The sequence below is a fragment of the Phyllopteryx taeniolatus genome, chromosome 16, assembly GCF_024500385.1.
Source record: "Phyllopteryx taeniolatus isolate TA_2022b chromosome 16, UOR_Ptae_1.2, whole genome shotgun sequence".
In the NCBI taxonomy this organism is placed as follows: Eukaryota; Metazoa; Chordata; class Actinopteri; order Syngnathiformes; family Syngnathidae; genus Phyllopteryx; species Phyllopteryx taeniolatus.
Window position 1 is genome coordinate 18,920,382 of NC_084517.1, and position 103,261 is coordinate 19,023,642.

At 42.8% G+C, this 103,261-nt stretch overlaps 9 protein-coding genes across 18 annotated transcripts in view; 6 read left to right on the plus strand and 3 right to left on the minus strand.

Annotated features, from left to right (window-relative positions):
• The first annotated feature begins 9,938 nt into the window (after positions 1-9,938).
• LOC133465684 (uncharacterized) lies at positions 9,939-12,824 on the plus strand. The gene is made up of 3 exons (XM_061748717.1): positions 9,939-10,097; positions 10,240-10,345; positions 11,956-12,824. The coding sequence occupies exons 2-3, from the start codon at positions 10,245-10,247 to the stop codon at positions 12,383-12,385; spliced, it is 531 nt and encodes a 176-aa protein (XP_061604701.1). The 5' UTR covers positions 9,939-10,097; positions 10,240-10,244; the 3' UTR covers positions 12,386-12,824.
• A 1,068-nt stretch (positions 12,825-13,892) lies between these two features.
• apnl (actinoporin-like protein) lies at positions 13,893-15,618 on the plus strand. Of its 2 annotated transcripts, XM_061748371.1 has the most exons (4): positions 13,893-14,194; positions 14,362-14,525; positions 14,655-14,763; positions 15,069-15,618. In XM_061748371.1, the coding sequence occupies exons 2-4, from the start codon at positions 14,495-14,497 to the stop codon at positions 15,511-15,513; spliced, it is 585 nt and encodes a 194-aa protein (XP_061604355.1). In that variant the 5' UTR covers positions 13,893-14,194; positions 14,362-14,494; the 3' UTR covers positions 15,514-15,618. The 2 variants fall into 2 exon arrangements, with proteins under 2 accessions (XP_061604355.1, XP_061604356.1); XM_061748372.1 differs by lacking the exon at positions 14,362-14,525 and having other exon boundaries at positions 13,894-14,194.
• A 4,981-nt stretch (positions 15,619-20,599) lies between these two features.
• ramp2 (receptor (G protein-coupled) activity modifying protein 2) lies at positions 20,600-26,605 on the minus strand. 5 transcript variants are annotated; one of them, XM_061748368.1, is made up of 6 exons: positions 26,074-26,605; positions 25,600-25,647; positions 25,289-25,318; positions 23,097-23,129; positions 22,258-22,435; positions 20,600-22,181 (listed from the first exon to the last, which is right to left on the minus strand). In XM_061748368.1, exons 1-6 carry the CDS (start codon positions 26,126-26,128, stop codon positions 21,932-21,934), a joined length of 594 nt encoding a protein of 197 aa, XP_061604352.1. In that variant the 5' UTR covers positions 26,129-26,605; the 3' UTR covers positions 20,600-21,931. The 5 variants fall into 5 exon arrangements, with proteins under 5 accessions (XP_061604352.1, XP_061604351.1, XP_061604350.1 ...); XM_061748367.1 differs by having other exon boundaries at positions 25,600-25,650; XM_061748366.1 differs by having other exon boundaries at positions 25,600-25,665; positions 26,074-26,604.
• Positions 24,891-43,256, plus strand: ezh1 (enhancer of zeste 1 polycomb repressive complex 2 subunit). The gene is given in 22 exon segments (XM_061748364.1): positions 24,891-25,020; positions 26,219-26,302; positions 28,751-29,432; positions 30,308-30,503; positions 30,602-30,727; positions 30,820-30,942; positions 31,241-31,399; positions 31,401-31,647; positions 32,539-32,641; positions 32,881-33,044; positions 33,853-33,944; positions 34,028-34,199; positions 35,778-35,962; positions 37,032-37,123; positions 37,575-37,603; positions 37,718-37,843; positions 38,961-39,139; positions 40,152-40,247; positions 40,761-40,842; positions 40,917-40,997; positions 41,220-41,304; positions 41,682-43,256. Coding segments are annotated over 19 exon segments (2,394 nt in total). The 5' UTR covers positions 24,891-25,020; positions 26,219-26,302; positions 28,751-29,432; positions 30,308-30,311; the 3' UTR covers positions 41,743-43,256.
• Positions 43,257-46,419: 3,163 nt separating this feature from the next.
• Positions 46,420-50,939, plus strand: soul5 (heme-binding protein soul5). Its single transcript, XM_061748365.1, has 7 exons — positions 46,420-46,553; positions 46,705-46,764; positions 47,941-48,022; positions 48,108-48,228; positions 48,743-48,882; positions 49,353-49,516; positions 50,743-50,939. Exons 1-7 carry the CDS (start codon positions 46,435-46,437, stop codon positions 50,828-50,830), a joined length of 774 nt encoding a protein of 257 aa, XP_061604349.1. The 5' UTR covers positions 46,420-46,434; the 3' UTR covers positions 50,831-50,939.
• Positions 50,940-52,537: 1,598 nt separating this feature from the next.
• On the plus strand, positions 52,538-57,909 carry nr5a5 (nuclear receptor subfamily 5, group A, member 5). Of its 3 annotated transcripts, none has more exons than XM_061748762.1 (7): positions 52,538-52,773; positions 54,386-54,501; positions 54,570-54,711; positions 55,313-56,007; positions 56,563-56,682; positions 56,769-56,872; positions 57,610-57,909. In XM_061748762.1, exons 1-7 carry the CDS (start codon positions 52,695-52,697, stop codon positions 57,803-57,805), a joined length of 1,452 nt encoding a protein of 483 aa, XP_061604746.1. In that variant the 5' UTR covers positions 52,538-52,694; the 3' UTR covers positions 57,806-57,909. The 3 variants fall into 3 exon arrangements, with proteins under 3 accessions (XP_061604746.1, XP_061604744.1, XP_061604745.1); XM_061748760.1 differs by having other exon boundaries at positions 52,539-52,773; positions 56,769-56,916; XM_061748761.1 differs by having other exon boundaries at positions 52,539-52,773; positions 55,316-56,007; positions 56,769-56,916.
• Positions 57,910-58,017: 108 nt separating this feature from the next.
• On the minus strand, positions 58,018-84,788 carry camsap3 (calmodulin regulated spectrin-associated protein family, member 3). 3 transcript variants are annotated; one of them, XM_061748757.1, is made up of 17 exons: positions 84,281-84,788; positions 76,459-76,724; positions 68,124-68,264; positions 67,820-67,915; positions 65,397-65,535; positions 65,187-65,326; positions 65,013-65,097; positions 64,587-64,629; positions 64,438-64,493; positions 63,765-63,831; positions 61,663-63,691; positions 61,472-61,590; positions 61,008-61,300; positions 60,840-60,933; positions 60,643-60,761; positions 59,984-60,102; positions 58,018-59,867 (listed from the first exon to the last, which is right to left on the minus strand). In XM_061748757.1, the coding sequence occupies exons 1-17, from the start codon at positions 84,405-84,407 to the stop codon at positions 59,568-59,570; spliced, it is 4,233 nt and encodes a 1,410-aa protein (XP_061604741.1). In that variant the 5' UTR covers positions 84,408-84,788; the 3' UTR covers positions 58,018-59,567. The 3 variants fall into 3 exon arrangements, with proteins under 3 accessions (XP_061604741.1, XP_061604743.1, XP_061604742.1); XM_061748759.1 differs by lacking the exons at positions 67,820-67,915; positions 68,124-68,264; positions 76,459-76,724; positions 84,281-84,788 and adding an exon at positions 67,355-67,787; XM_061748758.1 differs by lacking the exons at positions 67,820-67,915; positions 68,124-68,264; positions 76,459-76,724; positions 84,281-84,788 and adding an exon at positions 67,202-67,787.
• Positions 84,789-85,678: 890 nt separating this feature from the next.
• xab2 (XPA binding protein 2) lies at positions 85,679-93,031 on the minus strand. Its single transcript, XM_061750004.1, has 19 exons — positions 92,851-93,031; positions 92,357-92,505; positions 92,115-92,238; positions 91,808-92,005; positions 91,586-91,720; positions 91,315-91,479; positions 90,867-91,011; positions 90,636-90,787; positions 89,493-89,612; positions 89,268-89,399; positions 88,817-88,948; positions 88,600-88,713; positions 88,355-88,517; positions 88,084-88,274; positions 86,920-87,042; positions 86,661-86,832; positions 86,432-86,558; positions 86,229-86,332; positions 85,679-86,133 (listed from the first exon to the last, which is right to left on the minus strand). The coding sequence occupies exons 1-19, from the start codon at positions 92,893-92,895 to the stop codon at positions 86,072-86,074; spliced, it is 2,553 nt and encodes an 850-aa protein (XP_061605988.1). The 5' UTR covers positions 92,896-93,031; the 3' UTR covers positions 85,679-86,071.
• Positions 93,032-97,558: 4,527 nt separating this feature from the next.
• Positions 97,559-103,261, plus strand: part of LOC133465435 (myosin heavy chain, fast skeletal muscle-like) — a 10,600-nt gene continuing 4,897 nt past the window's right edge. The window contains exons 1-23 of the mRNA XM_061748254.1: positions 97,559-97,583; positions 97,930-97,967; positions 98,072-98,297; positions 98,430-98,573; positions 98,680-98,836; positions 98,926-98,953; positions 99,025-99,136; positions 99,396-99,488; positions 99,581-99,644; positions 99,724-99,822; positions 99,895-99,998; positions 100,098-100,236; positions 100,328-100,446; positions 100,556-100,705; positions 100,827-100,997; positions 101,098-101,404; positions 101,555-101,622; positions 101,706-101,793; positions 101,877-101,994; positions 102,083-102,206; positions 102,280-102,416; positions 102,543-102,798; positions 102,927-103,169. Coding sequence (XP_061604238.1) covers positions 98,091-98,297; positions 98,430-98,573; positions 98,680-98,836; positions 98,926-98,953; positions 99,025-99,136; positions 99,396-99,488; positions 99,581-99,644; positions 99,724-99,822; positions 99,895-99,998; positions 100,098-100,236; positions 100,328-100,446; positions 100,556-100,705; positions 100,827-100,997; positions 101,098-101,404; positions 101,555-101,622; positions 101,706-101,793; positions 101,877-101,994; positions 102,083-102,206; positions 102,280-102,416; positions 102,543-102,798; positions 102,927-103,169 — 2,928 coding nt within the window. The 5' untranslated portion in view covers positions 97,559-97,583; positions 97,930-97,967; positions 98,072-98,090. The remainder of the gene's footprint in view (positions 97,584-97,929; positions 97,968-98,071; positions 98,298-98,429; positions 98,574-98,679; positions 98,837-98,925; positions 98,954-99,024; positions 99,137-99,395; positions 99,489-99,580; positions 99,645-99,723; positions 99,823-99,894; positions 99,999-100,097; positions 100,237-100,327; positions 100,447-100,555; positions 100,706-100,826; positions 100,998-101,097; positions 101,405-101,554; positions 101,623-101,705; positions 101,794-101,876; positions 101,995-102,082; positions 102,207-102,279; positions 102,417-102,542; positions 102,799-102,926; positions 103,170-103,261) is intronic.

A 103,261-nucleotide genomic window follows, 5' to 3' on the forward strand; every position in this document is an offset into this window, starting at 1 on the left:
TGACAGTCAGGAATTCCTTGAAGAAGTACTTTTCAAATGAAACTTTCCATTGGAACAAGCTAAAGGCCTTTCCGTCGTTGAATCCGCGCAGTAAGCACATATACTGCGCCCTGACATATTGCAGCGGTAATCACAATGTGTCACCAAGATGTATTATTAGCATCATTGGCCCTAAACTCGCATTATGACGTGTCAGGGACATCGGGCCAACGCGCCGGTCGACCTCGCGACCATCAATCTTCGCCGGCCGCCTGCCGCTTTTTAAATATGTGCATTATATAGCCACTTTTTAAGGGGGTAAAAGTGGAATTAATTAGCGGGTGTTTCTTTTTTTTTTTTGAAATGCCTCAGTGAGTGATAACCTTTCAGAGGGTATCAATTCAAATGTGCCATCTGGAGTTCTTAAATAGTGGCGCTGAGCCCTGCGGACGATTTGAGAACACGTTGCTTTTCCCTGCAGCTCCTTGCTCGTCTATCGATATTCAAAATATTAGGGATGGGTCACTCTCACTATAATGCGAGTGCCCGTGGTGTCCTCATCAGAATCGTTCAGTCGTCATGAAAATTCAGCTGAACAATGAAAAGCTGAGCTCTTATTGTAAGCGGCCAAACATTTGCACACATACAAGTACAATGATAAGTCTCTTAAAATGTTTTTCCTTCATTTTATACAATTTTTGCCCCATTGGATGTATGTGATGTCAGCATGTCGCACACACTGCTCTGCAAGCAACACTGCGTGTACTAAGTGCTTATATGATACTAGATCCAAATAGTTTGACATGGTTTTACGGCCCAAAACCATTCTCTGTGATCATGTATGAAATCGCTGTCCACCCTGTCGTTATGGGGTTACTTCCGCTTTAAGAAAGCCTCTGATATTTTCTGTGATGTTATGACCAGCATTTGGTCTTTCTTCAATGGAGGTTGAAAACAGTGGATAGACGCAACATAAGTATTAATACTTGTGTGTTCTCATTTTCATATTATGTGTATAGTTGAATGTTGTCAAGCTTAACATGTGTCCACTCTGTCATAGTGAAATATCAATTGATGTCAAACCCTTTGAGAACCCTTTTTGTTAAACGGTACCCAGTCAGCTTGCTCACTGAATCATGTTGAGTGAAGGTCCGCCGTGGACTCATTAAATGCTAACATTAGCCAAAAACGTCCACCCTGTCAGCAAGCTCACGTATTTTGCTGTTTGCGTGTGCAGGTAATTTATATGTATATGGGGAAAACAATTGTGGGAAGTCGACCATTATTGATTTCTAACAGCATAACATCTACTTACCAATGAATATGAAGTTCAATGGAAAATCTATTTTGGGGGGAGAAATGCAGATGTCTTGAAGGCACGTTATGGTGATATTGACTCGGATATAATCTAGTCGCAGAATTCTTGGTAAAGTTATAGCGCTTCAATAGTATCAAAACTAGGCATTATGATCTTTGTAAATCTAATTTGACGTGCAGGTGTACTGAATGTTGTCTATTAGGGTCAGCTGATTTCAGGGCGTCACAATTGACCTCCCCGCAGCGCAGTTTGTTTTGCAGGTCAGTCGCAAGAATGCGTCTTTAACCTTCAGGTCTGCGTTGCTCGTGATGCAACGCTGATCGATACGGCGCGCGAGTGTCCCTGATTGTGCGCTTGTTGGCGTTTGGATCAATGTTGCCAGCCAGCACTTTCGCTGTCCAATTAATCAAAATCACGCTTGAAGATTGTTGATTTATCATTGGGCAAAACCAAGGCCTTGCTTGGAAAGGCATCGATTTTGGATTGAGATCAATTTTCGTGCTTTCTTTTAATGCAGTCAACCATGAATGTGTTGAGTTTCAGTTTACTACATTTTATTTTATTATTTGTTATTTTATTGTATTTATTTTTAGGACTTTTATTTGGGGGGGGGGAGGGGTTTCCATTAAATTGTAGTTATGTGTAGCATTTTTATTTCCATTTTTAATCTAGTTATTTGTATGATTTAATTTTTAATATTTATTAATTACCATTATGTTAATTAGCATGTTTTGCATGATTTGTTATTTATAGTTTGTCATTTGCAGTAAGCAACAGACTGACACAAAAGTTTAAAAGGAAAAGTAGAGGGGAAAAAAAAGCACTATATGACTCAGTCCGTTTCATCACCATGGCGATCAGGTGTGGCGCGAGGGAGTTGCGACAAGGCGAACAGCAACAGTTAGTTGCCCTAAGTGTTAGGGAAAACCCCTACCCCATAGACAGACAGTAAAAACATTCACTCGCGGGGGCAGCACTTCGTCACCAAGCCGCCAAATCACACTTTGTCAAGCCGGACATTTGAATGTGTGCCGCTTATCAGGAGGTCATGCCGATAACACTGCAGCTCTGCTTATCTTTTAGCTTCTATGCGGTATAGCGCTTTCATGTACTTTGGCGGTCGCTTGAAAATGGCCGATGTTCACCCAGCCGACCTGCCCAAAACTTGGCGTCACAATCTGTCAAACTTCGTAACGGCTCGCTAACAGACGTATTTTTAGAAAGAGGCAGCCCGCAAAAGATTTTCATGGTTGTGTACTTACTATTGTGGGCCGGCCCACCCGAGATGCAACTATGTGTATACAACTTATTAAAAAAAAGTCCATTTGTCAAACCAAGTGAAGCTTTTTTCAAATGTCACTGACGTTTGTCTTGAGAATAAGGCCCAGCTGAGTTCGTCAAATGCTGATTGAATGGAGATTGGGTGGTGGGGAGGTGGGGAATAAAAACTCTACTGGTAATAAAAACAGCCGTATAAAGACAAAAAGCGCTTTGAGTCTATCTAACGTCAGGCAGCAAAAACCAAAAAAACAACAAGAAAACGTGATAGGATAGCGAGATGTTATTCTCTGGGTGACAAATGAGTTTGACAGCAAGGAAGCGAGCAAACAGATTGACTTTATCAAAGGTGAAGAAGAGGAAGAAAATAACCATGGAAACACTTAAGCGAAACCATCCATTGCATCGGGCCCTGTTAAACTGTCAAGTGGTGATAAAAGAAGCGATTGGGGGCGGCGGAGGGGCCGAGGCGTACGCGCACACGGCCTCACTTCCGGACGAGGGAAAGCAAGACGCACAGGACGGAACATTAGGGACAGATAAATCCATCCGTCCGTCCGGCCCGTCGCTCCGGATTCATCATCGGTCAACGGCAAAATGTCACACCTTTCATCGCCTGGCCCCGGGCGGCGCTCTTTTAATTGCGCGGGCTCGCCTAACTGACTTTGATGGGCCCAGCTTGAAGTGGAGCGCGTTGGGGGGGGGGCGGGGTGTCGGGTGAAAGCGGCGAGCAACAAGACAAGAAAGCAATAAAACTGATAGATGGCGGCAAGACACACAGATAAGATGACCCCCACCTCCCGCCCGTCTCCTCCTAGCATCCCTCCGTCCGCTCTCCAGACGAGCCTCTTATTGAGCATTCGTCTGTTTACAGACCAGCGGTCCCCATCGGCTTTGCGATCAATGAGATTATGTTTCTTATAAAACAGGATGGAGCTGGGCTCACTGGGTGACATTTGTATTATTTAATTTTATGAGCTTCTTTTATTTATTGGTTCATTCTCATTTTCAAACTGATGGAGAAAAACTGCACAAGTCACGCGATAAACACCAACGTTTAGGGTTGGTTTAGGGATGCACCGATGCCACCGATTTGAGACCAAGTACTTAGATTTGAGTACTGGCCAATACCCAATCCCGATACTTAAATGCAATTACGTCTTGCGTTTGTAATGAAAATGTGTTTTATTTTAACTCAATGTTGTTCAAAAATACAAACTTTTCACTCGAATATAATACCTTTTAGAGCAAAAGCCGACATTTTAACAGTTTTGCCAGACATTTCACTTAAAAGTCGCCCGGAACACAAGGTAGTTCAGTTATGCAGTGTCTCAGTCTGAACACAAGGGGGCGCACATGCAGTAGATAAGAGATGAAAACTAAATGAAACAAGTTTAATTTCTTGTTGTTCAGAATTTCAACTCATTCATTCATTCATCTTCCGTTCCGCTTATCCTCACCTCTTATTCAACTCCTTAAACCCATTCCACTCTTGTCTGTATTATACATAGCATAATAACAGTAAAGATTGTTTCATAAAATCATACATATCTCAGAAACCACACCATTTATTTTGCTGTCTGCGATTTTGGGAATGCAAAAGTGGCTTCCGCATCCGAGCACTTCAGAGCACAGCTCCCTCTTGTATTAGTTTTTATAGAAAATGGCATAGGAGAAAAATTCTATGTACCCAAAAATGGAGTGAGCATTTTCAGAAATAATGTTGCATATCATTACATTTCATTTGGGACACATAAGGGCAAAGACATTTTGCCATTGAAAGCGTGAACAGTGTCACTGTAGAATTTCCTTAGAAACCATTTTTACCTTTTGAATGATAACAACTGCCAATAATTCAAATACTCATTGCAGTAGAATTCGTTGATTTTCAAAATGAAATTCTGTGGGGTCTGTCTTTACCGTTATTGATCACATTATATAAAAATTATCCATAATCTTCTTTAGGGTTAGGACTTAAAGGGGGGGGGGAGACGTTTATTCTAGTAACCCACCCGCTGAAAATATATATACGATATATGTGGTGCATACATTTGCATAACTGAGCCATCAAATAGTTTGGCTTCAAAAAAGTTAGCCCAAGTGCCCATTTTAGATGCCCGTAATTCCCACAGATGGAGAAAACGGCAGAGAAGGAGAAGCTCGCTAATTGCAAGCAGCTCCGCAGTTTGGCTTGTTTTGATCCGGCATTGTCTCTGTCTCCAGCCCGTTTTCTCCTTTGTTGTGTTTTGTCACCCAAATGTATTCCTGCGTTGCACAATATTGATTCAGCTCAGGCAGAGGATGGCGGCGGCTATTAATCCGCACAAATCATCTCCCAGGTGTGCGTTTTTTTTTTGTTTTTTTTTTATTCCCGCTCTCACCTCTGGCGCGTCGCCCCGCGTGAGTTTTATCTGCTGCTAATTTGAGCGGGCGGATGCACTGGCATGCTCTTGTCAACTTAAAGCACCAACCCGCAACCCCCCTCGCCTTCTTCAGTCCATGCCCTCTTCAAAACACACACACTCACACGCACACACACGCACAGGCCGATTAATGTCAAGGACTTTGACTAAACATTGCCCATGCAGATTAAAGCCATGTGTCTGGATGCACTTTCATGGGATATTTCTACAGGTTTTGTCCTCTTCACCCCCACCCCCCTCCTTCAATGTAATCCGCCTACCCCCCCCCCCCCCCCCCCCCCCCCTTGTCGTACTTCCCTAATGGGTGTAATATTTACACTTATACCATCATCGCTTCAACATTCATTTACAAGGCCGTATTTGGCACTCGGTGGCCCTGACAGCCTATTCATCAGCAAGTAAATGTGCAGAACCTCGCGACCCCCTGCAGCAATCAATCAATACGCTCGTCTCCAAGCGAAACATCATCCTACATACCCAAATTAATCACTGTGAAGTTTGCATAATGCCCCCCCACCCCCCCTTACACCCCTGCCTCCCTCCTTCGGATGGGCCGTGCCCTTTATGTTGCGTTTTAGAGCGTTTACCTTCAAATCAGGCCTCCCACGCGCTCATGTGTGATGAATGCAGACGATAGCGCAGGATTGCCTAATTGGATCGTTGGATTGTTTGGCAGGAATGTCCCAAGTTTAAAAAAAGGGCTTGTATGTTGTTCACGTATAAAATGACCGACCATGTAAGTACAGTGTGCTGAGTGGTTAGCGCATCTTCCTCGCAGTCCTGAGGTACGAGGACTTGGCTCTGAGAAGGCCAAGCATGCGACCGGACAACCTGCAGGTTCCTCCGGTGAAGTTAAACACACGTAAGCCGGCGCCCTTCCTGTCCCGGCCGCTTAATAAGCCGCCAGAGAAGAGGATTTTAATCCAAAGCAAAAAGCGCTGTGACATAAAACGCCACAGCCCGCGGCCGTGATGTCCCCCCCCCCCCCCCCCCCCCTCGCTCGCGAAGCGACGTGTTACTGTGGTGGTGAAGCAGAGGAGGAGGAGGAAGGGGGAGTGATGATGCCACAGCGTGCCAGGCTGGGTCAGCGAGGGGAGTGTGTTTTTGCACGGCTTGCTGTCAACTTAAGTTCTTTAAAAATGGCCCAAACGGCTTCAATTAAAAGCGGTGACTGATCCCGCTGCAGGTGAGGAGATGCTGTGCAAAGAAGAGCGTCGCTTTAAGCAGGAAAAATGCAATTGCATGATTCATTCATCGATTCGGATGTTATTAATCACATGAGGAAAATGTAAATGTCCAACTTGGTGGGATGGTGTAATGAATTTTAAAAATATATAGAATATAAATATATATAATAACAAATATTTGTATGTATTTCAAATTACAAATATTATTCAGTCAAGAATAGTACTTACAATAAATATCCAAATGGTCAATTAAAATCAAGTTTATATTATTCTCATAATAGTGACTATTATTAAAAATACTATAAAATGAATTAAACAAATCAAATCAAAAGTCTTGAGAAAATAATAAATGTTATAACTTGAAATCAATTGCATCATCATTATTAAAATGTCAAAAATGATTATATAAAATACTAAATATATAATATTAAAATTGATAAGATGCAGTTTTGCATTTTATACTAAAAATAATATTGAAAAATATAAATGGTAAGTGGAAGGTGATACCCTTGAGAAATTAACAGATTTGAACACAGCACAGTATGGAAAAACATCAATTTACAAAGGCATTTGAAAAATACAATAAAAAGTTTTGCAGGGTCATTTTTGGTTCAATTTTGCCTTTTGTGAGCAGGAAGAAATAAAAAGGCACCTGGGATTTAGCGCCTATGCCACACCTGTCCACTAGGTGTCACCAGACTCTTCCGCTCAAATCAACCAGACAGCTTTCTTATCACCTTTTGTTGTTGTTGTTGTTAAATTCAAATATTTGGTCTTGCTTGTTATATTTAAGGCTTTAATTCACTTTTTTACTATTTTAGGATGCTAACATCTCCACATAAAACCTCCAAAAACAAAGATTGAAGCACACAATGAAGGATTTACATGATCTTTTTTTATGCTTTACATGAGTATTTAATTACTTGTCTTATAAGGAGGCGAGAAGGTTAAAGACTAAAACCTGAGTGACACTGATACCGCAGTCGCTGTAATTAATTACGATTTTATCTCCGGCTAAATTTTGTCTCTTTGAATGAATCCGTGAAGTTATTTTTGTCACCAAGATAACGACATGGGTAAGTATCGCGAGAGCGGAAAATTGGTAATTTTGTGTTTTTAAAGGCCAGGACCGACGCACTTCAAATTCCATCAGTTATATATACAAGACTTTGAAAAAGGCATCTTTTTACCGTTGATTGTGCCTCATGAATTCCGCCTAGCAACAATGAGACGTAACCAGAAAAGAAAATCCCAACAATCGTCGTCATGAAGCGATTTTTCCCCAATAAATTCAGACTTTTTCACTCGTAATATACTGATTTCACTCATAAAATCAAGTCTGTTACCCACGTAAGATTAAGACTTTGCCATTCAGAATATTACAAATGTAGTTTATCAACTTTTTTTTAATTGTAATATTTTAACTCTATTCTTGCGACTCTTTTCACGTGAAATCATGTCTTTCTCTTTCTAATTTACAACTTAATCCGTGTCCGCCGAATGCAAGAAACCACACACCGCTGAAAAATGAATGCTACATCGTCTAGAAAGGTTCTTATTATTACATGTTGGAGCCGCGAAAATATATCCGCGTAAAGCCTCCGGTGGCTGGAATATATCCCACCGGGTCGTCGTGGAGCTTTTCCACGCTGCAACAACGAGGCGCTCTAAAGCCATGTCAAACTGGTCCATGTCAAAACTTTTTTTTCCCTCCTCACATTTCTCTTTGTAACGTGCATGCACCCACGGCTGACAACGAGGCGCTCTAAAGCATCCACACCGACGGACTATCTGAAGGGAAGATGCATTTTGAGGCTTTGGTGTTAGCTAGCTAGCTAACGGCATGTTGCAGTTGCACCAGATAACCCCTGATGTCACGAAGCCGCTTAAATTTAGCGGGGGTGGGGGGACTCATGCCGGACCACAATTCACTACTACCTAGTTCTCGCTCTCAGATGTTTTCGGCAAGTTTTTTCAAACATGTATAATGTATTTAGAAACAAATCGATGAATTTACTTTATAGGGTCTTTAGTTTATTGTTCCTCCAAATATTCCAACGTTATTATGTCTTTATTGTCGTATTTTTACAACTTTATTCAAGTAAAATTCAACTTTTTAGGGTAAAAGTCGTTCTCATGAAATTACATTTTTTTTCACTCTGAATATTCAAAGTTTATAATCAACGTAACATTTTTATTTTTGACTTTTGTTGTAGTAAAATTTGCAGGTTTTTTATGTTGTTGTTCTTTTCAATGTTGGCTTAGTAGCCATTTGTAGGAACAAGTTGACATGAACTTTAGAAGAAATTCTTTTGTAGTTTAAATAAAAAAGAAAGGCAACATAAAGTGCTCATTAGTATTCGTTTGCTTTTGTTTTCTGGATGAATGTAACCTCACCCCTGCTAGCATTTTATTCCACATCATGATTAATGTTGTTGCAGAATATAATGAAGGCTGTGCTCAGCGCCTCATGTTTAATGCAGTTTTCTGCCAAGGTAACTGGCTTAGCATCACATGGAATGCTTTACCATACAAAGTCTGTCTAATGCAAATGTATTTTGTTAATATTCTCTTCTTTTTTGCAGTCGTTTGTGACCATCTGCTGACTTGAAGCGCTGGAGATGAAGGTTCCCCAACAGCTGGCGCCACGTCACATGTACAAGTTAAGCACATCTCAAAGCGTGTGAAAGCAAAATGGGAAACATACTTAATTGGGAAATGGCTATAATTGTATTTTCAAGTACACACTGGAGCGCCTCTGTGTGTGTGTGTGTGTTTGTTTGCGGGTCCCTCCAGGGGAAGCATGCAGCGAGCCAGGAATATTCTACATGAGTCGCACGATGTGATGAGACGTGGGATCGGCATTCCCGCCGGAATCCCAAGCGAGTCCTCACCTGCAGCCACACGCGTGCCGCTGTGCAATAACGGGGGGAATGCGTACGCTGCCGACTGCAAGTCACAACCCGGAATGTCCCATAGAGACGTCTGCGACTTGTCTCGTGTGAATGAGGAGTTTGGCTATCATATTAAAATAGTCAAATATTTGCTTCAAAAGAAAAAATTAAATAAATACCCTGAGGCAATGCATGGAAAGAATTGTTTCTAGTCACACTCCCATGTGACTTCATTAGGTATAATCTAATGCAAAATACAAAGACTTGCATGAAAAAATCATAATAATATGCCGTATAATGCTTAGTTATTATTGACAGTGTCACATCAGGATTCATTTTAGTTTTTGGTGATGATTATGCCAGTAGTTTATATTGTGTTGGTGCAAAACAAATGATCCCAATAGTAGATTTTGTAACTTCCCCCCCCCTTCATTTTTTCCCCCCGTCGTCATTATTATGTTTTCATAATAGGACCATTTTGTGCAAAATCATTTACCCCCCAGTTGGGTTTTTGTGTCCCCACAAATTCTGCCTAGCAACAAGTGGCCGAGCAAATGGCTGATCAGGAAAAAAAAAATCAAAGTTCAATATCGACTAAATGGACTAAAAGACACATAAATTGATCCAAAATATATCTATGTACGTATAAATGTATGCATTTTAAAGATTCCCTAAGAAGGAAAATTGTTTTTTATTTAGTTGTACATTTTGTTGATACATGTATTGTTCAACGAGTAGCAAAGCTGCTTTCTGATGCTGATTTTTGATACGGGAATCATTGAGATTTGAGATGACTGAGAAGTCCAAGTCTTGTCTCTGCTGTACGGGCGTAGCTCAAATGGACATTTTGTTATTTGTTGCAGTTGCCACAGTGAACACGCCTGCACTTGTGTCAAAAAGTCAACGAGGAGCTTGTTCTCCTCCTCCTCCTCCTCCTCCTCCTCGTCCTTCTTGCTCAGGTCGGGAGAGAAAACAGACGCCGTTGCCTCGCACAAGCCGGCAGATTCACTCCAAAAAGGTAACGACTCGACTCTTAAACGGCACATGACTAAAAGATAATCATGCTGGCTTTGTTGTAGTTTGCACTTCTTCCGAATATTTGGGTCATTCCGTGACCCCGGGAGGGTGTGAAACTCTGACATGTCTCGTGGTTGTTGCAGCCACCATGCAGACGGCGGAGGCCCTGTCGGCCACCCTCACCACCAACAGGAACTGCGCCTTCGAAATCACCAACGTGAGCTCCGTCTACTGCCTCATTAACCCCAAGTGAGTTTCAGGGAACGAGCTCATCCGTTTCACTCTGCCTGCTTTCTGCTTTGAAGACATCCTCGATATGGCCAAAAAGTATCGGGACACATCTTTGTCAACGAATCGATCAATAAAGGGTCAGTTTTGTGGGAACAGTTTCATGCAAGGTCCATAAAAGGCCCGCCTGGCTGAGTTTGCTGCAGAACAAACACATTTGGGATGAACTCGGCGGGATGGCTGCGTCTCCCAATACGTTTGTCCATATCATAATGATAATGATACCTAGCATATACTGTACATGTAAACATTATTTTGACCAGGCAGACCTTATAAGATAAATGATTGCTTTCAAAGGTGTTGATCAGTGAACAATACATGTATTTGATAAACATTATTTAATTATTATATTTATTTATTGTTTTAAGTATTTTTACTTATGTATTTAACATTAATATATATATTACTAACTATATATTATTATTCTTATTTATTTATTTATGTCCTAAATGCCTCCAGATTCACAAACAGAGCATCCACTTGGAATTATTATATCTTTAGAAATATATTATTAGTGTTATTTTATTTTATTTTATTTTTTTATTGTTCAAGAAATATCTCAAACAGTGCATCGCTCGGAATGTGAGCCACGCTTCCACTGGCATCCATCAAGCTCCTCCGCTGTCTCGGATGGATTTTTTAAATATATATATATATATATTTTTATAAATGTGTGACATCGCTCTGCTGAGCAACACGCACCTATCCATCACGCGGCGACACACACACACACACACACTGCCTCATTGCACGCCGCAGGCAGGTACGCTCGGCGTTGCTTTCAAGTGTGCGGCAGCACACTTCATCGATCAGCATCAGGCGTCACGCGCGCACACACACGCTCACACACCAAACTTTCCTGCCAAACTTGTAGAGAGTGTGTTACACTGTGTCGTGCCATTCGTGTTACTGTCAGCCCTCCCTGTCCGTTATCTGCTGTGTGAGGCAGCAAAGCCCGCTAGCCAGGAAAGGCTCAAACATTTTGTAACCGAACCCTCTAGCGCTCCCTGGGTCCACCACCAATCTCAAGTATTGAGGCATTGCGACCCTTTTAGACCACTGTAGTTGTGGTCAGTTGGGGATATAAGCCAAATGGACGCCTGTACAGCACATAAATCATTCAAAAACAGACTCATAATTGATTGAAAAGTGTTAAAGGCCTCCCTGTCCTTCATCTGCTGTGTGATGCAGCGGAGGCGTCAAGAGTGGAAAATGCCTGTGACGGTCAAATACAAACTTCCAGAGTTATGTTATGTTGTGATTGTATGATACATTTTTATTGGGGTTCAGGGCACAAGCAAGTGTGCCCCAAGAATTCTTCCGAGCAACGAGAGAACATGAAAAACAATCCATGCAATTCTTCTTATGTCAGTTTTGTAATCAATCCTTGACGTGATGTGTTGCCAATGTGATTTAGTGACAAATGACGCTGGCTATGTTCGTGTCAGCTGTCCCTGTCCTTTATCGGCGGTGTGAGGCAGCAGAGCAGTTGGAACGTATGGGGATTGTCAAATCCAAACTTGTCGAGCGTGCACGGTGTCAAATTGCGTCATGTCCTTTGTGCCTCCCAGGGTGTACATGTCGAGCGGCTTCTGCCACCACCCGCCGCAGCCCACCATCCGCACCATGCACACCGAGCTGTGCTCCTTCATCAAGGACGACCACACGGCCACCGGCGCCGTGGGCCTGCTGACCTACGACCTCTTCCACATGCAGAACCGCGCGTGCTCGCAGCGCATGGCCGTCATGTTTTCGGTGCCCTACGACCACAACCTGTACAAGAACCGGCTGGCGGTGGGCGTGATCGAGGCGTCGCGCCCCTGCGACAAGAAGCTCTACGAGCAAATGTACGACGGCAAGGATACGAGCAACTTCAGCCGGGCGGACGCCAACGGCTCCGGGCTGGTGTACGGCACCAACGAGGTGGACGTCAGGGCCACCATGTCCACAGTGGGCAAAGCCATTGTTAAATTGGAGTTTTATGACCAGTTGAGTCGCTAGTGGTCCACTCCGCTTTTGGCTTGGGCGCTCTTTGGCCCTCGGAAGTCAAAATGCGTTTGGCCTTCAATTTGTTGTGATTTTAAATTCATTTTACACAGAAGAAATAATATCCACCAATTCATTTTCTATCGGGCGTGTCCTCCGGGGTACAATCTTGTTTTTTTTACCATTTTCTTTGTAACTTTTCTATGGTTATACATGCATTAAAAAGAAAAGGCCAGAGAATAAGCAAAATAACACTTAAAAATAAAAACTGCCATTTTAGATCGAATACTTGAGTTGCTCGACCCGCAAATCATTCGACTTCCGAGGCTCTGACGTACCCACAAAAATGACAAAATAATAATAAAAGAGTGCATTTAAACTGTGCCATCTAAAAGCGTGTTTGTATTGTGGCTTCAATGTTTTTTGATTGATATAATAAAGCACTCACATGAAATCGTTTGTTTGTTGATTGGTTTATTGTGACTCATTGTTCGGCTCCGGTGAGTAGCAACGAAGGGCATATCTGCGTGGATGTTTTGCATTTTCAATAATAAGCATGTTCAGCGCAGAGTTGTGCGTTTAAGGGCGAGTCGGGGTGTGCCCCATTCGTCCAGAAGATCCGACTTTTTCCTTCCGCCTTTTCTTTGCTGTGTTGGAAACTATTGTGACATTTTGACCCTTTTGGGCCACTGTACTGTCTGAAAGCAAGTCCAAAACATTTGTTTGTAGCGTCAATTCTTCATCACGCATGATGTAAATGTCAGTCTAAATAGGACTGAGCCTTTGGAGAAATCATAGTTAGTTGACTTCGACCATAACTAATAGGGACTCTTAAATGTTTATAAAATGACCTCTTTTTTAATTGTGACCATTACTACTATATATTTTTTTTTTCAACATTAGCATTGGGTTTGAGGGCGCAAACAAGTGTGCCCCATGATTTCTGCATTTTTAAATAGGACTGTTGATTTTGTCACTTGAATGCAGCTTTTTTGTTTTTCCCTGGAAGTTTGACTTCTTCTTCTTCTTCTTCTTCTGTAGCACCTTTTGGCCTTTTCCACTGTTTTCCCCTCGTTTACTCGGGCGTGGCACCTGATTAGCTAAATAAAACTTCTTTCAGACTCTGATGTTGGGGAAGGGAGCATAAGCAAGTCTGAGGGTCTCTTGGGAAAGTCCAATTTCAGGCTCGGGGGCACAGAGAAGTGTGCCCCCATAAATTTTGCTTCGCAGTAAAAGACTGTGAAGAAATAAGCGGCAAATTCTATGTTTCTGTGCCAGCCAGTTGGCTAAAAAGCGAGGTGAAATTGGACTTCTGTCCCAAAGTTTTTTAAAGAATCATGTATATTTTGGCTTTGTTTCTGTCATTTAGCTCCAAGCCATCAGAAGAGACAGACTGGAGTACACTAATGTCCCTCTTTCGTAGCCCTGCAATTCCAGAGCATGAACAAATGTGTCCCGACTCGCCTCTGGTCGCTTCTGTTGCACAACGACGACGCGAGTGTGGCAATCCCGAGCGCTTGAGTCAGTCCGGGACACAATAAGCCTCCATGATGGAAAACAGGATGGATTTCATCTTTATTTGCTTCCAGTAAAATACACAACGCAGACTCGGGTGTGCCTCCTGTGCACACATTTTTGCTGCCATTATATTGTTGAGGAGGTTCCAGATGACTGACTGACTGACTGATCGACTTTTTCCCTCAAGGGTGTTGTCAAGGGTGTTGTCCTAGCATTAAAAAAAAAGAGGGAAAAAAACTCCTCCTCCGCGTTTCCTCCTTTTTCCCCACTTTGGAACTCGAGAGCACCTACAGGTCGTCTCAGCAGGTAAGAGCTTCGGAATTTTATACATTTCACTGTCGCTTCATGCATCTTAAGCGGAAAGGCCGATGAGGCGTTTGTGTAATTTGTATAGCCGACTTTTTGTCTTTTTTTTTTTTCGTCGACGGACTTCATTGGAGAGCCATAATTGAAAATGTACACTCCCTAATTAGGCCGTTGACAGTCAGAGCGAAGCGCTTCTCCGCTGCCGGCCCGCGTCGCTGCTTTTCACACATCTCATTATCCGGCCCAAATCCATCATTTATAAGCGCAGCAGCTCTACCTGTGCTTCGGAAGGTCAGCGGAATGCCAGCAGAGCAATGTCAGCAGAGTATAGGTCAGGAAGATGTTTTAGATGGAATAATTCGGATGATTGGGGTGAAGGAGAGAGGGTACTGCTAAGTCCTCCATCTCCACCTCCATTTTCGTTTCTTTTGGGTTTTTTTTTTTCCACTTTATGTGACAGCCAGCATGACGGAATCCGCCGAAGCCGTGGCCGCCGACGTGACGAGCAGGAGGAGCGTGACCATCGAGATCACAAATCTGACCAACAACTACTGCCTCATTAACCCCAAGTAAGCACCGGACATGTTATGAGGCACGCCCACACACAAGAACACCAAAAAAAAAAATATTATTTCTAACTTTGAAGAGATAATAAATTATCATCATTATTGATTATTAGTATTATTACATTATTGTTATTGTTGCCCTTTGGAGAGCAAAGTAGTTGAGTGAAGCAATAGCGCCTCTGCTGGTTGTAGCCAAGCAGTGCACTCAATTTTGAAAAAACACACAACCCAGTGAATTCTTAATGATCAATGAAGCGATTAACGCTTAGTCCTCAAGAAAGTTTTGATTAACGGCCGGACCGCAACAGGGTGTACCTGGAGAGCGGGGAGGTGTACAACCCGCCTCAGCCCACGGTGCGCCCCCTGAAGACCGAGGTGTGCACCTTCACCAAGTCCAGCAGCTCGGCGACGGGCAGCGTGGGCGTCCTCACCTACGACCTCTTCGAGAGGTCTCAGAAGGACTTCATCGAGACGGTGGCCATCATGTTCTCCGTCCCGTGGGACTACAACCTGTACAAGAACTGGTACGCCGTGGGCATCTACAAGAAGGGCCTCAAGTGCGACAAGGACCTGTTCAAGCAGATGTACAACGAGAGGAAGCAGCTCGAGCACGGCTTCGTGCGCGACGAGTCCACGGGCACGGGAATCAACTACGTGGGCACCTACCTGGATCTCAAGGCCACCATGGGCCCCCTGGGCAAAGCCATCATGAAGGTGGAATTGTGGGATAAGATGTTCACACAGATGGGCTAGCGGGCAATCTAGACAGCCGGCATCCTCACGCTCTCTTTCTGGAAACATGCGTGCTTTTAACAGATAACTCTTAACCCTTTATTGCTCAGTGACTGTTTTTTGTCAATGTCTTCATGTCTCGAAAGTGTTCTCTGTCAATTGACTGTCTGTTGTCGTACTAGAGCGGCTCCAACTACCGGAGACAAATTCCTTGTGTGTTTTTTTTACATACTTACATACAAATAAAGATGATTCTGATTCTGATTCTGATTCTGATGTATTGCGTCTGACGTGTGCCTTTAAAGCGGGCTCTTCCCCTTCAATAAATCTGCTTAAGATCAGAGTTTAGTGTGTTTATACATCCAGGCGGCAAGCCTGCCTTCTTTAAAGAGCTGAAGCCTTGTTCAATAGCGCTCTGCTCAAGAATGGCATCTTTAGAAATGGGAATGAAAGAAGGACTTTCCAGCAAGACGAGGGCAGATTGCTTAATAAAAGCGTGTGTGTGTATTTACCTTGACACTGTAACCATGTGAGCAAAATCGACTATTTTTGTTGTTGTTGTTGTTGTCGAAGCAGTTTGTCTGTTGATTGACTCGATGCGGAAAAAAATGCCTGAAAATCTGATTAAAATTCATGAATGCAAAACGGCCTTTTTGATGGCGGAAAACACGTGTGTTTTGCGGCATATACAACAAGAAGACTTTGAAGTGAGCTGGGTTTTCCAACACCTACGCACGCACACACGTGCAATTTAACAAGAGCCAACATATCCCCACAGTTGCACAACACACGCAAACCAGGATCTTCTCATATTTTCACAGACATTGCACGGTAAGTTAAGCGCGACTGTACGTTCATAAATGGGTCCTGCTGCAGCACACTCCACAAACGCGGCGGACAGGCCCTGACCCTAACCCTAATACGAACCCTAACCTAAAATAATCCCTAACACGAAACCAAATCCTAACTCTAACCTTAACCCAAACCCTGAGCTAAAATAACCCCTAACGCAGTCATAATTATAATGCGTTTAGAAACAAATCTCTGAATTGACTTGACAGCTATCTAACTAACCTAACCTAATATAAGCCCTAAGAACCATAACCATAATCCTAACCCTAACATTAAATAACCACTAAACCTTATTTTTTAAATTTGGTCCACTTCAGCTGTAAAAATCCAGTTCCTGCAAACTTGTTAAGGAAGCGTTGTGTACTTGCAGCCGCTAAACTCCCACAAACGTGATGTATGATCTTGTCATTTACGTGACAGGCACAGTTATGTTTTTATTGATTATCTCTTCTCGTTTGGAGCATCGTGTCGCCGGAGGGGCCCGAGCCCTTTTTGCACAAAACGCGATTCCAAAATTGTCGCCAACACAATAAAAGAAGCTACATAAGCGATTTCATAATATTTGTAAACAAAAGACACGAGATACCGCCGGGTGCCAGAAAAGTGAGTGACAAATGCTTACCTGAACTGAAAAGAAAAGACAAAAACCTGTTTGGTGTTGCACCACCAGATATTGCCCAATCCTTTTTTTTTTTTTTAAATCTTCCAAAAAATAATCATAATAATAAAATAATTAATCCAGGGTGAAGAGAATAAATTGAGTGGATGTCGTAATGAGTTGTACAGAGAAGATCGCAAGACTGCATGTATAAAAATTTTGTTAAAAAATGTTTGGTTGCGTTGTGTTTGCGTAGTTTAGCACACAAAAAAAAAACAACAACAACAACGGCTGGCACGCTAGCTAACTTCAGCTCTGTAGCGCAATATCGATTTCATCGTCAAAAGAACACATCTGTGGCATTTATCCGAGCAACAGAAAAAGTGAGCTTGAAAAGTTGGATTTGTCATTGCACCACTGTAATTTTCAAGGTAAGTTTGCTAACATTGGTTGCTGGGCTGACTTTCTGTGGTTTGATAATTAGTCACGTATGTCTTAATGTAGTTCCTACGCCAAGTGCCACCTCAAAAAACACTTAGCTCTCCAAGTACCACCATCATGGCGGACATTAAAATACAGTAATAGAGTAGGCCTAAGTGTTCATTAAAAAAACAACACACCGTTTTATTCGTTTAACGTATATCCGTCAATGCACGTTTATGTTTGAACATTAGCGCTGAGGTTAAATATAAGGAAAAGGGAGCCACTTAAATAATGATACAATTAAAAATGTATTGCACATCACAGTTAAAGCTGAAAAATTGTAGTTATTTAAAAAAATATATATATTTTTTTTTTTGAAAGAGCTTGAACAGGCTGTTTGCATAGCTACGTCATTCTCAAGTTACTGTATCTTGTGTTTTAAATGTACATTTTATTTGTATTTCATTCAGTAATTCTGTTGTGCATCACTAGAGGGAGCTCACGTACCACTCGCGGTACTCATACCACACTTTGGGGATCGCTGGCATCGTATGGTGTAGTGTTGAGGTGTAGTTTGATGTCGCCGTGCTCCAAAACTCAGAAAAGGTCCGTAGGCCTCAGCCCAGTCGGCTTTGGGCGCCGCCCCTGCAGCGTTCGTGTACAGTACGGGGGAATATTTGCTGTAATACACAATATCACAAATATTTCCCTTCCTTATCACCACAAGGAACACTTCATATACACTTGAACGTGTGTGAAAGTGTGTCCGATGAGCATCTGAGTGTGGGCAGCTGACACATGCACTTGCACTCACACAGATGGGAAGTTATATCAAATGGACGATATTATGTGCAAACTGTGTTTATATTTATCGCCTACGTACTGTGGAAGAAAACAGTATGGCATTTATTTGCCTATTATTTAAGAAGCTCAGCATTGGTGATATTTAAACCGCAGTGTATACTGTAGCTGTTTTTTAAGCCAGACATCACATGTGTGTGAAAATCCCCCCTATATGTGTTATATTAGAAGTGGATGGATGCAGGATTTTAACACGCTGGCACGTCCTTTTATGACATAATCGTCAGCTGAGCCGAGCAAATAAGCGCCTAAGCTTATTGCCTCCAGTGGAACCTGCCGGCAGGCAAATGATAGAAAATCATTGTTAGGAAGCTGCCACTTGCAGCAGTGTTGCTGTTTGCTGCTTGCTTTTCAGACTTGAGAATGGAAAAGTGTGACCAAAGTGAATTGGGATTGTTGCACTCAAATGAAATTGAGAAAAAAAAATACACATTTGATATAACAATTGCGTGAAATATTGCACTCAAACATTTCACTGGAGCAGTGTATACACTTGCGAATGAAAAGTGCGTGTGCAGCTAATTGGATGCTCACAGCGCCTAAACGCTCTCAGACTGCCATCTAGAGGCCGTAGCGAGTAGTTAGTAGATTAGCCAACGTGTGCAGCTATTGAAGCAAAACTGCCCCAAAATGGGTATTCAGAAACATTGGATGTACATTTAGATTGTATTGCATTGTTTTTAAAGAAGAAACGTGTTATTCAACGAGGTGCACCTATAGGCAAAACCTGTTATTTCTTTTGTAAATATATTTTAAAAATATATTTTCACTCATACCATTATTTTTATTTGTAACTTTTGTTTCAAACAGTATTATTATTCACCATTGAATTTAGTAGAGACAATTGCACAGCACACCTTTGATGAACGTTCCAGTGACACCGAGGGCAAACCCCACCCGCCCCCATTTCTACGGCCAAGGTGTGCACACATGCCGGCCAGAACACCAGCAGACGGTGACACGGTTGCCCTTTGTTGCTTTGCTCTTGGCCTCCCACTGTGAGAGCACACAGCGACCCCCCCAGAGAGACTCCTGCAGCCAAGACCCCGCCGCCCCACACAAGTGGAGTTGCAGCTGTGCTCTTGCAATGTTGTGCAAAACCTAATAATCACCTTAAGTTCATCCAAAATACACTGGAGGGACACAAGTATTGGGACGCAAGGACACCGACAACGACCAATGAAAAAGAGAATTGTCTTTTTCTTTCTTTTTTTTTTTTTTACATGAACGCTGCAAAGTGTGAGATATATTTTCAACTCGTATTGCGACGTAGCATACATACAGCAATGTAAAAAAAAAAAAAAAAAAAGAATAAAAAAAAAAATCCCCTTTTCTACCACTAGAGGTCGATGTCTGCTCGCTTTACTCCAAGCAAAGCGACCGCATTGACATTATTATACTAAATGTATATTACTGAGTGAGACGAAGTCATTGTAATGTGAATCAGCCAATGATGGGTGCTATATTCACACTTGCGCCGCTGTGACGTCAGAGGGCAGTGACACACATGAGTGGGATCATCAACACACGTGTGTGGCTTTCTTTTGGAAGGGGTGGAGATGAGGACGACCCCACACATCCAGAGAGGAAGGGGGAGGTCTTACACACGTACACGCACACACAGGGCCCTCCCCCCAGTGTTGCGCCACAGGCGGGTGTGACAGTAGTGTCAGCGGTGTTTTTATACAATAAGCCGCATATAAGTATTTTCTCTGATATGCATTTTGCCACTCTGATGGGCAATTATATAAATCACACGACTGCACAACAACAACTTCAAAACTTGAATTTATTAGCTTAGTAGCAGACTAAATCAAGACGTTTGTCAAGATTTTTCCTGGTCGCAATTGCCCAGCCACTTGCTGCTTGGCAGGGATCAAAGAGTCTATCAAAGCAAAATATGATCACAGTCATTTTTTTCCTATTACCATTATTATCATAACATTATTTCTATTTTTATTTCTATTTCTATTTTTATTTCTAATTCAATTTTTTGCACATTTTTTTATTTATAACTTTAGTAGTGTATAGTATGGTAACTATTCACTAATTTGGCATGTCTTGCTTCTTTTTAATTAATCTAAAAAAAATGTTATCTATACATTATTTTACTGCAAAATGGTTTCTTTCTAAGCAGTATTTTTGCATTATTTCTATTTTCTACCATTGGTAGAGTTTGTCGGGCTCAATCATTTTTTTTTCTTAAATCTAAATCAATATATTATTATTTTCTTAAATCTAAATCAATATATATATTATAATATATATATTGGAAGAAAAGAAGAGAAGCCAAAGCATTATCTGATGATGATGTTGTTAGACTTACATGACAGGCCAGATGGGTCAATATCACGTGAGAAGCAAACTTAAATCTCAATGTTTGAATTTTTTTATTATTATAATACAGTACATAGTATTGTTTCCTCTCAGACACTATAGGAAGTTCAGAAAATACACAGAAATATCATATAAATAGGAACTAAATCCGAAATAGCAAAGAGCTTTTTCTCGTCACTCAGACAAGGCGAAACATTATTTAAATCTTTTGCTTCCTGTCACTGAAATTACGTTAAATATTAATCAGCTCTCCATAAGAGGATGAGGATGGCGGAGGAAGGCTTGTCTTTTAAAAGGAGACAATAGCAGGAAAGACGGCTCCGTCTCCTGATAACTGTGTTCCATCACCTCTGGCATCCCATCCTGCCCGACCCGAGCAGATTGCCGGGGTGACTCAATATAATGAATAGCTAGCTACCTGTGCCACCCAACACTTAGTGGTGGGGGGGGGGAGACAAACACTCCCAATGTAATCAAAATATGTCTTACTAGCAAGCTCTTGCGCTTTTGTCATAATTACACAATGTGCTAAAGGTGCTTGTCGTCATTTGCTTCATATTAAGTGCGACCAATCCACGAAGGTCTTGTCATTAAAAAGATGACGGGGCTGTCTCCACCAAGTAGCACAGGTCTGTGCACTTTGGCACGATTTGTTTGTCAAACGCACCGTTGTCTATCACTTTTGGCATCCTTGCTGTGGGGACACCAAAAAGAGTGGGAGGGTGTCAAAAGGGGCACAGCTGGACAAAGAAAAGTCTCTCCTTGCACAACACCAAACTGCTTTTTGTCATAAAAAGCTTCATGTCGAGAAGAAACTGTCATCTTGTTTTTTTTAATTTAGTTACTGTAATAACTGCGTCCCTAAACCCCAAAACAGAAGCCGCATCAGGATTTACGTGACCAAACTAGACTCGACCGATTGGCAGAAATGTGGATTATTGCGATAAAGCAAGGACTTGATGGTCCATGTGAACTTTCCCCTGGAACCAGGAACCTTCAGACAATCATGGTCTAAAATCTAGTGCCAGGGCAAATCTAGCAACCCCTAACCCTCTAGGGTAGATACACGAAAATGCCAAGATATTCGCAAGGTTGATAACTGATGAGCCAAACGAGTCTGGGAAACTAAAAAAGGGTAGAGAATATAACAACAAAGGCAGAACTGGCAAATGGTTCAACCGGATCCTTCCTGCGTCATTTGCCTGATTTGCGTAATTCCCAGAACATAGATTAAAATAGATCATAGGAAACGTTTTGGTCTTTGAATAACACGACCAGGAACAAAATGTTCCTGGATGTGTTTGGTTGAAAAGCACCTATGGTATTCTAAATTCCCAGTGATGATCGTTGGCCCTCCCCCAAATTGGATCAGGAGCTCCCATCTCCATTCTTGGTCTTGAGGACCACCAGACTGACCATGATGGGGATCAGGAGGATGGGCGTGATGACCAGGGCGAAGACGATGGGCGGCGCCGGGTCGCTGAGCTCCTCCATGGGACAGTCCCTGAAGAACTTGTGGTGGATGTCGACAAACGTCTGCTCCACCAGAGGGTTGGGCCACGGGATGCTCAGGCAGTCAGAGATGTTCTCGGTGCACAGGCTCAAGTTGCTGTACAACCTGTTGAGAGCCGGCGCCTCACCGTCACGCACGCGTGACACCATTTGAAAACACTTCAGCCGTGACGACCGCTTACCCGCTCACGTTGCCCCAAGCGCACCAGTCGGTGGTGTTCAACGCCGCCATGGCCATGTCGAAGTTGCACAGGCACATGTGCTCCAGGAGCTCATAAAGGCAGTCCATGGTGGCTCCCCCGTAAAGAGTGTTGCAGAACATGTGTAAGTTCATACAGCTGACAATGCTTTTTCCGCAAGCTGGAAGATAGAGATTTGGGGGGGGGGGGGGGGGGGGGGGGGGAAATCAACTTAAAAATAACATTCAAATCATACATACACTGGACACTACATTAGGTACACCTAATGTATTCATATGTCTTTGTATTCTTTCTATAATGCTCTAAGACGCCACAAGATGGCGCCAAATCCCTGGCTAAAAGCAAAGTAGTACTTGGTGTCAAGGAAGAATGTTGAAGTGACACGTCTCGACTGAGAGACTTGGATCTTTGTATGTCGGGTTGTTGCAGAGGTTTCGGAGAGCTTTCGCTGCACGTGTGTGTTTTTGCTCTGTGTAGGGGCCGCCGGCCCCCCACTCTCCCCACACTACCCCCATGAGCAGCAGAGTTCGTCATCCATTTCGCAGCGTATAATTTGCAGCGGCTTAAGTGTTGTCATCGGTGTTTGCGCTAATCTAGTTAACACGGCTGCTACTCCAACTGGCTGGAAGATATATACCAGGCTGCTAAAGTGGTATTGGTGTCATAGTATCGGAGCATGTTTACGAGTTTGAGTATCAATGGCAATACTGTACACATCTGTACTCGTACTTGGTCCCCATCCCTTCCTGAATTTCAAATTGGTTCTCATTAGATTGTGCAGGTGTACCTAATGAAATAGTGTATACGATTCGTCCACATACCCCTTGGTGAGGTAATGTCTCCAATGGTGGCATCTGGAGGGGAAACAGTTAAGATTAGAAGCACGGATGGAATGTGTGCAATACAAAATACAATTGAAAAAAAAAGGGAAATGTGTCCATTAATTCAGCTTCATGTGTTCTACAGGAAGACATCTGCAGCTGGAAAAAGACTCACGCACTCACGCACACACACACACACTCACCATAAAGAAAGTAGAGGAACACCCCAATCAAACCGAGCGCTCCCTTCATGTCAGAATAAATGAATCAGGGTGTCTCCTCCCGCACGGATGACCCTGTACGAAGACGCCGAGGTACAGCGAGGCATAACAGGAAGCGGCGGCAGGATGAGAACGACGCGGCGTGAAACCCTCGCCACCAGATGTCCGACGGAGAGCTACCCTGCCCGCCTCACCAGATGTTCCCCTCAGATCCGCCCGACGGCCCCCGCGCCTCGGCAGCAGCTCTTCCCGTTCCCGACTCGCGCTTCCCTGGGATGGTCCTTCCTTCTCGAGGGGGTGGAGGCAACAGAGATTGTCCTCTCCATTCTCCCCCAAATGAAAAAAGAAGGGAGCACACCCAAAGCGAGCTGGGCTGGACTCACATCTGAAAACCCTTTAGTCCTCGACTCTTGTTCTGCTTTTTCGTCTCAGTTTCTCACAGTGGAAGGCCTGGCCAGCCTCACAGCATGTGATTTATTTGCCTTTTTCTTTTTTTTTTGGGGCCGCCTCTGCCAAATAGGAAACATCCGCAAAAATTTAGAGCTTCTCGGGGGCTGGATGGGAATCACGGCCTTGCAAGATCTGCGCGATCGATATTTGGCTTCATTTGAACCAAATAAAAAACAAACTTAACGTGCGAATCAAGCAAACAAGTGTAATCTGCTCCCAGACCTTCGCTTGGGTATGCTGACCGGCTAATGGCTGTTCTTCCTCCAACCCAGCACTCCCAAAAGCACAGAGATTGCAATGTTACAGTCAAATAACGACTAATAATGTCTAATGAGTACACCGACACCCAGTTGAGTGCAGTCCTCCCGGAAAAAAAAAGTGTTTATGATTGTCTGGTTTTTTTCGTTAGCTTCCTTCTGGTTTGTGGAGGACTTCAAAGTAACTTGGCCCAAAAAGTATTGGCTTCTTCCTTGACCGACGCACCACATTTATCCTGATCCTTTTTTGAAAAATACAAGATTTCTTAATAGACCCATGTGGCAACGCTCGATACAAAGTAAATTCTTTATCTGCACCTTTATCCAGGTCTTCAGCAAAAAGCATCTTCCTTGACCCGCGCACCATGCCTCCACGCAGTGAATTCATGTATCTCATGTTGCAGATTCTTGCTTGACCCCTGCACAACCTTGCTCACGGTCCTGACCAAGATGCAATAGCTTCTCCATTCCTTGTGTCCAAAGTAAACTCCATTATTTACACCATCATTCATATCCTCCTTGACCTGCGCATCACCTGTCTATACAAAATCAATTTCTATATCTGCACCTTTATCTGGATCCTCTCCAAAAAATGTCACAGCTTCTTCCTTGACCCGTGCACCACACCACAGCAAAGCTCCATTGAAATTGGTGTGGTACAATATTTTCCGGGTGCGCTTAACTGTTTGTCAAAAACAATTGCTGTGATTGATCGCAAAGCGGCCAAAATCACGGTACTTTACATGTCACAGAATCAGCTCACGGGGGCCTCTCTTTGACATCTGCTAGCCGGGCTTTTTGATTTAGTCATGACATCAGGAAGTGTGTCTTTTCTGCAGAGGAGGCGCTACGACTTGGGGGAGTTGGCAAGCGAGAGGAGGAGAGGGGGCATACGACGAGGAACAGCAAAGGGGCGCTCGCGCCGGTTTCACAACGCCACGTCAGTCGCAGCGCAGCGGGGGGGCAATGACGAACAAACTCAGGAAGTTGCGCCAGGTGGGGCACGGTTTCGGTTAACCTTTCAACGAGGCTTCGGCTGATGAGACCTCACCGGGAGTTTGTGTTGGATTGGAGCAGAGGGAACATACACACACGCACACAGATCTTGGCTGAGGTCGTCATCTCCCACAACTCGCAGCTCTTTATGATGCCAAATATTCCCCACAGGAGAGGACACACACAGTCAATCAAAACATCTAACATGTTATGATGTGATACAGGGTGTGGGTGTTATTATGCATTTATGACTTAAACAGGCACTTACTGGCAATATCGATCTCTGTGGATTGATTCACTGTAAAGAAAATATATCAGTAACGTAGAAAATACAGCTTGAGTACTACAGTATGTGTGCTAGGTCACTTTTCCTCCGCCAAGACTGATTGATTGGTGCACAGGATTACACACACACACACACACAAATATGTTCCAAAATACTACCAAAATGTTAAGAAAATACCGTGCAGTTGCTTAGAGAGCAACGATGCACGGAAAGTTGGATATGGATGCAAATGAGGATTGTTCAGCCTTGAGGGAGGATCTTATTGTATTTATTTACAATAACAATATTCTTACCTACTGTGGTGGCTGACTGCATTGATAACGTTTCATCCACCAGACAACCTACTGGGGTACACAAGGCTGTATGAGGGAGAGAAATAAACATCCCTATCAGGAAGTAAATTGAATTTCATCTGCTGTACTTTGGTTCCAAAAGGTGGAACAAATAAACATCAGTGACGAGGCCAAATTGTTATTTTAAACATCTGCATCAGCGCAGGATTTCACAACCAAAGCAGCACTGGCCTCATATAACACGAACGGAAAAATGAAATATGTGCGAGCATGTTCAATTAAAGGCCATTTAAAGGCAGCTAAAATCAAATTATAGGAAATAAATTGGTAGTACGGCTCTATGACCTACTCTTACACCAGTCTTTCTCTGAGCACAGACTTAATCACAGGACCACGCTTGGGAATTCCTACTCTGAGATGAGGCCCGAAGTACTCACTGTATACAAAGCAAGGCATGTAAAAAGCTTCACTTACCACACATAAGAAGAAAAGAGACAGCAAAAACGAGGGGAAATCTGTTGGCTGTCATGTTGCCCAACAATGCTCTGTGTCCTTCTCGCACTTGGAGGCTAGCCTGTGCTTACATATCCTAACTTTTTTTTCGTTCTTTCCTTTACAGGAAGGCTCCATAAAACAACAGGAAGCCCACATTTCCTAGGATGGGCGTTTTTCCTGCCAAAGAGGACAGAGAGGGTGTGATAAGGTACGCTGCTACCGATGCAGCGACATCCCTGGCTCTCATCCAGCCCCCTCTGCTTCCACGAGCTGGGAGAGAGAGGCGCTCCATCACTTGTTCGGACTATGTCATAACAACTGCCGTGACCGTGTCATCGTTTGCAGTAGAGCGGAAACTCAAAAATGTAACGCAAATCGTGTATTTACCATCATTAATACAAATACAGAGGAACCTAGATTAAGTGTTGAATTAGTTCCGTGACCAAGCTGAAAACTCAAATCAATATTCCCCACTGAGATGCCATTAATCCGTTCCACCCGCCCAAATATTAAAAAAAAAAAAAAAAAAAAAGGGATTTGATCTAAAAAGACAATAAAACTTCACAACACGAATGAATGAAAAGGAAACTGGTTTTATGAAGTGTAATTACTGTACGTTTGGGACAAGCCGAAAGTCATAACAACGGCTGGAGCGTTGAATGTGTGGCTTTAAGGGGCATGGTCTTGTGAGTCCCTATCAGTCCCTATCCTCAGCCAATGGCGGTGATTCACTGTACCACTGGTTAGGGGCTACCGTCCGACTGTATACATACTTAGTGCTAGCTTGTGTATTCTAATGATTGACAATTTAGAGATCAAATATATATATGCTATATATGGTATGATGTGTTCACATTATGCATTCTGCACCGCTGATTTAGGTCCCCAAATGAAGTCTTAAACTTGATTTAAAGTCCCTGCCTATTGCTCCAGCGTCTAATAGACACATAACATACATCGTACTGCATTACAGCCGACAGATTTCCCCTCAAGAAGTGAAAGATCATGGCTAATATGCTCTACTTGCATCACTTCAGCCTGTCATCATTCTAATGCACTTATTCTCCACACGCTCGCCATCTCTCATGGGCGTTGCATAAACATGTTACAGATTTCCCAACAGCAGGTGCCAAAAGCAACACGCCCGGTTGACATTAAGCGCAAGCAAAACTTCCAGCTGATAACACCTCAATGCTTGACAGCTTTTCTTCCTGTGGGTGTTTGCTTTTGTTTGACAGTTCACTATCAACACACTGTACACACAGACTTCAATTTCCCATTGTGTAATTAGTTAACAGGAATGCATGAATGTCCACAATACAACAGACCAGTGTTATGTTAGCTTAGCATGATAGCTGTCCAACCCATGCCAGTCTGTTGGACCCAGTGTAGAACCCGAGTGCATTGGTTTGGCACATTGGAGCATTAAATGAGGCTCAACGGCGCCCTCTTGTGTGACATCCAAGGCGACAACTTGACATTTGAGCTGTCATGCAAGGTGCCTTGAAACATGCAACTTTTATTAAGGCCTAAATTTAGAATAAAAAGTCAAAAATGTATTACTAATATAATTTAAAATTATTGAATAATTACTGAGAATTTACTTTACGCACGAATACTAATATTACATTTGGAGGCACAAAAGGTTTCACAAGCAAACTATTGCATCATGGAGCTCCCCCCAAAAATATATAAATAGTGGAAAAGGAAATTGGAAAATATTGGATATATATATATATATCCAATATTTTCCCATATTTTCCTCACACACACACATTTTTTACAGGTAAAATTTGGTATTTGAGGTCAAATGTGGCGTTTTCGTGTTAAAGGGTTTTTTTGGAAACTACATAAACCATATTTGGGTAGGAATGTAATTTTTCTGAATGATATTTTAGTAATTAGAGGCAATATATAGTGCTTTGGAGGCAATACAACGTCTATGGGAGGTTAAACATTTTGGAGGGAAAATGTTTCCGTAGCTAGAAAATACAGTAGAACGCTTTGATGACCCCGCCCCCCCCAAAAAAATTTTTTTATTACATGCAATATTTTGCATTTTGTAGTTGAAATGTAAAGTCAACTGTCAATTCAAGTTTATTTGTAGTCTCAAAGGGTTTCACAGGCCCACAGTTGACAAATAGCCCCTAATTTAAACCCCTTCCCTTTAAATAATAGTCCCTCTCTTCATGTGTTTCGGGCAAAAAATTCCCCAAACACTACGGATACATTTTATTGCTTCCGGGGGGCGACGGCATGTGGGTGTTAGTTTTAGGGGTGTTTAGTGTCAGCGTTTCTGTAGATATTTGTCAGTTTTTGGTTTTGTTATTACCCTTGTTTTTGGTGTATGGAAATATATCAATTGAAGACAGATGTTAACATTTTGTGGGTAATTGCTATTCAGTGAACTGTGGACAAAGGGGTTTCATGATTATCTGCGACAATGGTACATTCCACGAGCCAATAGCCATCACCTGGATGTACGTAGACGTCTATGGATGTGGACAATTTTGTCGGTTCTTTGTTCTGGAAAGTACTATACACATCCTAAATTCCCTCGATAATGTGTAGATGTTTTGCATTGCATGTTATTCGCCACGTTGGTATTGTTCAGACAGAATATCACATTCGAATGGGTCACTTTTTCACCTTTCAGACATAGATGGCGATCCTACGTGATGTTCGTGAAGGCACCATTGGCCTAAAAGAATCTTCTTCATCGAGCACAGAGGGGGAATGGCCTCGCTCGCCCCCTACAGGATCATCGGAGAACGACAAATGGGGAGAGTTTTGACGACTGGAAGCAGCAGCTGCTGGGTCGCTTCCAACCTTTCTGATCGATTGCCAATGATCAGCCAGAAAGTTAACCGCTTCCAAACAAGAAAGTGGCGTTTGTGACTTTGAAGTGTCGTTATATATTTTCCGACGATCTGCGACTCTACGTTACATTAATCGGTGGCGTTGGGACGAGGAGGAGGCTGGCTGCCCCACGCGCGACATTTCCTCCATTCGCCAGACGGCGCACAACAATTTAGCCATAAATCCTCCTCCCCTGACCCACGGATACGTCACCGTGCTGCTGCTGCGGCTGCTACTGACGCCGCTGCCAAGTGCGCAGCTCCGTGGACGCCCCCACCCCACTCCCTCTCCACGCCCCCCACCCCACGACAACAGGGTTAGCCCACAGCAGCAGCAGCATGGCCCCGCAGAGCCGCCGCCGAGGGGTCGCTCCGACATCCAGCCGTCGTCATGCGGACGCCGCGTCCGCGCCACGTCCATAAACCCACGCGGGGCCATCGCTCGCGGAGGTTCGACGCCACGCACGCGTGGATTTGAAGGTAGGTGGCGGATGATGTGCGAGAGTGTGTGTGACGCAGATGTTGGATGTTGCGCAGCTCCTTTTCACGCAACTTCTGAAGCAAGCCACAGGAAAAACACGCACGCACGCACGCACGCAGCCACTACGCACTTTTCTTGTGACCGGGGCACGCCCACTCGCGACAACCGCGCGTGCCACTGCCGTGTGAACGCCGCGCGCTCGACGTGCGTAACAGCCCCGGCGCACGATTTGATGACGGCGACCACGACGACGACCAAGAGACTTTGAAAGCGTTCGCAGCCTTGAAATGGCCACGAAGGCTGATTTCACCCCAGTGACGCCTTTGTTTTGCTGTCACAAGGGGGCGCTGTTTCCCAGAGAGGTCAGAGTTCAAAGGGGGGGAACGTTCATGCGATAGACACTTCATTAGGGACACCCGCTAGTGAGATCCAATGCAAACATTTTGTCTTTTGAGCCACACTGTCAGATTGTTCTCAATTTAGCAATTTTTATAATGTTGTCGTTTGCAGTGGTGTGCTAACTCGATCTCCATATATGCATGTTTTTATTTTTACCATTTTATTACTATTCCTTTGCATTGAAGTAAATAATTGAGGTGACCAATATTATTAGAAATAATTTTCCATATAATGGTGCATTCAGTGCAAACTGCAACGACACCTATAAAGACATTCAATTCATACCTGTGCAAAACTGAGCGTGATGTATTTGTAAAGGCCACATTTTTGATACTAGACCAACTGTGCAAAATGAAGGAAGACTGTGCAGGTGTTCCTCGTATTCTGTCCACTTTAGTGTCCGAAATTACAGGGGGACTTGGAGTATTCACTTGTGCATGTCTCTCATATGTATCATCTTTTATTTACATTAAAGAGCCATGGAGGTAAGCGCTGCCGAAGCTTCGACCCCGGCAAGCGTTGCGCCCGCCGCTGCCCCGCCCGCCCCGAGACCTCAGCCGCCCTTATACCTGGGCCCCGCCCACAGCCTGCTGGAGTGGCGTCGGCGGGTCAGGTCCGAGTATATGCGCCTCCGTCAGCTGAAGCGCCTCAAGAAAGCAGAGGAGGTCAAGGTGGGTTAGGGCCGCTTGTTAAAAACTGTTTTTGTTTTGTTTTTCCCTGCGCCGCCTGTGTTTTAATGTTGCTTTTGGCTGCACTTTTGTGTTTCCAGGCCGTGTTCGTGTCCAACCGGCTCAAGATTGAGGAGCAGACCGGCATCGTGAATGAGGAGTGGTCCAAGCTGAGGGTCCAGCCGGTGCCCTTGTCGAGCTCAGGCGGCCCTGTGGCTACGAAGAAGGTAAAAAATGATGCGGGATCTAAAGAGGGTTGAAAAATCAACAATGCAATGTTATTATTTGCCCATTAAAAAAAACAAAGTCTTTCTGCCAGGTGTGCACCGTGGAGTCCGGCTTCCCAGGGTTCAAAGTTCAGGCCGTCGCCATGAGGCCATTGTCGACAGTGACAGGAATCCCCTTCATGTACTCCTGGTCCCCTTTGCAACACAACTTTATGGTGAACAACACACACGTGCAGCCCCGCTCATTGGGCCAAATCATTAGGTACACCTTCGTCCTTTCATGCCACTTCTGGTCAAAAGATGCACAACATCAAACCACTTCAATTCAGCCGTCGTGATATTATTAGATTGCGCAGGTGTACCGAATAAAGTGGACATTATTATGATTATTATTATTTTCTCAGCTCAGTTCACATGCAATAAAAATAAAGTGTCATGTGATGCTTCCTCCTAAAAATAGTTCCATCCTTTTTGTGGAATAGACACTTCTAATTCTTATCTGATTTGTGATAGGTGGAGGACGAGACATTCCTGCACAACATTCCCTACATGGGCGACGAGGTGTTGGAGCAGGATGAAGCCTTCCTGGAGGAACTGATTGACAATTATGACGGCGTCCATGGCGACCGAGGTGCTTCCCCCCCCCCACTGTTGATGTCACATTTCCTTCACATCTACTGTGCTCACATTGCTACGTCACGTTCCAGAGGGGGGCTTCATCAACGACGAGATCTTTAAGGAGCTGGTGGAGGCCTTAAGCCAGTACTCCGACCACGAGGACGAGGAGGAGGAGGAAGCGGCGACGGCGGCGGTGACCGAAAAGAAGGAAGAAGAACGAGCGACGAGGCGGGGCTCGGCCGAGAGCTCCGAGGAGACCAAAGCGCCGTTCATCCGCAGGAAGAGGAGGAGCGCCGTCGAGCGTGAGAGCGCCGCCGCTGTTTGTCTCGTCAGACTTTGTCCCGCGTGAGCGAAAACGAGAGCGCGACACAAGGCCGCCGCTGTTTGCGCGGTCACCATGCAACCGCCGCCGCTGTTGTTTACATGCGGTCAACGTGTCCCCTGTGTGGTTTCCGTTTGAAAAGGAACCTGTTCTGTGACACAACTACAATACAAATCTTAAAAAGAACAAGTCATAAAGTCCATTTTAGCTCCCTAGTATCCTTAGTAGAATGAGTTTCATGGATCTTGATGGATCGTGATCAAGCATATGCCGTTCTTTTTGCAATATGGATTATTATTTTTTATTTTTTGAAATAACCCGAATGGCACTGTGCATAACTCCAATGAGGTCACTGGAGGCGATAATGTGCCTAATATGTAATTCAAATAATGATTTATTGGTAAATAAATGTTTATAGTGCAAAAGGATAGAAAGTAACAAAACAGTAAAAAAAAATAACACAACCATTTTAAAATGTTCAGTGAGATGATCAATAAAATACAAATAAATTATGTGTGTTAAACATTTTTAAAGAATGTAAAATTTGGGTAGTGATAGCAGAATTCTCTTAAAAGCGCACTTGTTTAAAGGAACAGCAGCATTTGAATTCTTACGCATATACTTCCGACAGTCAACATGAATGAGTAAATAAACACTTTTTATCACCAGTGAGGCTACAGATGGCAAATAAGACATACCTTTAATGCAATTCATTTGTGGATGCTTGAGTATTGACTCCGCCAACTGACTTTGCATAACACTGTATTACCTTTAGATTCACCATGGCAACGCATTTAAAAAAGAAAAAAAAAATGCAAGAGCCACTCGTGTACTGACAAAAATGTCCCCCGCGTGTGCCTCTTTCACGCAGTACGGGACCCGTCCGGCAGCAAGAAGATCCCCAGCAACAAGATCTTCACCGCCATCGCCTCCATGTTCCCTTACAAGGGCACCACAGAGGAGCTGAAGGAAAAGTAAGGGGAAAAAAAAAAAAAAACACCCATCAAGGTGGCACAATGCTGAATGGGGCCGTTGCTTAGTGTTGGCCGTGGGGAGGCAAGCATTCGGGGAGGGAGGTAATAATGGTGCCCCCGCCCACGCTTGGGTCCTCTAAAGAGCATTTGTAGCCATAAGAAAGAGCTGGACTGCAAAACAAAATGGCTGAAATGGACTCGAAAGGTTCACCCTCCTCTCACTTATTTTTTGCGCATAGGTACAAGGACCTCCTGGAACCGCCCAGTCCGGTCAAGCTGCCCCCCCTCTGCACTCCCAACCTGGACGGACCCTTCGCAAAGTCGGTGCAGCGAGAGCAGTCGCTGCACTCCTTCCACACGCTCTTCTGCAGGCGATGCTTCAAATACGACTGCTTCCTCCACCGTAAGCGCTTCTTTCCTCCTGATGCCGTGTCCGTTCCCTAACAGCATTTCTCCCGTACCTCCGCCGAGGCCAAGGATGGTTTCGATTAGGGACGCTGATACCGTCACCGCTATCGGTATTGATACTGTACGACTACTCACCGATACGGCCAACGGCAAATTATGCTCCGCAAAACGGACGCCCAAATTTCCCGAGACCCGTCACCCGCTCCGCTGCGGCCGAGTCGGTCACGTTTCGAGCATTTTCATCACAATCTGCTATATGTGGAACGTCACGGGAGAGCTGACTTCCTGTGTATGCTACGCTAATGACGCGCATGACTACGGTTTGCTTTCTTTATGGCTTTTGTCTTCAGACAAAAGTTAAATACATTTATATCATTTCTAAAGATGATACGATTTGTTTGTTTGTAAACACTAACAAAGGCGAAAGATTAAATATTGTAATCTGCACTGCGGTGACATCTTGTCATTTAAGTCACAAAGGAATGTTTTTGTTTGTTTGTTTACGTGCACTCAAACCTTAAACGTCCTCCAACTGGCCACCACACCGTAATTAAAACATTCATTGTCAACTTGAGTGCAGAAATAGAAAAGTGTGATTAAATGCTTTTTTTTTTTTTTGCATTATTTTTCTTTTCATTTTAACATTAATACGTTATTTTTGATACAATGTTTTCATGTTGGCTAAATGGCCTGCACTTTCTTTGAATTTTACCCCTATTTGGTGGACAAAAAAAACCAAACCTGTGTGCTTGGCCTCAGAAAACTGCAGTCTGTGTGTGCTAAAAGTGTGCCTGTTTGTAAAGCTTTCCACGCGACGCCCAACGTGTACAAGAGGAAGAGCAAAGAGATCCGAATGGAGACGGATCCGTGCGGCGCCGACTGCTTCCTGCTGCAGGTGCGCGCCGTACGGTCGCAAAGTCTCCTGTGACCGCGTGTCGCTAACGTTTCTCCTCGTCCGCATTCTCCTCTCCGGTGAAGAAAGGGGCGAAAGAGTTTGTGGATCAGAACATGTTGCGCTTGCAGAGGTTTCGGAAGAGGCGCAAGCAGCAGCAGCAGCAGCGTCCCGCCGGCGCAAGTTGCCCCGGACCGTCGGGCTTTGCCGAGGAGAGCAAAGAAGGTGAAAGCGACCATGAAACGACATCCTCTTCAGGTACAGATGTGGAGAGTGCGAGAATCCTAATGTTTTGAATTCTTTCTTTGATTCTTAAGTTATATTTGCAATAGCCGAGGGAGACTTAGTGGATGCGTTGTCCTCCTAAACTAATCCTTAAGCTTTCGAAGCAAGACCCTTGTTTGTTTTGAATGATCGCCCTCCTTAAATGGCCAAAGGAGTTGAAGAGGTCATGTCCTGAACATGCTCTACCACGTTCAAGTTCCTCTTGGCCAAATCAGATTTTTCTCAAATATATTCATGAATAGTTGCGCTGCCACAGCGAGAATCTTGCTGATTTTGAAAGCTACGCAACCCGGGGCATGTGAGGTTACTCCAGGTCATCTTTTATGTCCTGCTAGTCCACTAAAGGCCGTTGGCCAGCTGCAGACGCAGTTATTTTAATAGCTGTGTGAGTCAGCGCATGACTCTGAAAGGAGCATCATTTACCATAACCTCAACCCAAAAGAACCCCTCCTTCCTCCTCCTCTTCCTCCCCTAGCCGACTGCAGCTCTTTCGGAAGAGTGACATTTGGCAGCGGATGACGGCCTCCGAGTCAGATTGTCGTCCACGCTCTCGCCAAGCAAAATCAACAGTTTGGCGTGCCACGGCCCCAACATAAATACTTCCTCCCACTCGTCTGCTTTCATTCCTATTGACATCTTCATGCGGAGAACAGTGGGAGGCAAATAAGTCACCACCACCACCCCCTTCCCTCCCCATCATCAACATCTCACCGGAGGCCTCTCGTTCTGGAAGTCACGTGCGCCTCAGCGGACGCTCTCGCACATTTCGGGTTAATGTGTGTAAGGGGGCGGGGTGGAAAGAAACAGATTGTTGAGCAGATTAATAAAGATACTCGGTAACAGAGCATGCTGCTCCAGCAGTGCTGCATTCAGCCTGTTGCCAAGCAACATTAAGCGCGCCGGCCTCGAGCTGCGAGTGTGCGAACATGCCTTGTGTTGAGTGACCAAAACAAAGCCAATGGTTGTGCGCAAGTTCAAAAGAGCGTGTGTCACGTTTGCGCTACTGTCTTGTGTCTTGACAGTGCACAGTTTTTACTCTGTAGCATCAAATAATGGCCTCGACTCTATTAGACGACGCGCTTGAATTAATCACCAGAATTAAACAAAAGCGGCCGATGATGCTTTTTTTTAATCCCCACTTAGGAAAACAAATACCAGGTGACGCCACTCACTAGGTAGCTCTTCTGCCTCATTTCCACCAAGTACTCCATTTCGCTTCAGTTGACATGGGCCGTTTCTGGTGTCGAGCTGATTTCGCCGTCTTCTTTAACTCAATGCCTCATACTTTGTGCGACTGAGGAAAGACATCTAACCACTTACAGCGGAACTGTTTGGCCAAGCAACATACCATAAAAAAATTAAATTCTTTTGTTTCTGGGTTGTTCTGTTTTCTGTTGTTCGGTTGAATCTCTGTTATGTATTAGTCATAACGTGTATCCTTAACAGCGGCATTTGTACAATTATGAATAAAAGTGAGTCATCGTTGTTTTTTGTTCCTCTGTGATAGTAAAGCGCGTGCGTGCGTGCGTGTGTGTGTGCGTGTGTTTACAGAGGGGAATTCGCGCTGCCAGACGCCCATCAAGCTGCGCCCGGCTGAAGACGAAGCGGAGCAGCTGGCGTGCTGCATGGCGGAGTGGAGCGGTGCGGAGGAATCGCTCTTCAGGGTGCTGCACGGCACCTACTTCAACAACTTCTGCTCCATCGCCCGCCTCATTGGCACCAAGAACTGCAAGGAGGTGAAAAGTTGTCACTGGGCGCTGCATACTATGACTTAGTCACTGGACACTATTCCCTTGAGGAAGATAATACAGTGGGTCCTCAGTTTACGATGGTCCTGAAATGCAACACTTTGAGGTTAGGCACAGCGTGTGATGAACTAAATAGGTTGTAGAGCGGCAAAGAATACGTACGTGGTCACACAAAGTGTTTTTCATACAAATATTTGCTGTAATTATGACTTTACTACTGCGTTAGCGTTCAGACTTGAGTACAAATTTAGGTTCGGAACAGACTTAAGAGGTATTTAACCGTCTCATTTTGCTAAATTATTGAATATTACATATAAGAAACGTTGAATTAAATTAAATTCCTATGTGAATCCGGATAAAAGCGCAAATAGGGAAATGTTCATTGTTACAGTCTACTTGCATTGGGCCAAATGAGGCAGTGACAGATGTATTCGGTTGGCGCTGTGGTGACAATTAGCTTGTCGTGTGTGTGTAGCACGCTTTACCACCACCTACAGGACTGGAATGGAACAGTATGGCACGACATGTCCTCATTTGTCCAAAATGTCACAGTTCATCAGTCGCACTCCCGCTATGTTGCAATTTTTTTGCAACAATTTCTTTATGGGTATTTACTCACTGTAATGCCCTCACGTGGGAAAGGAGTCACAGTCACCGATGCACTTTTCAGTTAATTTGATGCCGGATGCATGGTGTTGCGCTTCAAGTGCAGCTAAAGAGATTTTTTTTGTAGTGCTTGGATTTACAGTATCGCGCTAATCGTTCTCGCCACGTCGATAATTATGCGAGCAGTTAGTCAGCGACCATGTGGAGACGTGACTTGGTTGTAGTGAAATGACGAAAAGGTCGGAAACCGCAGCGGAGAACATTCTTCCTGCTCCTCAGTAACAGCCTCCATTGTTACTGAGCGCGTGTCCTCAAGTGGAGGCTGAAAAGCGCGTTCACAGTGGACTTCCCGGATGTTGCATAATGGCTGCGTCCGCACTGATTGCCCAATATAATTAGACGCACAGACGGCAATGTTTGCACATCGGGTGTCTGTTTTGATGTCTCGCAGGTGTACGCGTTTGCGGTGAAGGAGGCCCTCATCCATCGCGTCCCTCTGGAGGACGGAGGCATCTCTCCGCAGAAGAAGAAAAGGAAGCACAGGCAAGCGAGCTGCTGCTCTCATTTGCGGTTCAATACGGACATGATCGATTATCTCTGAGTAACAGACTGATGTAAAATGCGGTTAAAAGTGGATTTTGCACTGACTGTCATCATTCAGTCTGAATTTTCACGCACGACTGCAACAGTCAAACAAATTCCAACAGATTTTCTCCGCAATTAATCCCGAATCTGCGAACTGTGAGACGGCAGATGTCCTAACCACGAATACATCGTGCTGCCCAGTTTGGAACCTTCCACATATTAAAAGTTAAATAAGCCCATAAGTCAAACGCATGCATGTCCCTCATGCATTTTAGGCAAAAAAAAGATATATAGCTAGCATAAAAATAATTCTGCCCATCTCAATAGAATATTAACTTTTTTAAATGTGTTACTACTGCACAAGCTTAATGCTTAAAAGTAGATTTTTCTTATCTCTTTGATGAAACAGGTTATGGGCAAAGATTCAGCTCAAGAAAGGTATGCATCTCTTTCCTTTCTTTTTTTGTTAACGCAATGCCACATCGCAGCGTGGCTATTTCTATCCATTTCCTTCTTGAGTGTTCTTGTAGTGTCTGCGCTCTGTCATTCCAGATAACACGTCCAATCAGGTGTACAACTACCAGCCGTGTGACCACCCCGATCACCCGTGTGACAGCACCTGCCCATGTGTCATCACGCAGAATTTCTGCGAGAAGTTCTGCCAGTGCGAGCATGAGTGTGAGTTCTTTTCTTTACCGCTACAGTATTTCCTTTTTTGAAATATATTTTTTAGGCTGCTTCCTTTTCTGTACACAAAACAATATCTATAAAGGCGTGCTTACATGAGTTTAGTGTTGTAGTTGACGTTCTCCTGTTGAAAGTGATAATAATAGTAAAAATTGTTTTTTACTGTAACTATTTTTCAAAAACTTCACATGACCTTTAATAAATTTCATGTAATTTTATTTTTTTCCCATTTCATTGCGGCCCTAAGTTGAAGTCACAATGGTTCCCACAGACAGAACAAAATACAGATCATTTCATGCCAAAGTTAAAAAGAAAATCAAAATGACTTTGGGAATCAATAAATTGAATAATAATTCTTTGACAGAAAAAAAACCAATCAAATGGAAACACTGGTTGATTGCAGATTTTTTTACATTCTCTTAAAAATGACAACAAAAAGTATTGTAAAATAGGGCTCATGGCTTTTTTTCTCGAAATATTTTCAACATTTTCTGCATGGCTTATTTTTCTCTGTGATTCTACTTGTAACGCTGCATTCAGAAGACAGAGTGCCCTCTGGCTTAAACACACGCGCCCACAGTTGAATTCATAATAATAAATGAGCTTCTTGTGCACCAAAAACCCACGTCTCACTGCTGTGCGCATTCCTACAATATGGAGACGAGTTGGCAATCGGGGACAACGTAATGCAGAAAATCCAATTTTGCGTGCATGTCTTGCGATTCAGTCAGCCTCGCTTCCTCCTTCCCTCCACCCCCCAACACTCGCGCCGCCTTTTTCCCGTAGCAGCGCGGTGCTCGAGCCAAACAGGAAGTTTCAAATGTGTGCGCTCTAAAGGGCCTGGAGGGGAATCAAAGCAACATGACGCGCGATGTTCCTGATTTACAACATCAGCTCCAACGTCAGCACGATTCTGACAGCTAAGGCTAAACAATGCCACAGATGGAACATTTAAATCCAGCTCAGAATTGGAGACAACAGATGTTTTTCTTGGCCAGACATTTTGGTTATTCCCGCCCGCAGAGTGTTACGTTGCGAGCTGCAAACTTGTCTTTTGGCATATCTGCCAGCAGAGGTCCTTCCTCACTGTTAGCTCTCCGCAATGCAGGCCAGAATCGCTTCCCCGGCTGCAGGTGTAAGACCCAGTGCAACACCAAGCAGTGTCCCTGCTACCTGGCGGTGAGGGAGTGCGATCCGGACTTGTGCATGACCTGCGGCGCTGCCGACCACTGGGACAGCAAAGCGGTGTCGTGCAAGAACTGCAGCATCCAGAGGGGGCTCAAAAAGGTACGCACGACACACGGGCCTCTCGTGGTCGCCGGATCTTTCTAATTGCTAATTCTACTGGATAAATATATAAGCTCAACATCATTTTTTTTTGTTTGTTTTTGCGGCCATTTTTCATGAGCTGAACATAAAAGATCCGAGGCCAGTTGCACACCGCATGATGCAGTCGCACCCATCGCAAACAAATGACAGCTATATGGACGCCCTGAACAGCAAGTCTGTATAGTCGTTTGTTGCTGCACTTACAGTATACTCTACTTTACCACATTTAGTAAACCATGCAATGATAGATTAATACTTAAGGAAGAAGACAGTTCAGTCGGGTTCGGCCGCATCGCTCAGTGTGCGGCAGCGTTAAGACTTTTTCTATGTACACAAAAGGCCTATTTCTCTGAAAATACTCTTCTTCACAAATATGTCTAAAACGGTGTTGGTGAGCATTTCTCCTTTGCTGAGATAATACCTCCACCTCACAGGTGTGGCACATCAAGATGTTGATTATTGCACAGGTGTGCCTTAGGCTGCCCACTTTAAAATGGGTTATCATTCTGATTGGCTTGCAGTTTTACTGTACTGGGGTCATCAGTGGCCATGTGCTGTGTGTGGTAAAAGTGCACATTTTAAGGTGGCATTTTATTTTTATACACGGATGTGTATGCATCAACAATCGATGTATTTCGGTGACATCAAGGTATAGCCGACTGGTGCGTATATGCTACATTCGCATTTGCAGATAATCCGATACTTATCGGATTGTATCCACATTTGGAAGAGGTGCAGATAATCAGAGCCCATACGTTTTTTTCCACTTCATGCTGCCATGACGCGTATCCCAATTGTGTGACTTGAGAGAAAAAAAAATCTGAAATGTGTCACTGGAACTTGGAACACTTTTTACTGTTTGGAAAAAATACATGTATTTTTTCGGACCTGGTCTAAAGTGCAATAATTATCCATTTAATGTCAATTATATCAGTAATAGTTTCTGACAGTGATAATGTACATTTGACAGCACCTCCTGTTGGCTCCGTCGGACGTCGCCGGATGGGGCACCTTCATCAAAGAGCCTGTGCAGAAGAACGAGTTCATCTCAGAGTACTGTGGAGAGGTAAGGCCAGTTGACCAAATCAGTTGGAATGAGACACGAGCGTCTCCTGTATTTACTTTTTAGCATTTGGGGTTGGATGATGCGGAGATTTATTTTATTAAATAGGAGACTGAGGGCAGCTGCAGCATAGGGGAGGCTATGAAGTAGCAAAAAAAATAAAAACGTCAATGCAGCATCCAGCACAAAGGCAATAGGGTAAGCTAACATTTAGCATGGGTTTATTTTTGACGTTACTAGCCATGTATCCTCAAAAATAGTGCATTAAAAAAAAAAAAGTTTTCTATAGAAAGGGGAAAAGACGATGACAGGTTTTGTGGGGGCTTAGCTCGTGGCTATAAAAAAGAAAAAAAACCAGGTTCGGCGACAGAAGTGCCAACAGACTTAGCTGGCTTACTAGCTTATTGCGGTCAAAGTAAAAAAGTGTGACATTTCCAACTTGCCAGCAGTCTTGAATGCACCACAGCATTCCAGTGCGGCTTAACAACCGACTCTTTGGTCGTTTCTACGTTGCAGCTCATCTCGCAGGACGAGGCGGACCGTCGAGGCAGAATCTATGACAAATACATGTCCAGCTTCCTTTTCAACCTGAACAATGGCAAGTATTCAGCCAGGCTTCCGTGGCGTCAGGTCGCCCTGTTGAAATCATTTCTAACGTTTTCCTTTCTGCAGACTTTGTCGTGGATGCCACAAGGAAGGGGAACAAAATCCGGTTTGCTAATCACTCGGTCAATCCCAACTGCTACGCCAAAGGTAATAATAAATGATTAATCGAGTCAGGGGCGTCAAACGGGGGGGGGAAAAGTGGACAACTATCCAGGGGCCATTTGTGTGGCCCCAACAAATTTGACTTGTTTACAAAAACCTGGCATCTGAATAGGGGCGTGTAGACTTTTTATATCCAGCGTAGCTGGAAAGACGTCAAAAGCAAGTGAAAGTCGAGGAGTGTTTCAAGATTTGACTTTGCGTTGGCAGTGGTGATGGTGAACGGAGACCACCGCATCGGGATCTTCGCCAAGCGGGCCATCATGCAAGGGGAAGAGCTCTTCTTCGACTACAGGTAAGAGCCAATAGGAAAATGCTGCATTAAACAGGGTGTTCCAGTTCCCTAAAAACTTGTGAATTTGAGGTCCCAAAAATGGAGGACTTTATATACACTTTATTCATCCCGAGGGGGAAATTAGATAATTAATTATCCTTAAAAGTGTCCTTAAATTCACCATCCAATGGTCTTAAAATCTTAATTTTAAAAAGAAGTGGAACTTTTTATTTAATTTGCAAGTTTCACATTTAATCTAAATTGATAAATGTAACTTGAATGTATTCAATTTTATTGTTACATGTCAATAAAAAGGTCTTAAAAAGCATTGATTGTATCTTCCTCAAACCTATTCAAATTCTTGCCTTCTAACTGCGGCTTTTCGCTTCCTCCCGCAGATACAGCCAAGCCGACGCCCTCAAATATGTCGGCATCGAGAGGGAGGTGGACATGTCTTAGCCGCCCAGCGCAATACATAAATACTGTATATCCCGATCTTAACTTCTGCAGCCCTCCACTAGCGCCCCCTCCTTCCCGCCCCTGTCCACCTTCCCTCTGCAGCATCGCACGTTGGCTCCGTCCTCCGAAAATAGCGCCTCCAAAAAAAGCAGCCTCTCCCTCCTGGATGTTTGCAGGTGCACTTGTCCCCCTCCCCTCATCTACCCAAACGCACGCGCGTACACGCCACGCTTGTCAACCTTATACTGTTATAGTACTCCGTGATGCTAAGGGGTTTTCCTTTGTGTTCCACTCGGGCCGCACTTAGTTAGCGTACAGTGTGTCCGTTTAGTTACAGCGAGCAGTGACGTGCATGTGCTTTATCTCGGGTAAATAAAAACCAGTAATCTCGTTTAGTTGGCAATATTTCGCCTCTCTGTGTTGTCACGTGACACCACAAGAGGCTAAAAGTTGTGCATTTATGTCCAAAAAATATGATAACAGACAAGAAACCGACTGACTGAATGTAATCCTTGGGAGGCAGTGAAGAGTTTGCCTAATTTTTTGTTTTTAACTTAAAGGGGACATATTATGAAAAATTGACTTTGTATACAAATATTTGGGTCTCAGGATTGCCTGCCCACCCATCAAGTGTGGAATTAAACAACCAAGTATACCTTTTTGTTATCTGCCTATTTATGAAAATGTGTTACTAAGCGAGCCCTTCTGAATTTAATTTACATAAAACTTCCACCACACTGACTTTATCCACCCAACCAGGCCAGCTGAAGAGTCTCCACTTTCAAGCAACACAAGGTCTACAAAGCAGAACTATCATGTCAAAAACCAAGAGGTAAGCAGAGCTGCAGTGTTAGCACAGATTAGCGGCAGCTTCTTAAAAGCGACACATACTTGAATAGTCGGTGCGGTTGTCAAGGTAGGCGATGTCCGGTGCATGCACCACATACACTGATCTGCAAAACTGATTTGACAAAATTTTATTTGGTGGCTCGGTCATGAAGTAAAAATGCCTTTTTTTTGTTTTTTCCCCCTTCCACTCTGTGACAAGTGGATTTTAACTCAATGCCTGCCTTCCCAGTTAACATGCATATTTGACTTCTAAAGCTGTCAATGGCAGTGTAAGTGTGCTGTAATTCTTTATCGTTTGCATATTTTGACTGAAAAATGTCAGATACCTTTTTTTAGACACCTGGGAGCTTCTTAACATTGTGAAATAAAAATTAATAATATGTCTCCTTTAATACTAAAACCTGTTGAATGGTCCTCAAAGCAGTTGTCGTATTTAGTTGAGAGGCAAGTAATTAATGGATTAATAATGTCTTCCTGGTTCAAACATAGAGTTCAAAGGAGTATTTGGGCAACAGTAAAAATAAAAAATATGTCTGAAAATACATTTCTTTTAGCTATTTTTAGAAAATAATTTTGAGAGAAAAAAAAGTCAAAAGAAAAGTCTCTCAAAGATGCAGTGTGTGTGGGAATTTTGACACGCATTAAAAATAAAGGTTTTTGTAATATTTTTGTTTCCCTATAACTGACTTTTTCTCCCTAAGTGTACTATTTATTTTTTTCATTTCATGGTGGCCCGCTGTACAAAAGTGTGGGAAAAGATATAACGAAAGTTCAAAGAACAAGCCAAAAAAAAGAAAACTAAAGGTACAAGGAGTGTTAGGGCCACACTAAAAAGGAAAAAAATGACTTGGAATAAAATTGTATTCGTTATTTGTATAAAGTCAGTCATGAACGAGAAAGGGGGGGGGGGGGGGAGACGATGGCAGTAAATGATAAATCGATGAGCTTTTGTAGTCCATCATTGGCATTAAAACAGCGACTTCTGCTGCCGAGCTCTGAAAAAGGCTTACGGAACCGGGTATTCCCATGCGGTCTCCCATCCAAGTACTAACCCTGCCCGACTCTGCTTAGCTTCCGAGATCGGGGGGTTTTGGGATACTATGCCCGTAAGCCGTTAGACTATGAAAAACTATTACTTTTAAATCTTCAAAACCATTCTTACTTTTTTTTTCCTCAGACAATGCGTCGCATTATTATTCGTTGTTTTAGTTTTCAGAACGTGTAGCATTATTATTTTTTATAGTTTTACAGACAAACCGTCGCAACCAACCTACCCCAACAGTATCAGCCAATCACAAGTCCTTGACTAGATAATAGTCCCGCCCAAACGCCGTTTTTCGTCTGAAGTTCCAAGACTCAAAACGATAAAATATTGTAATTGTACTACTGATTGAAATTTCACCTGTATTCTGGCCTGAATATCATATGTAAGCATACTTGCGTAGTTTTTTTAATGCCTGTACCAGACTGCCAGTTTTATTTTCATGAATCTAAATGGGTAGATACGCCAGCGCAATGTAGCAGCCTGGCTAACCGACGTGCCTATATGTCGGCCATATTGAGGAGGTCGACGTTCCCATAGAACGCAATGCGTCCATCCATCCAATTTTGACCCCCCTAGCTTACCTGGTTGCTCCCTCCATTTTCTGTTGGAATTTTAAAACCATCCATCCATTATCCTGGTTAGGGTCGCGGGACGCTGGAGCCTATCTCAGCTGACTTCGGGGGAAAGGCGAACTACACCCTGAACTGGTCGCCAGTCAGTCGCAGGGCACATATAGACACGGACAACCATTCCCATTCACACCGTCACTGAGTGGGAACTGAACCCACGCTGCCTGCACCAAAGTGAGGCGAGTGTACGACTTCACCATCAGCGACTTGAATTTTAAAACCAAGATGACTATTGTCTAATTTTTGTGTTTGTTTTAACATTGCAAATCTGAAGAACTGTTTAATAAACATATGCTTAAAGGCATTTAAAAGAAGTGTTGGAGTTTGTATCTGGAAACATTTTGACGCCAATATTTTCCCTTTTACTGCAAATGAATATCGGCTCCAAATATCTGTTACCGGCCTCGGTCTGAAAAAAAACAAAAAACGTATCGGTCCATCTCTAGTATGATAGTATACGCTATGCAATCATGGTATGCTTTTCACCATGACGAGCATTGTATTCTATACTTTTCAATTTTAGTTCCATATTTTTTGTGTACTTCTCTTATTTTGTGTTGCAGTTACTGCCAGTGACCACTAGAGGGGAATAATGTCAAATTATTCCAAAAGTCCAACAAACAAGCTACATTTAAAAAATAAAAGTACATAAATTAACCATTACATGGTCAGGGAAGGTTTAAGCGCATTTACTTTATATACATTATAACTTGTATTAAGATTGAAAACAGTAGAAAAACAAATGAAGCTTATCTTCTCGAAGATGGCGTGCAAAGAGTTATGTGAAGTCGTTGGGGGGATTTGGTTTGTGAATGGCAGGGTGAAAGGTGTTGTCAAATGTTCTGTATTCACAGAGCTAAAGATTAGAAAAAAAGGTTTTGGACAAAAGCGGGTAAAATGATCCCCATTTCACCCGCTAGGCCGCTCTTTCAGCCTTAACAATGTGTGCGCTAGTAGGTGTACTTAATACTGTGTGAACACTCATGAGGCACTGCTATAATATTTTCATTATCTCCACAGTCCTGATTGATTCTCTAGTGGTCGTGCTGTGGCAAATCAAAATGAAAAACGATGTGTAATTCCATGGTTGTTGTTTTTTTGGTCATTTGTCTTACAAGAGCGAATGTGACAGGACTTTTGTGTTCCAGTGTGGGAACACACTGCTTGGTCTTGTTGTTGTGAGTGAACACAAAAGAAGGTATCATTGTAGACCATGAAAAACAAAAGCTTCAATACAAGTGCTTCTCGACACACAGTCATTATGTAGGTCAGATTTTACACATCATTGTTGGCCCCAAGCTTATCATTTGGAAAAGATGTCTGTTGAGTAACTACAAACTTATGTACAATTAAGAAATGTAAATTAGTTATATTTTGTATATCCAGGGTGTGCCAAAAGTCACTATTCACTTATTTTTGTTCTATTTTGTTTCAGGTGTCATTTGGACAAGCGTGGTCATCAGCATTTAGCAGCTTAGGCTATGTAGTTTTTTCAAGCATATCATTGCTTGCTTGCCCATTGCTTGGCAATTTACATGGGCGCGACATTCCAAAATTGCCACCTGGCAAGACGTTTTTCTGTCCCCAACTGCAGTTCCGCGCCAGTTTGAGAAGCTTTGTGGCATAATACAGTATTACGCTATCCATGGCAAATTTCTTGAAATAGGATTTGTTCTTGACAAATCATCAGTTGCGTGCCAAGGGGCTGGGCATCCACCTGTAAGGGGGCATCCAATGGGCATGGCCCACATCCCAAAAACATGCGTGGTAGGTTGATTGAAGACTCTAAATTGTCCGTAGGTGTGAATGTGAGTCCGAATGGTTGTTTGTCTCTATGTGCCCTGCGATTGGCTGGCGACCGGTTCAGGGTGTACCCCGCCTGAAAATAGCTGGGATAGGCTTCAGCAGCCCGCGACCCTTAGTGAGGATGAGCGCTAAAGAAAATGGATGGATGGATGGATATACAATTCCAAGTCCAAGCCTGTGTTCCATACAAAAAAGTTCGATGTAAGTTGTGTCCAACGTGACCGCATTACCCGTTCAGTGGTGCGCAAATGTATTCACAGTAGAAAATTAGTAGAAGAATGGTGTACAAGTACAATGGATGGCAATGAGGCTGTGTAGTGTTGCATTTCATCAAGTGTCACACGTGTTGTGTACACTGTGTGTATGTGTGTTGCTTTTTTCCTTCTGGTATTGTCTGGACTTTCAGGGTGTGGTCACTTTTCCTTTTATAACTTGTCTTGGGATCTTGTTTTGCGCCACTGCACCAAACAATCTGCCACCATGTAAGTATTCAACGCATTCTTGTCGTGGGTGAACTGCAACATCATGCCGCATGACGAAGTACCTCTGTATTTCCCTAGATGAACAGAAAATGGATGTTCTAGTTGAGGGAAATACTTTTTTTTTTTTTTTTTTTTACTCTTTTTGTCCCAGGTTTCTGCTTGCAGGACTTGTTGGCTGCCTGCTATCCCTCACAGCGGAGGCCAGAGTTGGGTAAGAACATTTTCAAGACGTTGGGTTATTGTGTCATACAAGAGGATGTATTGACAAACTGGTGCCACGTCTGGAAAGCCTGCATAGATGCCTTTAATTTGAGGTAAAATACTACAGTGGTGCTTTCAGATAAGAGTTCAATTTGTTCAGTGACTACGCTTGGAACTCAAAACATTCGTATCTCAAATCATCGTTTGCCACTGGAATGAATGGAAATGCCATTAATCCGTTCCAGCCTCCCAAATAACAACAAACGTTAGTAATGTGTATTTTAATAATTCAAATATCACTCTGAAATATAGTACTTTTAAAAATAAGATTTAGTAATAAAATACTTAAATACCAGTAGAAATTGTGTAAAGAAATTAAAGTTTTTGCCACATTATTTGCTTCAATTTAATAGACTGTGCTGCTCCTACTGGTGTGCATGCCTTGGCCACTTGGGGGCAGTATAATACAGACATACTGAACACGGAGACTGTCTCAGCTCCTCAGTAAGCCACAATAGTGTTCGTTGTTCTTCACAGAGGATAAAGAATATATCCCTGTTTCCCCATTATGTGTTAGCAATAAGTTAGTAGACTTATGTTTCGTTATGTAGTTGTTTTAAATACACTATGTAATTCTCTTTGTTTTATCTTTAGTTTGTTACTAAACTTAAAATGGCAGTGGCAATAAACACATGAATCCTCTTTTTGGAAGAATTGTTCACTATCTTCCAAACTGCTGCTTGTTGTGCAGTGAGCTGAGTTGCATTCATGGCCACAACTCAAATTTCTGCTCGGAAGTCAAAGCAAAAATCGTCTGAATGACGCCTCGTGTCTCGAAAAACTCATACAGTAAGATGGTTCAATTTTATCTTAAGGCACCACTGTATGAGATTTGCGGTTTTGTGTGGGGGACGGGTGCAGAAGGAAAATTTCCCACCTCCAATTATGTTTTTCCCTGAGCGAAATTCACGTTGGTGGGTTTAGATGCCCACCCACACCTGGGGCCACCACCTCGTCCACCCACTTTGCACGCCACTGTCTCAGACCCTCACCTTGCATCTTTGACACGTGAAAAGCTCTCCAACCAAAGAACCTACGCGTTTTGTGCCGATTTGCGAGTCTGAGCTTGAAAAGCGAGACACAAAAGCACAGAAACACACAAAGCATCAGTGCATTGTCGCCACAGGAACTGCTCTGAGATGCCATTCTTTACCGAGACAAGCCAGTGTCTGATGTTTAAGGTCATCTGCAAGACTGACACGTATGAGGTGAGTGAGTAACAGGGCCACAGACGAAAACAAAACACGCTTGACATCGTCCACCGTGGCGTGACGGCCGTGTGTCTATCTCTAGGCGCGCCACTATGACGCTGCGAAGTGGGTGTCAACCACAGAGAGCTACTGGTCCATGGACATTGCCTGTATGAGAGCATTTACGCGGCTGTACAAGTACATCAGTGGTGAAAACGAGATGGGTGCGTGTATACTGCAAAATCCAGATCAAAAATGGTGCCTCTACAAAGCCAATCAACAATGTGTTGGTCATATATAGTGGATATAAAAAGTCTACACACCCCTGTTCAAATCAGTGTTAGCACAAAACATAAACATAAAAAGCCTACGAGAACAGCTGGAATTTATTTGGGGTTAATCAGAGGCATTTTAAATGGTGGCAGGTTTGTGCTGACTCCCTTTTAACATGAGTCTGAATGCAATTGGTTAATTCTGAACACAGCCACATCCCAGTTATAAAAGTGCACACCCTAGTGCAACCATATTATTTCAATTGTTTATTTTTCCTTCCCCTTTCTATTTTTGTTTTCATTTGCATTGTAAAGGTTAAGTCACAGTAATGGCAGAAAAAAGTTTTGAAATGATTTATCTTGGTCTCATTTTTCAACTAAAACCTGGCATGCGAACAGGGGTGTGAAGACTTTTTATATTCAGAGTAACACTGTTGCGCTCGTGTGTGATTTTGTTCGTCTCCAGGACAAAAGATTCAAATGACGACACCTGTCGTGGTCAAGATGGGCGAAAAGAAGTGGTTTTGGCAAACAAAAGAATTCACAGTGAGCTTTTTGCTGCCCCGGGAGCACCTGGCCAATCCTCCAGTGCCTACGAATGACAAGGTAACGTGTCACTCTCAGAGAAAATCAAGGCTTGAAAGAAATCTCCATATTTGTGCTCACTGCTGTAATACTCGGTGGCGTACTCGAGCTGACAAACTGTACACTACACACATTAACCATATCTGGCGTATTACTACGACTGACCTGCGAGAGGCAGCATTGTGCCAAAGAGTGTCAAGAAGAAATTGAAGAAGTTTAGCTCCTCTGGTAACCACATTGTGGATTTAGGATTGTAAATATTAAACAGGTTGAACATTTACGATTCTCTGCTCTAACTGTTTTCCAGAGGAGAGCAGAAATGGAAAAAATGTTGTCTTAACAGACCGCACACCACAGGCTAATCGTTCAGCATAATCTTACAGAGACATCCAATCAGGCCTTTGTTGACTTGATCGAAATGGAGGGAAAATTCAGCAATTTGCCCAATTGTCAATACGTGTGTACCCCGCTTAAGTGACAATGGCTTGCAGGTGTTCCTCAGTGAGTCGCCTGCTCAAAATGTGTACGTGCGGAGCTACGGTGGGTGGATGAACTCGCTGAGTGACTGTCATGAAAATGAAGCGCTGATGTACGACCTGATGAAGAATGGCGCTTCGTTCAAAGAAGACTGCCACTTTGGCGTTGGATATAACAGGTGATTTTCTTTTGTATAGGTCGACACTAGGGCTGCACGATATTGGGGGAAAAAAATGACATTGCAATTTTTTGGGAAAAACATCGTGATATATATATATATATATATAGCGATGTGAAATAATAGAGGATCAGTGTTGGGAAAGGTCATTTTCTACCTGAACTACTTCAAAGTTCAGTTTGTCGTTCCAAAAATGAACTAGTTGAGTTCATGGTTCAATATTTTGAACTAAGTTCACCAGTCCAAAAACAAACTAGGTCATAGTTGTTTTTTTTTCCTCATATGTTGCTGACGGGCTATTACCCTCAATATACTGGCAATACATTTCCCCATTGTTGCCACCCATTCAGTCCACACTAGTAGCCAGCTGCAGCTTACACCCTACAATCTCAAAAACATGAGAAAAAAACACGTGCTGGTTGAATTGTGTTTTTTAAAATGAATTAAAACAAAACAGGACTTTGGTCCCTAATGTGCAAACAAAAACACGAAACAGTATGACAGGAACAATGGTGATAGGACATTGATAACTTTGGATTTCTCGCAGCTCTGGCTGACCATATGAACAAAATAATTCATCTATTCTTATAAACAATCTCAATTCCATATTATAGCAGTGTGATTGTACAGTGTTTTAACTAAAGCATTCTGATACAAATAATAATTTTCAGAGTAATCTATTTTTACAATTATGTATTGTAATACAAAAGAACACATTCACTCTCATTTATGCAGCGTCCCTGAACGCACCTCGCGCACTCACGAAGCAGCCGCGTGCCTGCCTCGTTTCATTCTGAAGAGCCACATCGGAAATGCAGCAAGTCTACAAGCGTTTAATCTTTTGAGCGTCTCCAAACACGTCCCTCTGCTGGTCACTTTAAATATTACAGTTGATTCGCTGTATTTAACAGTACACCAACTTCGCAGCAGACACTGCGATGTGACTATTGCGCAGACGTATATTGCGATGACAATGCTCAAACTAAATATCATACAGCCCTAGTCGACACACATTTGAATGATCAGGATGACTTGTGTATTGCAGTGATTTTGAAAGTGTGGTATTCCCTCTAGGGGTGTGCAAAATGATCACTGCATAAGTACAGTTCGCTTGTATTTAACTTTCTAGTACAATGCATTTGCATTTAATATTTTAGAATTGTTTATACTTTTTAGGAAAAAAACCTGTCTTGACTTTGTATGTGCATGCACATGCGTGTGTGCAGCCCCTGGACTATGTTCAATAGGCACAACGAGGTGTGGTTGATGATTGAGGACGACCCCGTGTGTTCCAGCAGTGAAGAACTGGACTGATGCTTCGAATTTCATCGCACAGGGTGTGCAAAAAATAATAATAAATAAATAAAAAGGCATGTTGTAGCTTTAAGACACCCAGCAGCATATATTAGAGATTGGGTCTGCATTTGAGAAGAAATAAAAAATTTAAAAAAAGTGTGTTTTTTTTTTTTCTGTCCCCCAGATAGTAATCAATAAAGTTACTAGTTTGCAAGTACTTCTTGTCATTTTGAAGTGTGGACCAAATATAATGAGATGCAAGAGATTATAATTCCCAAAGATACTAATGCTCAGTTTCCAATTACATTGTTAACAATATAATTATTATTGTGGTGCCATTTGCAGTGGTGTTGACACCTACATAGATAGGAATAAATACAAAAATATACTTATAAATTACTATTATTATTATTATATACAGACAGTATCATTTAAAGTCAGATCTCTTTAAATTATGCAGGTGTGTTGAAGTGTCCAGTGAGTGTATTTGTTGATGCAGTTTTTTTTGTTTTTGTTTTGAACTTACCATTTTCATGCCATATACTGTATTAAACGATGTTCGTTATCGGTAGTATTTTTACACCTAGTTTGTTTTTTTACTGTGTTGTACTGATATATTTAAAATGCTAAAAAAGATAGATAAAATAATGAAGGCAGATATTTATTAAAGCACCTTTACTACTTTGTACTATGAATAAAGTGTATGGTGAGGTCAGCCGTTTTTTTGCCACCAGATGTCGCCAAAAAGCTCAGTAAAGCACAGCAGAGTCTGTGTTTAATGAATGATAATTGGGCTTTTGTTGAGTTTGATCAGGAGGTATGTCCCCAATTTTAAAATGTCCATCCATCCATCCATTTTCTGAGCCGCTTCTCCTCACTAGGGTCGCGGGCGTGCTGGAGCCTATCCCAGCTGTCATCGGGCAGGAGGCGGGGTACACCCTGAACTGGTTGCCAGCCAATCGCAGGGCACATCGAAACAAACAACCATTCGCACTCACAGTCATGCCTACGGGCAATTTAGAGTCTCCAATTAATGCATGTTTTTGGGATGTGGGAGGAAACCGGAGTGCCCGGAGAAAACCCACGCAGGCACGGGGAGAACATGCAAACTCCACACAGGCGGGGACGGGGATTGAACCCCGCACCTCAGAACTGTGAGGCTGACGCTCTAACCAGTCGGCCACCGTGCCGCCATTTTAAAATGTGCACAATTATTTTTTTTATTGTACTGTTTTCATCCTGTGTGTCAAATCCCCCATACAAACGGCAATGATTTACATGCAGCGGTGCCAACAGAAAAACACGTCACGTAGCATTTATTTTGGTGGGGTGGGCGCGTTGCCACCCCTACAAGAAATGCCGCGGAGTGTGGCTCCATATATTGCACATACCAGAAACCGCCAGTGAGCACACGTGTAGCATTTCTATCAGAGGGATCTTGAGAGTGACAAATTGTTTCGTAATGCACTTCCTTGGCGACTCCATAAACAACACCCAATACAAAGGAACGAAATTAAGATATGAAATCTGTGAATGGTCACAATTTGCAGCGGTGCGCAATTGAGTGTTATCTTATCAAGCCCCCAGCTCCAAAGAGAGATGACTCAGTGACTTCACTACAGAAACATTCCAGCAGGTGGCTATGTGACTGGGTGCCGAGCGGACATAGGCTAGGAGTGCCAGTCAGGAGAGTTTTTTTTTTTTTTTATACAACTACCGATCAAAGTCCGCATGTGGCCCTCGAACGGCTGTCAGTCCACCGGCAGCGCTCGGGGCTGCATGGCAGCCTTCCCGCAGTGTGCGTCCGCTCCCCTTGTACCTGAGACTATGAAGACCTGACCTGACCTCATCTGACCGTGGACCTGTTGCACCTGTAGACAGTATGGAGGACGTTCCTGATCCTGGATGCCGTACGGACAACTACCACGAAGACATCTTTCCTTTAGAAGGAGCATCAACGTGTGAGTAGGAGCTGGGAACGTAACAAAGATCATTTCATTAGGTACACCAGCCGATCAACACTCTCAAACCTGTATTGAACAATTGTAATGGTTATTACGGTGGTTGCAGTTTTCACTGCATCATAATGAAAGCTGTTCCTCTCTTTTTTTTTTTAACCCTCTCATGTAAGCCAAGCTTGCTGATGGCCTATGTCCTTAGAGGCATTATAGGTGTAAATAAGTAACGTAGCTAAATGAAGACCACAATATTAGAAATAGCTCCTCGTGCAGTTCTACACCACTGCAAACTCCGACCATAACACATTTAAATCGATACCTTTACAGTCACGCGGAATATGATGAATATCGTTTATCGTCATTTACTGTATGATGCAGGTGTACCTAATAATATAACTAGAGGGCGTAACAGTGCCAAAATGGTTCAGATGGAAGTTCTAATGTGAATTATGTAAGTATCATAACTGTGATGACGCATGTCGAACTGAATGGAGCGACATGATAGTCTTATACTATTGATGGGACGATTCTCTTTATGGCACAGCAATAAAAGAAGCTGAATGGTGAACGGTTAAAGCAAACCATTGTCTCCTATACTGATTATACTATTATTTTCGGTAATTTACATTGTGGGATGCATCTGACACCAAAATAACAATATATCACGATGCTAAATTGTTTCCTTACCATCGCTACAATAACTACACGCAGCTTTATGATTAGAGAAAGTGGAAGGTTCCACTGATACCACAGTGATTGAAAATAACTTCCTATAACCCGTTTGAGATGAAGGTAATAACTAATTAAAGCAGCAGAGGAGCTGTTGTTTGACTACTAGTTTTAAAGAAGAACAAGTTTAGCAAGAGAAATCGTCCCATCCGTCCTTTTTCTATAAGTACCACTTTTGTCAAAATCACAACTATCGAACCCAAGGCCCGGGGGCCAGATCCAGCCCACCACACTATTTTATGTGGCCCGTGAAAGTAAATCATGTCTCTCACCTGCCATGATTCTTGCTGTAATCTGTACCAAAATTTCAAATTGTCAAATGTCAAAAATAATGTTGAGACCTTGCAAGCAATTATTTCTTACCAAACCCATTATTACAGTAATTTGAACAAGAGTTAAACAAGGTATGATCCTTGACTTCTGATTTTTAAAACTAGTGATGCATCAATTTGCTGTGTTATGTATTAATATAGTGAGGAGAATAAACATTTCTATGGTTTCAGTCATAACGGCCCTCTTTGGGAAACCGAAATACACTGTGGCTCGCAACAAAAAAGGTTTGACACCCCTGAAATGAAGTTCCTCAACTCACTTCAACATAGTTCCTTGGCACCAAGATGCCACAAGATGGCAGCAAAGCAACACTTTTATTGCGTTGGCTTATTCAAAAATGCTATTTAAAAAAAATGTGCCTTGGCTCAATAAAGGTTGGGAAACACTTGCACATAGAAAGCAGTTCCCATTAGAAAGTATGTGTTATCAGTAGCTTGGAAGCTCATCAGTTCACAACTTATCTCAGCCTGTGATGCACAAGCAAACCTTGTCAGCTCCAGCTGACAATCTTTCTATCTTTGGACTTAGTTGTATTTTCACTGTGCTTGCACAGCTCAGGAGCTCAGGAGGGCCGCGGACGCGAGGCCCAATTCGGACGAGGGCTGTCCCGTGTGCGGAGACAAAATATCGGGGTACCACTACGGCCTGCTCACCTGCGAGAGCTGCAAGGTGAAGCAAACGACAGTAAAGGTGGCGCCACAGTCAAGGCAGGACCCGTAACTGTGATGTCATCGCAGGGCTTCTTCAAACGCTCGGTGCAGAACGACAAACACTACACCTGCGCAGAGGGACAGAGCTGCCCCATGAACGTCTCGCAGAGGAAGCGCTGCCCCTTCTGCCGCTTCCAGAAGTGTCTGGCGGTGGGCATGAAGAAAGAAGGTAAGTCTTCAGCGTTTGCACTTTACTCCTCCAATTTTGCTCCACTGACACCCATGTTCTCTCCGCTGTATCTAAAAGCTCATAAAAAGCAACACGAGCACTGCCTGTAATGACCCAGTTTACATAAGATAACTTTATAGGGCAGAGGTAAGCCGTGCTCTTAAAAAAATAGCAGAGAGCTTTTCAGCGGAGTACACACTTACCGATTTTAGACCGATCTTAACCAATTTATTTATTTATTTATTTATTTATTTTTGAAAGATGAGGAACCTTTAATAGCAATCTAATTATGGTGATTCTTAACACACCCCACACCACAGAATAATAGCTCAAGATAATCTTTTACAGAGATCTGATAATCGGGCCTTTGGTAATTTTAATCGGAATGGGGGGGGGGGGGGGGGGGAATCACTCTTAGCACTTCTCACACCACAGGATAATCTCTCACGATAATCTTCTAGCGACACACGATAAACGGGCCTTTGATTATTTTGATTGAGACGGTATGCTCCTATTTTCCCAGTTGTCAGTATGCGTGTACCTCGCTTTGAAATGTCTTTAAAAGTGTGCACTCGGGTGTGTTTCATGCCCTGTGGGACAGCAGTGAGAGCGGACCGCATGCGAGGCGGCAGGAACAAGTTTGGGCCTTTCTACAGGCAGATGAAAGACCAAAAAGTGCATCCCAAGGCCAACGTCGCCCTCTATAGGTCCAAAATGGAACCGACGCAAAGGCTCTGGCCTGCAGCGTCCAATGATTGTCCACTCATGTGCAACCACACCAGCACTCCCCTGCCCCCGGATGTTTTCCATCAGTCGCACATGTATCCCTCCAGAATGGCACCCTTGCCTTTAGACGACAGGGTAGTCCCTCCTCTGCCGCTTCCCCAAACGTTCCCCGGTTACCTCTCAGAAGAACTACAAACACCTCTGAGCTACAGCCCGGCTCCTTCACACTACTCCGTGCACAGAACCCCAAGCAGCCCGTACACATTACAAACCCCCTCGACGTCGCCGTGCTCAACCGTCATGCCCGTCCCGCCGCCGCAAGGCCCCGTCGGCTTCCCGGCCGCCTGCGGCGCGCACTCACCGTCCGGCTTTCTCGCTCAGCTCCTGGAAGGGGAGCAGGACGAGAGCCAGCTGTGCGCCAAGGTGGTGGCTAGTCTGCAGAGGGAGCAGGCCAACCGGGGCAAGCATGACTGCCTCAACACGTTCAGCATCATGTGCAAAATGGCGGACCAGACTCTGTTTGGCCTGGTGGAGTGGTCCAGGAACAGTGCGCTCTTCAAGGAGCTCAAGGTGAACAGCTTTACTAATCATATATGCAAAAACAATGTATGGTAGGTAGCTTTTTCGCCATAGTTTCAGCAAAGCTCCTGAAGGTAAGCTAATTTACCTTAATTTACGTAGGTACGCTAACAGGTCAACGTGAGGCTAGGGTTAAGCGTCCGCCATGACAAAGCCGTGCTGTGTGTGTGCCCGTGAGTTGATGATTGACACCTTGTCCATCACACCTTCTGTCTCTGTTTGGATGTTTTTCCTCGGACGCGGCAGTTTCTTAGGTCTAATTAGAGGTATAAGATGGGGCCGCAGAGGGCTGAATTTTGCACAGATCCTTTTCATACCGTACTACTATGAAGTCAGACTGACCTTTATTTTTAAATGACTAACTGACAAATATTAACACATTTGTGAGACCAGTTGAAGAGAAATAGGCCTTTTGTTGCTCTACGGGAAATCCCACATGTTGTAATTGTCATTTTTTTGACGTAATGAGCTGTTTGACTTGTGTTTACTCAATGATAAATGTCAATCTAGTCATTAAATTGAGATACATGTTACTCTACCCAAAAGGTGGAGGACCAGATGGTTCTTCTGCAGAGTTGCTGGAGTGAGCTCCTGGTTCTGGACCACCTCTGCAGACAGGTGACCTACGGAAAAGAGGGTTGCATATATCTGGTCATGGGACAGCAGGTAACACGGGCCACCCGCAATTAAACTTCATTGTGTGGGTGACAATACCGAATCTTACGTGTGGATTTCATTCTCCTCCTCTCCAGATCGAGATGTCAACAATCATCTCTCAGGCGGGATCCACACTGAGCAGTTTGGTCACCAGGACGCAGGACTTGGTGTCCAAACTGAAGGCGCTCCACTTTGACAGGCACGAGTTTGTCTGTCTCAAATATTTGGTGCTTTTTAACCCTGGTGAGCTTTAAGTTCTTCAGAGAAGTGTGACTACTCTACACAGGATTTCAATAAATTTGAGAATGATAATGCTGATGAATACATCACAGCATAGGCCTACCATCTAGCAAATCCAATCTACCGATTTTGCGCTCAAGCAATCTGGTGGCATTTTGGTGTTGAAGTGAGTTGAGGAGCTTCATTTAGACAAAAGAAGTCCTAAAAGTAGCGTGTAGTAGAGTATATTGCACATTTGTATTTAAAGCTTTAGAGAAAGTCACTTTGCAGTGTTAAAATTGCAACTTTGCATGTTCCGCTTCAACAAATTAGCAGCGCTAGCAATAGTAAGCTAGCATTAGCACAGTAGTAAACAAGGGCTGCTACGTTGATAGCATAGCTTAATTGCAATGGAGTTACGACAACACTAAATGCTTTTTGTCTTGACGTTCGATTTTTTTTTTTGGGGGGGGGGATGTACTACCGATTAAAAATAAAAAAATATATACAGCAGTTTAAAAAAAAATTAATCAAAACTAAGTGATAAACGTACCTATCGAGCAGAAATGTTGCTAACTGAAAAGGGTTTCTTCTGAGATTTCACCTGCAAGCCCAATATCCTTAACTTTTTAGCTGTGTATTTATTCTGTCACATTAGCGCGGAAGCTAAGAATGGTTGTCAATCCAATTTGTGTGTTTTTTTTTTGTCTGGTGAAGATGTGAAGTCCGTGCAGAGTCGGCGGCAAGTGGAGCACACGCAGGAGCGGGTGAACAGGGCACTGATGGAGCACACCCAACGGACTCACCCGGGTCACTCGGACAAATTCGGCCAGTTGCTGCTGCGGCTGCCCGAGGTGCGCAGCATCAGCCTGCAGGTGGAGGAGTATTTGTACCAGCGCCACCTGCTGGGTGATTTGCCTTGTAACTCTCTGCTCACAGAGATGCTGCACACCAAATACAGCTGAGATCACAAGACGAACAATTAAAATTGGGAGTTTTTCCTCTTATGTAACACCACCTCAACCGGCTGCTGTAATGTGGGAAAAAAAAAAGAAAAGAAAAAAAGAAAATCAAAAAATAAAGTAAATAAAGAGAACACTAACATGAACATGAAACAACAAAAGGTGACAATGATTTAAAAATGATTTTTATTCTGGTCCTGACGCCAAGGAGAGTCGATGAATGAAATAAACACACGTACTGGCATAGATTTGATGATGCCCAAAAAAAAAAAAAAGTGTTATGACTACAGGAGAGGGGAAGAGGAAAAAAATATACTACCCGAACCGACAAAAATACATCAGTAGAACCTGAAATTAAACATCAACTCTAAAGCAAACTAAATAAATACACCCCCGGTTGGCAAGGATTTTAAGAGGGAGGATTGCACAGAATCAAAATAAAGTTACTGCGTAACCACATACTACTCTTGATAAACAAATAAATACACACATCCATAGTACGTGCACACATTCTTGTTTTTTTGCCTTTTTTGTTTATTTTCCTGTCTTTACAGCCCTATTTAAATGTCATTAATATCAACACGTGTTGGAGGCAGCCAGTGATTTTAAAGAGACGGCAGAAGGAAGATAATGGGGGCCAATTTACCGTGGCAACTAAATCACTGGCAACTACGTAGTGTAATAGTAAAAATGTGGCCATTTTACATTCCCCCAGTTTTACATGGAGTCTAAATAGACTGAGTGGCTTAGATTTAGGGCTGCTACAGTCCGGAATAATCCTTCATCAAGAAGCCTGGACAAAAAAGAAGGGAATCAATTTATGGTAATAAACAGAATCCCTGGAGACAAAAAGTCTCTTCTCACACACGCATTTGATGCCAAACGCACATCTAACCAACGCTTAAGCAGCAGACTAGCTTATTCTTACAAAAGGGAAATATGCAGCTTTTATTTGTAAGCAAATTATTCTCGAAAGGAAAGTGATCAGCATTCATTTTGTGTCAAATCAGCACTGGTTAGCAGAGTACAAAAAGTAGCCCTCCTTCATTGTTTCCTTTCCAGTTGTGTTTCTCCGTAAAAGTGCACCACGTGTCAATCGAGGAAAAGTCATCCAGCAAACGAGTGCAAAATTAACATCCAGATGTCTTACAGCAGAAGGAGTCGAGTGCACGGCTGGCGGAATCTCACTCGCACACACACACGCGCATCACTTCCATGGCTGTGCGTGGCAGACATTCATACGAGAGACGTCTTTTCCAGATGTGAACTCTGTGAATATAGCGAGCGAGCCCTCGAGAGACAAAAAGGCAGCGAAAAAAAAGGAAGCAGGAATGAGAAGCGTGGGATCGAACTACTCTGGGCTTAAATACTGTTGCACCAAGGCAAGGCAGTCAGGTTGTCCTATCTTGAGTCTCGAGCCATGGAAAGGCAAAAGGCATGAAGGAGGCAGAGCGTGAGGAAAGACACAAAATCCCCCACAGCAACTGAACTGGGTTTTTTTTTTCCATGTACAATCGTCCATCCAGGAACTGTAAGGGAAGCAATCGAAAGGATTCATCCGTTTTATTGGCACATAGCCTTAATTGTTTGCATGGTCCTCAGTCACTCCGTTTGTCTGCTGCTAAACTATTTATAAAAAAAAAAAAAAAAAAAAAAGCAAGACGACGTTTCCCCAACTGGCCAGAATAGAAAACCTGAATAGCAATATCGTGTTCATTTTGGGGCGCTGAGCTTCTTGGGAGTTCCCGGGCGCTTTTGCCAGAAGTGTCCGGGGATGGTGATGGCGTCCACGCTCATGGACATGGTCTTGGACGGGATGGCGGTGAACAGCTTGCGGTCGGAGCTGTACTTGTAGATGGACTCCACCATGTCCAGCGTGATGACCCGCGGGCCGATGCCGGTGAGGCGTGACATCTCCTCCGTTTCGGGGTTCATGGTGTACACGGCGCGGAACTGGCAACTGGAGTCCCTGAAGAGGATGAGGAAGTGGTTGGCTGTGCTCTTCTCCATTTCCTGGAAAGGGATGGAGAAAGAGGGGGGGGGGGGGGGGGGAACAAGCGTAGAACACATTGGACCTTGTTAGGAGGGACCTCAGTGTTGGACTCTGCCACAGTGAGTGGATGGCTCACCTCTACAATCTTGTTTTTCTGGGGTTCGTTGACCTTGCCGGCCAGGCAGCAGCGGGAGATAGCATTATGGATGATGAACTTGTTGGACTTAAAGCTTGGCTCCTTATACAGCTTTGGTCCTGAAAAGGAAAAAAACAAACAAAACAAAAAAAACCTTTTTTTTAATGCTGCTTTTTTGTGCTTTTTTCCCCGAGCTCTGCGTCACTTTAAGATAGTACCACGGGAAACTACGAAAGCCAAACCACGATTTATTGAATGCTTCAGACAGAATGACTCAAACTAACAAATAGGACTGTAATGATATGCCAAAATTAAGATTCAATTCATATCAATCTCACATTTAGATTTTTTATCAATAAATTATTGATCACCAGAAAAGATTGGATCACATTTGTATGCCTTTAGTTTGGAGTTGCGTCTCTCTGTATTTGCATGGGTTTTGTCTGGGTACTTTGGCTTTCTGCCACATTCCCAAACCCCCCTTGTAGCTTCGTTTTAAGACTCAAAATTGCCCATAGGTGGGAATGGTTGCTTGTCTAAATCTGGCCTGCGATTGGCTGGCCACCATTCCAGGGTGTACTCTCACCCAGTTCACCCAATCAGGACAAGAGCTATAGAAAATGGACTGATGGCTGGATAGTTCGGAGCGCAAGTCCTACCCGTGTACTCGGGAATGGAGGCAGAGGATGAAACCGTGGAGCCGTTCTCCCAGTCCCTGTCTCCATTATGAGCACTCATTCGTCCTGGCGACATGAGGCGGGAGGGAGAGTGCGAACGACTGGAAGGAGGAAAGGAGAGGATTAAACTCTCAAGTCAAGGTACCAACTCCACTTGAGAATCACGTGTTAAGTGTCACCTGGAAGATTTCCTGACAGTCAAGCCTCCAGAGTCATTCGCCATGGACGACAAGTTCATCGTGGAGTGGGAGTAGACTTTGTTCAACCTGCTGCCTAAGAGGGGAAAAAACATATTGGTAAAGCACCCAGATGAAAATATAATGGCGGTTTAATACTAAACTAGTTACCCAGAAGACCCTTGACTGGGCTATGCGCGAGTGCAGAGTCGTCCCTGAACACGGTCTTGGGTCTCTGCTTCTTGACACCGCGCACCGTGGTGGGCTTTTGCCTGAGCACCTTGTCCAGGTCCTCCATGATCTTCAGCTGGTGTCTGCGCTCGTACTCCTGCCGCGTGAAGTCTCCCCTGCGCTGGGGGGTTCCCTCGGCCAGGGGGGTGCGCGACGCTGGAGGGGTGCCGGGGGTCTGAGACCTGTCGTCACTCTTATTGCCCCAGCCTTCGATGATCATCCACTGAGGCTTGCTGGGGGTAGGGATGGAAAGTAATTGAAGAGTTTTAAACGTGGAAAATTCTTTCTATTCTTTTGAGTCATGGGTGAGCTGAAGCCTATTATTATGAATACAATCAAAACTAACATCAAAATAACACATGAAAAGCCTGTATTATGTGTGGAGTCTACGAAGGAAGTCTCACTTTGATTCTTTTTCCTGCTCCAGCTTGCGTCTCTTCATCTCCTCTGTTCTCTTCTGCTGTTTCTCCAGCAAGGCAGCTCTTCTCTGCGCCATCTCATCCTCCGGTCGCTCCTTTTCATCCTAATAAAAAGGACCAGTTTTAAACTGGCAGCAAGTAATTAACCTTACGCAAAGGAGGTTTCAGTCTCCTACCTTGAAGAAGAAGCCGACCCCTCCTTTCGCCTCCGGGTCGGCCTTGTCATTCACGAGGTCGGAGAAAGGATCGGGGATTTGGTCCTCCTCTTCTGCATCGCCTTGCAGAGAAGACAACGAGACCTCGATGAGGCTACTCGGTTTGCCGTTCACGGCCGCCGGTGGGGCGTCGCTCTCAAAGGAGCACTCCGACGGTGCACCGGAGCTGGAGCCCCCCCCTGCCGCCCCCTCCTTCCTGTTTGCATGCGAGGGCCTCGGTTCCATGTCCAAGCTGAATATACTTTCATAGTCGGTGGAGCCTGCTTCGGACAGGGCGTCGTCCGCGGGAGGACGGTGAGTCGGGGTGGGCGTTGGCGCAGGGGTGAGCGTCGCTGTGGAAACGGGAGTGGCTGTCAAAGAGCGAAGTTCATCAAAGCTCACAGAATCACCGATGGAGAACGAGGAGGACGTCTGGATTTGATATTGCGAGGGGTTCACACGCCGAAGGTGTGGAATGCGGTCGACACTTTGCGGTGCATTAATGACCCTCGACAGGGCCGGGAGTCTTCCCTCTGAGGGGTGACCGTGTTTGGGGCTCTTAGGGGGCATGGAATGAGTTCTACGATGGACCGCTTGAGGAGACTTTGGAGGAGCGATGTGGTTTGTGAGCTTGCGGGATGGCGACGAGGAGGCCGCATTGAAGTCCCGGGTGGATTCCCGTGAGAGGCGCGCGGGGGAGGGGGTCGGGGTGGAAGTCTTGGGGCTCGGCGGTATGACCCAAGATTTGTTGCCGGAAACTTTCTTCTGAACGAGTTGGTTCTGCTGCTCGGTGAGCCGTTGCATGTCACTTTGAAGCGAACTGAGGGCTGCAGTCAGCTTGGATACAGCGTTGTTGTAGTCCCCAAGCGGTGCTGCCGCTTTTTCACCAGGCGTACTTGCCTTCTCTTTGGTGTGGCCAAGTCCCCCTTTAACATGACTTTCATGCTCCACAGAGGGGGGCTGCTCTTCATCCTCGATGCTGGCCAGCCGTTCCTCCAGTGTCAAGTGAGCGAGGTCTTCCTCGGTGGAGGAGGTGCTGAACTGGCCTCCTTCAGCCTCGCCGTCCTCCTCGTGCTGCTCCTTCTTCAGCTGTAGAAAGGCACTCTTGCCCAGCCTTTGCCGGTGCTTCGCAAAGATGGCCTCGATGCGCTTCTTCTGGGCTTCGATAGCCCGCCGCTTCTCCTCGAGACGAACCCCGAGCTCTGACATCTCATTATTGAGCTGAGGGCTCTTGCTGGGGCTTTCTTCAAACTTCACGTCCCACGTGGTCGCGCGGGGAACAGAGGGGTCGCTGGCTTTTTGAGAATCTTCACCTTGTTTCTTTTTGCGTTCCGCAAAGCTGGTCATCTTCACGCCGCTGTCCGATCCCTCCTTACTACTGCGTCTAGCCGAGAGGGCGCTCGCTCCGGGTGTGCTGGGAGTGGACTGAGCCCGGGGCGTGTCCTCCGATGCATCAGAGTCCACGCTGCCGTCTCTTAAGACCGAGTCGTCATCACGAGAGCATTCAGAAGTGTTTCTGGTTCGAGTGGGCTCTTTGGACTCTCTCACAGGCCGGTGCATCATTCCTGAGTGCGTCGGGGCGGAGCAGCTGACGGGCGCAGAGTTTCTGTGATGACTTGAACTGGTGGGGTCGTCCGGAGAGTGGAGGTAGAAGCCATCGGGAGCGCCGTCGGGATGTAAGCGAGGCTCCATCTTTCTCTCGTTGTGAATGATCTGAAGGGCCTCTTCGATGGTCGGCAGCTCGCCCGTTTCCGTCGCACCGATGCCATTCTCCGCTAATATTGGGTGATTGGGACTCTGGGTGGACCAGGAGGCTCTGTGGACGCCATTAGAAGCAGCCGGTTTGCTCGGGTGCTCTGGAGGCGTGAAGTGTGACCGAGTCACCTTCGGGCTCGTTGGGTTGAGCTGGTCCGAGCTCACTGATCGTGTTATCACAGGGTTGCCCATCACAATGTCCACGTCACTGTCCAGGCCGAAAGGAATGCTGAAGGATACCGCTGACAGGGGGCGACTAGGCAGAAAAGAACGTGACGAACGTCAGTACGATTAAAACGTACAGTGTTTACTTAGTCGAGAATACACACCTTTTCTTGCTCCACGTCTTTCCAACTCCTTCTAAATGAGACATTGAGGTAGACTGATTCAAAGACCCTAAGTACAGTGGAAAACACACAAAGTAAAGGCATGCAAACAGAAACAACACAGATGAAAAGGCAACATGCAGAGTTCATACACTGTTTCCTAATTCCTAATTGAAGCACTTTTCAAGATAATTCTTCAAAATACACACACAGTTGTTGCTGTGGCTTTCAGCTCGTCCCATCAGGAGTCGCCACAGCGAGTAACTGGCATTATTTGTTTGGCATAGTTTCCTGATGCAACACAGCCATTTAAAAAATAATAAAAATGTAATCCTGCCATGGGACCGCCCATGGACAGTTAAAGGTATTATTTAAATTCAACGTAAAAAGAAATAATGACATGAACAAACATGTGCTTGAAAAGTGTATTAAATGTGGATTCTGTGAATTAAAATGTTCACTTATATAACTGTCACAAACCATTAACTCAAACAGCTCAATTGTATGCTTTATCCAAATTTCAACCACTTTTCAAACCACATAAATGCAACAATAATATTCAAGGAGTTGTAAATCACTTTATGCCCTACACATGGTCATCAGCCAACACAAAATACAGCATAAAAAAAGCAAGCACCATGAGAAACATTATAAAACAACATAGCCATAATCTCACCTGATGCAGGGGAGGAAATTGGGAGGAAGGGCTTCCTGAAGACAGACGGAGAAGTGCTGTAAAGAAGAAACAGGCTTCAGATACCGAAAAGAGCTTCATCCAAAGTAGATACTGTACAGAATTCCGTTTTTATTCATGAGGTAACACACCTGTTGCCACTCACAGCGCGAGGCGTCGTTGGTGTGGAGCCCTCTAATGCAAAAGAACACACACGGCAGGATTTGATAAACTTTAAGGTACAGGGTCCTCGGTTTAAAATAGTCTTCTGGTCCTGGGGCGGCAGCGTATCCCAAATTTGTACACAAGTCAGAAAGGGCCATAACATAGCCAATCACTAACCTAAACTAACGCAGTAGTAAGGTCAATTACTGTAAATGTTGGCATGAAAAACACTTCTAGACCAACAATCAAATGAAACCGTAAACATGACAATGTACTGCATTCTTATGCCGCTGCACACACTATTTCCTTAAGCACCATTCAATACCTTAAAACGTATGTCAGTACCATGGTACACAAAGTACCCCCTTAATAAAAATATATTTCCATAGAATCAGTAAATGATTGACACCTACCTAATGTGTCCACTGGCTGAACAAAGTCTGGCCTTTGTACTTCAAACCAGTTTAGCAGCTCTGCTAAAAAGCTCAGCGTGTTCAGCTAAACAAATCACAAAGAAACACAGAACGATTGAGCGAGACAATTTCTTGTCACGTGATTACTGGTCAAGAGGGTAAACGTCACAGTACCCGAAGCTCGTCTGGTGAGTACAGCACATCCTCCAGGGCCAAGTGGCAGCAGCTCTTTAGACAGCTGTCACAGAACTCCCGGATGAACTGCAAGTTGTACAAGCTGTCAGCGGTAGACATGGTCTCCTTCATGCAAACGTCTATATTGAGAAGACAACAAGACGTGCATTAAACACCTGCATAGTTCAAGTGCTAACAGCTAGCTGGTACCTTCAAGTCTTAGCAGGCCGGGGCAGTAGTAATGTACGACAGCGGCGATAGCACAGCCATTAGACAGGTCTCGGACTTCATTCACCACTGGAAAAAAGGGATTCTGTTTGGACTGAACTTTATCTTTTCTGTAGCGGAGCTGAAACGCACAAAGAAAAGCAATGAGACAACTAGATATTGACGTCACATAATAAAAAAAGATGCCGCTGAACTAAAATGACAAATAAAGAAATGAATTTGCGGTTAATACATCACAGCATATCATAGCTATTAATTACCCTGATACCATGCAAATATGCCTCCTAGTGCTTGTGAATGGCATCTGCTAGGATTTTCCAGCAATTAAGTTAGATTGCTTTTCTGTCATGATTTTGCGTTGATCCATACAGGTGCGTCTTAATACATTCCAATATTGTGGAAAACTTAATTTCAGTAGTTTAATTGAAAAAGTGAAATTCCTACATTATATACATTCACAACACAGAGTAAAATAATTACAATAATTTTGGTGATTGTAGCCTACAGTTAACCAAAGGGGCAAAATTCACCATTTCATAAAACCAAAATAAAAAACTGCTTTTTTAAAAATTATTATTATTATTGAAACTAGGTATTGGGCTTTCAAAAAGTATTTTCCTATATGTTTGATGAATCTATATAACATATAGTGGTGCCTTGAGTTACCCAACAGGTCACTAGAAAGTAGTTACTGAGAAGCTGCGACCAGCTCCATATATCAGTATGTCTGTATTCTACTGGGCGGCACGGTGGCCGACTGGTTAGAGCGTCAGCCTCACAGTTCTGAGGTGCGGGGTTCAATCCCCGTCCCCGCCTGTGTGGAGTTTGCATGTTCTCCCCGTGCCTGCGTGGGTTTTCTCCGGGCACTCCGGTTTCCTCCCACATCCCAAAAACATGCATTAATTGGAGACTCTAAATTGCCCGTAGGCATGACTGTGAGTGCGAATGGTTGTTTGTTTCGATGTGCCCTGCGATTGGCTGGCAACCAGTTCAGGGTGTACCCCGCCTCCTGCCCGATGACAGCTGGGATAGGCTCCAGCACGCCCGCGACCCTAGTGAGGAGAAGCGGCTCAGAAAATGGATGGATGGATGTATTCTACTCCCCCCAGGTGGCCATAGTGCATACACTAGAAGGAGAAATACAATGACCATTGTATTGAAGCAAAAAATAAATAAAAAATGTGGCGAAAAAGCTGTGAAAGAACAATAGTATAGAGCAGTATTTATCCTCAAAAAAAAGAATTCAGTTTTTTTCGTGGGGGAGGCTTAATGGCATTTCCATTAATTTCAATGGGGAAAGATGACTTGAGATACACGTGTTTTGCATACAAGTGCAGTCACGGAACAAAAAAATTGTATCTCAAAGCACCACTGTACTAAAATAAATGAACTTTCCTACTAATTCATTGAGATGCACCTGTAATTTGTGCAATTTGCAACAAAAATAAAATGAAAAAAAGATCCTTATTGTTGTTATTATACATATTTAATGCATAGTTAATGTGTGAATGCTTGATTCTCTGCAATGTCTCCCGTTCAGTGGTACTCTACTTGGTGTTCCAAGTGGAAAACTAAATACAGTAGGTCAGTGCAGTGTGACACAGACTGTAAACAAATGAGGTGGAGGCCAAACAAAGAGTTACATTGTGTATAATAGAGTACAGGTGAATACATGGTAATCCTTGCTTCTGTATGAAAAAGTAGGCCAAATAAAGATGGGATAAAAGCAAAGAGTTAAGGGAGTGAGCACAAATTCCCAAATGTAAACAAACCACTGCTGTTATTACCATTGGAACATGTGCAGACATGCCGCGCATGCACTCGGCCATCATGCACCCACTCGCGTGTTAATCAACCGTGTTGCAGCCTGCACTTGCAGAACTGAAATTACATGTAGCAAAAGAACAAAAAACAAAGGAAAAAAAAAAACACAGCCTAACCTGTCAGACATTGGCTGTTACATTTGATGAGGACACTGGAAGGATGGAGGTAGAGGGGAAAAAGGAACAGAGCAAAGAAAGGGAACTTACAGGAACTAGTTTCCAGTACCAGCGAGTAGGACACTGTCAAAGAGGCGTTAAAGTACAGGAAGGAGACAGAGACCATAAAGAGGAGAAATTAAGGACAGGAGCACAAGGAGAGATTTAAAGCCTGACAGTGAAGGAAGTCACAGTGAAACAAAAAGCAAGGATTGTGTTGCTTCTTCCAAATGACCTTGTTGACGCAGCTCTCAGATTTACAGTATTTAGTGTCAGCAAAGAAATGTGCGCTGGTGCAAAATAAAAGATTGTCAGTTTGCAAATGTAGCAGAACCAGCAACATGTCGCAAATACACGAAAACAGAGTTACAAGCTTGTTTGTATATACCATCAGGGGACAGCGAGACGTGCTCGTGGAATACTCACAGCGGGTTGAAGGGGTTGGAGCTCACTCTCTGTGATGGCCTGAGGTGTTTGTTCACTTTGGGCTCCCTCTGTGGATTCCCTCAGCTTCTGGTTGAGCTGAAAGCATCAAAACAAGTTCATTAATTCTGCAATAGCCAATACATCCATTTCCTATAGTGCTTGTCCTCATTAAGGTCATAGGTCAGCTGGAGCCGATACCAGATGACTTTATGCAAGAGACGGGTGTACACCCTGCCTTTTCGAGATTGTGCAGATGCACCTCATGTTGCGGTCAAGTAGTGTAGACAGAAATATGCCGACTCACCGCTTTAACCCAGTGCAGCAGAGCATCTTCCCAGCGCGAAGCCCCGCCCAGGAGCTCTCTTGCAGCACCCGTTTTCACCGAAGTCACTGTCTCCGAGGCTCCCACGGCCATCAGGGCGTCGATCACGGCCAGGTGAGCACTCTGCAAGGAGTGGGACGGAACAGGGTCACATACACAAACAAATGCATACATAAATAAAAATTCCACAGTGGATTTTCGGTACAAAACAAAACACTGAACAACTAAGAGCCCGTGAACATTGTTGATGTTAATTTACACAGAGCCTCCTGTAGGCGTCACCATAAACCACATGTGAGTCAGCACAAACACAGCCAAGGTCCGAATCAAGAAAACACGTCAGTTCAAACGTGTGAACTTTGGACTTGTATGTGTTCTATCGTTAAATCATTACATTGGAAGCGGATCAGCAATATGGTTACACATATGTGTGTGTGTGTGTGTGTGTGGGGGGGAGAGCTGCGTTTTGACATTCATTCCTCAGCTGCTTCCTGCTTTCTCTTTTGTATAGCAAAACATAACTCAGAGGCTTGTTTGCATTCACAGTTGCATGTCACAGACTTTAAACAGTTGTTTGTCGCCCCCATACTAAGTGAATTTTCCCATACCTGCATAAACTCTCTTTTGGCAACAGCCCATTAAAAGACAGCTCAGATAGAATGTTTTAACTCTATAAACCTGTTAGCTCGTTAATTGATTGTCCTTCTTGTGCACCACGAGACTGCAACCAAGCGATGCTTTATTTGCTGTAAACAGACTCAGATGTTTCAAATATTAAGGTGTTCTTCCTCTGTGCCAAAAAAAAAACAACAACAAAAAAAAATGTTTATAGCCTTGCGTTTGCCTGCATGGAATAACTATTAGACAATAATTACTGTCGCCAGTGACCGTTTAAAATCAGAATTCTAAAAAAGAAGACAGGAGGGGAAAAGTTTTCTTGAATTGAACAAATGGACCCTGCCCACCTTCCTAAGATTAAAAAGAAGGAAAAAAATAATAATATAAAAAAATCCCCTCAGGTTTCACAATGTCAGATGGACTATTGGTTATTGTAAACTTTGCCAGTTCTGCTCTGGACATGCAGATTCTTAATGGCAAGGAGACCCCCCTTAACAACAACGTCAGCCTCCGAAATAATTCTCACAAACAGGACATTCTGGTCATGGGTCCATTCTTCAGTCCTGAGCCTAATCTGTACAAATCAGTGCCTGTTCCCTTTGACACGGCATAAATTCCACTTTACAGGCTAGACATTCCTACATGGGATGGGGATAGGAGAGAGAAGGATGATGGCGGTCCAGCTGCGTGCATGCATGCATGAGCCTCGTCTGCCAAAATGCTGACCTTCGCTGGTCACGTGCCAGCAAACGCTTGTCTGACAGTTTTGGGCGATGCTGTGTGGATGCGCTGCCCCTTCCTGACATGATCGCCAAGGGCAGGAATGCCTCTTCCATGTCTGTGGGGGAGCTTTTTGCTCTCCTGTGGAAATGATGCTCTGCAGCAGCAAAATTAAGGCAAATGGGTAGTGGATGCCGACGAACGGCTGTATAATCCTCTCAGAGCAGATAACCATCTGACCGATTCAAGTTTTGTTAAAAAAAAAAAAAAAAAACACAGCTAAAATTTAAAAATTACAGGGTAAAAAAAAGTTAGTAATGAGAATGTTAGATGCAACAAGAAAAAAAAGTTATGAGAGAAAAATGCTGTAATATTAGAATACAGTTATTTTAAAAGAATAATGTTATAATAAAAAGTAATTGATGCTATATTGTCATAATTTTACCATATTAATTAGGGCGTTGCTAAAGAGGGATGAGAATTTTAGATTTAACAAGGGGAAAATATAAGTTATTTAAAAGAATAGTGACAGAAAAATGCTGTAATATTATAATAATATGCTAATTTTACAAAAATAAAGTTAGAATAATATAAAAATTAATATGTAGCTATATTGGCATAATTTTACCATTGCTGAAAAGGGAAAAAACTGCAACAAAAATGTTGTAGTTACAAGGGGGGGGGGGGAGAAATTTAATTTTCCAAGAAAAAAAAAAAGACAAAATAATGAAAAAGTCAAAATAAGAGAATGATACCTTCTAAGCACTTCCACTAACAAAATATATTTACTGCGTATAATTCTCATGTGGCAACAAGCAAGTAATATGTTTGGGAAAATATTCTATTGTATGTTCTATCAATTTGGTATTATTATTACAGTGAAAATTAAAAAGAATTGCAATGTTAGATGACTAAAGTAAGAATTTATTTTTTAATTCATGAGGAAAAAGTCATTATTAAGTAATAATTTAACAAATGACACTTAAGAATAATATGTAGATCTATAGTCAGAATTTTACCAGAATAAAAAATATTAAGGACTTGCTGAAAAGAAAATAAATTCCATTAAAAAACAGATTTTTGCGAGAAAAAGAAAAATACAAGAAAAACATCTTTTCAAGAAAGAAAAATAAACTCCTACTAAAATCAAGTGGACTGTATGATCTCAGGATGATATCAGTGAGACTACCTGGTGGGGAGGGAGGGGGAAAAAAAAACAACAACATTGCAACACCTTTTGTGATTCCCCGCCCAGCAGACTTGGCAACAGGAGATGAAAGCAGAAATAAACAAAACAGACTGGCGAGAGTGGATGTACGGTAATTAATCAGAGGAGCAATTCATGAGCAAAAGTGCAAAATGAAAGGGTGGGGGTGGGGGGTGTTTGTTGGTAGAATCCCCCCGCTGCTGAGCAGGTCGGTCCAGTCTCCCTAATGAGAAGGGAGAGGGGAGCCACTCTAGAATGCACGAGGCAGAGGCTGCCAGATCACCATGACAACCAGCCAGCTGACCCACAATGCATCTCAACACAAGCCTTGGCCTCTGCAAGCAAAGAGCTCCATGCTCCTGGCTCACAAGTATCACTTCCTTGGTGACCCCGGTGGCATTAGTTCTCCCTCCATTAGCCTCATCAACAGAGCAATTTGGAAAATATGCATGGCAAACTGTTGCAGTAACAGAAGCAAACAAATAACACCAAGGGCCTCTTTTTTTGGCTCATTAAACGAGATTATGATGAGTATGATTATGTCGGAAATATGACTTAACAACACCCCCCCCAACACTGCACAACCCATGCTAGTGCCCACTGAGGGGGAAACAAACAGGGATCAGGCAGATCTGGGGCCCAGAAGGGGGATTTTGTCCAGGAGGGCACATGTACAGTGCGTTATTTAAGTTTTGTGCGCAGGGTTACGAATGAATGGTTAGCACAAGTACTGTATTTGGACACGCGGGCATAACACAGGAGCGGGCAAAGTATTATGCATTCTTTGATACGGCCCACCAAGCGTTTGCATTATCAAGAGTCCTGAAATAGTTGTTGCACAATTTTAGACTCTCTCTTCCACCTAAAATTGGTCTATAAAAAAAAAAAAATCATTTATCATGTTTATTTATTGTAGCTAATAATATTTGTAAATAAACTATTTTACTTATACAGTTAACCTTTTTTTAAATTAAATTTATTAAATATTTGGTGAATTTGTTTATTGTAAATACAATAAAATATATTTTTAAAATAAACAATTTTAGATATACATTCAACTTTATTTTATTGTTTGTTATACTGTTCATCTTAAAATACAAATATTACTAAAATAAATTAACGTACCTTTATTTTTGTTTTATATAAATTTGTATTTGTATTTACTGTATTGTACATGTAGCTTTATTTTTCATGTACTATATATAAATGTTTAATTGGAAAAAATAAAATAATTTCATACCAGCAATGGTAAGGAAAGTGTGCTATACAAACAATGGGAAAATATAGCAGATGCCAACGGTGTTATAAAACAACTCTTCCAGCAATGGTAATAGACAACATAGCAACGATGATAAGGAAAAAAGTAAAAACATTCATTAGTAAGAGTAAACTGGAGTAAAAGTTAAATAGTAAATTGAATTGTCCAAAACACCTTCAATCAAGATTGAGGCAACTAGGCTAAATTCTTATTGATTAATTAATCAATTAAGGTGAGTTTCATCCTTGCCAACACTGCAGTGTGATTAAATAGCCAATAAAATTTTTTTTTTTAAAACACAGCAGATGACTCACTCAGCCTCTCTCACACTGTAAATTAAAACGAAGCAAATCAATTTGATGTTGGTAGGCAGACCCATGAGCGTCAGTCTGCTGTGTCATCCAATCACGGGTCATGACGTTCAGTCTGGTGGCAGATTACCTCTAATCTTTATCCTCAATCGGAGGAGTTACACACTCCATCACTACCGAAGGGGCAGGATAGCGCGCACTCTCAAACTCATTGTTTTGGTAGACCTTTTAATACAGTATCTTATCAAAACAGGCCATTAATAACTCTTCAATATAATTGCAGTGGATTTACATAGTAGTAAGAAAAGGTTAAAAAGAAATAAAACAAGTAAACAAGTTCAAGACAAACTAAAACCTTGTTGATGCTACACTAGTTTTAAAGTTAAAACTAGTGTAAGTAATAAGACCCGCACATGAACATTTGAGATGATTATATGCCGGCCTGCATTTAGTGTCCTCCAAAATAGTTAGTTATTATAGTGTTGAGTTAAACAATTGTTCTGTTGAAAGTTATGGCTTAATGTTTGATAAGAGAAGGAACAATTTGTGCGGTTTCAGTGAGCCGTGACGATTTGTCTTTTGTCCTACTATGATCATATCGCACGGCGTATCGCTTTATAAACAACAGATATGTGGCGCTTGCTCCTGATGCTACAACTTTGTTTCTCACGGATCTTACAAAGATAAGTTTTGATTGACACTGTCAGAGAGGTTTCCATCTAAAAATGTCTTTTGCTGTGGTTTGCAGTAGCGATGCACCAAATTTTTGGTCTCCGAATATTTTTTCCCAAAATTCCCCAAATTAATAAGTGTCTGGGGATAAAATAATACGCAATAACGCTGCACAGCCGCAAAAGGACTGAAACCCGAAAAAAATGTAAATTAATTAGTACGTCACCACTCACCGCTACATCAGATGAGAAAAGGGGCCTATGAGTTTAATAGTAAATATTTAGAAGATAACCTTTATTTTCCACAATCGGTAAATTTGCATTTTTTTCCAGCAACAGTGGACACAGGAAATACAAAAATAGTATACAGGAAAAGACATTTGGGTGCAACTCATCCTCCATTACAAGGTTGTTGAAATAAATACACTAAAATTACAAATACTGAAGCCATATTTAACGATTACGATTATAGAGTAGTGCTTATGTTGTGCAATTGAACAGTATGCGGAATTATTTTTATCCTATTACATATTATACTGCAATTACTATCTCGTGGTAATGTTCTTGACTTAATTTTAATAATATGGAAATTCAGTCAAAATTATTTTAGAAGTGAATTTCTATAGGTTGGTAAATCTGCAGTCATAGCCATAGATGCAATTTTAATAATTGGCATTGTAATTTAATTTCTTTCTGCGCTTCGGTTTTTGGCCAAGAATTTTTTTATTTCTTTGCATCACTAGTTTGCAGTGGTGTAGAACTGCACTCCATCACACTGAAAACGTCATCTCATGAGATTGTGTGATACACTTGATGCAAAGCCTTCATCTACGGCAGATTGCGGCCTCTCCAAAGCCGTTTAGCGGCCAAGACCACCGCTGAGGCTGCATCCTTCAATGCGGCTGCAACGTGACCCACTTTCCTTGGCTGCCAACAAGGGGCAGACTGGCTCAGGACGGACGCGGTCGCGGCTGCGGTGCTGATGCAGCGGGAAAAAAAAACAAAAAACAAATGCAGCATGGACAGTAGCAGCCCAAAAAAAAAAGTGTTTAGTGGTCAGGATTTGGATCAGAGGCAAGCAAGCAACACAACGTAATTATTACAGCAACACCATGCATAAAAGGCACCTCCTCCTATTACACTACTGTACAAAACATTACTAAATCGAGCTCCCTCTGGTTTCTCATTTCCCCAAAATAATGTTTTAGTTTACAACAATTTTGTAACATTACAAATAAAGCATCTAACTGCCATACTGGACTGTGGGAGGCCCTGGAGACTGAATAAAGTACGCTAGTTTACCGCATCGAGCTCATCTGGTTTTGTTCTTTCCACGTACAAATACTGTACATATTTTACAGGAGTGACGATTAATAAACTGCTTGTAGCAAGCACACTATGCTTCTTTTTTTGCCAAACTGCACAGGCGGACCTGCACTAAAAGTATCTACCGATATACCGTGCAACCCTAAACCTAACACCTCTTTCAGACTGGACAGCCATGACATCACTCTTTGATGTTTGTGCCTTGGAGGCGTATGATTTACGGCCAAATGTTGGATCTGGATTAGCTTCCAAAGTATTACGCTGTGCCCTAATTCCTGCCTCTTTCAAAACCTGATTTCAATGAGCGCTGTGAAAATGTGGATTTTCCACCATGAATGTCAAAGTGTCACACAACGCACAGTGAAACAAAACATTGTGTGACCACAGGGCCATATATGACCAACATTCGATCTGGCCCGATATGTCAAAAAACAAATCAGTCGTTAAAAACGTGTTTGAAGGGGTATGAGGTCAAATTCTTCCTCACCCAACCCATCCAAGCATGCCTTTCGAGACATTGTTTTGTGCATTAGGACACAGTCATGCTGGAAGGGGCTGGCACTGATTAATTCATCAATACGTGGTTGAGTCGCAAGCATTTACATTATCAAGAGACCTGTAATATTCGTTGCAGCAATTCTGCCATTTTTTCCTGCAACTGGTTAATTCAAATTCATCATTTAATATTTATTATGTATTTATCGCTATAAATAATTGTTTTCAGGCCGATCTGTCGGTTCTAAAAATCAATTTTGGCTCTTCAGCACAAACGTTTGCCCACCACTGGTCTATATGGTATCTTAAAATCAGGTCCCGGCTGAGGAACAAAGATGTAGAGAGGTCACATGAGACCAAATTACCAGGAAAACACTCTCTTTCAGACAACTTAATTGTAGGCGAAGCATCAAGACGCTGGTTTTTAACGGCCATGTGATCGAGTGGGAGTGAGGGACAGAGACAGGTTCATTGTCTAAAAAGGGGACGAGGACAAACCAGTTTCTCTTGACGAGACTTACAAGACCTAGCCCAGGGTGTTCTTGCGACACACGATCCTGAGTTTCACTAGAACTGTTCGGCTTTTGTGCTGTTAGGGAGCATCCATTGTAGCACCCTCTACACACACTGGAATACAACCATGACCCCTCTTACACAAGTGGGAATATTATGCCTTTGTGGAAAGTATGAACACACATCGATAGGTTTTGGTTAAACAAGCAGGATGGCATAATGGTGGAGGATTCGCTTTTACTGTGGGCGAAAGAGGCTTGTGGCTGTCGTCGTGCTGGCAGCTGGATCCTCTCATCCTCTGGGATAAGCAGAATGAGTAGGAGGGGGCAATGTAAAGGAGGGGCGCACGGACGAATAAACAGGGGTCTTTCAGGAGGTTCTTTAATCCCACGAATCAAAGCATAAACAACCCAAATTCAACAGCCCACACGACCAGTAGGACCAGTAGGTAGTCAAGTGGTCAGCCTGATACAGAAGCTTATCCCCACTGACCACTTCATTTGGTACACCTGAGTACTCTAATGAGATCCAGCACAAGATGGGTATTAGAATGCCTTTATAAAAATACATAAAATAAAATTAAAGCTGAAAGCAGCGATTAACCAGCCCTTTAATTTAGTTTTCATGCCGAATCCTCGAAATGATCATAAAACTTTGACGCCATGCTCCACAAACATTTAATGGCTTTGGCAATATAGCTTGGCAACCAAGCAACGCACAATTGTCTAGTCTACCCGTGTTGTGTTCGGGACTCTTAAATACATAAACTTTCAGCAGAATGCACGCGCTTCCAAAAATTGGTGAGTTTTCGTGCATGCTCAGGGCCTCAAAATTGCAATTCATTCGTCGAATAATTATAAACACCAATTCCAAGAGGTGAAGCAGGGATTTTAGTTTTGATTGTAATATTTTGGTCACCTAATAATTACGATGCACATGAAGCATACATTTGAAATATAAATTGGAGCATTATCAGAAATGCCTGGCATTATGTGATATATCACCAAGTATTCACATGCTTTTCAGTCTAAGAGAGAAAAGTGAGCATGAGGGGTCCCACAGGGCTCTATCATGAAACCCTTTCTCCTTAAGTGAGGTAAACCTAAACCACCTAATGACAGTTGTTTCAAGAGTATGCCTCAGAAAACTGTGTTTATCACTTTGCATCATATTCCATAAAAAAAAAAAAAAACTTTACCATTTCGATGGGCTTATGTCGCAGGTTTGCGTCGGTCACTGGTGAGTCGGGCTCTTTGGTCACCAGGCCTCGCTCGGCGAGTAGCTCCAGCAGGGCAGCGTTGTCTTTGGGCTGCGCCTCAGTGTGACCAGCGCCCAGCAACAGGAGGCTGTAGGTGCGGCAGTAAAGCTCAGACGACTGCAGGAGGCGCGTGACGGGCGGTTTGAGGTGCTCCTGCTCATACTGGTCACAGTAAAAGGGGTCTCGTAGCTCTGCGGGGACATTTTCTACCGGGAGACAAAAACATTGAGTTAAACAGTGCATATAGAGAGGCACTACAGTGTGTTGTAGGGATGTCATCAAAACATGCACCTTACTGGGTTCAGGGGATTTACACGACTGGTGAGCTCAAATCCTTAGATGAGCACAGCAGTGAAACTATCAAGGCCACTAGGACACGAAGAGCTTGGAGATGTGCCTTAGGCAGGGTATACAGTCGTGATTTTTAACATCCTAAACGAAGGTGATGGACGCCACACATGAGGAAAAACTCATCCTGTGTGCTTACTGCTCTTAGTGTGTAGTGAAATTGAGATGACCAACACCAAACAAATAACGATATTTCCACTGAAAATTGCAGGTCTTCTCTCACAAACAAGATGCCTGATGTAATACCAAGACTGACCTGTAAGAGACTGCCAGGAAATTAAAAAAATAAAATAAAAATAAAAACGTTAGCTGGGACAGGCTCCAGCACTCCCGCGACCCGCTTCAGGATAAGCGGTTAAGAAAATGGATGGATAAACTAAAAAAAGAGTAGTAGTAGAAGAAGAAATTAGCCTAACTGTTGGCTTATATCATAACTACAGAGCGGTTGCAAAATCTTCGTGATGAATGATTTGTGAGACACTTTATCCAAATATTCCACGCAACCAGTTCCTCCTCTTTTTGTTTCTGGCAACAGCATGATCTTAAGGTCTGTTCCTAACTGACTGGCTACTGTTCACGGATATCGCAGCTTGGACGAATTCGGAGTTGACCAGGTTTAATATTTACAACTGCCTTTCCCGATCGTTGTCCGAGTAGATCAGGGAAAAAAAGAAAAAAAAGAAAAAAAGAATTCTTGAGGAACCCCACACCAAAAGGTAACTGGTCAAGATATCCTCATAGCCATCTGAGAATCTGGCATTTGCAGTCTTTGATTAGAAGGGAGGGAAGGGAGGAAAGGCTCAAATTTGTCAAGATTCTTGGTATGTGTGTATTGCACCTAACTAGAAGCTTTCCTACCCATTTCTTCCCTCAGACAAAACTTCAGATTAACTCTAATTCAGACATGTCAAACTGGCAGGACGCTTGGAACTCATCAAAACGTGCAGCTTTTTGTAAACTATCGAATGTACAGGAGAACCCTAACACAGTGTGTCGTCTCAGATAAAGTGTACATTGTCATACATTATGACAGGCTCGCTGAGGATACCTTCATTATATCTGCTCCGACTGGTTTTCCTGCAAACAGATTACTGAAAACACACAAACACACATCTGACTCGCCCACTTTTAAACTGGTTTCACCACATGCAGGCTAAACCAGAAGCAAACTCAAAGATGCAAAAACACATTGCGGATCAGACTACTACCTGTATGTACAAAGGGTCTTGGGAATTAAAGCTGAAATACACTAAATGGCCCTCTCAATTAATTACTAAATAATCAATCAGGGGTTGGGCTACACCCTTTAGTTCACACCTGAATCATAATTGACATTTGGGAAAATTCTTTCCACACTTCTCAGGGTCCATAAACGCATGCCTTAGTGTGGAAGAACACCTTCGGGGTAATCTAGAATGTGAGTGACAGATGTGAAAGCTTCTTGTGCTAGAAAACTGGGCAATGACCTCACATACTCTTCTATATTCACCTACTGTAGGTGTGACAATACATTTGTCTCCACAGTGTCCCGGCAGCAGGCCACACTGCCAGTCCTCCATGTTAACATGGATATTTGAATTCAACAGCAGTGAATGAGTTAAAAAGACACGGGTAAACTGAAAGTGCATCTGGGTGCTCTAGATTACACCTAACCATGTAAACAATGGGAGGCGTCGCTGTGTAATGTCATGTAACCGTAAGTCACGCAACTGATTTGCATGGTATCGCGACAACAAAACACTCCGCTTCGCCATTCAAACAACGGCCATGCAGAGCCTCTCTGCGTGTCAACTCACACTGTGAATAGTCAAGTTGGGAGTCACATGACCCGCAGTGTCCAAATTACCTCTGCAAATGCTGAGAAACACCAACATTAAAAAAAAAAAACTTTTTAAAAAATAATTTATATAAAAAACTTGTCCAGAAGGCAAAGTAGGATGCAAATGCCACAACTTATTCGGCCGGTGAAAGAGGAGCTGGATAGATGTCATCTGACACCATGTCACAACATGACAACCAATGCCACTCAAGCCGGTTTTCAATCATCAAAAATCGATCAGGCTATTAAAAGTCCAGTGTACACAGTACCAGAACTGCCCAACAGTGCACGGCATTTGATTGTTCGCTTGATGATAGCGGCCATATGTCGCTGCAGGCTCATTATTGAGCGACTGAGCTTGCCTATGTCATAGATACCAGCACACTTGTCGACACGCAAAAGTGACAATCAGGCGACGGCAGACTCAACTTTCACCGGCGTGGCTTGCAAAATCAGCACCAGTTTGGCACCATCGCGTCAACTACACAAAAGTATTGGGAGACATGGACATGAAACACGCTGGAAGTCAAAATGGACACAAATATGGAGTTTGTAACCTCAAAATGTCTGATACTGAGGAATTTTATTTAGAAAACTGGCTTTAACAGAATGCAAGCTGAAACAATGCCTTGAACTACATAATGTGCACCCCATCCAAAAATCATGCAAACATCCAAATGAAGCACCAGCACATGCATTCCTGCTTGCTGACTAACTGTTTCTCATTATGCCGCGTTTGTGTTTTCTTTCACTCCTCTATTTTGTTTCAAAAGCATCCTGTTTAGTCGTCCTCCATAACGCACTGTGGCACTGTGACCCACAACTGGTTGCGTTGTTAAGTGTTTGTATAACATGCCTCACCAAAATAAAAATGACAAGGACAAGAGTAACTGTAATGTCGTTACCAGTTAGCCTAGCTTCTACTATTTCTTAATTCAATAGTCTGGATGCCCTGTGGCAGTCTTGGGACTACAACAGACATCTGGTCTAGGATAGGAGACTCGCAATTGTCGGCAGAAATAACGTTATGTGTGTGTGATGTTGATCGTCTCGAGTTCACCACATGCTATAGCATCAGTAAACATGCACTCGTCATTTGTGGGGTCTTTCCGCATTTTAAAAAGCTGTCAACAACCATCCATCCCCACAACACGAAGCATTGACAGAGAGAACGACACAACCTAACGCGTCTAATGACACATCACCACAAGCGCATGCACAAGGGAAGCTGAGGAGCCTTAAATTGTATCAAAAGGCAGCAAGGCACAGGAGCGTCATCCTGTACTGAAGACAAGATGATTGCATTACACTTGCCTCAGAAGAGGGTTCAGACAGTGTGACACAATATATGGGAGATGATGGGGTTTGCTTTTGTATCCATTATCCTCGCCTACAGGAGCGTCTTCAGGTTACACGGCAACTCATAACAAGGCTTCCGTTTGTGTCTAGCGTTTTTATACACAATGATTGACGTACGTTAGCATGAAATACACTGCACTGTATACATCAGCTAGAGAGCCTTGTACAGTATACTAAAGGGTTAGAGGGTAAACAGTAGTAACAAGGTAACATCCTGTTCAGATCCGTGTCGCCTGCTGACTCACCATAGCGACCGCTAATGAGGGGATGAGTAATCATTCCGAGAGAATTTGGAGCACTCCAACAGCTAGATCGTAGGTTAAAATTTTTTTTTTTTTAAAACACTTCAGAAAAAAATTAAGGAAATGATTTTGTGTGTTTCTTGCAATGGCACCCCAGACAGGTTCCAGGACCAGTGTGGTAATAACAATAGAACAGGAAATTGAACTTGTTGAGATGGAATGCTATTGACAAAAGTGGTTCACGTGTCTCTGTTTTGGCTGCTCAGGACAACATGGCTAAAGCGACAATACGTGAACATCCATTTTTAAAACATTTAAAAAAAAAATGTTTTTTTTTTTTTTTTTTTTTAAAGTGAAATTTACACTACACTTGTTTAGTAATAACGGTTAGAGACTTTCCAAAAAGGCATACACACTACTTATCCTCCCTCTGCATGGAAGTTAATGGCAAGTACATCATTTAACGTTCTCAGGTTCTAATTCGAGCCATTAATGCAGTACAGAGCATTGTATTTTATTTATTTATTATTATTTTTTTTTTTAAATACAAATATTTTTTTCCTACTGTTTTATGCATAACATAAGTCAAAATGAGTCTGTGACCTGGTTTAAGTTTGTCATCTATTTGGTTTGTCGATTGAATGCAACAGCCTTTGACCACCTAACCGCTTGCAAACGACAGGATTTGAAATCGCCGTCATTGTGATGTAGTTTTGACAAATGAATCAAGTATCTGGCCTGCCCGCTCAACTCAAATTCGCATGACGCTACATCGTGACAGCCAATCTGCATCAAGAGTACGCTCCGTCACTCATAACGTTCTCAAATGATGGCGGATACAATGATCGTCGCGATTTGTTGGGACCCGGCGCTCCTGCTGAAAAATGAGCCAGCCTGGAGAATGGTGAAATTGGCCTAACTGCTAAGTACGACTTGTTTGCAGCTGTCGGTTGCAGAAGCGAATACACGTTTGATTTGTATGCTACTACTGGTGGTCATATGCCATATTAAAATTACAGTATACAGCGATCCAATCAACACAAAGCTTATTTACATTTCTAATATGAATGAGAAATCTGTGTGACTCAACTGCCAGGTGAAAAAGACCAACTAGAATGGGTTGAAAAGGGGCATTATAGGCATTTTGAAACCAAATACCTCGTGAGTATAAGCGCCACAGAAAATGTAAATGGATTATCTTGCAAACCCGGGTAAAAGGACACCAAAGATTATTTTATTTTTTTTAAATCTAAGAATTGATTAAAAAGGACCTTAAAGATTTAACATCCAGTCGTTCACTTACACTTCTATTACAGTTACGAATGCAAAAAGTACATTTCCAGTATTTCCCATGGGAAAAATTGGTTGTAATCAGAATAAAACAAGCTACTTTCTCTTTAAGTCTAGCGTGAATCTATTAAATAATAATAAGCCATGTAAATCTTCCTGATGAACGTGTCATTGCGCACGTTGGCCAGAACCGGCGAATCAAGAGTTTCTGGTATCGTTCCAGTGTAAACCCACAAAGTCGTCCCGAGTCATTTATCTGTCACTTCACCCGGCATCAAGGCCGGATCCGAAATTCCCTGCTCGCACACAATCACAACGGCCTTCACCTTGATACAAAACATAGCTCCGTGTCAGGATAATAACACACTGCCTGAGTGCTGAGAAGCCAAACATCAACCAAACCAATATATATACTATTTAAAACTCACACGCCACTTTATTGTGTACACTTGCACAATCTAATGCAGTTTCCCGCAAACCTAAACAGGTTCACGGTCATCCATCCTTTTTTGAGAGAGAGAGTCCTAATTTAAGTGAACCGAAGCGCACTATTTACAGATGTACTACCCAGCATTAAGACACATTGCTATGGGTCACATATAGCAATTATGAGATTATTATGGAAATCGAGACCCGTAATGCCAGTGGGTGGATCAAACAACGTCTGCAGGAAACACCCACTGAGTATTGTCAGGTCCAACAACAAGGATCTGTGGGCGACGGTATTATCACAGTCCTGTCATAAGGACGTCTCTGTGTTTTGACTCTAATTAGGATGTGGTCGAGCATGGCACCAGACACCCTGGCCACAATCTCAGCATGCCTTTGTGTTTTTCTCACTGGGAATAGATGTCATGTCGTCATCAAGGCAGCAGGAGTTGACTCGGACAGAAAAACTACAATGGAAGCCAATATTTTTAAGCACTACCCTGCATGCTGGAGGACTGGGAAGTGAATTTGACCCAGAGGGCGTGGCTAGGAAGGACAAACAAAGTAGCTGCTGCCGGGAGATCCGGACCCTGGAATTGTGTATGCGAGCTATGTTTTGTACGTAACATGCTACACTATTCGCACGCCTTTCAAGCCGCTGTTACTGTTCTGGATTAAGTGGAAAATATTTGTGGCGTTTTACCTGAAACTTGACAGAGATGTGTGGTATGGATTAAGGAAGAATTGCAATTTCATGCACCTCTGGATAAAGGAGTGGCAACAGCATGTTTTTTCCCCCCCACTGTTGTTTCCTTTTTTTTTTTTTTTAAAAAGCATTCTGCAACATTTACCTACATTGCATTTTTCATCCTGTCCAGTTTATTACATCCTATAGTGTCTATAATACATCCCTATTTTTACAATTTACAATTTGGAAAGGGTAAATATACAACATATGATACCCAAGTGTGTTTTTCAAATGAAACCCTGGGGTGATGCAATTACAACAGTCAGTGTGTTCCCTTGCTGAGCCACTGCAATGATTATTTTGATGACGAACTGCAAGAGTCAAGTGTTACAGGGCCTGTCATCCATCAAGGATAGAAACAGTTTTCTTAATTTGGTACATATAAAGGTGAAAAAAAGATGGTGCTGAACCATATTGCAGACTATTCAACCTTGTTTTATTATTTTATTTTGCAGTTTATTTCTTCCCATAGCACTGAACTTACACTTTACAGTTTAGACAAATTACAGTATCTAACATATTATGTTTCATAGATGGGTGTGTTCTTTAGTGATACCCCGGGGTCATACAGTTATAGTAGTAACTATGTTCCCTTGCTGAGACACTGCAATGCTTATTTTAATGATAAACTGTGAGAACCAAGTGTCACAGTGGCCTGCCATCACTAAAAGGCAGTGCATACGTTTAAAATTCAGTGCAGATCTATAAAATGGATTGTTCAGCCTTGTTTTATGATTCCTTTGTCCAGTTTGCTACTTCCCATAGCATTTAATACAGTATAGGGGGGTGGGGGGGACACACATTCTGAGTGAAAATGTGGGGTCAGGCAAGTACAACAGCAACTGTTGTTGCATATTTTCCTTTATTTAGTGCATAGAAACGGATAGTTATGATAGGGATAAGGGTCTTATTTTGTGCCATTTAGCAGAGCTTTGAGTTTACTATTTAGTTTACAAATGGTAAAAGACAGTCTATTTTGACACTTATCATGATTTTTTGTTTTTTAATAGATCAGTGAGTTTATAGTAAAGCCTGAGGCCAGGCAATTATACAGTACCAGTGTTCCCCTGATGACTTTTTTTTTTTTTTTTGATGAACTGCAATAGTCAAGTGTTACAGGGCCTGTCACCCCTGAGAGGCAGCACATTATCCACGCCCAATGTGGCATGTCAAAAAGGATTTCACAGTGTATAAAAGAGTGATTCTGATGGATTGAAGGCTACGAGCGACATAGAATGGACAGGGAGGCTTGTTTCTGACACGAATACACCTTCCCAAAAAAAATGTAAATTTTTTTTTTTTTTTTTTTAAAGCTGAGTAGCCAGCCATTGAATGAGAACAAATGTGTCAGAGTCCTGCCTGTGCACAGCGTGCTCTCAGCCCTTTCATGTGCGCCTCTTTGTGCTCCAAAAACCGCTGAGTGGGACATTAAAACGTTTTTCCAACACGCTAAAAACCACACATTATAAACGAGATAAATAAAGGCTTTAAAGCTACAAGCATCGTCCGCGGGGCCTGTGAACCTACCTGCACTGCCGTAGGACCTCGCCAACAACCAGGCGACACTGGAGCATATTTTGGCTTTAGTGCTGTCGTACAAATCCAATGGCTTGATATCGGGGACTACAAAAGTCTTCCTCATGGAGTCCACCATGGCGGGGTTATTAATTTTTAAAATATACAATGCGGTACTAGCAAAAAAAAAAAAAAAAAAAAAGGCCTCTAAAAGCGGGTAGAAAAGATTTAAACAAGCATTGTCACTCCAATCCCGAATGACGGCTGGGAATACGGATGTGACCGAGGGATTAAATCAGGGAAATATCCAAACCCGGGTCGCTTCCGAGCCCGCTAACGTCCTCCTCGATGCGGTTAAAGAGGCTCCAATCCTTCGCGGAACGTTCCTCGGGGCTGAAGCGAGGTTAAAGCGGGCAATTCCCCCAGTTTGTCCCCTCATTCGACCGCATAGCTGTGTGTGCGTTGTTGGTCGAGTAGGTTTACCGTCGAGCCCCGCCGCCGACGACAGACTACCTGCTGCATGCCGACGACGTCACTCAACCGGAGGGCCAATAGAAATAGAGATCGAGGGGGAAACGGGGCGGGATTTCCTGCTTGTGAACGTCGACGTTGATTTACAGGTGCTTTCACTGCAGGGCCCAATAATATTATGTATATATATATATGTATATAATATTATCGGGCAAATACACCTTTTGTTAAAAAAAAAAAAAGGACTTTATTCCTGTAATAATGCGCCTTTCGCTAAAAAAACAACAACAAAAAAACTATTCTTGCAGCGATGTATAATTCACTTTATGAAACATCATACCAGTGCTTTTAATTGGTCCAACAGTAAGACAGGGAAGAGTGAGTTCTATTGGCAAACCGGCCCCCATATTTAGTGTTTTTTTTTTTTTTTAAATGATACAACATAATTTATTGCATATTTTGCAAAACCCCCTCGTTTGTGAACTACAGATTTTGGCCTGTCCAAATGTATAGCAAAGTAATGTAATGTAAACAATTATTTACAGATTTATTAAAAATTGTGATTTTTTTTTATTTTTCTTCCAGTTGTTTTGAAGGCTTGTTACCAGTGGCACCCACTCCACAGGAAAGCAAATGTCAAGCCTCCCTCATCACATGATGTTACTCCACTTGCATCCCACTGCAGTAACTAAGAGGATTACCTTTCAACTATGTTAATCTAATTATGAAAATATTTCTCCCCTTGTTGGTACCTTTGCAAAAAAGACAAAAGTCCAGCCTACATTGACTGTGCCTCTAAGGAATGCAATAATTGTATATTTGGTAAAGAAAAAAAATATTTCAGAAATTCGAGGGGATATTTAAATGTGTGGTACGTGTGATATCACTGAAAATCAGGGATATAAGGTTTAACCTCTTTACATCAATGTTGCAAAAATGCAAGGCTGTTACCAGTCTTTATTTCTGTAACTTTTCATGACATTATGCAAAAATATAAGTACAAATACACATTGTATTATTTTTTAAAGGACATACTTTTTAACAGTATACGACAGAGTTCAATTTACCTAAACAATTATTTCTTCCAGGACTGTTCAATTGCTCAACTACATACATCACTTGAGAAAGCCTGACCCACTCTGGTCATCACTAAGAAGTGCATCTTATTTTCTCTAAGCAAAAGATAGAGGAGCCATGTTGTCATCACACATTACATTCTATTGACAGAGGGGTGAATGCAAGAATATACACAAATTCAGTTTTTAGTTTATTATACGAGTAGAAATGACTCCGTTGTTACAAAAGTCAGTAAGTGTTCTTGAGAGCGCTTGCTCAATCATCTTTCAGGCCACCGTAGACAGCAGCAGGGACGCTCTTCTGTTCCAGCTGCACCTCTGTAAGTGGGGGAAAGAAGGGGAAACAAAACGCATGTTGTTCTGGATGAAATCAAGTTTAAAAACAAATATTTGAGGCCTGTCGTATCACTCACCCTCCGGGCCTTGCCCATCGTCCTCATCCTCATCATCGATATCTATCTCATCTGGATTGGCTTGTTTGGCGAGCTCGGCCAACTCGCTGCGAGAAGTGTCACTCCTGCACATGTAGAAAATAAGGTTAATAAGTTCCTTTTGTATACATTTAAAAACATATTAAAAGTCATATAGGTTTATAGGATACCACGTAAGGAAATACCTAATAAAAAGAATCTTTTCTTTTGGCTTGGGTTTATCCTGTGCTGCCTCTGCTGCAAGCTCCTGCGCTTTCTGCTCCAACATCTTCATGTCGTCAATTCCCAACTGGCCTGGAGCAAGATCTGACACTGGACACACAAAAAAGTGGAGACAATTAATGATCAATTACTAACTAAGATCATTCTCATATCTGCCCAAGGATTGACAAAGACCACTAGGAGTTGTCTTACCAGTGCCAGTAGAGCTTGTTGTGGCCTTCAGCATCTGAGAGGACATGAAGTTGACCTGCGTATTGTAAGTAGCCTGGACGCTGCGCTTGATTCGCAGCATCTCTCGAATGGTGTCCTCGTTTCCGTGACGTATCTCAAATTCCTTCCACGTCTGCCAGAAAACAGCTGTGACCTAACGGGTGGGGGGAAAAAATTAACTGTATACATGTGAAAATCATTGGCAGAAAAGGGACACGCAGGGGGAGGCGGCTGCTCTTACCCTGGGGTCGCAGATCTGGGAGCAGTAGGAATAGATGGCTCTGGCCCGATCGATTTCGCCCAGTTTGCTCTCCATGTCGGCGAATCGCAAGCACATGTCCCTGGAATGCTCATCAGGGAGTACCTGGAGAAATAAGGGGGGGGAAAAAGTTTACCCACTACAGCAAGTACAGTAACATTGTTCTTATTAGGGATGCACCGATTATGCATGTCTGTACAGTATCGGTACTCGTAAAAAGTCTCAGATACTACACATCTGATACGACTTCAGCAGCCTGGTGGATACCTTCCAGGTAGAAGCCATGTCAGCTGTGTGGAGACACTTTAAAGGACATGCATGAAAACATTTTTAGGAGAGTACAAATTCTGTTCTACAAAATTGACGATTAACTTAACTCTGCTTGCGACTGAGGCGACCGCCACCTGGCAAGAACTGCGTGAGCCCTGTCGCACGCGCTACTCCACATGCACAGTGGTGAGTCAAGTTTATTTAATAAATAATTAGATGTTCATATTGGTGCTTTGCATTTTTGTGTAATGTGCTCATAACAGCTTTCGTTACTGATGAACCCAGCCTGGGATCTGTGTCGCCTTAGAAGTGGCATTTTGCAGACGGAAACGCACTTTTTCCACATTCAACCAGTTTGAAGTTGTTTATGTATTATGCAGAAGAAACGGTGTTGCAGGTAACACAATGCATCTCTGTGTCAGTTTCGTTGGATCTTGTTTCTTTCTGTTATTTGTCACCCCTTTGCTTGTGTAATAAATGCAATTCTTGTTTACACTGGCACTGCCGTAATGGCTGCGTGAACTGCGTTCAGGCCAGGGACACCTTGTAAATCAGAGTGTTGTTCTCTCTTTCTGCATAGTATCATAAAATGAATTAGTAGAGGGATCATTACTTGTATTTGAATGCTTTAGCGGCCCCTAGTGTTCAGACTGAGACAACACAAATGAAATACCTTGTGTTACAGGCTACGTTTAAAAAAGTTTACCAATATTTGACTAAAATAAAACATTTTGCTCACAATTGCAATATGTAATAGCATTATAAAGTATCGGTACTCGGTATCAACGAGTACTCAAATGTTAGTACTTGTATTCGGTTTGAAAAAAGTGGTATCGGTGCATCTCTAGTACTCAGGTTATTGACCGCTGAATGTACCTCAATAGACTTCTGGTAAATGGCCCTGGTGTAAGTGACGCCATATATTTCAGCCGCTCTCTTGATGTAGATATTGAACATCTGGTGTCTCTCCTCATTTTCCACCGCCTCGGTTGCTCTTTCATAAACCGCCATGGCGTGGCGTGCCAGTCCGTACTCCTCCTCCAGCTTGGCATACAGCAGGTAGATGGCTGGCAGGTCGTGCACGGTGAGTATCAAACTGGATCTAACAATGTGAACGATGATTGACGATTTTTAAAAAGCTACTCACTCTTCGCAAATTTGGCAGGGCAGCCATCGACGGCTTGCTCGAATAGATCTCTGGCTCGCTCCAGCTTCTTGCCTCCGTATCGGTCAATGAACTTGGTGAGGTAAGTGTTCCAGATGTCATAAACGTTTGGCCACTTGAAGAGGGCGATGCCACGCTCATACGCCTGGAGAAAAAGGGTGATGCATTCAACAGACACCAGAATTGATGGTTCAGAGGCTAAAACATTTACATTGCTATGTTTTTACTTTAAAGCTCTCCTCAAAGTAGTTGTGCTCTTCAAGGAACATGGCATAGTTGATGACGATCTGCGGCGTGGCAATGCGCAGGTCAATAATGCGGTCATACACTGCTTTTGTAGACTGGAGGGAGAGAGGAATTAGACAAAATGTTTACAATTACCAGAAATAGAGGTACTTTACTGTATGTATTGATGAACAATCCAAAAGACATACAGATACATACCTGGAACGTGCCAAGACTCTCTTCCAAGTCTGCCAACATGGACCAGACCTTCAAAGACTTGTAGACTCTGTTTTGGACCGGCTCAGAGGCATCAAAGTACTCAGCCTTCTTGGATGGGATGGCTGTGGCTTTCTATATTCATCAAATGAATAGTATACAAGAACACCAAATGTGTGAGAGATTTTAAGTACTTATACAGTAAACCCCCGTTCATCGCGGGACTTATATTCCAGACCCACCTGCAATGTGGGAAAATCCATAAAATAGAGACCGTATAAATAAATTATCGTTTTACCCCACACACACACTTAAAACACATTTAAACTTATTAAAACACTTTTTAAAAATGTCCCACCCCCAAAAAATATGCAATATAGCATGGCAACACTGTACTATTGACTCGCTACGACTATTTTACTAATTAGATCCGGAATGAAAAGGCATTTCTCACCCTAAGTATCCTCAGTGCCTGCTCGTAGTTCTCGTGCCGGAGTTCCATCTCTCCATATTCGCACCACACTGTGGCCAGGTCGTCCACCTGCTTGTAGTTCACTTTGGTGGCCCTCTCAAAGATGGTCCTGGCCTAAATGACACCAAGTATTGTACATTACATTTCCCCCTCCCGTACACAGGTGGTCCATTGAGAATTTTACAGGCTTTATGAACTACTACTTACATCATCCAGCTGTTCATTTTCCTCATAGAATTTTGCAAATGTGACCCAAAGCGTGTGAGGCTTCCCAGTGGCTTTCAGGGGATCAACGGTCTGCACTGCCTCTGTGTATGTGTTGATGATCTGTAGAGGATGGGACGTGCATATATGTAAGTCATGTATTGCCAAAGTACTGACACACAATGTAAATTACAAGCCTCTTTTTTTGGGAGGGCGGGGGAGTCAATTATTTACAGATTTTTACTATTCAGGCAGGGCTCGCTCACTACACCCCACCAATAACGGGGCTTGACTGCATTCGTTGTTGCTGTGTGCCCTCAAGGGGGCGTAGCCTCGTTAGTGACGTTAGGAGTAGTTTGTATGCATGTTAGTGCCTGCTTCTTGCAAATGTTTTCATTTTGTATTTGCATGTTTGGCTTGTCCCCCACTTCACTCAAGCAAGCTGTGGATCCAAATCTCACTCCAAAATAAAATTTGAGCTCACAACACAAAGCAAAAAATAATCAACTCGGCGGCTCGTAATTTGGGGCACTTCTAAAGACTTCTTTATACTCGAGCGGACGGCGACCGCGCTGACGTCATTGCGGCTGTCCCTCGCGTAGTTTGCCTTTATACTCGAGCGCAAACCACGCGCGCTGTTTTGAAAGTGTGCTGCAGTTCTCCTCCAAGTCGGGGGTGTCAGTACGGCTGGTATTGGATAGGACACCACAGGGTGGAGTTTCCTTTGCATTTTTTTGGGGGCCGTCTCCAGTAGCCGTTTTTACTTTCCTTTCAGTAACAACAATGGCGACCGCGACAGAACAAATGGACCTAGATGACCAGATGATACGTTTAAATATGCTGCAAAATCGATCGAGAAGGCGGCGACGTAGATGCTATGTAGAACCAAGGGGCACGCTGACTACGTCATCACAGGATGTGACTAAAAAGGACCAATCAAGAGAGATGACCGCTTCGGCATTCGACGCACAGCAACTATTTTTGTCGGGTGGGCGGCAACCTACACAGAGGTGCTACGCGGGGCAATTCGTCGGTCACGTGATGCAATGCGGGCGTTGACGGCCGCGCGAGTATTAAGAGGCCTTAAATCCAGATTACAACTGTATCTCAGGTTCAACACACATGAATCAAAAGCCAAAAACTCACCTGTCGTGGAACGCCCTCGTACAGTTTTACACGTTTGTGCCACTCATGGACATTGTGGGGGTTCTGGCGCAACAGTACACTGTTCAGAAGAAGAGGGCGCCGTGCTATCAGCTCCTCAAAGCGGGTGAGTCGAAGCTCTAGGTCGATGTCCTCTAGGGAGCGAAGGACAAAGTGAACAAACGGACAAAGTAAACTTGGGATGTTGTCCGTTTCCCACGACTCCACACGAACCCTCTTCGTCCTGGCCCATCTCGGAGGTTGTCTCCATCTTGGCTGCGATCATGCTCTCCTCAAACTGAGCGTAACTGTCAAAGACTTGGGTGAAATCCCTGACAGTTACCACAGTAAGAATGGCCTCCTCATACACATCACGGGCCTGCAAGATATGATAAGAAAGTTACATTCTTCTTTCCCAGTGTATTTACTGTATTTTGGGGCTGAGTCATTTTCAAACACAAAATTCTTTCTGGGATCAATGTTTAAAGCACTTTCCCATAAACTTCATCCAAGTCAGCTTTACAGATGCCATGTCTATAGCCATTATGTGCCGTGGTAATGAATTCCAGGTAGCATTTATTTATTCAAGGAGTTGTCTATTAGAGCGAAGACAGTTATCTGAGGAAATAATGGTATCAAATATCCAGAGTTGCGAGCTTTGGACAGTTATTTGTCTACAAACCTTCTCAAAGAGGCCGCTCCTGATGTAATAATCAGCTAAGGAGCACCAAAGCTTGCCGAGCTGGTCTGTAAAGCGAGTGAGCCCACCCCGGATGATGGCGCCAACATTTAGAGAAGTCACCTTGTCGGGGTTCTGTGAAATCAGGTCGCATAACTCGTGCCACAACTGCATCAAGAAAAAAAAAAAAAAGATTATAAAATATAAATTTGTCATGTTGGATTCAAATATTTGTGTAATTTACCTGAGAATGAAGAAAGAAAAAAAACCTTACCTGATAGTTAGATTTGCCTTCTTTGGAGACAAAGCTTTCATCATTGACAACAGCCCCGAGACGCACAGCAGCTTCATCCAGGCGCCCAACAGATTTTAAGTACTCAATGTAATTCTCTGCATTCTCTGGAGAAAGCTGCACATACACAATTTGGCAATTACACAAAAAAAAAACATTTCTAAACAAATGCGGCAGATAACGGCAACTCTTCCTCGTCAGTACCTTAAGGTATCTGCGGTAGACTCGTATAGCAGTCTCTGGCAGAGGCAGGCTTCGGACGAAGCGAAGATAGAGAGGCCAGATGCGTGGATGCTGAGTAACAGGAAGCGCTCGGAGTGCACGGTCAAATGATCGCCGACTCCTTGTGATCTTACACTGCAACACCAGGAACTGGCAATAATCGATCCATATCCTTGGCATCTGGAGTCACAATCGACAGACACACAATTTAAAAAAATAAAAAAAAAAACACCTTTATATATCAAAAACAAGCTAAATCCAATATTTGGCTTTTTAACATAGTTATCACCTTGTGCATAAACACTAGTGCTCTTTCATGGCAGTTGTTGATTTCTTCATAAACTGGTTCATTTATACATTTCCCTTTGACTTGTTTCCTCCTCTCCCTCAGGTAATTGTACCATAGTTTATAACTGTGGGAAAGGGTAGTTAAAGAGCGTTAGAGCGCCATATATTTTGATCTTTGACATAAATATATTCCAGACAAGTAAAACAATGTATAAGCAATGCATCTCTGAAGAACACATTTACCTTCCAGGTAGCTCTTTCAGAGCCCTTTCATAGATCATATTGAGGACGGATTTGGCCGCATTCTGTTTAAACTCGATGTAACGCATCCAGCACTTGACTGAATATGGATTTCTGATAATTTCCTCTTCATATGGAAGATCGTCGTCCTCCTAAAAAGGCAGGAAATCGAATCGCACATTAGGTTCAAAAAGCAATGGCAAGAACACAAGTTAGCTCGAATCTCTCCAAGTGTACCGTCACAACGACTGTTTTCACCTACTCTTTCATACAATTGATCGATTAGCGCGATTGTACACGGCATAAGAACACGTACAAAATGCATTCAACAGCCAAAATGTGCAGTCAGAAAACATTGTTCATAACAATAACAAGTTAACTTCATCAACGTCGCACATAGCAAGACTAGCAGTCCTGCAAGCGTTACTCTTAGGCCGTACCAACCGAGCAGTTGTATACCACATTTAGATAAACAGCATATTTAAATGAAAACTTACAAAGATAACATCTTGTTTTCCATTTAGCGACGGCATTTCTACCATGGTAAATGGCGGGCTCAATGTGAAATATTACTGTTCGCTTTAGCTAATGCTAGCTAGCTAACTTCCCAGAGCGTGTATATCAGAGAACTTCCAAACGAGGAGATATGGATGCGTCCACTGGCAAACTATGGGTCACGTGTTTCCCTTTGAGCCAATGATAAGTGAATTTGGTGAAAGCTGTAAAGTCATTCCGTCTGTCGTAACACGTTACTTTGCATCCCCAAATACCAAAAATCAGTCATGATAAACCTTTATGGTGAATTTATATCTATAAAATAAATATTTTTTTATTGAGGCATTTTTTCTCATTAGATTTCACTCAGCCATTAACTACGTCGACATCAATAAAGAAACAACTAAATGAGACGTCTTCTCTCTTAGAAAATCTCTGGGTCGTTCATCTGTAGTACTTCCGCATTCGGCACCGCGCAAGTGAAGAGAACGTAATCGCGATTTTCACATAAAATACATTCTATTCATGTATGGTTCCACTCTTTCTTGATCAGGATGATTAAGGATGTACGCAGTTATTTTTTTCCTGGTAACTATCTAAAATACATACAGTGGGTACGGAAACTATTCAGACCCCCTTACATTTTTCACTTTTTTGTTATATTGCAGCCATTTGCTGAAATCGTTGAAGCTCTTTTTTCCCCTCATTAATGTACACACAGCACCGCATATTGACAGAAAAAAAATGGAATTGTTGAATTTTTTCCAGATTTATTAAAAGAAAAAAAAACTAAAATATCACACAGCCATAAGTAGTCAGACTCTTTGCTCAGTATTTAGTAGAAGCACCCTTTTGAGCTAATACAGCCATGAGTCTTTTTGGGAATGATGCAACATGTTTTTCACACCTGGATTTGGGGATCATCTGCCATTCCTCCTTGCAGATCCTCTCCAGTTCTGTCAGTTTGGACCGTGAACGTTGGACAGCCCTTTTCAGGTCTCTCCAGAGATGCTCAATTGGGTTTAAGTCAGGGGTCTGGCTGGGCCATTCAAGATCAGTCACAGAGTTGTTCTGAAGCCACTCCTTCGTTATTTTATCTGTGTGCTTAGGGTCATTGACTTGTTTGAAGGTGAACCTTCGGCCCAGTCTGCAGTTCTGAGCACTCTGGAGAAGGTTTTTGTCCGGGATTTCCCTGTACTTGGCCGCATTCATCTTTCCTTCGTTTGCAACAATTCTTCCTCTCCTTGCAGCTGAAAAACACCCGCACAGCATGATGCTGCCACCACCATGCTTCACTGTTGGGACTGTATTGGACAGGTGATGAGGAGTGCCTAGTTTTCTCCACACATACCGCTTAGAATTAAGGTCAAAAAGTTCTAGCTTGGTCCCATCAGAATCAGAATCAGAATCATCTTTATTTGCCAAGTATGTCCAAAACACACAAGGAAACACAGCTGGACACCAATGAAGGTGTCAAACCATCTCACGGATGATCAGAAGAAAGTGTCACAGCAAAGGGTCTGAATACTTGTGGCTGTGTGATATTTCGGTTTTTCTTTTTTAATAAATCTGCAAAAATTTTAAAAATTCAGTTTTTTTCTGTCAATATGGGGTGCTGTGTGTACATTAATGAGGGGGGGGGGGGGAATGAACAAATGGCTGCAATATAAGAAAGATTGAAAGATTTAAGGGGGTCTGAATACTTTCCTTACCCACTGTACATAAATACATCCATCCATTTTCTGAGCCACTTCTCCTCACTCGGGTCGCGGGCGTGCTGGAGTCTATCCCAGCTGTCATCGGGCAGGAGGAGGGGGACACCCTGAACTGGTTGCCAGCCAATCGCAGGGCACATAGAAACAAACAACCATTCGCACTCACAGTCATGCCTATGGGCAATTTAGAGTCTCCAATTAATGCATGTTTTTGGGATGTGGGAAGAAACCGGAGTGCCCGGAGAAAACCCACGCAGGCATTGGGAGAACATGCAAACTCCACACAGGGATTGAACCCGGGTCCTCAGAACTGTGAGGCTGACACTCTAACCAGTCGGCCACAGTGCCACAAACAAACAAACAAACAAACATACATACATACATACATACATACATACATACACACACACACACACACACACACACACACACATACACACATACACACACACACACACACACACACACATACATACATACATACATACATACATACATAAACTTGAATGTGGGGGAAAGCATTTAAATGCTTTCCTCCAGGTTCAAAAAATAAATAAAAACTTCTATTTATTTTGTACTCTCTTTCTGTACTAAACATCCACACACATATTTAAAAGCATCGTTTTATTATTGTATTCATTTTAAGAAAAATGTTATTTTGGAATAAAAAAATAAACTTGATTAAAAGTGGGTAGTATATACTTTCCATTGGATGGTGACTGTGTCTTTCAGCACATTTGGCTGTAACATAAGATACATACATTTAATAATCAGTCAGAGTCAGTACATTCTTTGTCAAAGGGGATGGGATACTGCCCTTGTGTTAACTGTCACTCAAACTGTCTGAGGCCAAAGGTTGTTTTGGGTCAAATGTTAAATGCCTCCCCTAACCCGCCGTTTACGATGCACCTGGCTGGTAAAACCCATATAATATTAATGCTGGCAACATTATAGAATGAATTAATGTTTACAACTATTCAAAAGAAGAAACAGAAATAAATGGATGTCAGAAGTGTCCACAAATAGATAGGCAGAGGCACACACTCGCACACTTGCTCATATTTGTCAACCTTTGGAATTGGCTCCCGATCCAGCATATATGAAATCCAGCACGCATATGCGGTCTGAAGAGTATCACTGTCGATATGTATCAGCCACTGTTTTTTTGTCCCTCCTTGTTATTTGTCACAATTAATAGACACAGAATTTTGACACATACCTGGCCATAATCATATGCCTTTATGGGACACATTCTCTTTAGATTATACTGTTTACACTATACCAGACCCTTCATTAGATTAAGCTGCGTAATAAAACGTGACCCGAGACAAAAGATAATTCAAAATTCACCCTTTTCGAACCAAATCTAAAACTATACACACACAAAAACGACCATATTATTAAATTAATACCTTTCTGATAAAGTAAATTATAGCTGAATGTTATTACATTTAATACGGCTTTGCTTGTGCATGACTCCACAGCACATTGTAGACATGTCAATTTATCATCTTGGTCCATCTCGACCGTCAGAGAGTGGAAATCCAAGTCATTTTGTAGGTTTTGGCCAAAATGATATTCCTAAATCATGGAACACATGGCCTACCGACAGAGCGTTTCAACTAAGGAAGTTCTTGTTCATAAGCCAATATTTTGTTGGTTTAAGCTTTATTTGTACATGTGTAACAATCATACTCATCCAAGAACTTTGAGCCAGTTGGAACTCAAATTAGGAGCCCACAGCGTCTCCAAACCAGAGTCGTATAGTTTTACAAGGGCAGCGACTTTCCATCTCAACATCATCCTTAGAATCAAATGCATTCCAAGGATGAAGCTCTTGACATCTGAGTGGGACTTAATATAGGTCTAGTTGGCAAATGTTCCACAATTCCTTTTAAGGGCTGGTGCAATGAGCACTTGAACTTAATATCTTCTCTTTGGTTTTATTAGAAGCAGATGAGAAGTACAAGTGTTCTGCAACTATATCCAGAACATGTTGGGTTCAAAATTGTTGGCCACTTATCAGAATCAGAATCAGAATCATCTTTATTTGCCAAGTATGTCCAGAAAACACACAAGGAATTTGTCTCCGGTAGTTGGAGCCGCTCTAGTACGACAACAGACAATCAATTGACAGAGAACACATAAAGACATTGAGAAAAACAGTCACTGAGCAATAAAGGGTTGCTAGTTATCTGGTAATGCCGGTACAATTATTATTATTATTATTATTTTTTTTTTTTGACAATTGTGGAAAAAGATGCAGAGTCCTACAGCACTTCGAATGACTAATCTCGCAATAGTCCGGTGCAATGACCATTGTGCAAAGTGCGCCAAGACTTCAAGGAGTGTATGTAGTTTAAATATGCAAGATACGAAGGCAGCTCATTGTCAAGTAGTGTAATAAATATTTCTCAAGTAAGTCAGATTCTAAATTTGTTCCAGTATTTATTGGCGCAAGGTCTGGGTTTAAAGACTAGTTGATGGATTCATAGTCGTTATCCTCTATTTGTAGACATTGTTCAGACATTACTTTCACACCCAACATTTTATTGGCTTAGCTCAAGCATTTCTGTGCAGATAATTACATACAATGTCTCCTCCAAATCAAATTATAGTGTTATAAAGTTACAAATTGTTTTTTTCATTTAGTGATACAAAATGTCCCTATAAAATGTGTACTATATTATTTCAATGAGTTGAAACAACAACCTTAACTTCACACCATGACATTTGCATTTCAATAAGGACAAAGATTTTAGGTGTTAAAAAAAAAAAGATATCTAATCGTTCTTTTAATTTTGGATGTGTCATCATCCTTTACTGCAGACATTATTGGTTTACAGTTTCATCTTCTGACACAAAACGCTTGACCAAAGCTCTGGTTTCAAAGGATGTCTCTGATGATGACAGACATACTTGACCAAATTGAGTTGGGCTCATCTGCTGACCTGGCATGTCCCGCCCAAATAAAAGCAAGCGCTTCACATCCACTGACAACTGACAGGCATCTCACCCAGGTTAGTGCTGTAAGCTGTTTATCTAGTCGCATGCTTTTTTTTAATGCATGTCTTATGGAATGATTTAATGGAATACCATTTTGAAGTGTCAGTGAATAGATCTTTAGAACAATAGAGCTTCTTTGAACAATACTTTTGTTGATTTTAGATTGCAGCAATGCTCGTTACTCTTAGTACAGCTCACTGTATAAGTAACTGTTTAAGACGCGAAACAAATATATACTAAAATTACAAGTTCTTAAAATGTATTATTTAATGTACAATACCGATTTTAATCTCTATATGAAAATTCAGCGCTTTGTTGCATGATAACCATGATCAATTATATTTTTATCACTATTTTCAGGCCACCGCCAAGATACTCGCCCCACTTGTTTAAGTGAGGTATGATGTCAGAATATCAGACATAACACCATTCTAATTTTTAAGAATGTCTTGTACATAAGAACAAACCTCTTTGTTAGCGTAATGCTTAGTCTTTGTTTCAGTCCCAAATAAGGTGCCATCATGGGGGACAAGGACTTGGAAGGCTTTGGGCCTGCGGCCATTTACCTCCGCAAACCAGAGAGGGAGAGGATTGAGGCTCAAAATACGCCGTTTGATGCGAAAACAGCATTCTTTGTGACTGTTCCTGATGAGATGTACCTCAAGGGTAAACTCGTCAAGAAAGAGGGTGGCAAAGCTACCGTTGAGGTCCTTGGAGTTGCTGGAAAGGTAGGTGAATTACAAAAAAAACTAGATACTGCAGTACTGTATGACATGATTTATCTTCTGATCTTTTACAGTGCTAGATGTCCATGCCATATGATGCTATAATATATATTTTTTGGTGCATCTCCAATGCAGACAGTCACCGTCAAAGAAGATGAAATTCATGCCATGAACCCTCCCAAGTTCGATAAAATTGAGGATATGGCCATGATGACCCACCTCAATGAGCCTGCTGTGTTGTATAACCTCAAAGAGCGTTTTGCATCATGGATGATTTACGTGAGTCGATACCAGTGTACTGCTTTTCTACCCCGGATAGTTTGAATTTAAGCAACGGATTAGCCATAGGCGGGGGCTTTATGGGAGCAATACAATCTCATTCCAGACCTACTCCGGCCTGTTCTGCGTCGTCGTGAACCCCTACAAGTGGCTTCCTGTGTACGACGCTAAAGTTGTTGTGGCCTACAGAGGCAAGAAGAGGATTGAAGCTCCACCCCACATCTTCTCCATCTCTGACAATGCCTATCAGTCCATGCTCACTGGTAATATATTTCGTGAAAAGTCCTGACACATTGTACTTGTAGAAACTACAATTAGTATCTAACATATTTGACGACTTCTTTTATTTTAGACCGTGAGAACCAGTCTATCCTCATCACGTAAGTCATTAAAACAACAACTTTATTTGAAACTTTGAGAAACTGTACTGAAATATTATTATCTTCCCCAGTGGAGAATCCGGTGCTGGGAAGACTGTCAACACCAAGCGTGTCATCCAGTACTTTGCAACAATTGCAGTTGCTGGAGCCAAAAAGAGTGAGGCACAATCTGGGAAAATTCAGGTAAAATGAGAATTGCCCCCAGAAGAGCATGACCCAAATGAAAATTATTTTTAGCATATACCCAATTCCTGCATATGTATGAATTTGGCATTTAAGGTGGATTTACAGAGAAATTAAAATGTGTCAGTTAACAAAACTACTGTGGTGAAAATTACTACAAAAAGCTACCATACAAATGAACATATGCCCTTCTCTTGGTGGAACCTAATTAGTTAGTCAACTAAAAATCTTTGTTGACAGCATAATTATGCCCTTTTAGGGTTCCCTGGAAGATCAAATTATTGCAGCTAACCCTCTGCTGGAAGCCTACGGTAATGCCAAGACTGTGAGGAATGACAACTCATCTCGTTTTGTAAGTTGTCATATTATAACACTCTACTTTAACAATTGTATATTTTCAGTTAACAAGCCAACTGACATATTTACTAATGGTGATACATTTAGGGTAAATTCATCAGAATCCACTTTGGCACTACTGGCAAGCTGGCCTCAGCTGATATTGAAACTTGTGAGTTTTCACACACATGAATGGCACAATAAACAAAATGTTGGCTCGATATGAATTTCTATGTCTAACAAATGGTCAGATCTGCTGGAGAAGTCCCGTGTCACCTTCCAGTTGTCTGCAGAGAGGAGCTACCATATCTTCTATCAGCTCATGACTGGACACAAGCCCGAGCTGCTGGGTATGTCACATTAAATGAAATCGAAAAGTCAGTTTAAAAAATGATTCATGTGTTCCCTCAACTTTATTCCAGAGGCTCTTCTGATCACGACCAACCCATATGACTACCCAATGATCAGTCAGGGTGAAATTACTGTCAAGAGCATCAATGACATTGAGGAGTTCATCGCAACAGATGTAAGGACAAAATTTAAATTCTATTATCCAGGTTTATTTATTTATGAGAGCTGGAAATAATGGTTAAAATCTATTAACCTCGGCTAATGTACATTACAGACAGCTATTGACATCCTGGGATTCAGTGGAGAAGAGAAAATGGGTATCTACAAGCTCACTGGTGCTGTCATGCATCATGGCAACATGAAATTCAAGCAGAAGCAGCGTGAGGAGCAGGCTGAACCTGATGGCACTGAGGGTATGTCTTGTAATATTAGCTTAAAATAGCTGTGTCAAGGGTCATACTATGTCTGTCTTAAGCAAATTACAAATAACTGTCTTTTTATCAGTGGCTGATAAAATTGCGTACCTCACGGGTCTGAACTCCGCTGATATGCTGAAAGCTCTGTGCTACCCCAGAGTCAAAGTTGGCAACGAGATGGTGACCAAAGGTCAGACTGTCCCACAGGTCAGAAAAAGTATATTTAAATTCAAAATGTTAAAGAGCATCAATATTAAAATTTTAAATATACATGTGAACTGGAGAATATTTTTTTTACAAGTAATTCAATTTCTAGGTCCACAATGCTGTCTCAGCTCTGTGCAAGTCCATCTATGAGAAAATGTTCTTATGGATGGTCATCCGCATCAATGAGATGTTGGACACGAAGCAGCCAAGACAGTTCTTCATCGGGGTGTTGGATATCGCTGGATTTGAGATCTTCGATGTATGTCACAGAACCTTCACACACACACACACACAAACACACAAACACACACACACACACACACACACAAACACACGCACACAACATATCAGTGGAGTAATCATACATCTGTATCCTGTAGTTCAACAGCTTGGAGCAACTGTGCATCAATTTCACTAATGAGAAACTGCAACAGTTCTTCAACCACCACATGTTTGTCCTGGAGCAAGAGGAATACAAGAAAGAGGGCATTGAATGGGAATTCATTGACTTCGGTATGGACTTGGCTGCTTGCATTGAGCTCATTGAGAAGGTGAGACAAATCTCCCGGGCAAGATTCAAATTCAATTTGATTCCAAAACTTGATTTGTTAGTGTCTGACACATAATTTAATGCTTGTTACTTTACGCCAGCCAATGGGAATCTTCTCCATCCTTGAAGAGGAGTGCATGTTCCCTAAGGCCTCTGACACAACCTTCAAGAACAAGCTGCATGATCAGCACCTTGGCAAGACCAAGGCCTTTGAGAAGCCAAAGCCTGCCAAGGGCAAAGCTGAGGCCCACTTTTCATTGGTTCACTATGCTGGTACTGTGGACTACAATATCAGTGGCTGGTTGGACAAGAACAAGGACCCACTGAATGACTCAGTTGTCCAGCTCTACCAGAAGTCTTCAAACAAACTGCTGGCTATGTTGTATTTTACCCATGCTGGAGCTGAAGGTATGACGCTCATGCAGTTGCTGCCACCAGGCAATTAGATTGACCTTGAAATGTGTATAATCTCGGTTGCTTACGCTCAAAAGGCTGCTGAAAAATATTAAGTGCAGATAACTTAGTGACAGTGACACAATTACATGTTTTGGAAAACAGATAGTGGTGCAAAGAAGGGAGGAAAGAGGAAGGGTGGTTCTTTCCAGACTGTCTCTGCTCTATTCAGGGTAATGTAAAAAATAAACAAAAACATTTAATGGTTCCACGATTTCAAGCTGACATGTAAAAATTGTCATATTTCGCCTCACAGGAGAACCTGGGCAAGCTGATGACCAACTTGAGGAGCACTCATCCTCACTTTGTGCGTTGCCTGATTCCCAACGAATCAAAGACCCCAGGTTAGAAGTTTACAGATGAGCCATTTTCTTTAACTGTCACCCGGGAAAAGAAAGAGAGAATTGACCAAAACCTTTACATTCAGGTCTTATGGAGAACTTCTTGGTCATCCACCAGCTGAGGTGTAACGGTGTACTGGAGGGCATCAGAATCTGCAGAAAAGGCTTCCCCAGCAGAATCCTTTATGGTGATTTCAAGCAGAGGTACATTTCTAATGTACTAAAGTATAATGAGGGACATTACAGTCAATACAATATGCCAAGTATCAACATAACACTTCCTGTCTCACAGATATAAAGTATTGAATGCCAGTGTCATCCCTGAAGGTCAGTTCATTGACAACAAGAAGGCTTCAGAGAAACTGCTGGGCTCCATTGATGTGGATCACACTCAGTACAAATTTGGCCACACAAAGGTGTGCCACAGGGACTACATGTTCTATGAGTTGTTGTGTTCATATATTTTCAACTAATATTTTTATTACAAAGGTGTTCTTCAAAGCTGGTCTGCTGGGTACTCTGGAGGAGATGAGAGATGAGAAACTGGCTGAGCTGGTGACCATGACTCAGGCTCTCTGCAGAGGATTTGTTATGAGGAAAGAATTTGTTAAGATGATGGAGAGGAGGTATGTCTATGCTCTTTATTATGCAGATGTTCTCATTTATTGCAGATAAAATCAAATGTTAATATTCTTAAACAATCCCAAAGAAAACATACTGCAATAAAATACCAATGCTTCTTTTTTTTCCAGAGAATCTATCTTCAGTATCCAGTATAACCTCCGTTCCTTCATGAATGTGAAAAACTGGCCATGGCTGAAGCTGTATTTCAAGGTCAAGCCTCTCCTGAAGAGCGCTGAGACTGAGAAAGAGCTGCAACAGATGAAGGAGAATTATGACAAGATGCAATCAGATCTGGCTACTGCGCTGGCTAAAAAGAAAGAACTGGAGGAGAAAATGGTTTCCCTGCTGCAGGAGAAGAATGACCTGCAACTGCAAATAGCAGCGGTAAGTCAAAAGTACAGCACATGCTTTGCAAGGACCTGCCCTAAATGCAGTCTCCAACTGTGTGTCTTTTATATACAAATCTAAAATATTCTGATGAATAATTGGATGAATTCTTGGTTTACATGTAGGAAGGGGAGAACCTTTCAGATGCGGAGGAAAGATGTGAGGGGCTCATTAAGAGCAAAATCCAGCTCGAGGCTAAAGTCAAAGAAACAACGGAGAGACTGGAAGATGAAGAGGAAATCAATGCTGAGCTTACAGCTAAGAAGAGGAAGCTGGAGGATGAATGCTCAGAGCTGAAGAAAGATATTGATGATATGGAACTCACCTTGGCTAAAGTGGAGAAGGAGAAACATGCCACTGAAAACAAGGTTCAAGTTTTTTTTTATTGTGGACACAGAAATTCCAAATGAATCAATTAACTAAATAAAGTACATTTAACAAACAAAGTCACAATATTTCA

Excerpts from the sequence above, each read along its gene's own strand:
- LOC133465684 (XM_061748717.1), top strand. The coding sequence starts at position 10,245 with ATGCAGACGGCGGAGGCCCTGTCGGCCACCCTCACCACCAACAGGAAC. Across the intron at positions 10,346-11,955 it reads TACTGCCTCATTAACCCCAA|GGTGTACATGTCGAGCGGCT; the intron begins GTGAGTTTCAGG and ends TGTGCCTCCCAG.
- apnl (XM_061748371.1), top strand. The coding sequence starts at position 14,495 with ATGCCAGCAGAGCAATGTCAGCAGAGTATAG. Across the intron at positions 14,526-14,654 it reads GCAATGTCAGCAGAGTATAG|CCAGCATGACGGAATCCGCC; the intron begins GTCAGGAAGATG and ends TTTATGTGACAG. Across the intron at positions 14,764-15,068 it reads TACTGCCTCATTAACCCCAA|GGTGTACCTGGAGAGCGGGG; the intron begins GTAAGCACCGGA and ends GGACCGCAACAG.
- ramp2 (XM_061748366.1), bottom strand. The coding sequence starts at position 26,128 with ATGACAGCCAACAGATTTCCCCTCGTTTTTGCTGTCTCTTTTCTTCTT. Across the intron at positions 23,130-25,288 it reads CACAGAGATCGATATTGCCA|ATGCCACCATTGGAGACATT; the intron begins GTAAGTGCCTGT and ends TTTCCCCTCCAG. Across the intron at positions 22,436-23,096 it reads AGACATTACCTCACCAAGGG|CTTGCGGAAAAAGCATTGTC; the intron begins GTATGTGGACGA and ends TCTATCTTCCAG.
- soul5 (XM_061748365.1), top strand. The coding sequence starts at position 46,435 with ATGTGTGTTGCTTTTTTCCTTCTGGTATTGTCTGGACTTTCAGGGTGT. Across the intron at positions 48,023-48,107 it reads GCAAGACTGACACGTATGAG|GCGCGCCACTATGACGCTGC; the intron begins GTGAGTGAGTAA and ends GTCTATCTCTAG. Across the intron at positions 49,517-50,742 it reads TTTGGCGTTGGATATAACAG|CCCCTGGACTATGTTCAATA; the intron begins GTGATTTTCTTT and ends GCGTGTGTGCAG.
- nr5a5 (XM_061748760.1), top strand. The coding sequence starts at position 52,695 with ATGGAGGACGTTCCTGATCCTGGATGCCGTACGGACAACTACCACGAA. Across the intron at positions 54,712-55,312 it reads GGTGGGCATGAAGAAAGAAG|CAGTGAGAGCGGACCGCATG; the intron begins GTAAGTCTTCAG and ends CCTGTGGGACAG. Across the intron at positions 56,008-56,562 it reads CGCTCTTCAAGGAGCTCAAG|GTGGAGGACCAGATGGTTCT; the intron begins GTGAACAGCTTT and ends TCTACCCAAAAG.
- camsap3 (XM_061748757.1), bottom strand. The coding sequence starts at position 84,407 with ATGGTGGACTCCATGAGGAAGACTTTTGTAGTCCCCGATATCAAGCCA. Across the intron at positions 76,725-84,280 it reads GAGGTCCTACGGCAGTGCAG|AAAATGTCCCCGCAGAGCTA; the intron begins GTAGGTTCACAG and ends GTCTCCCGGTAG. Across the intron at positions 65,327-65,396 it reads CGGCCTGCTAAGACTTGAAG|ACGTTTGCATGAAGGAGACC; the intron begins GTACCAGCTAGC and ends TTCTCAATATAG.
- xab2 (XM_061750004.1), bottom strand. The coding sequence starts at position 92,895 with ATGGTAGAAATGCCGTCGCTAAATGGAAAACAAGATGTTATCTTT. Across the intron at positions 88,275-88,354 it reads CCCTGCCAAATTTGCGAAGA|CCATCTACCTGCTGTATGCC; the intron begins GTGAGTAGCTTT and ends ACGACCTGCCAG. Across the intron at positions 86,833-86,919 it reads CCCAGATCTGCGACCCCAGG|GTCACAGCTGTTTTCTGGCA; the intron begins GTAAGAGCAGCC and ends CCCACCCGTTAG.